The 136165-nt window shown below is 49.6% G+C and overlaps 2 protein-coding genes and 1 non-coding gene across 6 annotated transcripts; all 3 read right to left on the reverse strand.

Moving 5' to 3' along the window:
- Nucleotides 1-17645: 17645 nt before the first annotated feature.
- TRNAV-UAC (transfer RNA valine (anticodon UAC)) lies at nt 17646-17718 on the reverse strand. The gene has a single exon. It is a non-coding gene; the product is annotated as a tRNA-Val (tRNA).
- A 6935-nt stretch (nt 17719-24653) lies between these two features.
- SLC2A7 (solute carrier family 2 member 7) lies at nt 24654-48569 on the reverse strand. Its single transcript, XM_060118157.1, is given in 15 exon segments — nt 24654-24875; nt 25502-25629; nt 27421-27514; nt 28525-28543; nt 31890-31957; nt 34201-34281; nt 34283-34315; nt 35166-35304; nt 35443-35599; nt 37172-37329; nt 38370-38486; nt 41481-41643; nt 45049-45145; nt 46287-46341; nt 48445-48569. Coding segments are annotated over 15 exon segments (1656 nt in total).
- A 6722-nt stretch (nt 48570-55291) lies between these two features.
- Nucleotides 55292-116540, reverse strand: SLC2A5 (solute carrier family 2 member 5). 4 transcript variants are annotated; one of them, XM_060079586.1, is made up of 13 exons: nt 116158-116540; nt 102779-102992; nt 72099-72197; nt 71147-71307; nt 65845-65969; nt 60765-60917; nt 57669-57794; nt 57362-57549; nt 57134-57244; nt 56545-56646; nt 56182-56257; nt 55588-55715; nt 55292-55495 (listed from the first exon to the last, which is right to left on the reverse strand). In XM_060079586.1, the coding sequence occupies exons 1-13, from the start codon at nt 116538-116540 to the stop codon at nt 55292-55294; spliced, it is 2070 nt and encodes a 689-aa protein (XP_059935569.1). The 4 variants fall into 4 exon arrangements, with proteins under 4 accessions (XP_059935569.1, XP_059935579.1, XP_059935573.1 ...); XM_060079596.1 differs by lacking the exons at nt 102779-102992; nt 116158-116540 and adding an exon at nt 79779-79811 and having other exon boundaries at nt 71231-71307; XM_060079590.1 differs by lacking the exons at nt 102779-102992; nt 116158-116540 and adding an exon at nt 79779-79811.
- Nucleotides 116541-136165: the final 19625 nt, after the last annotated feature.

The raw sequence follows: 136165 nt of genomic DNA on the forward strand, positions 1-136165 counted from the left end.
TCCCATTCTGAGGGTTGTCTTTTGGTCTTGTTTATGGTTTCCTTTGCTGTGCGAAAGCTTTGGAGTTTCATTAGGTCCCATTTGTTTATCTTTGTTTTTATTTCCATTTCTCTAGGAGGTGGGTCCAAAAAGATCTTGCTGTGATTTATGTCATAGAGTGTTCTGCCTATGTTTTCCTCTAAGAGTTTGAGAGTTTCTGGCCTTACATTTAGGTCTTTAATCCATTTTGAGCTTATTTTTGTGTATGGTGTTAGGGAATGATCTAATCTCGTACTTTTACATGTCCCTGTCCAGTTTTCCCAGCACCACTTATTGAAGAGGCTGTCCTTTCTCCACTGTACATTCCTGCCTCCTTTATCAAAGATAAGGTGACCATGGTGGCGCAGTGGTTGAGAGTCCGCCTGCCGATGCAGGGGACACGGGTTCGTGCCCCGGTCCGGGAGGACCCCACATACCGCGGAGCAGCTGGGCCCGTGAGCCATGGTCGCTGAGCCTGCGCGTCCGGAGCCTGTGCTCTGCAACGGGAGAGGCCACAACAGTGAGAGGCCCGTGTACCGCAAAAAAAAACAAAAACAAAAAACAAAAAACAAAGATAAGGTGACCATATGTGCGTGGGTTTATCTCTGGGCTTTCTATCCTGTTCCATTGATCTATCTTTCTGTTTTTGTGCCAGTACCACACTGTCTTGATTACTGTAGCTTTGTAGTATAGTCTGAAGTCAGGGAGCCTGATTCCTCCAGCTCCGTTTTTCGTTCTCAAGATTGCTTTGGCTATTCGGGGTCTTTTGTTTTTCCAAACAAATTTTGAAATTTTTTGTTCTAGTACTGTGAAAAATGCCAGTGGTAGTTTGATAGGGATTGCATTGAATCTGTAGATTGCTTTGGGTAGTAGAGTCATTTTCACAATATTGATTCTTCCAATCCAGGAGCATGGTATATCTCTCCATCTATTTGTATCATCTTTAATTTCTTTCATCAGTGTCTTATAATTTTCTGCATACAGGTCTTTTGTCTCCTTAGGTAGGTTTACTCCTAGATATTTTCTTTTTGTTGCAATGGTAAATGGGAGTGTTTTCTTTTTTCTTTTTTTTTTTTTTTTTGCGGTACGTGGGCGTCTCACTGCTGTGGCCTCTCCTGTTGCGGAGCACAGGCTCTGGACGTGCAGGCCCAGTGGCCATGGCTCACGGGCCTAGCTGCTCCACGGCATGTGGGATCTTCCCGGACCGGGGCACGAACCCACGTCCCCTGCATCGGCAGGCGGACTCTCAACCACTGCGCCACCAGGGAAGCCCGGGAGTGTTTTGTTGATTTCATTTTCAGATTTTTCATCATTAGTGTACAGGAATGCCAGAGATTTCTGTGCATTAATTTTGTATCCTGCTACTTTACCAAATTCATTGATTAGCTCTAGTAGTTTTCTGGTAGCATCTTTAGGATTCTCTATGTATAGTATCATGTCATCTGCAAACAGTGACAGCTTTACTTCTTCTTTTCCGATTTGGATTCCTTTTATTTCCTTTTCTTCTTTGATTGCTGTGGCTAAAACTTCCAAAACTAAGTTGAATAAGAGTGGTGAGAGTGGGCAACCTTGTCTTGTTCCTGATCTTAGTGGAAATGGTTTTAGTTTTTCACCATTGAGGACGATGTTGGCTGTGGGTTTGTCATATATGGCCTTTATTATGTTGAGGAAAGTTCCCTCTATGCCTACTTTCTGCAGGGTTTTTACCATAAATGGGTGTTGAATTTTGTCGAAAGCTTTCTCTGCATCTATTGAGATGATCATATGGTTTTTCTTCTTCAGTTTGTTAATATGGTGTATCACATTGATTGATTTGTGTATATTGAAGAATCCTTGCATTCCTGGAATAAACCCCACTTGATCATGGTGTATGATTCTTTTAATGTGCTGTTGGATTCTGTTTGTTAGTATTTTGTTGAGGATTTTTGCATCTATGTTCATCAGTGATATTGGCCTGTAGTTTTCTTTCTTTGTGACATCCTTGTCTGGTTTTGGAATCAAGGTGATGGTGGCCTCGTAGAATGAGTTTGGGAGTGCTCCTCCCTCTGCTATATTTTGGAAGAGTTTGAGAAGGATAGGTGTTAGCTCTTCTCTAAATGTTTGATAGAATTCGCCTGTGAAGCCATCTGGTCCTGGGCTTTTGTTTGTTGGAAAAATTTTAATCACAGTTTCAATTTCAGTGCTTGTGATTGGTCTATTCATATTTTCTATTTCTTCCTGATTCAGTCTTGGCAGGTTGTGCATTTTTAAGAATTTGTCCATTTCTTCCAGGTTGTCCATTTTATTGGCATAGAGTTGCTTGTAGTAATCTCTCATGATCTTTTGTATTTCTGCAGTGTCCGTTGTTACTTCTCCTTTTTCATTTCTAATTCTATTGATTTGAGTCTTCTCCCTTTTTTTCTTGATGAGTCTGGCTAATGGTTTATCAATTTTGTTTATCTTCTCAAAGAACCAGCTTTTAGTTTTATTGATCTTTGCTATCATTTCCTTCATTTCTTTTTCATGTATTTCTGATCTGATCTTTATGATTTCTTTCCTTCTGCTAACTTTGGGGGTTTTTTGTTCTTCTTTCTCTAATTGCTTTAGGTGCAGGGTCAGGTTGTTTACTCGAGATGTTTCCTGTTTCTTAAGGTGGGATTGTATTGCTATAAACTTCCCCGTTAGAACTGCTTTTGCTGCGTCCCATAGGTTTTGGGTTGTCGTGTCTCCATTGTCATTTGTTTCTAGGTATTTTTTAATTTCCTCTTTGATTTCTTCAGTGATCACTTCGTTATTGAGTAGTGTATTGTTTAGCCTCCATGTGTTTGTATTTTTTACAGATCTTTTCCTGTAATTGATATCTAGTCTCATAGCATTGTGGTCGGAAAAGATACTTGATACAATTTCAATTTTCTTCAATATACCAAGGCTTGATTTGTGACCCAAGATATGATCTATCCTGGAGAATGTTCCATGAGCACTTGAGAAAAATGTGTATTCTGTTGTTTTTGGATGGCATGTCCTATAAATATCAATTAAGTCCGTCTTGTTTAATGTATCATTTAAAGCTTGTGTTTCCTTATTTATTTTCATTTTGGGTGATCTGTCCATTGGTGAAAGTGGGGTGTTAAAGTCCCCTACTATGAGTGTGTTACTGTCGATTTCCCCTTTTATGGCTGTTAGTATTTGCCTTATGTATTGAGGTGCTCCTATGTTGGGTGCATAAATATTTACAATTGTTATATCTTCTTCTTGGATCGATCCCTTGATCATCATGTAGTGTCCTTCTTTGTCTCTTCTAATAGTCTTTATTTTAAAGTCTATTTTGTCTGATATAAGAATTGCTACTCCAGCTTTCTTTTGATTTCCATTTGCATGGAATATCTTTTTCCATCCCCTTACTTTCAATCTGCATGTGTCTCTAGGTCTGAAGTGGGTCTCTTGTAGACAGCATATATATGGGTCTTGTTTTTGTATCCATTCAGCCAGTCTGTGTCTTTTGGTGGGAGCATTTAGTCCATTTACATTTAAGGTAATTATTGATATGTATGTTCCTATTCCCATTTCCTTAATTGTTTTGGGTTCGTTATTGTAGGTATTTTCCTTCTGTCGTGTTTCTTGCCTAGAGAAGTTCCTTTAGCATTTGTTGTAAAGCTGGTTTGGTGGTGCTGAACTCTCTCAGCTTTTGCTTGTCCATAAAGGTTTTAATTTCTCCATCAAATCTGAATGAGATCCTTGCTGGGTAGAGTAATCTTGGTTGCATGTTTTTCTCCTTCATCACTTTAATTATGTCCTGCCACTCCCTTCTGGCTTGTAGAGTTTCTGCTGAGAGATCAGCTGTTAACCTGATGGGGATTCCCTTGTGTGTTATTTGTTGTTTTTCCCCTGCTGCTTTTAATATGATTTCTTTGTGTTTAATTTTTGACAGTTTGATTAATATGTGTCTTGGCGTATTTCTCCTTGGATTGATTCTGTATGGGACTCTCTGTGCCTCCTGGACTTGATTAACTATTTCCTTTCCTATATTAGGGACGTTTTCAACTATAATCTCTTCAAATATTTTCTCAGTCCCTTTTTCTCTTCTTCTTCTGGAACCCCTATAATTCGAATGTTGGTGCATTTAATGTTGTCCCAGAGGTCTCTGAGACTGTCCTCTGTTCTTTTCATTCTTTTTTCTTTATTTTGCTCTGCAGCAGTTATTTCCACTATTTTATCTTCCACCTCACTTATTCGTTCTTCTGCCTCAGTTATTCTGCTATTGATCCCATCTAGAGTATTTTTCATTTCATTTATTGTGTTTTTAATCGATGCTTGATTCATCTTTAGTTCTTCTAGGTCCTTGTTAACTGTTTCTTGCATTTTGTCTATTCTATTTCCAAGATTTTGGATCTTGGAAATAGAATCTTTGATCATCTTTACTATCATCATTCTGAATTCTTTTTCAGGTAGACTGCCTATTACCTCTTCATTTGTTAGGTCTGGTAGGTTTTTATCTTGCTCCTTCACCTGCTGTGTGTTTTCCTGTCTTCTCATTTTGCTTATCTTACTGTGTTTGGGGTCTCCTTTTCGCAGGCTGCAGATTCGTAGTTCCCGTTGTTTTTGGTGTCTGTCCCCAGTGGCTAAGGTTGTTTCAGTAGGTTGTGTAGGCTTCCTGGTGGGGGGGACTAGTGCCTGTGTTCTGGTGGTTGAGGCTCAATCTTGTCTTTCTGGTGGACAGGTCCACGTCTGGTGGTGTGTTTCGGGGTACCTGTGGCCTTATTATGTTTTTAGGCAGCCTCTCTGCTAATGGGTGGGGTTGTGTTCCTGTCTTGCTAGTTGCTTGGCATAGGGTGACCAGCACTGTAGCTTGCTGGTCGTTGACTGAAGCTGGGTGCTGGTGTTGAGATGGAGATCTCTGGGAGATTTTCACTGCTTGATATTATGTGGAGCTGGGAGGTCTCTTGTGGACCCGTGTCCTGAAGTTGGCTCTCCCACTTCAGAGGCACAGCACTGACCCCTGGCTGCAGCACCAAGAGCCTTTCATCTACCCGGCTCAGAATAAAAGGGAGAAAACGTAGAAAGAAAGAATTAGTAGAAGAAAGAAAGAGAGAGAGAAAGAAAGGAAGAAGGAAAGAAAGGAAGGAAGGAAGGAAGAAAGAAAGAAAGGAGAGAGGGAGGGAGGAAGGATGGAAAGAAAGAAAGAAAGAAAGGAGGGAGGGAGGGAGGAAGGAAAGAAAAAGAAAGAGTGAAAGGAAGAAGGGAGGGAGGGAGGGAGGAAGGAAAGAAAGAAAGAAAGAAAGGAGGGAGGGAGGGAGCGAGGAAGGAAAGAAAGAAAGAAAGGGGTGGAGGGAGGGAGGGAGGAAGGGAAGGTAGGAAAAAAGAGAGAAGATAAAGTAAAATAGAATAAAGTATAAACTATAGTAGCGTTATTAAAAATAAAAAATAATTATTAAAAACAAAACAAAATGAAAAAACAACAACAAAAAAAACGGACGGATAGAACCCTGGGACCTATGGTGGAAGCAAAGCTATACAGAGAAAATCTCACACAGAAGCATACACATACACATTCACAAAAAGAGAACAGGGGGAAAAAATCAAAAATCTTGCTCTCAAAGTCCACCTCCTCAATTTGGGATAATTCGTTGTAAAAAGAGGAAAAGGGGAAAAAATCTTAAATCTTGTCCTCAAAGTCCACTTCCTTAATTTGGGATGATTCGCTGTCCATTCATGCACTCCACAGACGCAGGGCACATCAAGCGGACCGTGGAGCTTTAATCCGCTGCCTCCGAGGCTGCACAGAGAGATTTCCCTGTCTCTTCTCTGCTCTCACAGCTCCCGGGTCTCAGCCTTGGACCTGGCCCCGCCTCTGCGTGTAGGTCGCCGGAGGGCGTCCGTTCTTCGCTCAGACAGGACGGGTCAAAAGGAGCCGCTGATTCGGGGGCTCTGGCTCACTCAGGCTGAGGGGAGGGAGGGGCACGCAGTGCGGGGCGGGCCTGCGGCGGCAGAGGCCGGTGTGACGTTACACCAGCCCGAGGCGCTCCGTGCGCTTTCCCGGGGAAACCGTCCCTGGGTCCCGGGACCCCGGCAGTGGCGGGCTGCAGAGGCTCCCCGGAAGGTGGGGTGGACGGTGACCTGCGCTCGCACACAGGCCTTGTGGCGGCGGCAGCAGCAGCCCCAGCATCCCACGCCCGTCACTGGGGTCCGCGCCTTCAGCCGCGGCTCGCGCCCATCTCTGGAACTTCTTTAAGCAGCGCTCTTAATGCCCTCTCCTCGCGCACCAGGAAACAAAAGGGAAGAAAAAGTCTCTTGCCTCTTCGGCAGCTCCAGACTTTTCCCCGGACTCCCTCCGGGCTAGCCGCGGCGCACCAACCCCTTCAGGCTCTCTTCCTGCCGCCAGCCCCAGTCCTCTCCCTGCGCTCCGACCGAAACCCGATACCCGAGCCTCAGCTCCCAGGCCCGCCCGCTCCGGCGGCCGAGCAGACAAGCCTCTCAGGCTGGTGTGTGCCTGAGGGCACCGATCCTCTGTGCGGGAATCTCTCCGCTTTGCCCTCCGCACCCCTGTTGCTGTGCTCTCCTCGGCTACTCCGAAGCTTTCCCCCTCCGCCACCCGCAGTCTCCGCCCGGGAAGGGGCTTCTAGTGTGTGGAAACCTTTCCTCCTTCACGGCTCCCTCCCACTTGTGCAGGTCCCGTCCCTATCCTTTTGTCTCTGTTTATTCTTTTTTCTTTTGCCCTACCCAGGTATGTGGGGAGTTTCTTGCCTTTTGGGGGGTCTGAGGTCTTCTGTCAGCGTTCAGTAGGTGTTCTGTAGGAGTTGTTCCACGTGTAGATGAATTTCTGATGTATCTGTGGGAAGGAAGGTGATCTCCACGTCTTACTCTTCCGCCATCTTCCTCCGGACCACCGATCATATGGTTTTTATTCTTCAGTTTGTTAATATGGTGTATCACATTGATTGATTTGCGTATATTGAACAGGGATCATCTTGAAGCGGCTACTGGGACAACTTAAGCATCAAAAAGAATAATATCAGAAAAAGAAGAATAACTGCAATGGATTGAAACACAGCAAATATACAGAAAGACATGAACTCATAATGGTGCTAAAAAAAAATGAAGGAAAACTCATTGGCCGGGACTTCCCTGGTGGCACAGCGGTTAAGAATGGTTAAGAATCTGCCTGCCAATGCAGGGGACACGGGTTCGATCTCTGGTCTGGGAAGATCCCACATGCCGCGGAGCAACTAAGCCCGTGCACCACAACTACTGAGCCTGCACTCTAGAGCCCATGTGCTGCAATTACTGAAGCCCACGCGCCTAGAGCCTGTGCTCTGCAACAAGAGAAGCCACTGCAATGAGAAGCCCACGCACCGCAGCAAAGAGTAGCCCCTGCTCGCCACAACTAGAGAAAGCCCACGTGCAGCAATGAAGACCTAACACAGCCAAAAATTAAAAAATAAATAAATAAATAAAACTCATTGGCCAACTTTGGAGGTTGCCAGGGAAACCACTTATTATTCTGTAAATCGGCAAATAGAGGGGGAGACTCAAGTATTTGTCCTGCTTTTCCTGTCCAAATTGTATTTCAGAGTACAGTAACCTCATAGTTGGTTGTTTTTGTTTCCTGTGGCTGCTATAGCAAATGACCACAAACTGCATGGCTTAAAAGAACAGAAATGTATTTTTTCATAGTTCTGGAAGCTATAAATCTGATCAAGGTGTGGACAGGGCCACGCTCCCCCCAAAGCCTCCAGGAGAGAATCCTTCCTGCCTCTTCTAGCTCCTGGTGGCTTCAGGTGTTCCTTGGCTTGTGGCTGCACCCCTCCAGTCTCTGCCTCCATCTTCAACTCACCTCCTCCTCATCTCTGTGTCTGTGTCCCTCTGTCTTTCTCTTATTACTCTTGTCATTGGATTTAGGGCCCATCCCAATAATCCAGGACAATCTCATCTCAAAACCCTTCACTTAATTATATCCGTGAAGATCCTTTTTTCCAATAAGTTCACGTCTACAGTTTCTAGATGGACATATCTTTTTGGGGGGCCACCATCCAACCCACTGCACATGGTGAAAGGAAGCTCTTCCTGGAGCAGTTCCAGCTATTAAGTTCAGAAAGAATAGTCTTGCAACTGAATGAAGAAATGGGCCCAAGAGCTGATCATCACTGGTCCCTAACACCAGCAGATGGAAGGTTGACGGGGTCTTCATACCATGGATTTAAGGACACTTAGCAGGGTTAACGCCACTTGACGTGGAACAAGCTGACATTCTGGGCTTCTTGGAGTACCCAGCACTGCCCATGAGGACCAGTGGCAAAGATAATTTTTTTTTTGAACCTGGATGTAATTAAGGCTTTAACTATAGCAAGCAGTTTTCAGGAAATTGAGAGGATAGAAGAACGTGTATTCACTAAGAAGATATAAGCTCTGTAACAATGAACTCCAAGGACCTCAGAGGAGTATCTGGTGCATAAAGGTGCTCAGTGAAAATGTGCTGAATGAATGAATCCAGACTGTATAAACAAATCTTAAAAATCAATAAGGACCAGCAACCCCAGAGCAAATCAGAAAAGGGGATGAACTGACAATTTACAGAGAGAGAAAATGGGAAGGATCCATAAATACATGAAGAGACTAAATCTCACTAGTAATTAAGGTAATAAAAATGAAAACCTTAATGCGATACCATTTCACACCCCCAGATTGGGATCTGACAATACCACATGCTGCTGAGGATGTGGAGCAAACTTCCTCCTGCTGGTGGGTGTGTGAGCTGGTCCAACAGCTCTGAAAGCACTTGGATGATACTTGCAAAATGTGCATATCCTATGACCCAGAAATCCCACTCCTAGGGATTTACCTTAGAGAAACCTGCGTATATGCATGAGAAACAAAAGTGTTCACAGCAGCATTACTTGTAATTGAAAAATAGGGGAAATATTTGTTAACAGGATCATGTAAAATAACACACTGGGCAGCAGTAAAGAATGAATGAACCAGAACTACACCTACCAACATGGTAGAAAGTCACAAGCAACAAAATAAGTAGCAGGAAAAATATAGTGTTATATTATTTATAAAAGCTGAACAATAACAAGAGAATTATATACCTACATAATTTTAAGGTGTATTTAATAATACACAGTAAAGGTGATTCATAAGAAAAACTCCAAATTCAGAATGTTACCAAATGCACAGTGAGGCCAAAGAAACCGAAATGTCAGAGTTTGGAGCAGAGAAAGATTTGTTGCAGGGCCATGCAAGGAGAATGGGGGGCTCGTGCCCCCAAGACCCTGAACTCCCCAAAGGGTTTTAGCAAAGCATTTTAAAAGGCAAGGGCTTCCCTGGTGGCGCAAGTGGTTGAGAGTCCGCCTGCTGATGCAGGGGACACGGGTTCGTGCCCCGGTCTGGGAAGATCCCACGTGCCACGGAGCGGCTGGGCCCGTGAGCCATGGCTGCTGAGCCTGCACGTCCGGAGCCTGTGCTCCACAACGGGAGAGGCCACAACAGTGAGAGGCCCGCATACCACAAAAAAAATAATAAATAAATAAAAGGCAAGGTGAGGGAGGGGCATTGTTGGTCGTTGCAGACTTCTTGGTGTTGGAATCCTTTGCTCTTGCAGCTGTCCACGTAGGTCAGGTCATGATGTTCCTGTAAACCTCCAACAAGAAAAATGTTACTCTCTGTTCTGCAACTTTTTATCTGTGTATGAATGGAAAAGTGTTATACCCTTAAAAGTCAGAGCCTTGAGAATAGGCTATCCTATATACTTCAGGCTATAGGCAACATTCTTAAATGTAAGCAAAAGTACTAGAATAAAAAGGTTAAAGTAAAAGAAACAGATTTAATATGGAGTCAGATTTGTTCTTCCCTATTACAAGAGTAGTGGTTGCATCCAGCATGGGGAGGGAGGGGTGGGAAGAAAGAGCCCTCAGTTGTGTCTGTAATGACATTGCTTAAAATGGGTGGTGGATACATGGCTGGTCATTACTCTTTGTTAATTACTATTTATTCCTTTTAAAATATGGAATCACTTTCCTACTCAAACCCTCTAATGGTTTCCCATTACACTTTGAATCAGTTCCAAAGCCCTAATTTTGGTCTATATCATTTGGCTCCTGGCTACTTCCTGGACATCTTCTGCTACCACTTTCCCTTTTGCTCACTGAGCTCTGGCCATACCAGACATACCAAATATGTTCCAGCCTCAGGGCCTTTGCATATGCTATTCTCCTTGCATTGAATGTAGGGCATAGGCTCCTACTCTTTCTTGCTATGCTTCTCTACTCACATCTCCACAAAAGCCACCAGACCAGCTTCTGTTTTACCCTAGAGATTGATGATGAGCTTGAGATGACCCTGGCTCTCTTATGAAGCACTGCAGTGGGCTGCTTCTTCATCCTCCTGCCTCAAACTGTGATCCCAGGGTTGGGCCCATTGCTGTGTGGTCATTTAGGGCAGGCGCATCTGTGGATGGGGGAAGAGGTTGTAAAATGGCTCTGGAAAGGATGTGTCATGTAGAAGGTGGGGGGGTACTGTCATTGTGGGTAGAATCGTGGTGGTCTCCAGGGTCCTCTCCAATAAATTCCTGGGCTGGATGAGCCACGTGCTCTCGGCAGCCTCCCTGGGCCACCAGCAGATTCAGACATTGCTCTGGGGAGACACACAACTCCAAGTACAAGGTGTGAGGCTGGTGGAGGCTTTGGGATGAGCTAGGCAGGAATCGGACTCAGCACTGACCCAGCTTCTAGGGACATTTTAATTACATAAAATTAAAACTCACTCACATTTATGTTGTGCTTCAAAAATTACCAAAAGTTCCCACAGACCTTACTGAAAGGCTGAAAATGAAAGTTTTTATAACTTTTATAGAAACTATAAATACTACTGTTTAATTGTATTATTACTTACTGTTAATTTATGATGCTAACTTTTCATTATTACAAATGACACAAGTAGGAATTTGACTGAATTTGGTTTAAAAACTAAAAAACACAACTAAAACAACAAAAACAACAAAACCCCCCAAAACATCAAACACCCAAGGAAAAAGACTAAAATGGCTTCAGGTGGTATTAATTTGGGGCTAATGTTATTTCTCTAGATTGTCATTGTGAACACTTTTTAAACTAAATTGCTGTCAACTTTGTTTTCCAAAAGTTTTCTCCTGGGAGCCGCTGAGGATGGAGGGCACATCCTCTCTCAGTGAAAGAAGAACCCGCTCTTTAAACAGCCTTAAAAACAGCTGCTGGTTGTCAGTGGGAAGAAAGTCACCTGGCCGACTGCTCCCCTCAAGGGAAAGGCTGGGTCCCCCAGGAGCAGAAGCTGGGAAGACCACCCCCCTGAGCAGGCCCTGGGATTTCAGAATTCCAAAACTGGTTTCGGTGAGTTTGTGGTTCTCGAGAAAAGTTTTGAGAAACAAAATATCCCTTAGAAACAGCCCCTTAGCTGTTCCATGGTGTTCTCAGCTGATGTTCCTCTCTCACCAGTGCCAGAAATTTCCCCAAATGCCTTCTGTGTTGGTGCCATTTTGTGAAAAACTAAAGCAAAGGTGTTTGCTTGTGGAGGACGGGTTAGAGGGCTGAGAGGACGGGCTGCGTTTGCAGGGAAGCTGCTGCCCTCCAGTGGCCACTCTGAGGATGGCGAGGTCCGTGCCCAGGGGACCTTGGCTATCCCGTCCACCCCTCCCATCTTTCTTATTGGTAAACTGGGATACACAGGACCCTTAAAGGTCTCCTGTAAGTTACAGGCATATCAGGGACAAACAACACAATGCATGTTCCTGGACTGCCATCCTTTCTCACACAATAAGACATAGGATTGCACTGGGCTATGGTCCCTCTTGCCTCTATGTCCTGCATTTAGAATTTCAAAGCAATGTCACCCTGGATGACAGATACCCAACCGTTCCCACCTACCCTCTTGTCACCTGAGAGGCCGCCTCCCCTGCCCCCCGCTGAATGGACAAGGCTGGCCACTCAGATGCCCCCTCTCAGGCCTGAGTTAGCAACTTGAGGCCCAGCTGACATGAGGCCGTGCAGAGGGGCCCAGGACTGGCACCTGGTAACCCCACACCTCACATAAGTGGATGTTGGAGGAGCAGACACCCTGCCCTCCCAGGGGCAGCTGTGTCCAGAGAGGAGGAGGCAGGTGCTGGAGAGCAGCAGAGAAGGACCTCCAGGCCTCAGAGAGGGGGTCAGTGTGGCTGAGGTGGGGGGTGATGATGACCTGCTGGTGACCACTGGTATGGGCTGTACTTCCTGCCCTTGGAAATCCCACACCCCCTCCCCCCAGGTCTTGACTGAGCAGGTATGATTGCATTTTTCCTCCACAAACACACAATCCCCAACTAAGACACAACACGTCTTATTTTGTTGGAGCCTCAGAAGCAACCAGGGATGCCAGAGGGCCTGGTTTGATCATCTCCAGTTGAAGAAACTGGGACAAGAGAGTGTGCTCTGACACACAGCCTCAGGGAAGCGGGAACTTGAAGTCCTGGGCTGCAATCAATTTCTCGTTGGCCCGTTGGACTGTTGGAACTGACTTAGGGAACAAGTCAGGAAGAGGCATGGTGTTCATTTTCCGGGGTGCAGCTCAGCAGCCTCAGCTCCACCAAGGAAGACCCCTAGGCTGAGTTTTAGGGTGTCAGGACCCCAGCATCTCCCAGAAACATAGTAAATGTCCCTTTGGCCCCTGCTCCAGAGTTCCCCACCCCATCACTGATAGCATAACAGGCTCCTGGGGGTGGAAGCTGAGAGAGAGAGAGGCCCCCCCACTGCTCTAGGGTGGGCTGCTCAAGCACTGGCCCCTCTTTCAGGGGGGACGTGGGAAAAACCTGCTGATCACATCTTTCTTAGAGGCAGACACACATGGGCAAACAGAGCCACCATTAGGCCCTGGATCAAAAATACCAGATGGGACCACTAGCCTTTGTCAAGAATGAAAGGACCCATCATCCATGGAAGGGTCCCCTGAGGCAGTGCCCCCTCCTCACGTACAACAAGGACGTGTCATATGTGCTTCTCACTCTGTCACCCCCTCTCCACCTGGTGAGCTCCACTTCACCCTTCAGGATGCAGTATCCTTACCCACGAGATAGGGCACCCATATCATGCACGTTTAAGAGCAAGGAACAGAGGTGAGGAGGTTAAGCAATTTGCTCCAGGTGCCTCCGGTACCAAATGGCAGAGATAGATCTAGAACCAGGTCTCCTGTTTCTTAGGTTAGTTATCTTTCTACTCATTTCCCATTTGAGGAGAACCACAGGGCTCCTGTCAGAAGTTTATACCATCAGAGATTAAAAATCCTTTGTCGTCAACATGCTTCTCTTTGAATCCCAAAATGTGCTATTGAGCACTTGAAATGTGGCTAGTGCAAACTGAGATGTCCTGGGATTTCACTGACTTAGCATAAAAAATGTCAAATATCTCATTAATAATTATTTTTATGTTGGTTACATGTTGAAATAATGTTTTAGATATGTTGGATTAAACCTAGAATATCATTAAGACTAAAAAAAAAACCCACAAGCTTCTCTTTGAAAATGAAAACACTACAAGGAGTTCATAGATTAGGCTGTTACCAGTTATTTAAATCTCAGTGTGAATTAAATGGCACAGCTCAAGCCCAGGAAATATTTGCAAGGTGAAGGACGGTGATACTTTTCCTTTGGGTTTAGAATGGTGGTTTTGATGAGGAGGAAGAGGTAGGAGTAATTTGGAGTGTCACAGGCTGCTGGAGGGCTAGGATTGATTGCTGAGGGCCTGAGGGTGTTGGCTTGAGGGTTCATGGATACAGTGATGAAAGAGGGTCTGGAAGGTGAGAAGGCGCTGGAAACTATTTTCTCTGTGGTGACCCATGGTCTATTGGCCAAGCCAAGGGTTTAGAGGGCTTCAGAACTGAGCCAAAGGAAACTCCACCTGAGCCTGGTGGGCCGTGAGGCCACCGTACTGAGCCTCATCTCCTTACTGGGCTCTGGGTCTGAATCTAGGAACCTCTGGGGCCACAGAAGAAGGTTTACTAGGGCATCAGTGGGGCTGTTCCTGGAAGGATGGTGGCGGTAGGGGAGGTACAGAGTGAAATGGATATGAAGACACAGCCAAGGTCAGACAGCTCAGGGGCCAGGCTCTGTGGGCAGAGGCAGGGCTGTCTGTGGCTGAGGGGGCATGGCCTGGGACCTCTGAGAGCCCTGAGTGCATGGATAAACCTGTGGATCCCACCCTCCATCACAGGAAGAAGGAACCACACCTGGGCTTTTGAGCACCTATATGGGCCTCAGGGGCTCTGTGGGCATTGTTAGTAAAATAAAATTATGATGTAAGTCTTCCAAATGTGTATATAAAAATAAGCAAAGTTAATCAATATAGCAAAAGAATAGAAATTGAAAAAAGAAAATAGCAAGAACGTATAAGAAGCAAAATATAAAATAAGATGCCAAAGAGCAAAACGTTGATTATAACAAATATAAATGGATTAAACTCTGATATTCAAGGGCAAAGACTCTCAGATTAGATCAAAGAACAAAAAAATCTAGAGCATGTCTAAAACATAAGACACAGAGAGGTTAAAAATACAAGGGTGAGCGCTTACATACCAGGCAAATGCAAACAAAAAGCAAGTCTTGGTTGCTTGAATGTAGAATTCAAGACTAAAAAGTATGAAATATAAGTTGAAAGAGTAGCTATAGCATATATTTGAGATGTTGCGGTGTGATCAAGTTGGTGTTTCAATAGCACTGTCTTCCAAGAAGACAATTTCAAGAGGTTTATTGTACTCGCCATTTTTTCAGTTCCTGGCCAGGAATACCCAATCCTGACCCAGAGCCCCCTTCCTTAGAGGTCTCTGTGAGGAGCAGCTAATTCTCTTCTTCCTCCCCAACAATCAGTCCATGTGCTTTGGGTGGGGTGGTCAGTCAGTGTGCTCCATCCTGCTGGCCACAAGGATTGTTTTCAGGGATACAGTGTTCCAAGTGGTCCAATCAAAGCCAATCCCAGAATTTGGGGGAACTCAACCACAACATGCACAAAACTAAACTCAGGGTTTTCCTCCATAAAACCCAGTATTCTTCTTGTGACCCCAAAGTCTAAATGGTAGCACAATCCATCCAATGAACGATGTAAAACAAAACCAAAACAAAACAGCAAACCATTTAAACATCTCCCTCTTCCTCACCCACCATCCAATCCACTCCTAAGTCCCATTGATCTTATCTCCTAAATATCTCTTAACTCTCTCCGGTTACCTCTATTTTCCATTGACCCCTCTCAAGTCCATCATCCCTTCCCTGGGCTACTAAAGGAGCCTCCTCATTAGTCTCCTTATTTCCACACTTGGTTGCTCAATTCCAATCCAGCTGCTGTCAAAACAACCTTTCTAAAATGGAACGCTGACAGGATCCCAGGGTGAGACTTGAGTGAGGGCCTTGTGTTAGGTTAGGATCATCGGGAAGACTTGTTAAAACACAGATTCCTGGGCTCCACTCCAGAGTTTCTGATTCAGGGGGTCTGGGGGTGGGGGGTAGAATCTGTATTTGTAACAGGCTCCCAGGTCATGCTGACGTAGCACTTGAAAATTGCTAGCGTCGCTTACCTAGTTTACCAGAAGTCTGCACTGGGGTGTGGGTCTAAATCTCCAGTGACCCGTGAAGAATTTCTCTGACTTGTTTTGTTCCTTAAGAAGCTATTTCATTCAGGACTTTTGTTTTCAGAGACAGAAAACCCAAATCGAGCAGGTTTCAGCAACAAAGGAAATCTATTGGTTCACTGAACTGAAAAATTCAGGTGAAGCACAAAAAAATTCGAGCTCAGTGGGATCCCAGCTCACACCATGTCGTCAGAGCTAAGTTCATCCTCCCTCAGCCCTGCCCTCCTCCCTCTGGCCTTGCTCTCACCTAAGTGGTCCCTCACAGGGGGCGCCAGAAGCTCCAGGACTCTGTCCTCGGGGCTCAGCAACCAAGATGGAGAAGTTCCCAAGATGGAGAACTGGAATAGGGACCCCTATCTAAAGTGGGACCCTGGGGAGAATACCTTCAGCAAAAGGGAGAGCGGGACAGGAGTCCACCCAATAAAGGGAGACAGCGTCCAGGTCTCAGATCTAGGCGGAGGGTGAGAAGGTGGGCCTTGAGCAAATAAGCATAAGCACCAGCTGGCCCTTCCCTGGCTTTAGGGTTCAAATTCATATTATCTGTTTGTTAAAAGGACTCAAAAATAAAAACAATAGAAAAACACATACACCCACCTAAACAACAACAACAAAAAAACAAAACTAGAAACTTCTGATGCCTGACAGGACCACACACAAAAATGTTTTCGGGACAATTGCAGATATTTGAACATGGCAGAAATATTAAATGATATGAAGGGCTTACTGATATCTAAAATTTTTTTATGTGAAATAAAAGTATTTAATAAAAATATGACTTTTTTTTTTTTTTTTCGGTACGTGGGCCTCTCACTGTTGTGGCCTCTTCCGTTGCGGAACACAGGCTCCGGATGCGCAGGCTCAGCGGCCATGGCTCACGGGCCCAGCCGCTTCGCGGCACGTGGGATCCTCCCGGACTGGGGCACGAAGCCGTGTCGCCTGCATCGGCAGGCGGACTCCCAACCACTGCGCCACCAGGGAAGCCCGATGACTTTATTTTTAAAAGATCCGTAATGAGGTATTTAGGGATGAAATTCATGATGTCTGTAATTTACTTTAAAATATATCCACAAAGAAGGAGGAGAGGAAATATGGCAAATGTATAAGTGTTTTTTTAAAAAAATCATTACTGGGACATATCTAGGGGTTTGAGGAGACTGAAGCCTTTCAAGACCTGAGAATGAGGACTAGGGGACTGTGACAGGCAGAGCGGGGAATAAGGACTGGAGTCTGGGACCCTCTTAGTTGGTCACATTCTGTGCCCTCACAGGGAAGCAAAGACTCTAATTGCCAAGTCAGGAAAATCAACAGGAGCCCTGACCCCTGTCCACTCCTGTTTCCAACCTTGGCCAATGGTGTTGACCCGTGCCTCTCAGAAACCAAAGCACACAGATCCTCCCCCAGCTGGTGACCTAAGCACAGGGCCAGGGCACCAGCACCCACCAGTCCGTGCACGTACAGACTGCCAGCAGGAAAAGTCTTTCAGCTCAAAGGCCTGGACCACTCTGAAGCTCCCATCAGGATGACGGGAATGATGGGGAAAATGTTCTTGATCAGCGGGGCTCCCTTTCTGGAGCAACGGCATGACCTAGGGTCAGACTCTGGGGACAGAAGGTGGTTGAGACGGTGGTATCTCTCTCTCTCTCTCTTTTTTTTTTTCGGTACGCAGGCCTCTCACTGTCATGGCATCTCCCATTGCGGAGCACAGGCTCCGGACGCGCATGCCCAGCGGCCATGGCTCATGGGCCCAGTCGCTCCGCGGCATGTGGGATCTTCCCGGACCGGGGCACGAACCCGTGTCCCCTGCATCGGCAGGCGGACTCTCAACCACTGCGCCATGAGGGAAGCCCCTCTCTTTTTTATAAATGTATATATATATATATATATATATATATATATAATAAATAAATAAATAAATAAATAAATAAATAAATAAATAAATATATATATAATTTATTTATTTATTTAATGGCTGCACAGGGTCTTAGTTGCAGCATGCAGACTCTTAGCTGCGGCATGCATGCGGGATCTAGCTCCCCGACCAGGGATCGAACCTGGGCCCCCTGCATTGTAAGTGTGGAGTCTTACCCACTGGACCACCAGGGAAGTCCCAGAGACGGTGGTATCTAACTTTGACATAAAAACACAACAAACTGAATGACAAGGGTGAGCATCCTTACAGAGATGCCAGGAAGGTGTCTATGACAGGACAATGGACGGGACAAACACAGAAGTGAGGACCATGGGGCCCACCTGCAAGGAGGGTTTGCGATCAATGTAGGAAGAGTGTTTTATGGCATAAAGCTGCTGACTTCAGTTGCTAACATGAATATGCACGCACTTCATACCGGCCACTATGCAAAGTGCTTTCAACATTGGGTTAGTTCGGGTTCCCCAGAAGCAGAGCCTGAGTCAAGGGCAAGTAGTTCATTTGGAAAGTGGAAGAAAACACGGCAAAGAGTGGAGAAATGATCCTGGAAAGAGCAAGGAGCCCATGAAGGGTGTGTTATGGGGACGGCTACCAACAGGCATCTGTTGCTTTAATCCCAGAAGGTACATGAGGAAACATGTAGAACACACTTGGATCCACCTGGTGGGGGTTGTGGAAACCGGAGCATCTATACACCACCTCCATCAGCCAGCGGTGCAGGGCACCCACCACACAGCTCTTCGGGCTCACCTGGGCTCAGAAAAATGCCTTCAGGTGAAGAGAAGGAAGGCAGACACGGACATACAGTGTCGGCCAGAGCACGCGGAGGGTGTCTGCCCCCCACACGCTGACACATATAATCCTCTCAACAATCCTACAAGGCAGGTGCGAATACTATTATTATTATTATTATTTTTTAAAGAAGATGTTGGGGGTAGGAGTTTATTAATTAATTAATTTATTTTTGCTGTGTTGAGTCTTTCGTTTCTGTGTGAGGGCTTTCTCTAGTTGCGGCAAGCAGGGGCCACTCTTCATCGCGGTGCGCGGGCCTCTCACTATCGCGGCCTCTCTTGCTGCGGAGCACAGGCTCCAGACACGCAGGCTAAGTAGTTGTGGCTCACGGGCCTAGTTGCTCCATGGCACGTGGGATCCTCCCAGACCAGGACTCGAACCCGCGTCCCCTGCACTAGCAGGCAGACTATCAACCACTGCGCCACCAGGAAAGCCCTGTGCATACTATTATTATCCCCATTTTTCTGATGGGAAAATGAGACAGAGAAGTTAAGTAACTTACCCAAGTGCAGAGCCTGGCAGTCTGCCTCCAGAGTCCATGCTGGAATGGGCTGTCTTTGGAGGTGGTGAACTGCCTGTCAATGAAGGCATTCAAGAAGAGGCCTGATAACAACTGCAGGGATGTTGAACGAGGGATTCCTACTGGGGACAGGGACTAAGAGACAGCTAAGGCCCCTTTCAGTGTTGAAATCCAAGATTTTATCAAGAGGCAGGGGGAGTACCTGAAAATCTGGTCCAGGCAGACAACCTAGGAGGCTCTGATGCCAGAAGATGGGGGTAGGTGGGGGGCGGCCTAGAAGAAATCTCTGCTGAGTGGGTTTTCTAGTGGCCACCTGGCTCCACATCTTGAGGAGAGAACCCTAGGGGACTGCTGGAGCCCAAACCTTGATAGCCATGCAAACAGCCGGCTCTTTCTGATGACCAGGAGCCGTGTTCGCCTCAGGCAAACTCCTATCCCACTAGCACAAGGTTGGCTCCACCCCCACCTCCTGGGCTCAGGGTCCACATCTGCAAAATGATGGAGGTGATGGGACCCATCTCTGGTTCCTCTACCACCGAAGTTCTGTGATTCTGGGTTCAGACAAGGAAGTGGAGGCCAAGCTTCTAGAACAGTCCAGGCACTCTTGGTATAGCTGAGAACAGCACAGTGTGAATTACAAAAAAGCCTGGATTATGGCATAATTGCAATATGGTGAATGTTTCCTTCATTCAAGTATACAAAGAATGGGAAATTAATTGTAATCAAGTATCTATAAGAAGAGGTCCTATGAGTCCTGCTTTAATACATAATTAATTTTCAATTGCCAATATTTTCTTTGTTTTTTTGTTTGTTTGTTTGGCTGAGCCTTGCCATTTGTGGGGTCTCAGTTCCCTGACCAGGGATTGAACCCCGGCTCTCAGCAATGAGAGCTTGGGGTCCTAACCATTGGACCACCAGGGAATTCCCCAGTATTTTCCTTTATGCATGAAAACTGAACTGGTATGGTTCTTTTTTTTTTTTTTTTTTTTTCGGTACACGGGCCTCTCACTGTTGTGGCCTCTCCCGTTGCAGAGCACAGGCTCCGGACGCGCAGGCTCAGCAGCCATGGCTCATGGGCCCAGCCGCTCCGTGGCATGTGGGATCTTCCTGGACCGGGGCACGAACCCATGTCTCCTGCATCGGCAGGCGGACTCTCAGCCACTACGCCAACAGGGAAGCCCTGGTATGGTTCTTTAAGAGCTAGTTTTCTTTAGAAGACTTCCCACTCCTCCCTACAAACTGCCGACCACGGCACATCAAGTCCAAGTGTAACTGTGAATTCCAAAGAGTGAGATCCGGCCAAATGGAATTCCGTGGGGCCTCACCCTGAGAACCTGGCTCACTCCCTTCCTTCCTGGGAGCCTTGATCTGGACATCCGTCCTTATCTGCAGAGTCACGTCTTGGCAGCAACTGGGCTTACGTGTAAAGATTAGTGAGTCTGTGTAAACCAAGCAAAGTACAAGAACTATTCTTCATTCTCAAACAAGACACAAGTCAGGGGCACATGGACTGACTCAGTCTGAACCCCAAAACTCAGAACGACATGGGTGAGGCTGCACAGGGAGAGGCTGCAGCTGTTACAACTTGGAGCCATGGGTCACCTGACCTCGAATTAAACCCAGTCAACAAGCATTTATTGAACATCTGCTAGAAGTGCTGAGTATGGTCAAGACTTTGCTCTCAAAGGCTGATCCATCTCCACGGGGTGGACAACAGAGGGGCTGCTGTTCCCATGCAGCTGACAAGGGGAAGAAATCCCAAGGAATTCAAGGACTTGCTTTAGGGTCAGGATGTCTATGGCACAGTGGACTTTAGACCTCCTGATTTTCATGGTTGCACAACTCCCCATCACATGCACAATCTCCAAGAGATAGCATGGTTTACTAACGTGAATTTTGAAAATGTTTTTATTAGCCATTTTATTTCTTATTTAAAATGCACAATTTGATGTTTTGACATCTGTACACATCCATGATATTATTGCCACAATGAAGCTAGTGAGCATTTCCATCATTCCAAAATTTCTCCCAAGCAACCACTGATCTGTTCTCTGTCACTATAGATTAGTTTGCATTTCCTACAATTTTACATAATTGAAATAATATAGTATATACTTTTTTTGTCTGGCTTCTTTCATTCAGCAGAATTACTTTGAGATTCATGCATACTGTAGCATGTGTCCACAGTCATATCTTTTTATTGCTGCATAGTATTCGATTGTGTGGATATACCACAGTTTGTTTATCCATTCACCTAGGGATGCACTTTGATACTGTGTCCAGTTTTGGGCCATTACAAATAAACCTGCTATGCACATTTGTGTACAAGCCTTTGTATGGACATATGGACATATGCTTTAATTTCTTTGGGTAAATACCTAGGAGGGAATGCTGGATCATATGGTAGATGTATGTTTAACTTTGGAAGAGACTGGTAAACTGTCTTTGAAAGTAGCTGTATCATTTGCATTTCTAACAGCAGTGTACCAGCAAGAGTTTCTCCACATCCCTGTGAATATTTGATGTAGTTGGTTTATTTTATTTATTTATTTATTTTTTGCGGTACGCGGGCCTCTCACTGTTGTGGCCTCTTCCATTGCAGAGCACAGGCTCTGGACGCGCAGGCTCAGCAGCCATGGCTCAGGGCCCAGCCGCTCCGTGGCATGTGGGATCTTCCCGGACCGGGGCACGAACCCGCGTCCCCTGCATCGGCAGGCGGACTCTCAACCACTGCACCACCAGCGAAGCCAGATATAGTTGGTCTTTTTAATTTTAGGCATTCTAAGAGGTAGGTGGAGGTATCTCATTGTGGTTTTAATTTGCATTTCCCTAATTACTAATAATTTAAGCATCTTTTCATGTGCTCAGTTACCGTCACATGTCTTCTTTGGGAAAGTATTCAAATCTTCTGCCCATTTAAAAAATGGAGTTGTTTTCTTCTTATTGAGTTTTGAGAGTTCTTTATACATTATACTTCTAGATACAAGTCTTTCTCAGAGATATGATTTGCAAATACTTTGGGCCAGTCTGTGGCTTGTCTCTTCATTTTCATAACAGTGCCTTACAAATAGCAGAAATTCTTAATTTTGTCCAAGTCCAATTTATCAACATTTTCTTGTATGGATTGTGCTTTGGGTGTTGTTTTGTGCAACTCAAGCTCACAAATATTTATCTCTTATGTTCTATTCTAGAAGTTTAATTTAGGCCTATCATCCATTTTGAGTTAATTTTTATATATGATGTGAAGTATGGATAAAAGTTCTTCTTCTTCTTCTTTTTTATTTTTTGCATGTGGATGTAGTTGCGCCAGAACATTTGTTAGAAATACTATCCTGTCACCATTCAATTGTTTTGGTCAAAAATCAGTTGTCTATATCTAACTCTGTTTTGATTACTGTAGCTTTATAATAATTTTGACATCAGGTAATATTAGTCCTCCAACTTCATCTTTCTCAAAGTTGTTTTGGTAATTCTAGCTTCTTTGCATTTCCACATAAACTGTAGAATCAGCTTGTCAATTTCTATGCCCCCAAGACATCCTGCTGGGATTTTGATTGGAATTGTGTTGAATCTATAGATCAACTTGGGGAGGATTAAGCCAACCTTGCATTCCTAAAATAAACTCCACCTGGACAGGATATATTATTGTCCTTATGACACTTTATTGTATTCTATTTAAAGTTGGTTAATAATTTTCCTATCTATGTTTATGAGGGTGTTGGTCTGTAGTTTTCTGTTTCTAGTTTGGTTTTGGTATCAGAGTATTGATAGTTTCTATAGTGATTTAAGAAGTATTCCTTCCTCTTAATTTTCTGGAAGAGTTTGTGTCACACTGGTATTATTTCTTCCTTAAAAGTTCAGCAGAATTCACCAGTAAGTCCATCTGGGCCTGGAGTTTCCTTTGTGGGGAGGTTTTTAACTAGGAGTTCAATTTCTTTAGTTGATGGAGGACTATACAGGTTATCTGCTTCTTATTGCGTGGTCTTTGGCACTTAGTAGCTTTTTTTTTTTTTGCTGTACGTGGGCCTCTCACTGTTGTGGCCTCTCCCGTTGCAGAGCACAGGCTCCGGACGCGCAGGCTCAGCGGCCATGGCTCACGGGCCCAGCCGCACCGCGGCATGTGGGATCTTCCCAGACTGGGGCACGAACCCGTGTCCCCTGCATCGGCAGGTGGACTCTCAACCACTGTGCCACCAGGGAAGCCCGGCACTTAGTATCTTTTGAGGAGCTTGTCTATTTCATCTAAGTTGCCAAATTATTGGCATAAAACTGTTCATAATATTCCCTTCTTATCCCATCACCTTGTTGTATTCTATTGGGTAGAAGCGAGTCAGGTTTATCCAGGCTCAGACTATACGTCCACTCCCACCAATGACAAATGCACCAGACCATCTTCTATTTTACTCCAGAGGCAGCTAATATGTTTGGATGACCCTGGGCTCACTCGGCCAACGTTGTGGTGGGTGTCTCCTTTACTGTTTTGCTCTTGTACCACCAACTGGGCCCAGCACCATGAGACCTGGGCTTCCGCTTCAGGACAGGCTTATCTGTGGATCATGGGAAAGGCTGGAGGAGAAGACCTCTAGATGGGGTATGTGATCTACGAGGGAGGAATCATCATTCTGGGGGAGAATCCTGGTGAGCTCCTGGAATTCCTGTATGAAATAAATACACAGGCTGGATGAGCCACAGGACCTGTTGGGGCCACATCTTGAACCTCCTGAAGATCCAGTCACTGCCACAGGGCATTGGACACATCCTTGTAAAGAGAACGAGGCCTGCGGTGGGGGGTGCGTTCTGGGATGAGTGTGCTGGGGGGCTCAGCTATCAGATAGGTTATAATAGTAATCATAAAAATAACCCCTGACATTTGTAAAATGCTTCTTAACTTACCAAGCGTTTCTACCTGGTTTATATGAGGCAAGAATGATCAGCCTTAACTCAGGGATGCAGAAACTGAAGCTAAACAAGATTAACTTACTTGACGAAGGACCAGAATAGGCAAAAATGTTGGGGCTCCAAAAAAGATCTTAAGATGGTTTTAAACAATTTCTGTAAATTTTTTGACATGCCTCTGTTCAAAAGTTGCAGTCTGATTCCACCCACCCTCAGTGTGGGCTGGAATTAGTGACTAGTTTCTAAAGAACAGAATGTGGCAGAACTGATGCTATCTATGTGATGTTCAAAGCTAGGGGTGTGAGTGTGTATACCATTTTGTTTCTCTCTCTCCTTCCCCCACACGCAGGAATCCAGCTACCAAGGTATGAGGAAGCCCAGATCATGCGTCAGTTTCAGCCAGCATCAACCATCAGAAATGCGAGTGAACAACTCCTGCAATCTGTAAACACTGACCAGGATTAGCCCTGCAACCTACAGCCACAGAGAGAGAGGAAGCCACCCCAGGAAGGCGATGGAATCCAGAGCCTTGGTTTCTAGTTCTTCGATTCTCTGACACTTTGATCAGGATTCAGCCTCCATATCAAATGCTGAACTTGAAAAATTTTACTTTAAAAAAGTGTGTCCATCCACCATTTGAGTTTTGATGCTGATGTAGAATCGGAGGATCTATTCTTGCCAATCAATACTCACGTGCCTTCCCGTCTTCCTAGGTCATTCCTCCCAGGGTTAGCGTTGGAAGCTAACTGCTTCTTAATTAAATCAGGGACCAAACTGATTTAGTTTGGCCACCGGGGGCATAGAAATCTCACAGCAGTCACCCTCCCTCGAGGCCTGGGGCAGGGAGACCCTTCCTCAGAGAAGGAAGCCTTAAATGTGCCACCTGGGGGACGTGTTGAGCCACTAAAAGGAAGTCTCCCTGGCAGGCAGAGACGGTATGTGAGGCCCAGCATCTGTGATTTCTTCTTTCTTCTCCAGAAACTCCACTCTGTTTCTCTGGGCAAAAATTCGCTTTATCTCCACAAATGTTCGGCCCTTGGTCTCAGGAATGACCACGTAGATGTAAACAGCAGTGAGGAGGCAGATTCTGGCAAAGATAATGAAGCTGTAGGCACCACTGACCTCCTAGGCCAAGAGACAAGAAAACAGGGGGGGACAGAGGAAGAAAGGAATGCCAGGGACAGCTCTGGGTGCGGCCTTTGTGAGTCACACAGGAGTTTCTCAGTGGCCAGTTCTACTTTACACCCAGAGGAGTGGAATAGCTAGACAATTGGGTCCTGCCCTCACATCAAAAAGGACTCAGCCTTTTAACAACAGGGACGGAATGTCCTCTAGACTTGATGGCACACCTTCAGAAACAGAGGAAGGAGGTGGACGTGGGGGAATCGTTCCCTCACCCTGGCTCTAGCTTGCTTTACACTTGGCCGACCAGACCCCCTACATAATGAACGCGTCACTGCCTGAGTGTGGGACCTCCCTTCAGTGGTAGGAAACTGGGACCTCTCTTCAGTGGTGGGAAACTGGCGTAGTTACAGTTTGGCTGAAGTGGCGCCACGTGTGTTTTATGGACCTTGGAGTGTCGTCCCTCCTTGTCGAATTAGCAGATGTTCTTAGCAGAAGAGGCACCCCTGCCTATTTCCCGGAGCCCCTTCTGCTTGGGGCGGGGCGGGGGAGGCAAAGGTGGCACAGGAATTGGGGGCAAGGGGCCGCCCCCGCTGCCGCCGTGCTCCCCACCGCATGTCCCCACTCACCTGGATGGACGGGAACACGAAGCCCACGATGACGCTGGTGAGCCCGAGCACGGCCCCGTCCCCTGCGAAGGCGGCCGGCCGCGAGGACTGCAGGAAGATCTCGGTCCTCACCACGGAGGGCACGGGACCTGGGGGCAGAGAGCGCAGGACCAGGGGAGGGGAGAGGGGCGCGGAGGGCCCTTTAGGGGCACAGTCTGTTCCGGATGGCCGAGGGAGGAAGCTCACATCTCTCCTCCTGGGTGCGCCCATAGCTGGGCTTCGAGCTGAGCCTCTGAGGGCCTCAAGGTCACACCAAGGCCGCTGTACCCCGTGGTGGTGTCATTTTGAAATTCGCAGACGGGGAGGGGGAGCAAAGCTGAATGAGCGCTTGAGCCTGGGACGTGCTGCCCCCTGTGGTAGATCTGGGGAATGGCAGGCACCTTGCCTTGGGGCAGTTTCTCAACCTTTTTTCATTCAGGAGTCTTGTCTAAAATGTCTAAGGCCATTTTCCCCCCTTAATCACCATCCCTCATGAAATTATAATACAACAGATATACTGTATATCCGTTTATATACAGTAGGTCTATCTATGACTTTATATATTAACATATTATCTATATTCTTTATTACAAAAATAAGATTCTGTCTCTCTCCCCCCAGTTAATTTCCGACCCTTGAAGATGGAGGGGAATTCAGAGCCCCGGAATGAGCTGCCCTTGGGACGTCAAATGGGAAACTCCTAGAACTGGCGAGGAGGGGGCCCCTTCCTCAGGGCTCTGTGCCCCAAAGGGGTAGCAGTGAGGGAAGTTATCCACACTGCCCTCCCTGGCCTCCTCCCTCCTGCCCCCTGGGGCCAGGCAGCCAAGCAGCCCTTTAGGAGTCGGCTCACATGTCAAATCAGTCCACCATCTGATCCCGCATCTGCTGGCACAGCTGATTACTCCTGGTCTTCCCGGAGGAGCCGGAGGCCCAGAGAAACACAGTGGTTTGCTTCGGGGAACGCACAGGCAGTAAGGGGCGGAATGGCCCAGAACCCAGGTCTCCCGACACAAACACCAGCAGTGCTCCCACCAGGCCCTCCTGCCTCCGTATTGGAGGTGTGCTGGGAAGGCTTCCTGTCGAAAATCCCACTTAAATATCTTTCAACATGACCGTGTCTGTCTGATTCACAGCTGCATCCCCAGTGCCTGGCACAGCAGGTGTTCCATCAGCGTGTGTTCAATGGATCAATAACTTTATTTTGGCTTATGGACAGCTCTTTCAAAACCAAGATTCTGCAGGGAATATTCTAGTCTTAGGAGCCAGAGGGGTCTCTCCCCATGCAGTGGGAACTGCGTTAGATTCTCAGGAGTACACACAGGGGAGGGGAAGCCTGGAGTCTGGAGGCTGTCCCCAAGGAAGGTGGAAGTGAAGGCCCAAGGCTGCCAGCACATGGACACGGGGATAAAGCAACACAGGACTGTAGCTGGAAGCCAGGGGACCAAAGACAATTGAGCCTCGGGTGGGCTGTGGGTTTGGAGGCTAAAGTGAGCTTGTAGAGGGTTTGGATGTGAACTGTGGGGCCCCCAGTGGGGTCTGGCTGGCAAGAGCTCCCTCTTTGCAGAGGCTCGTCTCCTTCTTGGGCACTGGAACTGAAGCTGGGCAACTCTGGGATCCACAGGAGATTGGGGGGCCCCAGCCTGGCCGTGGCACTGCTTGGCACTTAGTAAATGTTTGTTGAATGAATGAATGAATGAATGAATGTGAGCTGGAATGGCCTTTCAAGAAAAAGGTAAACTGAACTGAGAATTCCAGTGTGGGTGGGGCTTGTGTAGGAACAGGGGAAAAGGTGGAGAGAACATCATGAGAATCACCAGTCAAGGGCATCCATTCATTCAGCAAATACCAGGTACCTCCTATGTGCTAGGCCCTGGAAGGCAGTGGGGCGTGCATGTACTCACTGGGCTGCATGGAATGTCCTGTGATGTAGGCGAAGACACAGGTGATGCCCAGGTAAGACAGCTCAGGGACCGTGCTCTGTGGGAAGAGGCAGGGCTGTCCGTGCCTGAGAGGCCCAGGCCTGGGACCTCTAAGAGCCTGAGGCCAAGAGCCCCACATGCAGACAAGCCCACATGCGGGCCTCACCTTCCTGCCACAGGAAGGAGCCACACCTGGATTTCTGAGCGCCTGCGTGGGCCTCCAGGGCTCTGAGGGCAAGAGAGGGAAGATGAGACCAGGAGTGAACCTAGCATTCTAGTCAATGGGGGCCTCCAGGAGCCGTACCTGATTGAGAGAAACGTAACAGGAGGAATGCCGACCACTTATTTATTTTCTGCCCTTCACAGATGCTAACCCACCGAATCTTCTTGACACCCCTCTGAGGGAGGATGTTATTGTTTCAATCCTACAAATGTGGAATCAGAGCACAGAGAGCCTGAACACAGACAAAGAGGACACTGGGTCCCTCAGGCGTCAAGCAATGGCCCAAGTCAAATGATCAGGAGCGGTTGGAGCTGGGACCTGGATTCTGCACTCTGCTAGAATCCTTCTAGAAGGCATCAGACCAGGAGAGCTGGCACACCCCTATCTCTGCTCCCCACTACCAGGGCAACAGATGACACAAACTCAGGGTGAACAGACCTCAACCAAACTAAGTATGCAGGTAACTATTTCACTACAGTTATGAAAAACGCTGCGAAGGTGGGGTTCGTGCAGGGCTGGCGGTGGAGGTGGACCAAGAACGACTCCTTCAATGAAGTTGTCTCCAAGGGACAAGGTGAGAGATGAGCTGGGGGAGGGGCAGCCTCCTAGAATGGATGACTTGGGGATGAAGAGCCAGCCAGGCTGCTGAGCAGAGGCGTGACAAGCTCTGATTCACGCAGGCAGGCAGGGTGGGGTCCATTTCAATATTTGAAGCAAAAGAGGAGTCGGCTGCAGCTGGAAGGGATATCCTGGGTCTGGTGCCACCTGCGCAGCTGCTGGTTACGTTTTCAGGCAGAGCCAACAAGACTGGCCAATGGGTTGGAAGGAGAGAGTGAGAGAAAAAAAGTTGCCGGGGATGCCACCAAGGTCTCCAAAAGGCAACTGGCAACTATCTCTCTAGATAATGTCCAGTTTTATTTACTTCTTTTCACCTAAGTCCGTAAATGTTCTAAGAACTTAGATTATTTTCAAATGAGAAAATAAGGTCTTTAAAAAGGAAACTTTGACTAAACCAAAACAGGACTGTAACTAGCTTTTTAAAAAAAATCACTTCCTTTTTTTTTTTGGTAAAGATTTATTTATCATTTATCTATTTATTTAGTTTATTTAATTAATTTATTTTTTTTTGCGGTACGCGGGCCTCTCACTGTTGTGGCCTCTCCCGTTGTGGAGCACAGGCTCCGGACGCGCAGGCTCAGTGGCCATGACTCACGGGCCCAGCCACTCTGCGGCATGTGGGATCTTCCTGGACCTGGGCACAAACCCGCATCCCCTGCATCGGCGGGAGGACTCGCAACCACTGCGCCACCAGGGAAGCCCAATTTATTTAATTTATTTTTGACTCCGTCGAGTCTTAGTTGTAGCACACGGGATATTCGTTGTGGTGCACGAGCTTCCCTCTATCTGTGGCATGCGGATTCCAGAGCATGTGGGCTCTGTAGTTTGTGGCACCCTGGCTCTAGTCGAGGTGTGCGGGCTCAGTAGCCCCGCAGCATGTGGGATCTTAGTTCCCTGACCAGGGATCGAACCTGCATCCCCTGCATTGTAAGGCAGATTGTTTACCACTGGACCACCAGGGAAGTCCCTATAACTAGCATTTTCCTCGATAGCTGCATCATCACCCCCCACCTCGCCCGTTCCTCCACAGGCTCCCCTGCCCTGCTGTTCCCTGAACACAGCCACCTTCGTCCCCCTGAAGGTCCTTGCACTCACCCAGGAATTAAAAAGAAAGTCATGGGGCTTCCCTGGTGGTGCAGTGGTTGAGAGTCCGCCTGCCGATGCAGGTGACATGGCTTCGTGCCCAGGTCCAGGAAGATCCCGCATGCCGCGGAGTGGCTGGGCCCGTGAGCCATGGCCGCTGAGCCTGTGCGTCCAGAGCCTGTGCTCTGCAACGGGAGAGGCCACAACAGTGAGAGGCCCGCGTACCGCAAAATAAATAAATAAATAAATAAAATAAAATAAAATGAAAATAAAAGGAAGTCATGATGGAGAGGACAGCTTGGCAAAAAAGGCAAAGAATGAAGACATTGTCTCTGAATTATAAGAATAATCTCTTCGCACATTCTCATCCTCACATACGATTGTGTTTTCAACTACGGACCGTCCCCTGACTTAAGAAGGTCCAAAATTTTCAACTTTACCATGGTAGGAAAGTGATACACAGTCACTAGAAACTATACTTCAGGGACTTTCCTGGTGGTGCAGTCGTTAAGAATCTGCCTGCTAACATAGGGGATGCAGGTTTGATCCCTGGTCCAGGAAGATCCCACAGGCCATGAATCGCCACAACTACTGAGCCTGCGCGCCTAGAGCCCGTACCCGAGCGTAGCAATGAAGACCTAATGCAGCCAAAAACAAATAAATTTATAAAAAAAAAAGAAACTGTACTTTGAATTTTGATCTTTTCCCCGGGCTATCAATAGGCAGTATGATCTTCTCTTGTGATGCCAGGCAGCTCCCCATCAGCCACGTGATCGTGAAGGTCAGTGACAATCACGCTGTTTTTCACTTTCTGTACAGTATTCAATAACTTACATGAGACGTTCAACACTTCATTATAAAATAGGCTTTGTGTTAAATGATTTTGCCCAACTGTAGATGAATGCACGTTTTCTAACCACATTAAAGGTAGGTTATTAAATGCTTTTTTTTTTTTTTTTTTGCGGTACGCGGGCCTCTCACTGTTGTGGCCTCTCCTGTTGCGGAGCACAGGCTCCGGACGCACAGGCTCAGCGGCCATGGCTCACGGGCCCAGCCGCTCCGCGGCATGTGGATCTTCCCAGACCGGGGCACGAACCCGTGTCCCCTGCATCGGTAGGTGGACTTTCAACCACTGCGCCACCAGGGAAGCCCTAAATGCATTTTTGATTTACAATATTCCAGCTTACGATGGGTTTATTGGGGATGTAACCCCATTGTAAGTCAAGGAAGATCTGTATATAGTTTTTTTTTTAAACAGGAGAAAATCAAACAAAGTTTAATAACATGAATATAAGGCAGAGACCCAGGAAAACTAACTATCTGTATATAGTTTTTTTTTTTTTTGGCCGTTCCACATGGCATGTGGGATCTTAGTTTCCTAACCAGGGATCGAACCTGGCCCTCCTGCAGTGGAAGCACAGAGTCCTAACCACTGGACTGCTAGGGAAGTCCCACCTGTGTATAGTGTTAACTGTAAAGGCACAGTTACTGCAAAAGCAACAACAGGGCAGAAACAGCTGAGGATATACAAAATGCTGTCCGCTTTCAGAATATTTCATACTATGGCCATCCTATGTATTTTCAAAATTTTTGTAGAACACGTATAACAAAAATATGCTAAGAAAATGACAAATTAAAGTGATGTATTTCTTGCTTGGGCAGCCTTTTGTGTTTTAATCTTACTCTGATACTATTCCCAGTTACTCCATAGCCTCTCATTGCTTCTTTTCCTACTTCTTTCTGATCTGGGTTCCAAGATATTTTTAATAGTAGAGACCGACATGCTTGTTGACACGTGTTAGGATTTCAAGATGAGAGCTCTACCCCATTTTATACTTGGGGCACGCATCAATCAGACCAAGCTCACCTGCCAGCACCTCACCTTCCTTCTTCACGTCCTCCATCCTAACCTTCCGATTGGCCTGTGAGTGGTGTTCCTACTTCAGTTAAGGTATCTTCCTCTTTGTCTTACCATATACGAATATGTTTGGTCCCTGGTCGTCACTTATCCTCACACTAGTGTAGTCTGCCGTCCACACGGACCTCTGTTCTCGTTTTCTTCTGCTTGTTGAATGGAATGACGTCCGATCTTCCGTCTCTTTATTCTACTCTAGATCATTATTGGTGGACATCTTCTAGTGCAGTGCGCTTAAGCATTTGCATATTGAAATATATGTTTTATGGAACTTCTTGTTTCTCCTTTACTTCATGGTTAGGGCATTCGATTTAATTATTTATTTGCATGTACATGGGTAGGTAATTGAAGTCACCCACGAACTCTACTTCAGGACGGGGCATTACATTGCACACGAAGGGGGCGTGGAGTTTGACACGCGGAGTTTGAGATCACTGGTTCTAGCGGTGTGGGTTCTGTTACAGGGACCTCCCACCACCCTGCTCGTCCACCCCTGCGTGCCCCGCCCCCAGTCCCACCCCTCTGCGTGCCCCGCCCTCCGCCCCACCCCTCTGCGTGCCCCCGCCCCGTCCCTTCCGGGCAGGAGAGCGAGGTCCGACCTGGAAGCGCAGCGCCGAGACGCGGATGCCGTAGCCGACCAGCAGGAGGCGCCGCCTACCCAGCCGCTCGACGACGCCTGCCTGGAGGGGAAGGGCGGGCGGTGAGGAGCCTCGACGGCACCAGGCGGGGGACGCCCGGAATTCTTGGGCCTGGGCCCCCCACTACCTCCTCAGCCCCTCCTTAAGTGCCCGCTCGCCCCTGCTGCCTGCTCCGTGGAACTTAGGCCCTTATCCCGACGGGAACTTGACGTTTGTGCCACAGACCCTGCACCACTACTCCTCCCTGTCTCAGGCATCTACAGACCCCGGGTCTCGGCTCCTTGACCACCTCCCCCCCGTCCCCCCCCGCACTGTAATAACTCCGTTTTCTAGTTTCTGCGTCTGATGCTTTGACATCTGGGGGCCTTCCTGACGCTGGAGGGACTGTCCCCCACACACCGTTAGCCGGTTTCTAGAGATAGCAGACAGCTCAGCTGTGCGTGCGCCTTTCGCATGGAACCCGCCCGGAGCCGCCCCCACCCCACCCCCTGCTCCATCAGGCTCTCACCTGCCCCCGCCGCCCCCAGCCAGCGTCCCCCTGCCTTATCGCCCAGGGCAGGTACCAGACAGCCAGGAACAGCCCGGCATCGGGGCCCCGGAACCGCCTGAAATCTTTCAAACTAGGCAGTCCTAAACCTGCTTACCTTGCCTTGCCTGTACCTTCCCACGGAAACCACGAGAAAGGCTCTTGCCCACGTACTGCTGCCCGCCCCCCCTCCCCCGAGATGCTTCTCTATGTGGCCTTGTGTGCACCTCTCTCCCTTGGGAACCGTGAGCAACGCTGTCTTTTCAGTGACAATCATCTCACACCCCCGAGATAATAATAATACCTACATTTTCACATAGCCCCCTCCCATTACCTGCTGCTTCAATTCACGTCGAGGCCGCCCAGAATCTGGCCTCACATCACTAGGGTCCCTTTCACCCCCAGGTACTTGCTTTTCCACTGCCAGGACACACACCTCCTGATCAGCCTTCTCGAATATTTCAAGCTTGGACAATGCTTCGTCCGACCAGCACGCCTGCCTGCCTTCTTGTTCTAACGCCCTTTTCATTCGACTCCATCCTCACCTGCAGCATCCACAACAGTGCCATCAGCAAGGCATCACCGTCACTCCATGCCAGGCCCTGGACGGTCCCTCTACACATGTCCCCTCCGTCCTCCCAACAACCCTACAGACGGGGATTATCACTGCCGTTCAGTGAGGGTCCAACAGGAGCAAAACGGCAATCCCAGGATTGTATAAACAAGGTAGAGGTAAGACCAACGTCTCCTTCTGTGCTTAATACCCAGACACGGCTCCTCAGGGAGAGGGAGGGAGGTGCCCCTGTCTCTCTGGCTTGGGTTTCTCCAGGTAGGATGACGGGGAAGAGGGTCCTAGTTATGACGATGTACCCTAGAGGAGGAGGGCTCTGAGGACAGAGGGTGGACCCTGCCCTAGGGGAAGGCGAGGGGCTACAGGAATCCGCTGGAGGAAGGGGTGCACAGACTCCACGGAGGGTGGAGAATTGGGCCTGGGGGCCTCCTAGCTCCTCCCATTTCCGGCTTGTTTCCGTCACTCGGCCCTCCCCAGAGCCAGCCTCTTTTTTTCGCGTACCGCAAAAAAAAAAAAAAAAAAAAAAAAAAAAAAAGAAACAGGAACCAAAATAATAGTGAGATAACTTGGAAAAGTTCTAGAGAAAGGACCATCATGGTCACTTGACCTTGTAAATGAGCACACCTCTGTCTATTCACTTTTTGTGTGTGTGTGTGTGTGGTACGCGGGCCTCTCACTGCTGTGGCCTCTCCCGTTGCGGAGCACAGGCTCCGGACACGCAGGCTCAGCGGCCATGGCTCACGGGCCCAGCCGCTCCGTGGCATGTGGGATATTCCCGGACCGGGGCACGAACCCGTGTCCCCTGCGTCGGCAGACGGACTCTCAACCACTGCGCCACCAGGGAAGCCCCTGTCTATTCACTTTTTTAACACAGGCATAAGTGGTTCAGGTTTTAAATATAAAACTCTGAAATAATAATTTTATGCCAACAGTAACAACACGTGCATCAGTATACTGGGTATTACAATCACCATAACCATTGTACAAAGGAAGAAACTTGAATTTGAAGGTGTTTAAGTGGCCCGGTTAAGGTCACACAGTGGTAAGTATGGGCACATCCGAAAGTCTGTGTCCCTCCAGTCACCCCAGGACCAGTGCCACCAGCAGTGGACCCTGGGGGGCTCTTGTCTGCCTGCGGGGCACCGACTCAGAGATGCCCAATGGGAAGGACACTTTTGGGTGGCTCACCGAGATGACGGTCATCACTGTGTTGACCACGCTGGCACCCACTGTTACTTACTGGGAATGAGCCGCCTCCATGCCAGCCGAGGGAGGTGTAGATCATGTCCGCATAGTAGTTGACCTAAAACAAAAGCACAAGGGCTGTGAGGAGAGGCCTGAAGGCCCAGGCCGCTGACAGCCTTCCTGACTCTATAACACACAGTCCTGAAAGCCTAGGGGACCCCTTGGACAGGAAGGAGGCAGTAGGTGGGAGAAAAGAGCCGTGACCTGAAGACTTGAGCCCTGGGATGGAGGCTGGCTCTGCCGGAGCCCGGGTTACAGCTCTTCCCCTCTCGGGGCCTTGAGTTCTGCATCTGTAAAATGGGACCCCGAGATGTTTCCCTCTGTCGCTTTGTTAGTCTATGATCTCAGGCCCCACAGAATGACCCCTCGCCTCTCATTCCAGGCCTAGGCAACCCCAAGCTTAGCTTCTCTCCTGGCCCAGCCCCAAGGATGTGGGCAATGCAGCACTTCCGAAAGCCACCACGCGCCCTGGCTCCTGCCTGGGCTGGGTACCACTCGACGTCTCCTGCTGAGCAACCATGAGTCCCCGAGGGCCTGATGCCACCACTTCCTGACACTTTCCTTAAGCACCATATGGGTTACGCATCCAATCTCTGACGTTTCTGGAAGCAGCCTCCCAGCCCTGTTTTTGCAGATCTTCACCCTTCGCCTATACCATCAATAGATACAATTATAGGGCTTCCCTGGTGGTGCAGTGGTTGAGAGCCCGCCTGCCAATGCAGGGGACACGGGTTCATGCCCTGGTCCAGGAAGATCCTACATGTCGTGGAGCGGCTGGGCCCGTGAGCCATGGCCGCTGAGCCTGCGCGTCCAGAGGCTGTGCTCCGCAACGGGAGAGGCCACAACAGTGAGAGGCCCGCGTACTGCAAAAAAAATAGATACAATTATAGCAAAAGAACCGCGCATACCGCGCTGACCCTGGAGAGCTGCTGGCCGGCCATGGGCAAGACGATGGAGACCAGCTGCCAGCGGACAGGCGGAAACGTGAAGAGGCTGGGCACAGACAGGCGGCCCTCGGCCCTCTCGGCCTGGTCCTCCATGCGGCACCTCTGTCCCATCCCACTGGTGCCTGCGTCGTGGAGTGCATTTCCCCACCCTGCCCCCTGCCCGTTCTCTGCTTCGGGCACTAGGGAGGGATGTTTGACCGGCATGGGGAAGTGGCTGGGAAGTGAACATGGTGGGAGCGTCTTGACGGAGCAGCCTGTATCTCCAGTACCTTGTTGAACGTCTTCTTCATCTCTTTTCTGAGCCAGGGTGGACCTCGGGCTCTCGGGGAAGAAGGGCAGAGAGGGGAGCCAAAACAGTGCGGGGACCCCCATGAGCGCCAAGAGCACAGGCCAGCCTGGAGGGACCCGACACTGAGAACATGGACACCCAACACTGGGGAATCCCTGCCCTCCAGCCGACCTTCCGTGTGTCCTGACTCTGTCCTGACTCTCTCCTCTTGCAAACTCACTCACCCACATTGTTCCAGCCCTCCTAGGTCCTGGTGAGAGCCAAGGACAGCAGGGATCGAGTCCTTGCCAAGATGTGAATGCCCAGAACCCACCCACAGCAGGGTTCCACATTTTAAAATAGAGAAAATAGTTACAGTTTTCAAAAGGTCTGCTGTTAACTCTTTCTGCAGGAAGAGTATTGCTTTTCTTAGGAACAGCAGATGATTTAAAAGTGTGAGCCTTGGAAAAAGTGAACCCATGTCTTGTTCCTAACTTTATGGCTGGAAATGGCATAATCTCTGCCTTGCTGGAGGCTGGGGTCGATGAGCGTGCTGGAACCAGCACTGTGGCTGTGTGAGCTCCTTCTGGAAGGTCTGGGTTAAGGAGGCGGCATTGAGATTCATCTAAGCCTTACTAGCTATGATGGAAACTGGAAGAGGTATTTTACTTCTCTAAGCCTCAGTTTTCTCATCAGTAAAATAAAGATGATGATGATGATGATGGTGATAAAGTGCCCCCTGAAGAGTGGTGAGGGGTGACAGGCATCGCACACTAGGCATCAGTACAAGGCAGCTGTTGGCAGCAACGGGCCCAGCCTGGCTTCCCCTTCAGCTGCACTGGGGTAGTTTGGGAATCATTAAAACTAATGACCTTTCACTGAGCACGACTGGGTCCTGTGTCTCTTCAAGGTACTCTGGGGAATACGAAGTCATAAATCCACCCATTAAGGACTTCCTGTGGAATTTAGGTAATTTGAAAATGTTTACGAGGAAAAAATAAATAAAGAAAGAAATCCCACTGTGTTCTTGTGGGCCTTTAATGCTGGCCTGCATTCAAGCCACACTCTTGGGGCCATTCTCTCGCCCACTCCCCCAGAGGACCATTTCCCCCTTTCTCCTCTGTCCTAGCGCTTCCCTCCCGCTTCCCCAACCCGCCCTCTCAGGCAATGGCCTGGCCACCTTTCACTTGGAAAGTAGAAGCAACCAGAAGAAAACGTCTAGCGGAGCCACATCCACCCACGTGACAGTGACCGTGGCTGTGTGCCTGCCCCTCCTGCATCGATTGCCCTTGCTGCAGGACCATTCGCACAGCGTCCCAGCTGAAAAAACAAAGCAAAACAAAAAACCCTTCTCTCCAGCCTGCTTCCCCTCCCAGCTACCCCCAACTTCTCTCCTTCCTTTACAGCAAAACTCCCAAGAGTCGTGTGTGCCCCTGGTCTCCGATCTCCTCCCGTCCCCATGCACAATTTGTCTCCACCGCTCACCCAAACTGCTCTCGTCAAGGTCACCCATCTCCAAACAAGCCACACATTGCCCAACCCAAAGGGCACCTCTTGGCCTCACCTGACTTGATCCGCCAGACACATGGGCACAGCCGAGCCCCATGTGTCCAGACCCCGCTCCCTCGGCCCCCCCATAGCTCCCACGCTCCCTCTCACCCTCCCCCCACCCCCCCGGACCTCGGTGAGCCACAGGTACCTGTAGGGTTGCCCAGGATGGCTTGCAGGCCGAAGATCTGTGCTAGGAAGATTCCCATGATGACAAACACCTCCGTCATTGTTCCCAGAGCACCTCTAAGTTTCGTGGGAGCTAACTCTCCCAGGTACACGGGAAGGGCACTGTAGGAGATGCCTGGATCTAGCAAAACAAAAACCAGGGGAGGAGAAAAGAAACAGTCCCAACCTCCTGGGGCCTGGAAACTTGAGATTTTTTTTTTTTTTTCCTTTTCTTTTTGCGGTATGCGGGCCTCTCACTGTTGTGACCTCTCCCGTTGCGGAGCACAGGCTCCGGACGCGCAGGCCCAGCGGCCATGGCTCACGGGCCCAGCCGCTCCGCGGCATATGGGATCCTCCCAGATCGGGGCACGAACCCGTATCCCCTGCATCGGCAGGCAGACTCTCAACCACTGCGCCACCAGGGAGGCCCTGGAAACTTGAGATTTAATTCATCTCATAGTCCCCGAGTTTCTCTGTGGTGTCAGCACCACTGACAGGCAGCCTGTACCACCCCCACCACTCCCCGGCCCGCTTCCCCTCCATGGAGATGGAAATTGGCCACGTGGACTGTTTAGTTCGCACTAAGAAGGAAACCTTTCCAGAATCCTCAGACTCCCAGGGGACACGGCAGGATATCCTCTCCTTCCTAGCTGCGGAGCTGGGGCCACTTGTTACAGGCGAGGACTGTGTTCCTGGGATGTGGGACTGAACGATAGGTCTTTGGCTCGGGATTATTTTCTGATTTTTCTGAAGCACAGGTTACTTGTATCATTTTTGTTTTTTTTAATAGAAAAAAACACCATAGTTAAGAAACCTCAGTCACCTGCTGACAGAGTCCCCAAATCCTGTACTTTTGCTTGAATCTTCTCATCCTCAGTGTGAACTATACACCTTCCTTGGAAGATACCTTGTAAAGCCTTATCAGTTGTACTTCAAGGTAAAATGTGTTTTTAAAGATCTTCCCCTGATACATTTTGTTAAATAAGGGGAAGGGAAGAGAGAACATGAGGTTTTCGAGAGTCCGGGGATGGAGACAAGAGGATGCTCCCAAAGGGAAAAGAGCCATTCAGAACCAGGAAGACCCTTTGCTGCTCCTGCTTCCAGCCTTGGCCAGTGGTGCTGGGTGTGTCTGACTCAGACCCTTCCCCCCACTGCTGACCCTCAGCATGGGCTTGGGGCTTCAGACTCCCAGTGCCACTCGAGAAAAGATGATCAGCTCGGAAGCTTTGGTCACTTTGCTGACTCCCTTCGGGATGGCAGGGATGGCGAAGACATGGTTGATCAGCAGTGTTCCCTTTCTGCAAGGACAGCAGAGCCCAGACGGCATGGGGGGCGAGGCAGCAGAAGCTCTCTTGACACCAACTCCTATTCTCCAGGGCAGCCGTTATAGAAGTGCCGGGAACGTGCCTGAGAAAGGCTGATGGCTGGGAAGCACAGAAAGCAAGGACCAGGGGGCAGAGGCCCCAGGAAAGGAGGTTTGGGGCCAGCAGGGGGGCGGTGAGGAGTGGGAGCGTGCTAACCATTGGAGCTGACTGAAGATAGTAGGGAAGGAGAAAGCAATGGGCCTGCCTCTGCAAGTAGGGAGCTTCCTGTCACTGGTGGTATTCAAGCAGAGAGGAGGCCGGATGAAGACTGTCAAGAATGGTGAACAGGGGAACCCCACAACAGGTGGGAGACAGAGCCGGATTAGATGATCACTAAGATTCCTCCCAAGGCTGAAAAACCATGAGACTATGAAGAGGAGGGAGGGAGTGTCTGAAAAATAGAACTACGCTGGATGCCCCTGCCTGTCCCCCAGGATCCATACCTACCTTCCAGACTGTGTTCTGTGCCCCATGCTGACTGGCATCAGTGGCTCCCTTGCCCCCTCATCCCCACATGTGGCTTGGATTTTGCCAAAGGAGAAAACAGCAGTGGATCAGGAAGGAAGATGGTGACCCAGCTATAGGGTGGCTGCTGGCTGCACCACCCTTGGTGATCTCTCTACACGCTGTCCACATTCAAGGACCATCAGGACCCTGACTGACACAGGTGCATCATCTCTGATGCCAGGAGTGGAGGAGGGGGGATCTCTAAACAGACACCCAGACACCCCTCCTGGGGGGATAGTCCTAAGAGTTCTACAAAAGTCCCCTGCTAGGCAACACTGAGGACTCATCAGATACACAGACTGGTTTTCTCAGGCCACTTTTCTCTTCCTGGGGTGGGCATAGCTCTGAGAGAACTGCCATCAAAGCCCAAACTCAGAGCAGAGGATCAGCCAGCCCAGAGGCTACAGGTCCGGAGAGAACAAACAGCCCACACGAGCCCCTTCCTGATGACCAGGAAGCCTTAGCTTAGCTCAGGGCTGGTCCCGACCCCACTAGGGCAAGGCCAGCTCCACCACACCAGCTGGTCTCAGGGTCCTCATCTGCAAAATGAGGACAATGATGAAACCATCTCTGAGGTCCCAAGTTCTGTGACTCTGGGTTCAGACAAGGAGGTGGGGGCCAAGCTTCTAGAACAGTCCAATCACTCTTGGTGTAGCTGAGAACAGCACAATCTGAATTACATAAAAACCTGGATTATGGCATAATTGCAATATAGTGCATGTTTCCTTCACTCACGTATACAACGAATGGCAAATTAATTGTTAATCAAGTATCTATAAGAAGAGGTCCTATGAGTCCTGCTTTAATACATAATTAATTTTTAATTGCCAATATTTTCTTTGTTTTTTTGTTTGTTTTTGTTTGTATGTTTGGCTGAGCCTTGCCATTTGTGGGATCTTAGTTCCCTGACCAGGTATTGAACCCCGGCTCTCGGCAATGAGAGCTCGGGGTCCTAACCACTGGACCACCAGGGAATGCCCCAGTATTTTCTTTTATGCATGAAAAGTGAACTGGTATGGTTCTTTAAGAGCTAGTTTTCTTTAGAGGACTTCCCACTCCTCCCTACAAACTGCTGACCACGGCACATCAAGTCCAAGTGTAACTGTGAATTCCAAAGAGTGAGATCCGGCCAAATGGAGTTCCGTGGGGCCTCACCCTGAGAACCTGGCTCACTCCCTTCCTTCCTGGGACCTTGATCTGGACATCCGTCCTTATCTGCAGAGTCACGTCTTGGCAGCAACTGGGCTTACGTGTAAAGATTAGTGAGTCTGTGTAAACCAAGCAAAGTACAAGAACTATTCTTCAGGGGCACATGGACTGACTCAGTCTGAACCCCAAAGCTCAGAACGACATGGGTGAGGCTGCACGGGGAGAGGCTGCAGCTGTTACAACTTGGAGCCATGGGTCTCCTGACCTCGAATTAAACCCAGTCAACAAGCATTTATTGAACACCTGCCAGAAGTGCTGAGTATGGTCAAGACTTTGCTCTCAAAGGCTGATCCATCTCCACGGGGTGGACAACAGAGGGGCTGCTGTTCCCATGCAGCTGACAAGGGGAAGAAATCCCAAGGAATTCAAGGACTTGCTTTAGGGTCAGGATGTCTATGGCAAAGTGGACTTTAGACCTCCTGATTTTCACGGTTGCACAACTCCCCATCACATGCACAATCTCCAAGAGACAGCATGGCTTACTAATGTGAATTTTGAAAATGTTTTTATTAGCCATTTTATTTCTTATTTAAAATGCACAGTTTGATGTTGTGACATCTGCACACATCCATGATATTATTGCCACAATGAAGACAGTGAGCATTTCCATCATTCCAAAATTTCTCCCAAGCAACCACTGATCTGTTTTCTGTCACTATAGATTAGTTTGCATTTCCTACAATTTTACATAATTGAAATAATATAGTATATACTTTTTTGTCTGGCTTCTTCCATTCAGCAGAATTACTTTGAGATTCATGCATACTGTAGCTTATGTCACAGTCATATCTTTTTATTGCTGCATAGTATTCGATTGTATGGATACACCACAGTTTGTTTATCCATTCACCTAGGGATGCACTTTGATACTGTGTCCAGTTTTGGGTCATTACAAATAAACCTGCTATACACATTTGTGTACAAGACTTTGTATGGACATATGCTTTAATTTCTTTGCTCTCAAAGGCTGATACATCTCCATGGGGTGGACAACAGTGGGGCTGTTGTTCCCATGCAGCTGACAAGAGGAAGAAATCCCAAGAAATTCAAGGACTTGCTTTAAGGTCATGATGTCTATGGCAAAGTGGGGGCTGGACTTCAGGCCTCCTGATTTTCAAGGTCGCACGACTCCCCACCACATGCACAAATGCCAAGAGACAACATGCTTTACTAATATGAATTTTGAGCGACAGCAGCACCCTTCTTCTTTACCTGCCACATTTGTCAACCAGCAGGCCAATAAGCAGGGACCCCACCAAGACGCCCAGAGGAGACACGGACATGGTGCAGGACCACAGCAGCAGCATGACTTTCTCGTCCATGAAGGCTCCGTGTTGCTCAAAGTAGGTTTCATTATAAAAGGACTTCAAGACCTGGAAGACATTGACCCATCCATTGACAATCAGGCAACTCATGAGAGACCAAGAGGTAATGTTCTCAGTTGCCTCAGGTCATTGTCATGAAGGATGTGTCTACCAACACCCTCAGGACACAATTGATTCTCTGTTGTTACCTGGAGATAAAAAAAAAAAAAAAGCCTACTGTATGATGGTGTGAGATGAGGAACTAGACTGCTCAAAATGTTAAAAATTCACTGTTGGGAGTTCCCTGGTGGTCCAGCAGTTAGGACTCCAAGCTTCTATGCCAGGGGGTGCAGGTTTGATCCCTGGTTGGGGAACTGAGAACCCACATGCCGAACGACATGGCAAAAAAAAAAAAATTCACTTTGCAGAACCTTGCTGTGCAAGAGGCAACATAAGAAATATTGTTACTTCAAGACAGTATGGGGCTTCCCTGGTGGCGCAGTGGTTGGGAGTCCATCTGCCGATGTACGGTACATGGGTTCCTGCCCCGGTCCGGGAAGATTCCACATGCCACGGAGCGGCTGGGCCCATGAGCCATGGCCATTGAGCCTGCGCGTCCGGAGCCTGTGCTTCGCAATGGGAGAGGACACAACAGTGAGAGGCCCACATACTGCAAAAAAAAAAAAAAAAAAGACAGTATGGTACTGGCACAAAAACAGAAATATAGATCAGTGGGACAGGATAGAAAGCCCAGAGATAATCCCACACACATATGATCACCTTATTTTTGATAAAGGAGTCAAGAATATACAATGGAGAAGAGACAGCCTCTTCAATAAGTGGTGCTGGGAAAACTGGACAGCTACATATAAAAGAATGAAATTAGAATATTCCCTAACACCATACACAAAAATAAACTCAAAATGGATTAAAGACCTAAATGTAAGGCCAGACACGATACAACTTTTAGAGGAAAACATAGGCAGAACACCCTATGACATAAATCACAGCAAGATCCTTTTTGACCCACCTCCTACAGTAATGGAAATAAAAACAAAAATAAACAAGTGGGAGCTAATGAAATTTAAAAGCTTTTGCACAGCAAAGGAAACCATAAACAAGATGAAAAGACAACCCTCAGAATGGGAGAAAATATTTGCAAACGAAGCAACTGACAAAGGATTAATCTCCAAAATATACAAGCAGCTCTTGCAGCTCAATATCAAAAAAACAAACAACCCAATCCAAAAATGAGCAGAAGACCTAAACAGACATTTCTCCAAAGAAGATATACAGACTGCCAACAAACACATGAAAAGATGCTCAACGTCACTAATCATTAGAGAAATGCAAATCAAAACTACAATGAGGTATCCCTCACACCGGTCATAATGGCCAGCATCAAAAAGTCTACAAACAATAAATGCTGGAGAAGGAATGGAGAAAAGGGAACCCTCTTACACTGTTGGTGGGAATGTAAATTGATACAGCCACTATGGAGAACAGTATGGAGGTTCCTTAAAAAAAACTAAAAACAGAACAACCATACGACCCAGCAATCCCACTACTGGGCATATACCCTGAGAAAACCATAATTCAAAAAGAGTCATGTACCACAATGTTCATTGCAGCTCTATTTACAATAGCCAGGACATGGAAGCAACCTAAATGTCCATCGACAGATGAATGGATAAAGAAGATATGGCACATATATACAATGGAATATTACTCAGCTATAAAAAAAAACCAAAATTGAGTTACTTGTAGTGAGGTGGATGGACCTAGAGTCTGTCATACAGAGTGAAGTAAGTCAGAAAGAGAAAAACAAATACTGTATGCTAACACATATATATGGAATCTAAAAAAAAAAAGGTTCTGAAGAACCTTGGGGCAGGACAAGAATAAAGACGCAGATGTAGAGAATGGACTTGAGGACACGGAGAGGGGGAAGGGTAAGCTGGGACAGAGTGAGAGAGTGGCACTGACATATACATACTACCAAATGTAAAATAGATAGCTAGTAGGAAGCAGCCGCATAGCACAGGGCGATCAGCTCGGTGCTTTGTGTCCACCTAGATGGGTGGGATAGGGAGGGTGGGAGGGAGAAGCAAGAGGGAGGAGATATGGGGATATATGTATATGTATAGCTGATTCACTTTGTTATACAGCAGAAACTAACACACCATTGTAAAACAATTATACTCCAATAAAGATGCTAAATATATATATATATATATATATATATATATATATATATATATATATATATATATATATAGTTACTAATTGTATGACTTTGGGCAAGCTACCTTACAGAGGTAGCTCTGTAAGTCTTAGTTTCCTCCTTGGTTATAGAAATAATATATATCCAGTAGAGAATTTAAGAGCTTCACTGTGATATATTGATGGTACATTGCTTGACTGAGAAAAAAATGTTCCTTCAATGGTAATAATGATAAGTATATTAATATAAGCCATGAGCAACTACTGCAGTACCTCCTATAAAGCAGAATAAAGTGTAGCTATAAAGTAATGACAGTGATTTTTAAAAGTAGAGCAGGACTCGTACACCCAAATGAATGGGAACAGACACTGGGACCTGTCCTTGCCCTTTCAGGGACCTTCTTCCTGTAACTATTCCCTGTCTCTCCTGCATCACTGGTTCTTTTTCTTTGGTCACGCGGCATGGCTTGTCGGATTGAAGCTTGTGGACCCAGGTTCAATCCCTGACCTGGGCCCTTCACAGTGAAAGCACCAAGTCCTAACCACTGGACCACCAGAGAATTCCCAATACATCTTTCTTTATTGCATCCTTCTCCTCACAACACAAACATGACTCTTGCCCTATAAAACCCCAACACAACCCCCCTTCTCCCTTCACTAAGCTTCATTTTTTGTTCCCCTGTGCAGCAAAACTCCTTAAAAAGTTGTCTCTCCTCCACCCCTCCCATTCTCCCCAAACCCACTCCAATCAAGCTTTTGTCTCAACTCAGCTGGTCTTGTCAAGGTCACGCATGCGCTCCATGAGGTCAACGCTCTGCCTCCTAAGCCCCTCCCTCCTGACTCACATGCTTTACTAGGCCTTTGGGATACTCTTTTTCCTTTGCTTCTCCTCCCCCCAATCCCAACCCCTAAGGGTTTAGTCCTTGACCCCATCCTCTTTGTCATCTGCAAGTGGCCTTCCCAGGGGGAAAGGCAGTGGGACTAAGGCCCAAAGCGACTGGGCAGGGAATCCAAGCCCATCCCCTCCCACCCCCTTCCCAGTGTGCCTGGAAAGGATGACATTGCGGGGCGGGGGGTGGGGGGGAGGGGGAGGGGAATAGCCCACAACCCTAGTCATTCCCTGGTCTGCAGAGGCCGGCCTCCCAAGAGTACTAGAGGAAGGCAGCTGCTTCCGGAAAAAAGCCGGTGGCTTCCGGAAGAAAGATGGCGGCCTCCACAGAGCAAGATGGCAGCCCTCTCCTGCCCACCCAGCTTGTGCGGTGTGTTAACCACAGCGATGTTGCAGCCGTATTGGAAGGCCGAGCCAAAGGCTGTGTTCAGCGTGGCCAGCACCAGCGTGGGTTGGAGGCGCTGCGGGAGCGGAGGTTTACGGTCAGGGACTGGGAGGTTAGTCCTGGGAACTTCCGGAAGTGGGGCCGTGGCTGGGCTGGAAGTGGGGGTGGAGGACCCCAGGCCATGCCCAGGGGAGTGGGGAAGGTGCCGGAGGCTGGGGGGAGTGGATGGCATCATTTCCTGTTCCTTGAACGCATCCCCCTCCTTAAAGATATATCTGTGCGTCTCCTCTGGGCCTGGCCCTGGATGAAGTAGGGGAAGCTTCAGGAAAAAGGTCCAGCGTACTGTGCCCTTGAGGAGCTTACATTCTAGAGGGGAGGCCAACAAAACAAAACAAAAACACAGACAAGTACGAGACCTCCAAATAACGATAATGCTGTGAGGACAATAAAACAGGTAATGGGATAGAAGCCAATGGGGGACAGAGGAGGGGGCTCTCCGAGCAGGTGCTTTTAAGCTGAAACCTGAAAGGATGAGGTGGGCCTGTGAGCTGCTGGGGGAGGAGTTTTCAGACAGAGGAAGCAGCAAACAGAGGCATGGCTTGCCTTTCACTCCTGGACAGGCCCTGGGAAAAACCAAGGCAATCACGTTTCCATGGCTACCGCAGCACCCAGGGTAGCTCCCGGGAACTGGCCCCCGGGCCAAAGTCTGAGGAGGGGCCAGCAGAACTGGGGCAGGGTCTGTGGCTGCCTGAGTCGGTGCCACCCAGGGCTCCAAGAAGCCAGCTGGTGCAGAGCCATGGCCCCAGACCGTCCCCCCACCCCTCTGCTTGCCTGTTACCTGTACCTCTGACCCCCACCCCCACTATCTGCCTGACTGCCAACAGTCTCAGCCCTGTGCAGCCAGCAAACCAGCCAGGCAGACAAAAGCAGGATTTGGGCAACTTCAGAGGCTGGGGGAACAGGACGGGGACAGGGGTCTCCCACACTTCCCTAGAGCTGGACTCAACCCCTCCTCTCTCGTGTCTGAGCTGGGATGTGTGGGGAAGCGGCTTCTCCTCCACTGCTCTCCCAGGGCTGGTGGCTCCCCTGGAAAGCCAGGGGCAGTGTTGTCCTCTCGTTGCTAGAAGCATTTCAGGGGTCTTCCCCTCCCTCCACAGTCCCCTCACCTGGTGGCAAAGGGACAGTGGCCGTGACAGTTTCCTAGACTTGGCACGTACCCCTTCCCTGGGGGGGGAGGGGGGTAGTGGAGTCCCTGCCCCTTTTGTTCTCGTCCTTGTTCAGCTGAGAAACAGGTGTGCTGTGCCTCCCAAGTGACACCTGGGTCCTGCTCTGTGTTGACAGCCTGGGGCCTGTGAGGCTTTATTACCCTTTTGGCCTCTGGACCCTGCTGACTTTCCCCAGGAGACTATTTTCCTTGGACGTGTTGATAAGATAAAGATTCAAACTCAGCGTGAATTTTGTCTTTGTCTCCATCAAGCTTCAAACCAGAAACTCTCTGGTTGCACCAAGGAGAAGAAAAACACCACCTGCCCTGGGTCCCTAGAAATAAGGTGTCTTGGAAACCAAGTTGGGCCTGACTGCCTGGATCCTTTATGCGTCTCCTGTGTTATCTCTCCATCTGTGCTTCCTCTTACGAATTTGGACTAATTGTCCATTTGGGGGAAAGAGCAAACTAAATACTTTTAAAGAGATACAACTTAGTTATTTCTACTTACACTTACTAGTATTAAATAAGTCAATAAAATATTGAACAAAAAAGTGCTTGTTTCAGAATTATCACTGTTAGAAAGAGAAATATCATATGATATCACTTATATGTGGAATCCAAAAAGAAATGATACAAATGAACTTATTTACAAAAAAGAAACAGACTCAGAGACTTAGAGAATGAACTTATGGCTACCAGGGGGGAAGGGTGGGGGAAAGGGATATTTAGGGAGTTTGGGATTGACATGTACACACTATTATATTTAAAATGGATAACTGCTGATCTATATTTCTATTTTTGTGCCAATACCATACTGCCTTGATGAGCTTTGTAGTATAGTCTGAAGTCAGGGACAGATGAATGGATAAAGAAGATGTGGTATATGTATATAATGGAATATTACTCAGCCATAAAAAATGAAATTGGTCATTTGTAGAGATGTGGATGGACCTAGAGTCTGTCATATAGAGTGAAGTAAGTCAGAAAGAGAAACAAATTTCGTATATTAACACATATATGTGGAATCTAGAAAAATGGTGCAGATGAAGTTATTTGCAGGACAGGAATAGAAAGGCAGATGTAGAGAACGGATGAGTGGACATGGGGGAAGGGGAGGGTGGGATGAATTGGGAGATTAGGTTTGACATAAATCCACTACCATGTGGAAAACAGTTAGCTAGTGAGAACCTGCAGTATAGCACAGGGAGCTCAGCTCGGTGCTCTGTGATGACCTAGTTGAATGGGACAGTGGGGAGGGAGGTCCAAGAGGGAGGGGATGTGTGTATGCATATGGCTGATTCACTTCGCTGTATGGCAGAAACAAACACAATATTGTAAAGCAATTATACTCCAATAATAAAAATAAAAATAAAATGGATAACCAACAAGGACCTACTGTATAGCACAGGGAACTCTGCTCAATGATACGTGGCAGACTGGATGGGAGGGGAGTTTGGGGGAAATGGATACATGTCCATGTATGGCTGAGTCCCTCTGCTATGTACCTGAAACTATCACAATATTGTTAATCGGCTATACTCCAATATAGAATAAAAAGTTAAAATAAAGTAAAAAAAAAAAGGAATTATCTATATTAGCAAAACAAAAAAGTAGGCAATAACTGGATAAATTATGACAAATCAACTGGAATGCCAGGCTGCCATTTCAAGGGATAATTGTGAAAATTATGTAGGGACATGGAGACATGTTATGAACGTCATGTTAGGTGACTAAAGCAAAATACACTTGTGTGCCTGGGTAAAAACCTGTTGGCACATGGACAGCAGCATGACGACCACCGGGATAAGAGAACATGGGGGCCTTATTTCTCCTGACGGTCTGCTCATGACAAGTTAGGTACTCTCCCAAGTGCTACATGTTTTGTCTGCTGTGCCCCTCATCCCTTCTGAGGCCTTGCTAGCAGAGTGTTAACTCTTGGGAAAGGCCTGGGCCTGGGACACTTCCCTACCAAGACATGAAGAGCCCTCACAGCCTGTGCTGGGCTTTTCACCCTGGGAGGGACTATCTCTCCGTCTCAGGCTCTGTGTGCGCTCCAGGGTTCTGTTTAAAGCACATTCAGCAGTGGCCAAAGGCAGGCCCCCAGCTTCTGTATTTCAGCCCTCACGGGGTGGGGTGAGGGGAGACGGTGGGGTCCTCCCACGCAGCACAAAGTGGGGCGTGTGCAGCCTCCAGGGCTGCGGATCCACTGGCTGTGGGGGACGCTTTGCCTGGAGCTGGAGCTGGCACTTGCTCTCCTCTCCTGCAGTAAGTAGACGCTGTACCACTTGAGCATGGTGTGTGAGTGGTCTCTCCTCAGCAACCTTGAATCATGCACTCGTCTCTCACTTCCCTTCCTTTTAACCTTGGCTGCACAGCCTGGGCCGCAGTGAGCAGTGAAATCTTAACATTTCTATTTCTACCACGTCTGTCCAAGGTCATCTAGGCTGTTTCTATCATGTCCCTGAAAGTTCTTCCAGCCTCTTCCCACTGCCAAAGCCACTTCCATATTTTTAGGTATTTGTTACATCTTCCCCTGCTTCTCAGCACCAAGATCTGTATGAGTTTCCTGTGGCCACTGTAACAAATTACTACACATTTAGTGGATTAAAACCACACAGATGCGTTACCTGATGGTTCTGGAGGTCATAAGTCTGACAAGGGTCTCAGTGGGCTTAAATCAAGGTATTGCCTTTCTGGAGGCTGTAAGGAAAGGCCATTTCTCTGCCTTTTCCAGCTTCTAGAAGGCTTCCTCCATCTTCAAGGCCAACAATATCAGACTAAGTCTTTCTGGTTCTTCCTGCCCCCTGTGATTACATTAGTCCCACTTGAATAATCCACAGCAGTCTCCCATCTCAGGGTTAGCAGACCACAGTTATCTCTGTTTGTTCCTAAAGACTCTCGAATGCTAGTCCACTCCATCTTCCCACTTTATCAGCCGAATTCAGTATCCTTTTGGCAGAAATCACAATACCTAGTCACAATGCTTACAGTCTAATAACATTGATTCAACACTGTAGGCCTCCCCTCCCTTCTCTGAGTCAAGGGCAGCAACAAAGTCAAGCTGATGGCAAAACCAAGCTCCTTCCTGCTGTTCCTTCTGCTTGAGACATTCCTCCCCCAGGTCTCAGGTCAAATGTCTCCTCCCTGGGGAGGTCCTCACTAGCACCACCCTTTTGGAAGTAACCCACACCCCTCACCCGGCACTCTCCACCGCTTTCCCCTGAGCACTATCTGAAATGACCTCCAGTATTTACTTACTTTTGTTTTGTTTTGTTTTGTTTTGTTTTGTGGTACATGGGCCTCTCACTGTTGTGGTCTCTCCCGTTGTGGAGCACAGGCTCCGGACGCGCAGGCTCAGTGGCCATGTCTCACGGGCCCAGCCGCTCCGTGACATGTGGGATCTTCCCGGACCGGGGCACAAACCCGTGTCCCCTGCATCGGCAGGCGGACTGTCAACCACTGCACCACCAAGGAAGCCCCTACTTGTATTTTTGACCATTGGATCCATTACATCCACTGGCTGGCACATAGTAGGTGCTCAACAAATATCTGTTGAATGAATGAATGTCCTTGATGCATGATGCTCCCTCTCCCACTACCCTCCAAACACCTTATCCTCCCTTGCTATACAAATCTCACCCATTCTTAGAGGCTCAGCTCACCCCATTTTCCTTGAAGACGACTCCAGGTCACGTCCATTCAGTCAACGTTTAGTAAGTGCCAACAAGCATCAAGCTCCCTGTCAGGCATTGGAGCTGCTCGGATGGTTAAGACAATGCTCACAGCAGACTCAAAACTAGATACAAGTCTTCTGTCAATTCTTATTGGCCCATAATTCCTTTTTGCATGTGGTTTGCCTCTTCCTGCCTAGACTGTAAATTCCTTGAAGACAGCAGATGCCATATAGGCAACTCTGCCGTGTCCCCGTGCTGAGCTGAATGTTGGGTGACTGGAGAGCCCTCAGCAGCACTTGATCAGCTGGTTAAGGAATAACGGGGGAGGGGAGGAAGAGGAACTATCCACGGGTAAGAGAACCAAATCACCACGCACTTTTACGACGAAACCCATGCAAGTGAGGGTCGGAATGGCAGCCACCTGCCGCCTCATTCTTCCTCTGGGAACTGAGGAACCAGCCCTCGAGGAAGTTGATTGCAGATGGCAAGACTCTGTGTCACTTTCATTCCAAAGTGGGACTTCAGACTCTGCCCTCCAGGCTCTTCCATAACAAACATCGCCAGGGTTGCTGCCCTCCCATTCCTGAAGTCTGTCTTCTGCTGGTTAAGTGACATCAGGACAGAGGGCAATGTAGTGAGGTTTCCATGAAGAAAAATCTATTCAATTTAAAGGACTGAAATTTGTTCTGTGGTCACATCCTCCCTATATAGTAAAATGCCCTTTTTTTTTTTTTTTTTTTTTTTTTCCTGTACGCGGGCCTGTCACTGTTGTGGCCTCTCCCGTTGCGGAGTACAGGCTCCGGACGCGCAGGCTCAACGGCCATGGCTCACGGGCCCAGCCGCTCCGCGGCATGTGGGATCCCCCCGGACTGGGACACGAACCCGCGTCGCCTGCATTTGCAGGCGGACTCTCAACCACTGCACCACCAGGGAAGCCCGCCCTTTCTTTTGAGTAACCTACTTCTCATTATGATAGTAGTTGAGAGTTATTATTATTATTTTAGGTTTTGTTTTGTTTTGTTTTGGCCACACCACACAGTGTGGGATCTTAGTTCCCTGACCAGGGATTGAACCCACGCCCTCAGTAGTGAAAGCATGGAGTCCTAACCACTGGACCACCAGGGAAGTCCCTATTTTAGGTTTTTACTTACAAGATAAAAAGTCGGCAGCCCAACGCTAGTTCACCCAGTTTTGGTCTGTGAAATCCAGAAGTGTGGAAACCACTGGTGAAAGCTACCTGCCTCATCGGGTTATGAACGTACTGCCTTGGGGCTGGCAACTCCTCCAGTTATGCTCTCCCTACGTCAGCTCAGCCTCACGCTGCTCTGCTCTCGCTCTTAAAATCCTCCCGGCCAAGACTCATTGATTCAAAACAACACCCAGTGAGCCCTGTTGCGTGCTCTTGGCACTGTGGACACACAGCAGCGAACAAACAGGGTCTGTAGCCCCTCACCGCCATCTCTCTCACTTGCTAACTGCCCTGACCTTGACTGACCTTGATCAGCATCCACGGACCTCCCATCTCCTGACATTTTCTAATGGAGGGACTCTTTAAATTGCAAATCAGATCAGAATTGTCTGACTCACGTCAGCCAGTGACTTGCCCTCACGTTCAGAATAAAATCCCCAATCCTCCCGTGGCCGGCTGAGTCTCTGCCAGCTGCCTCCTTCCTTTCCCTTTCTGCTCCAGCCGTTCCACCCACCTCGCGTCACTCCCAAGCTGCGGCCAGCCCTCTCTCACTTCAGGATGTTCGCACCAGGCCGGTGCTTGTGCAGATTCTCTCGTGGCTGCCCCCTCCCTCCCTCAGGGATGCCTTCCTCCCTCTCCCTGGAAAACAGCCGTTCTCCACCTGTCACCCTCATGCTACCTGATCTTTCTTTATCTCACCTCTCGCTCAGTGACATGGTTTTCTTCACTGTTGCAGCCCCAGTGCCTGGAACACAGTAGATGCTTGATAAGTCCGTGTGTTTCCCCCAAATCTACATCCTTGTTCTTCTGGCTTCAGAGCCATATGGTCAACTTCCTTCTAGATGTCTGCCGTGTGTTCTGTGAGCTCCCCCATCTCACCAGGTCCAGAACTGTTAGTCTTCTCCCAAAACCTGCCACGCAGCTCCCCAAACCATTCGCCATTGGCCCCTGTTAGAAACCTGGCACGTATGCCAGATGCCTCACCTACAGTGGTCGAGTGCCCCTAAATCCCACCGGTCTCTCTGAATTCCCCCTCACTTCTCGGCCTCACCACTGCTGGCTTTGCAGGGCCCTCGTTCTTGCTCCCCAATCGGTCTCCCTCCCCACGTCCTGCCTGGTCTTGGTACTGCACCCTCAGTCTCTGAAACTCAATGGTCACGGACCACCAGGTTTTTCTTGTTTTTTTTTGGGCTGTGTTGGGTCTTCGTTGCTGCACACGGGCTTTCTCTAGTTGCGGCGAGAGAGCAGGGGATACTCTTCGTTATTGTGCACGGGCTTCTCATTGCGGTGGCTTCTCTTTTTTTTTTTTTTTTTTCCGGTATGCGGGCCTCTCACTGTTGTGGCCTCTCCCGTTGCGGAGCACAGGCTCCGGACGCGCAGGCTCAGCGGCCATGGCTCACGGGCCCAGCCGCTCTGCGGCATATGGGATCCTCCCAGACCGGGGCACGAACCCGTATCCCCTGCATCGGCAGGCGGACTCTCAACCACTGCGCCACCAGGGAGGCCCAGCGGTGGCTTCTCTTGATACGGAGCATGGGCTCTAGGCGGGCGGGCTTCAGTAGTTGTGGCACATGGGCTCAGTAGTTGTGGCACGTGGGCTCAGTAGTTGTGGCACATGGGCTCAGTAGTTGTGGCGCACGGGCTTAGTTGCTCCACCATGTGGGATCTTCCTGGACCTGGGATCGAACCTGTGTCCCCTGCATTGGCAGGCGGATTCTTTTTTTTTTCCTGGTACGCGGGCCTCTCACTGTTGTGGCCTCTCCCGCTGCAGAGCACAAGCTCCAGACACACAGGCTCAGCGGCCATGGCTCACGGGCCCAGCCGCTCCGCAGCATGTGGGATCTTCCTGGACCGGGGCACGAACCTGTGTCCCCTGCATCGGCAGGCGGACTCTCAACCACTGTGCCACCAGGGGAGTCCCGCCACCTTTATCTTGAGGCCAAGGTTCAGGCTCAGTGTGGCTCACAGGGACCCACAGACAGGATCTAGTTTGGGCTTTCTGGCTTCACGTTCACACCAAGCTACCTGGCGTTCCCCCCAAACCCTCTCATCTCTCTGTGCTGTTCCTCGCCTGGAATGACCATTCTTCTCTTTCCTACGGCATTTTCTCCTGGAGAAATCCTTTTTGTGTTTCCTAATTCCCCATCTTCCTTCTGGGCAACCATAGCACCAGGCCCATCTCTTTCTCCTCCTGTTGTATTTTACCAACCCATGTAAATCCACATATCTATAAATATTTCTATGTGTAGCCACCTGTGTCTATATTCAGCTGAACAATATCTCCAACTGTAGTCTATTACCACATGGATCATTCTAGACTCTCTCTCTTGGCTTATCTGTAATTTCTCACTGCAACAGTGAGATGGTTCCCAGCATCTGCCATCCACTTACTTGTTTAATCCCAGTATTCATGTATAGTGGGGTCTCTCACTGTATCTTACCTGTGTGTTTTTGTCTACAAGATCAACATTCACTCCCAAGCACTTAAAAATAACTAAGTGCTTAATACACACCAGGCACTGATCTAAAAGCTACAAGCATAGAATTTAATTCTCATAACCAACCATGTGAGGCATTTACTATTAGCTCAACCAAAAAGGAAACTGAGGTACAGAAAAACCAGATAAGTTGCCCATGTCACCCAATTACTAAGTAGCAGAACCATGGCTGGCCCCAGAGGATAGACCCACAGAATCATGAACTCCAGAGCCTCCCCTGGGTTAGGGGTGCTGCCCGTAACATGAGCTGAATTAATAATGCCACAGTCCCTTAATTCTGACATTCTGGCCTTACTGTTTCTCAGCACTGCATGCTGCCATCTATGGTTGTTTTCTGAGCCCCCTCACACCGTAGGTCCCTGTGGCAGAAGGTAAGGATGGTTCAACCACAGGATTGTGCTCTTTAATTTGTCTGGGCCTTCACTACTTTCGTAAGTCATGGAATTCACCACCTGGGGAATCCCCATTCCACCCCCACGAAAGCCACTCCCAACCCCACCACTGTCCCACCCGGCCCCTGGTCTCTGCCTCCCTAACTCCCAGGAGAAGATTTTACATCCTGTCAGAAGCCTTTCAGCAGGTGGTCCCTCCACTTCCTTTCCTACACCTCAGTTTTCTCCACCTTTTTGTACACACCCTCTTCACACACACACACACACACACACACATACACACACACACCCCTCTACGAAAGCCTCTAGCTCTGCTGTGTGTGTGTAGGGGGCACTGCCTCCTTCTCCCGACACCCTTTCCTGTCCACCTTCAGGGCCCCTCGGTGTTCGCTATGCACCTTCAGGACCCCTCGGTGTTTGCTATGCACCTGAACACATGCAGAGGCTTCCCCAACCTTAAATCTTAAAAATCACAACTTTGCGACCACCTCATCTCTCACTCCTCCCCTTCTTTCAGCAAATATCATCTGAGCGGCCTCCTCCATGACAGGTTCTTTTAGGCAGTGGGGATTCCGGGACTAACAAAACTGGCCAAACCCCTGCCCTTAAGGGGCTGACACTCCAGTGCAGCCAAGCTGCTTGAAGGAGCAGGGAATGTGCCCCGCCTTCCACCGGCTCACAGAAAAGCAGCACATCTTGGTGAAAAGTGATCATATGTGTTTTATTGAGTATACAGAGGCAATTCTATTGTCCTCTAATAATATAATTTGGGAACAATAATCTCTGACTTGGTTAAAGTCTCCATAGGGACCTGCTTCCCAGATTCCTAGACATCGTTACTTGTGACATCATACTTTTCAAAACTCGTGTTTCTGGAGATGGATCTCACAAGAGGACGGATTCCACCCTGAACATGTGCCCGTGGCCCCCGGAAGACTACGGGATTGGAGAAGAATTCGTTTCTTTGGCCACATTTGATTCCTTCCATCTCGACACCACGGTAATGGTTTTCATCATAAGAGCCGGTGTTGCCGGGAGCCACACAATGGCTGACCCAGCATGGTTGAGGGACAGCTGCCCGGCATGCCTTGGGGTTGGTGATGGGTCAACCTGGAAAGAGACAGCCTGGCTTTAAGAACTGCACAGAAGCCCTTACGACAGTCCCATCAGGGCCTGCCTTCCACACCGGACTTGTCCTAGTGGATTCATAGCCCAGGAGGGAAGCTCCACGCAGACCTGATTACCAGGCTCCTCCTCTCGAGTTACTGCCCCGCAGTAGAGGGCGGAAAGTCCTTTAGCTCCTCCTTTTCCAGGTGCACCTCTGACACTTTGTTCATCTTGGTGAAGATCTGATTGATTTCTATGAAGGTCTTGGACTTGGTCTCGGGGACAACCAGGAAGATGTAGGTGGTGGTGAGAAGACATATCACAGCAAAAATGATAAAGCTGTAAGCTCCGAGGCCCACCTGTGGGAGGGGAGAGGGTTCACGTGCTTGAAAAGGTTCTCGATTTACTGCTTGAGTATTTTGTGCCTCTGGGGCCCCTGGGTCGCACTTACTTGAATGAATGGGAAGATCAAGCCCACAGTGAAGTTGGAGAGCCAGTGGACGCTGCCCCCCACCATGTAGGCGGCCGGCCGGGAGGACTGCAGGAAGATCTCGGTGATGAGCAGTGCGGGGATAGGACCTGGGGAAGAAGAGGAAGAGCTGTCTTCCCTGCCGGCTGAGCAAGCCCACAAAGGGTCCTGGAGCCCCTGCCCGTGGAAGGTTCCAGAGGCATCCGGCCCAAGGCGGAGCAGTGTGTCTCCAGGACTCCTGGTCTCGTGGAGAAGCAGTGTGAGAAGGCACCTAGCAAGAGTCGGGCACAACAGGCGACCTCCTGTGATTCCCTAAAGGGGGCCCATGACCACCTGTAAGACTCTCTGTGCCAACCACATGGGCACCACGGTCCAGCCTACACAGGCTGCTTTACTGTCCTCGCTCTAGTCGTGCTCCGCCCAAACCCCTCTGCCACAAGAACAAAGGCAGAGAAGCCATTTGGGCCGAATTCGCCCCTTCCTGGAGCCTCTCTAAGGAGCTCAGGCCAGAAGTTTCTAGGGCTGGTGGTATAGGAGGGGGCAGTGAAACCACAGAACCAGCTCTGGGGTACATACTGGGCCCAAGGGCATGTCCTGTGACATAGGAGATGACGCAGGCGATGCTGACGTAGGGCATCCAGGATATTGTGTCCTGTGGGGAGAAAACAGAGTTGGATCACACGTGGCAAAGCGGAGACAACCTGGGACGGGAGCGTCAGGACACTCGGGTGCCAGAGGGCCAGTAGCTCTGCCTGGGTTGGGAAGGCGGCCACCTGGCACCTCCTTCCACAAGCAGCGCCACCTGGATGCCCCTGGAATACCAGCTGGAAGTGGGTAATGCGCTGCTGGGGCGGGGATCGGGGCTGCACGTGATCCCCAGGCAGCGGACTCGCGCATGCGCACAAGGGCTCAAGGCACCCCAGGCCCCACCTTCCTCACCTGCAGAGCCAGGGCGGCCGTCAGCACGCAGCAGGCGGTGAAGCAGATGGAGAAGCCCAGGAGGAGCAAGACTCTCCTCCCCAGGAGCTCCACCACGAAAACCTGGAGGGAAAGGGCGAGGAAAAGTGGGAGGCTCAGCAGGCCCTGGCTGCCCCCCTGCCCAGCAGGCCCACTGCCCCTGTGCGCCCACCTGCCCGTGTGTGTGTGTGTGTGTGTGTGTGTGTGTGTGTCTTTGAATGGCCAGCGGGCCTCCTCACTGTGCAGTCCAGGGGCCCCTTTTGCCATGTGGTGGCCCTGGCACAGGTAGTGGTCCCCAGTGTGAGACGTTGGAGAAGAGCCACCTCTCATGGCGGCAGCTTCCGGAGTGGACGGTGGGGACGGGTCTCCATCTTTGGGGCCCCAGGCTGTCGCCCCCCCCGCCCCCAAGAGACAGGCTGTCATCTGAGGACAGCCCAGAGGCTAGAGAGGAGGGGACCGAGGGGCATGTCGCCACCGAGATCCGGGCTCCTTCCTGGGCCAAGACTCCCCACTCTCAAGGTGCCCTCCATCTTTGGTGGCAGGCAGGGACTCGGCTTCCGGGGGCACTCACGGCGCAGACGGTCATCAGCACGTTGACCGCGCCTGTGCCCGCCGTCACATACTGGACATCCTGTGCTCTCACCCCAGCGCTCAGGTAGATCTGGTCTGCGTAGTAGTAGATCTGGAAGGCCACCCCCGAGGCTGGTGAGGCCGGCTGGGCAGCCTGGACCCCTCGGCGGATCCCTCCCCGCTCCCGCCCCGTGCCTGCCCGCTGCCCCGGCCCCGGCTGCCCTGGTACCGCGTTCACTCCCGACAGCTGCTGGCCGCCCATGAGGACGACGATGGAGATGACCTGCCACCGCAGGGACCTCATTCTGAGCAGCTTCAGCACGGAGATGAAGCCCGCAGCCTTCTCGGCCTTGTCCTCCTCCCGGATCTCCTGTATCTCGGCGTCCACGTCGTCCCAGCCGCGCAGCACCCTCAGCGCTGGGGGAGGGAGCAGAGGGGGCGCTGGGGGCGGAATCACGCAACCCACCGCCGCCCCCACCCACCGCGAAGATGCCGCAACCTGCGTTGTTGCTCCTGGTCTCCTGGGAAAGCCTTACCGCTTTTGGCAGCCGCTTCATCCTTCCTCTGAACGAGCAGGTACCTGGGGCTCTCCGGGAAGAAGGGCAACAGGAGCAGCTGCAGAGCCGCGGGGATCCCGGTCACCCCGAGGAGGACGGGCCAGCCTGCAAGGAAACCAGCCTTCCGTGAGAGCCGGCGCCCCAGCCTCCTCTCCTGCTGCTCTCCGCCTCCAGCCCCACGGAGCCGCTCTGGCCCACTATCCTGGCTGGTTTTCTTTGGAGCCGGAACACAGGCTGGGGGCCGGGGGTGGGGGCGGGGCCTTTATCTTTCTCACTCTTCTGTCCGCAGCGCCTAGGATGGTGCCTTACCAAGAGTGGACACTCTAACTACTTAGAGAATGGATGCTGATGAAGAGCCACTACCCACCTGTCAGATGAACAAAGTGAAAAATTCTGACAACACCAAGCACTGACGAGAATGTGGGCAGATGGGACGTGTCCACAGCGCTGTGTGGACACGTGGCATCTTTAGGGGACAGTCTGGCAGGAGCTAGTGCTGCTGGACACCCACATGCTCTAACCCAGCAGTCCCGCTCGGGAACGCATGCCTGGGCCCCTGGGACACCGGAAGGACGAGGACAGAGCAGCACTGATTGTAGAAACAAAACCCAGAAACAAGGCGAATGTCCACACGGTAGAACGGATGCATAAATCATGGTTCATTCATAAGATGGAATTTTTTTTTTTTTTTGCGGTACGCGGGCCTCTCACTGTTGTGGCCTCTCCCGTTGCGGAGCACAGGCTCCGGACGCGCAGGCTCAGCGGCCATGGCTCACGGGCCCAGCCGCTCCGCGGCATGTGGGATCTTCCCGGACCGGGGCACAAACCCGCGTCCCCTGCATCGGCAGGCGGACTCTCAACCACTGCGCCACCAGGGAAGCCCCAATAAGATGGAGTTTTATACTGTGGTGAAAATGAAGCAAGTCAGGACAGGAGCCAATCCCACCAATGTGATGTTGGCTGCAGTGTAATTCCACACAATGTGGTTCCATTGTATTAAGTCCGGAAACAGGGAAAATTCACTCTATCTTCTAGAAAAGTGGTGAAACTCTTCTAGGGAAGAGCAAGGATGTGATGATCATAAATGTTGGCACAGTGGCTCCCTTTGGGGGCGGGAAGGCCGTGATTGAGGGGCGCGCAGGGGGCCGGCGTGGCTCTACTTCTGGACCCTTATATATGTTACATCACTCAATAAAAATGGTTGAATAAGTGAATGAGTGGTTCAGGCTCCTTCTAGGAGCTGTGAACGCCCGACTCACCCCCTTTTCTCCTGTGCAGGAGGTGATAACTGCAGACATCTGTGTGCCAGGCACTAGAGTCTCATGGCTTTTCACGTGTAGCCCACTTCCCCATCATAGCCATGTCAGGAGGCAGGTACCAGCATCAACCCCATGTTACACGTGCAAACACTGAGGCATGGAGGGCATGTAGCTCCCTTGCCCGAGATCAGTCATTTAGGAGCAAAGCTGAGATTCGAACTCAGACACATTGAACCTTGAATCCCCATCCTCTCAACCTTCTCCCACCTCTTGGCTCTGAAGCCAGGGCCTAGCTGATCCGGGTCCCACTTCTAGCACCCTTGCACAGACTACAGCGAGTATGGACGTGCCATCTGCACGTGCCGTTGCCATCTGCCCTCTGGCCCCCACCCCACCCCCTACACTGAAACTCTTCCCATGAGATCTCAGTGACCCCTAACTGCCAATTCCAGACACCCTGTTCCGATCTTGACCCCCATGACTTCTGTGCAGCCTTTGTGCTGTGACTGCCCACTCACTTCCAAGGACTCTGACACTCTTCTCTCTGGCCTTCCTTCCTTCCTTCTTCACTGAGCACCTAGTATGTGCCATGAATTTTGCTGGAGATTCAAAGATGAGGAAGGCCAAGCCCTGCCCTCCACACTCTTGTCTAGAGGAGGGTACCGATGGCTGAATAGTCACCATAAAGGATGGAGGGACAAAGTGAGAGTCCACCACAACACCTGCAGCTCCCTGCATGCACAAGGAACTTTATGCTTCCATCCCCTATGCCCACATCTGGAATGCTGGTCCTACCCACCCCCCCAAGCCCAGGCCCTCTCTGAGACCCCCTCCCTGGGTGGAACCAGGGCTCCCTCCCACACACCACAGAGCACCTCGCAGGTGCCAGGGATCCGTGGCTGTTTCTGGGTGCAGCTGGTTGGTTACGTGCCATCAGCAGGGGACAGGCACCTAGCTCCTCCACTCCTGGTCCCAGATCTTTACAAGGGCGATTGAAAGGTGGGACAGATGGTAGTTAAGCTCGGACTCAGGCCTGCACTGCCTGCATTTGTGTCCTAAGGAGACATTGGACATGTGATCCAACTTCTCTATGCCTCAGGTTCTGCACCTGTAAAATGGCTATAGTAACAGTACATGCTTCATAGGTTGTTTGGAGGATTAAATGGATTATATAAAAGACTTCGTGTCTGGCCCATACGTTTTGACTGGTGCTTTGTTAGCGGTGATTTCCCTTTCAGAGGTTCGAGACCCAAGACAAAAAAAAGGGAGGTCATGCAAGAACACTGACAGTTATGAGTTGCTGTGCACCTACTATGTGCCAGCCCCCTGGCTCTGGGGTGTGGGGGGGTGCGGCTCCGAAGTCTGGGTCTGGTGTGGATACTGGCCCTGAGACTCACCACCTCACCCACGGAGGCTGGGTCTTGTGACCCTCTTTCCTGGTCTGTGATGGGATGATCACGGGCCCCTGGGCAGCTGCATTGCTGGGAGGCTCCAGGGCAATGGTGCCGGAGGCCTTAAGCACAGAGCCTGGCACCCTGGTGGCCATCATTACCATGCCCCGGGTGCCTGTGTGACAGCCACCAAGCAACCAAGAGAAAGATAGCAGCACCTCCTGTGCCCTCACAACTCCCTCATCCGTGTCCCAAGAGGGACTAGAGAACGTCAGTCTGTCTGTCCCCACCAACTTGTTCAGGCCCGCTCTGGGCAACCTCCAGCTCAGCACTGTGGGGTCAGGGCTGTGCGGGGGCCCCGTCGTTTAGAGAGAAAAGACCAGCTCATAGGAACGGGCTGGGGGTCTGAGGTGTCCTGAGCTCACCTTCTTTGTTTGCGAGGAGACTCCGAAGACCCAAGATCTGGGCCGCAAGGATGCCGACGGTGATGAAGAGCTGGGGCACCACGCCCAGGGCCCCCCTCAGGTTCTTAGGGGCCAGCTCCCCTAAGTACATAGGGACGACATTGGAAGACAGACCTGGGAGAGAGGGTGAAATAAAGACACCATCAGGAAACATTAATCTGGCAGGGATGAGCTGTCTTCAAACACATTTATTCTTCCTCAGCAATTGCATTCATTGGGCTGAAACTGTCTCAAAACTGCAGGAGTAAGCAAAGAACCCCTCTTGCAATTCTTAGGCCTTTTAACTTTAAGAGAAAATAGTCTGACCAAAGAAGTTATGGACAGTGCGTTTGCTTCCAGACTGGTGTCACCTGGGGACACAGGCCACCGGACCTCAGGTCTTCCCTCCTGATTGGCTTGGTCTCTGGGAGGAGAAGCCCAGGTGTGGTTAGACTCTCTCTCCTCTCTTGCTCCTTGTGGGGGAAACCTGTTAATAAAAGGCCAAGGACCCCTGCCCACCAGCTTTACCTTCTGAGACTGTATATTACATAATAAGCTGATGCATAGACATTGAAGCACAAGCTTTATTTGTCAGTAAGCTTTGAAAAATTAAATATATATTGTAGACTAACTGCGTTCTGGGATTTGTGTAATGACTGAACTACTTCTGAATCCTCAATATTTGAACTTGTTGGTTTTCCCGTTTTACTGACATCTGACCCCCTTATGAATAGGTGAAACTTAATTTTATAGGCTCTAAAGTATTTTCATAGATATTATCCCATTTAGTTCTCCTAAAAGTCCAGTGAGAGGTTGGGGGTCTGGGAGGAAGGTCAGATGGGTTGTTACTGGTCCAAGTATCGCACATGGAGCCAGAGGCAAGCTGATGCTCAGAAAGACGTGGGGTCTGAGAGGGAGGCTGTGGCCAAGGGCAGACCAAGGGAGACAGTGTGGGGTGAGGGGAGGCTGGAGCTGCTGGTGATGGGAGGGTATTTTATAGCACTGAGATAAGAGGAAACTGACGGCCAAGTTTTCAAGCTCTGCAATTCTGCCCAAGGACATCCCTGCTTAGTATTTTATTATTATTATTTTTTGGCTTTTTTTTTTGACATCTTTATTGGAGTATGATTGCTTTACAATGTTGTGTTAGTTTCTGCTATATAACAAAGTGAATCAGCTATACATATACATATATCCCTATATCTCCTCCCTCTTGCATCTCCCTCCCACCCTCCCTATCCCACCCCTCTAGGTGGTTGAAAAGCACCAAGCTGATCTCCCTGTGCTATGTGACTGCTTCCCACTAGCTATTTTACATTTGGTAGTGTATATATGTCCATGCCACTCTCTCACTTCGTCCCAGCTTACCCTTCCCCTTCCCCGTGTCCTCAAGTCCATTCTCTACGTCTGCATCTTTATTCCTGTCCTGCCCCTAGGTTCTTCAGAACCTTTTTTTTCTTTTTTTTTTAGATTCCATATATATGTGTTAGCATACGGTATTTGTTTTTCTCTTTCTGACTTACTTCACTCTGTATGACAGACTCTAGGTCCATCCACCTCACTACAAATAACTCAATTTTGTTTCTTTCTATGGCTGAGTAATATTCCATTGTATATATGTGCCACATCTTCTTTATCGATTCATCTGTCAATGGACACTTAGGCTGCTTCCATGTCCTGGCTATAGTAAATAGAGCTGCAGTGAACATTGTGGTACATGACTCTTTTTGAATTATGGTTTTCTTAGGGTATATGCCCAGTAGTGGGATTCTGCTTAATATTTTAAAAGGGGCATCACAGTTCATTAATTAATACCAATTCTTTCTGATTTTCAGACAAAGAGGGACAGTCTTTAGAGCAGCTCTTAGGTGTCTTGTGTGGTGGATGGGGGGGGACCCTGCAGGCCCAGTGCCCAAAGGGCTATGGAGAAAGCGAGGCCCTCGTGTTGCCCGGTCACCATCCAGGCCCTGGGGGCCGCTTCTCAAGGCCAAGTGCTTCTGAACTTAGGTAAGAGCAACACTGGAGAGACAAACACCAGGACGTTTGTGAAGAGATGGGATTCCCTTCATGTTGGTGAACAGTCTCATTCTGTCTTAAAAACAACTCCACGGGGCAACCCCCGGCCAGCCTGTTCTGACACCAAAGTCAGAGAAGCAGCTTTTTTTTTTTTTTTTTTTTGCGGTACACGGGCCTCTCACTGCCGTGGCCTCTCCCGCTGCGGAGCACAAGCTCCGGACACGCAGGCTCAGCGGCCATGGCTCACGGGCCCAGCCGCTCCGCGGCATGTGGGATCCTCCCAGACCCGGGCACGAACCTGCGTCCCTTGCATCAGCAGGCGGACTCTCAACCACTGCGCCACCAGGGAAGCCCGGAGAAGCAGCTTTTAAAGTTTAAATTCCATTAGTGAAAGTCTGAAGTGTTCTTATCAAAGATGTTGACTAACAGCAAACCAGCAAACTGAGCATCTGGGGGTCCAAGCTGCATTGACCCTGAACCCCCTTGGTCAGAGTGGCCGTTTACTCGTTTTTAGAGTGTCTAAGTACCACGGGGCTTGATGACACCCTTTCCTGACTTTTCAGGAAATATGTGAAGGAATGAGCAGGAAATAGATTAGGCTTCTGCTGGAGTTCTTCAAGTATGACCTGAAGACACAGGGGGTTCCTGATACCTTTCAGGGGGTCTGTGAGATCAAAACTGTTTTCAGAACCGTCCTGAGATGTTACTTGTCCTTTTCATTCTCGTTCCCTGACCAGTTTTCCAGAGATCACATGCCCTCTGACATCACACCAACAGAATCCAGAAGCAGGTTTGAGAGTCTGGCTGTCTTCTGTTAAGCCAGACATTCAAGAGATTTGCAAAAATGTAAAGCAATACCACTAAATTTTTTTGTTTTAGAAAATAGAATTATTTTCATAAAGACATGTAATGGGCTTATTATTGCTATCTTAAAATGAATTAATACATTTCTTGGTTGCAATTTCTAACATGGTAAATATTGATCAGTATAACGCATACGAGCTCCTTAGAACCCTCAACAATTTTAAGAGTGTAAAGGGGTCCTTAGGCCAAAAAGTTTGAGAACTGTTGACCAGAAGTCATGCTTATTTAAAAGCAAAGGTTGGTTGGGAATTCCCTGGCGGTCCAGTGGTTAGGACTCCGTGCTTTCACTGCCAAGGGCCTGGGTTCAATCCCTGGTTGGGGAATTAATATCCGGAAAGTTGTGTGGCATGGCCAAAAAAAAAAGCGAAGGTTGGGATGTTAAACTGTGATTTTTCTATTGGAGCCTAACATTTCTTTCTTGGAACCAACTCTGAATTGTTGGCTGTCAATAGAAACGTGACAGCACCTGCCCACTGCAGACAACTTCCAGGAATCGTCCGTTTTTCATAAAGCTGAGCCTGGCTGCAGGGAAAAACTGCAGGAGCAGGGCCAGGCACCTCGGGACTCCTGGCCAGACGGTAGATAAATGTCCAGGTGCTCTCAGGGAAAGCTAGAATGAATGAAGTTTGCCAGGGGGCCCATCAGTCCCTCCTTGAGGTGACCTCTTCTGTCTTCGGGAATCTTGTTTTCCTCTTCATCGCCCCAGCCCTGCAATCCCTCGCCACTTCCCCCAGTACCAGGCTTCTTGCTGTCTCCTCTGCTGTCAGTAAACTCCAGGGAAGGGGTTTGCTGACATCCGGCCAAATTATCCCTTCTTCATCCCCATCCCTGTGTTTGGAAGGAGAACGAGTCACTTGACAATGCCACAGCCTGGTGGGGGGCGAGTGAAGCGCCCAGGGTGCAGCATTTCCAGGGGCGCTTACCCTTGGGGGCCCACCCAGCAGTGCACGGCCCCGAGAGTGGGCACCTCGCTTGCCTCAGTGGCCCTGGCCCTTCTGCCTACAGAGGAAGCCAACCTGGAGGAAGGCCACAGCATGGCTGAACCATGTCTCTTCAGTCTGAAGCCATCATGGGAGAATTTTCTATAACCAGGGAAACCCGGCCCGGGCAGAATGGCTTTGGAGAGGTTACTACCATTAACTCTTTTCTGGTAGAGGGATTCACGCATTTGATAATTTCTCAAGCTTTTTTGACCACAACTCACGGTGCAAAATACAGAAATACATTTTACATCCAGCTTGGTTCTCACATATGTATAAAGATAAAGAACTGAAACAACGTTTCAAAAGACAATCCTTATCTTTACTACATGTGACACAGTCTACCCTAGTTAAAAACAACAAAAAAGAAAATACTGTTTGCTAAACAGATGTCACTACCCACCAACTGATCCTGAGACAGGCTGGGATCTGGGACCCTTTGCTGCAGTGTTTGCACCTGGACAAACATCTCCTTGAGCAACAAGCTACAGAGAAACTATAAGGGACTAAAAATAACTGTGTGCATGTGCAGTTGGGGCAGATTATGGACAAAAAGATACAAAAAGACCAAAGAAAACCCAACTGTCACCTCTGAAGAGCCAGGAGAAAACACTGGATGTCTTGAGCCAAAGCAGTGTACTGCGCATGCCCCTGCACTCAACAGCACAAAGGGGTGGGCAAAACACCTAAGCCACCCCTCTGGCCTGATGCCTGGACACACCTCTTCCCTCACCCCATATAAGGAACGAGCTCGCCGCCCCCTCGGGGAGTGAGCAAGGGAACCTGTTACTTGTTTTTGCTCCCTCCTGCAGCCGCAGGGGCCCCAACAAATCCTTGCCTGAATTTCTTGTCTGGCCTCTAGTCAATTTCTGTTGATTGGGGAAGGCCAAGAACCCTGGTCAGTATCAGTCCCGACCTGCAGTTTAGAAAACATTGAGATTAAGGACTGGTTGGAAGGACCAGTCTGGTCCTAAGATTCTGTATCCCAGTCTTTCAAAGAACAGCTTTCTTCACAGGAAACTCCACAGTGAAGATCTGCCCGCGGTCCACACACATCCCTGTAACGCAGGGGCTTAAGCGTCTACCCACAGCAGAGGTGTAGGAACAGCTTGAACCTATATGCTTCAGAGACCCCAAATTTGTTCAGACCCCAGGTGCCTGTTCTCCCCCCTCTGACCATCCCGAATCACAGAATGGTTTACCTGCACATATTCCCACCAAAAGTCTGGCCACAATTATCATCTCAAATGACCTGGCAACTTCACTGCATCCCATTAAGATCGCAGGCACGATGGAAAAGATGTTGTTGAACAGCAAGGTTCCTTTTCTGCAGAGGACAAAATACCAGTTGGTTTGGTTTAAGGATTTGCCACTCCTTTAACAAATGTTTGCCGAGAATCTACTCAGTTACAGCAGTTGCTGTTGTGTTGTTTGATTTGCTGTTGACCTAAGATGGATACAGGTCCAGTGCATGGCCTGGTGTGGGAATATTCTCTGTGGGAGCAGATATAAATGACCCCAATGCAGAGGGCATCAGTAGTGGGGAACAGAGGGAAAGGCTCGCATATTACAATACAGTAAAGGGTTGTGCAACCATAAACTAACATGATTTTAGTATAATCTTGAAACCCAGACTGGATGAGGACATTAAAGGAAAGGTTTAGGCCAATCTCACCTATCAACATAGATGTGAAAATCCTAAATGAAATATTAGCCAATTGAATTCAACAGCATATATAAGAATCTTTCAAGGTTAAAAACACCATATTAAAGATTGTACTGGGGAAAAATATAGGATTATCAATTGAAGTAGCAAAACAAGTCAATAAAATTTGATATCCATCATGATTTTAAAAAAAACCTTAACAGGGCTTCCCTGGTGGCACAGTGGTTGAGAGTCCGCCTGCCGATGCAGGGGACACGGGTTCGTGCCCCGGTCCGGGAAAATCCCACATGCCGTGGAGTGGCTGGGCCCGTGAGCCATGGCCACTGAGCCTGTGCGTCCGGACCCTGGGCTCCGCAATGGGAGAGGCCACAACAGTGAGAGGCCCGTGTACCGCAAAAAAAAAAAAAAAAAAAACCTTAACAAACTATAAAAATGAGGGAACTTATGTAAGCTGATAAAGGGTATCTCCTGAAAACCTATAAAAAAATCAAACTTAATAAAACTTACAAAGCAGTCCAATTTAAGTCAAGACTGGAGTTGGATTTGGGCCCTGGAGAGCCAGACAAAGGCAAAGGGAAAGTTTCTCTGGAGAAGCCCCTCCCATTGGGCTCCCCAGGAGTCTACCAGCCAGGGACCCCCACCCCATGAGATGAAGCATCACCATTACAGGACACACAAGACAATCCACCACCTGCAAGAGGCTGCACATACAAACAGCACAGCTTCAGACAACAGGATTAGATAGAAGCCATAAAATATGTTTTAAATGAGTAGTGTCATAAAATAAGGAATCAAAAGGGTACTATAGAAAGAACAAGAACATACATAAAACAGAACTATCCAAAACAATAGCAAAAAAGATAGATTTTTTTTTTTTTTTTTTTTGCGGTACGTGGGCCTCTCACTGTTGTGGCCTCTCCCCTTGCAGAGCACAGGCTCCGGATGTGCAGGCTCAGCGGCCATGGCTCACGGGCCCAGCTGCTCCGCGGCATGTGGGATCTTCCCGGACCGGGGCACGAACCTGTGTCCCCTGCATCGGCAGGCGGACTCTCAACCACTGCGCCACCAGGGAAGCCCAAAAAAGATAGATTTTAAAAGCAAATGAATAAAACTTAGAAATGAAAAATATAGTCATTGAAATAAAAATGTAGTAGGTGAATTGCAGCTAAGGAAAGAATTAATGAATAGGAAGGCAGACCTGAGGAAGTTACATAGAAAGCAACACAGAGAGAGAGAGAGAAGATGGGAAGTATGACAGATTAAGTTAGGGAGGATTATAATAGCACTAGTCACAGTAGCCAGACGGTGGAAGCAAGCCAGATGTCCATCGACAGATGAATGGATAAACTAAATGTAGTATATTCATACAACAGAGTGTTATTCAGCCTTAAAAAGGAAAGAAATTCTGACACGTGCTACAATATGAATGCACCTTGAGGGCATTAGGCTAAGTGAGATAACCCAGTCACAAAAGGACAAATCTTGTAGGATTCATTCATATAAGATCCTTAGAGTAGTCAAATGCACAGAGACAGAAAGTTGATTGGTGAGTTACAGGAAGACAAGAAAGGGGAGTTATTGTTTAATGGGTACATGGTGTCTGTTTTTTTTTTTTTTTTTTTTTGCAGTACACGGGCCTCTCACCACTGTGGCCTCTCCCATTGCAGAGCACAGGCTCCAGACGCACAGGCTCAGCGGCCATGGCTCACAGGCCCAGCCGCTCCGCAGCATGTGGGATCCTCCCAGACCGGGGCACGAACCCTTGTCCCCTGCATCGGCAGGTGGACTCTCAACTGCTGCGCCACCAGGGAAGCCCCGGTGTCCGTTTATATGAGATGAAAAGTTATAGAGATGGGTGGTGGTGATGGTTGCACAACAGTGTGAATGTACTTAATGCCAAAAACCTGTACACTGGACTTCCCTGGTGGTGCAGTGGTTAAGAAGCCACCTGCCAATGCAGGGGACATGGGTTCGAGCCCTGGTCCGGGAAGATCCCACATGCCGCGGAGCAACTAAGCCCCTGCGCCACAGCTTCTGAGCCTGCGCTCTAGAGCCCATGAGCCACAACTACTGAGCCCGCATGCCACAACTACTGAAGCCCACGTGCCTAGAGCCCATGCTCCACAACAAGAGAAGCCACTACAATGAGAAGCCCGCACACCACAGCGAAGAGTAGCCCCCGCTCACCGCAACTAGAGAAAAGCCTGCACACAGCAACAAAGACCCAATACAGCCAAATAAATAAATAAATAAATAAAAATTAAAAAAAAAAAGTGTACACTTAAAAGTTGGTTAAAATTGTAAATTTTATGTTATGTATGTTTACCACACTTTTATTTTTTGACGCACCGTGCCACTTGTGGGATCTTAGTTCCCTGACCAGGGATCAAACCCGGGCCCTGGCAGTGAAAGCGTGGAGTCTTAACCACTGGACCGCCAGGGAATTCCCACCACAAGTTTTGAAAAATAGCTTTTTAAAGAAGTCTTTTTACAGACAACAACAACAACAACAAAGGCACGGAGGAACTTCCAGAAGAATATAGAAAATGGAGGAGAGAAAATATCTGTAGAAATCATGGCTGAAAACTTTCCAGAACTGATGACAAAGATATGAAACCTCAGACAAGGAACTGCCATGAGTTCTGGGATAAATAAATCAGCCATAGCTTGCTCACAAAAGGGAAGATTCAACAGTGTAAGGATGTTTAGCTTTTCCTCCAATTAAATGATAAATCCAAATCAATTCCAAGCAGAATCCCTTTTCAGGGATTTCGATAAGCTGATTTTTAAATTAACACAGAAGACTAAAGGAACATGAATAACTAAGATAAATTTGAAAGCAAGTGATTTTTTACATGGAAAAAAATTAAAATAAAATTGGCCTTCCCTCTCCACTCACCTACTAAATACAAAATAAAATTCCAGATCTATTTGGGAAAGACAAAATTGTAAAATTATTTTTTTAATTATAGAAGATTATCCTTATGACACCTGGTAGGGAAGACTCTCTTAAGACACAAAAAGCAAAAATCATAGATGAGTTAAATGTGACCACTTGAACATTTAAAGATTTTGTATCAAAAAGATACTACATGTACAATTAAAAATAAAGCAACAGGGCTTCCCTGGTGGCGCAGTGGTTAAGAATCTGCCTGCCAATTCAGGGGACACGGGTTCGATTCCTGGTCTGGGAAGATCCCACATGCCGTGGAGCAACTAAGCCCATGCGCCACAACTACTGAGCCTGCAGGCCACAGCTACCGAGCCTGCGTGCCACAACTACTGAGCTCGCATGTCTAGAGCCCATGCTCCACAACAAGAGAAGCCACAGCAATGAGAAGCCTGCGCACCGCAACAAGAGTAGCCCCCACTCGCCGCAACTAGAGAAAGCCCGCATGCAGCAGTGAAGACCCAACAAGCCAAAAAAATAAATAAAATAAATAAATTTAAAATAATAAATAAATAAAGCAACAGATTGAGAAGGCATGTGCCGGATACAACAGAGTACAGTGTGGACGTTACTTGGCACGATGTGCTCAGAAGTGAAATTTCCTCCCAGCACCGTCTGTGCCTCTTTTTCCCATGTGTGAAAAGGGAATGGGGGATTTTGTAAGGATTAGTGCAATTAATATCCCCTAAAAGCACTTAGGATAGAGCCCGGCAAGTAGGAACCCATCAATTAATTGTTAGCTGCTACTGATATTTAAAGAACATTGATAAATCTTTAAGAAAACCACAAACAACTGAATAGCATTTATCACATTTTCAGGTGGACTAGCAACTGTCAGCTCCATCTTCAGACCAGACGGCTAGTCCTTCACTCAAGGAGAAGCATCCTGCAGATCTGTGACTTGACTGATGTTCTGCCCACCGGTGGCCCACAGGGAGAACTGTGCGCTCAACACCAACCTCCCAGCAAGACTTCAGGCACAGCTTGTATGTTTCTATTCTCAGGTTCTTTTTGAAAAAGACTGGAGAAGGAACCGAGGTCTGGGGTCTGGCCTTGAGCTCACTAGATCTGTGGCTGAGAACGGGCACTTTACCTCAACCCGCCTCTGTGTGCCCATCCTGGAAGGGAGGGGGTTGGAGGGGAAGAACTCTTAAATACTGTTCATAACAAGGTTGCTGGCTCTCTCATGCCCATGGAATTTACCAGGGGGGTGGGAGGGCTTAAGGACCTTTCTTGGAATCAAATACAGAATCTCTAATGCTTCTAGAATTAGGGGCAAAGATTTAAGCTCTGCTTTTGCCATTGATGACACTCACAGTGAGGGTCTCCCTGGGACCACGCGGTCTCACAGTGAAGGGCTTGACATTAATCTCAGCCATTTCAGAGTTTTACAGGAAGTTAATTTGGGCTACATTTTGCATATAACTGGATTCCAAGGTAAAAGAACAGAGCAGTTAGCTTGTGTTCATTTAGGAAGCAGAGTTCAGGAATATCAGTCTATGGTCTACATTGGGCCTGATGTCTTGGCCATGCCATCTGGCATTTGACTCTTCTAAAGGCCAAAAGGACGTTCTGGAAAGGACGATTTCAAGGCAAGAGAGGGTGAGAGCGGGAGTGAGTCCTGATCTCTGAAGCACTCTCTGCTCTCTCCATGCCCACCCCAGACCCTGAGACCCATCACCCCCACCCAACTCCAGCCCTGAGACCTTCGTTGCCTAAGTCCCCAAACACTTGGTCAATGTCTGGTCTTCTTAACCACATTAGGAAACAAAAATCATCACAGCAATCATTACCTGGTTTTAGGATAATGATTTCTGCTTTAGGCCCAGGTTTTAAACTCTGATGGGGTCTATGAGTTTCAAGGAGTTGAACATTCACCTTCCCTTACCTGCCTAATTTATTCACCAAGGGGCCGACCATGAGGGAGCCGAGGAAGCCTCCGAAGGGAAACATGGACACAGAAACCGACCACAGCAAGGTCAAGGAAAATTCGCTTATGTATTCACTGATTCTGTCATAGTAGGTCTCGTTATAAAATGCTTTCATGAGCTGGAGAGCAAAGCAAAACAGAACACCAAAATAATTTGAGCTGGTTTTGCAGAAAGAACAGTGTACGTTGTTGGGCCACCCAATGGGATGAGCTGGGCACGTGAACATCAACACGATTAAGTGGAGGAGAGGGAGTGAAGATTAACAGCAATTAGCAGGGGGCACCCACGCCGGGGCAGGCGGCTGGGAGGCCTCTGATGGGCAAGCTGCCAGGGATGTTTCTTTTTTTTTTTCTTTAAAGAATTTGGTTGGTTCTCTTTATTATTTATTTATTTATTTGCCCACGCCCCGCAGCGTGTGGGATCTTAGTTTCCCGACAAGGGATCGAACCCCCGCCCCCTGCAGTGGACGCTTGGAGTCTTAACCACTGGACCGCCAGGGAAGTCCCTGCCCAGGATGTTTCTAACCCCAGAAAGGAATGACTCCAGGCTTCCAATCATGGAATCAATGTTGGATGATCCTGGCCCCTCCAGACTCTGCTATGGATTACAAGGCTGCAGAAGATCAGAGTGCCCCCAAACTTAGCCCCCACCCCTGGAGGCCAGCCCACCATGCGTCCAGCCAGGCCTGGCTCTCCACGAGAACCTGGTGTGTCCCCATGACCCTGTGCCTGCAAGTCCCTTGGGCTTGTGCTGTTTATTTCATGGGTTTCCCCCACCCTTCACTTGAGGTCCCACTGTGTGCCCTCAGCGTCTGTACAGTCCCACCCTAGTGGCCACCCGGGCACGGACTGCTCCAAACCCCCCTCCCTGTTCCCGGGGGGCTGCATCTCGCCCACCATAGCGACCTACCTTGGCAGGGGAGTTAATAGCAGCCACGTTGTACCCATACTGGAAGGATGACCCAAAGGCAGCTATCAGCGTCACCAAAGCAAGCACTGGTGTCAGCCTCTGCAGGAGGAGAGACCACGGCTTTAGGTAAGGAAGCAACCCGGGGTTCCAGGGAGCTCCTGATCTACTCAGAGTCTTGCAGAAAGATGGATGTAATGGGATCTGAAGATCCGTGGTCTTTCAACCACTCCATGTCTGGAAACCTACCCTCCATGCACCTTGGGTGGAGCAGGTTTCATTAACCGTAGCACTTAAGCCTGGATAATCCTTTGTTGGGGGAGGCTGTCCTGTGTGCACTGTAGAGACACCTCTCACCCCATCTGTGACAACCTAAATGTCTCCAGACATTGCTAAATGTCCCTGGGGGCAGGTGGGGAATCGCCCCTGGTTGAGAATCACTGGGTCTCAACAAAACCGAAGGGTCACCCCCTCCAACCCTCCACCTAATGTCTGAGCTGCTTCTGTGACATTCCTGCTGCGGGACTGCCTCTGCTGATTGCAGCAAATGCACTCAGGCACTGCCTCAAACACAAACCCCCCCAAAAAATCAGAGAGAAAATGTGAAAATTTTTAATTATTTAGGGCCACTGACTAACTTCCTTTAGCCTCTGGACTGCTGCTCTAAGAGGCAGAAGGCACAGTGAAAGAAATATTTAAATATAGATTTCTTACACACACACATTCTGTGACGATATCCCCCTTGACACCTGGGTAACTGAACACTCATTTAAGACGATCTTTAATGACACGTGGGAATTCATTAGTAAAAGGATGAAAATTGGGAGAAATATAAAAGTGGAAAGAGCTTTGCTCTTAGAATCTGTGGATCTCAGTTTGAATTTGCTCACTGCCACTTTCTGGCTTAATTTCTGTGATCTTCAGTTTCCTCATCTTTAGGGTTAGGATAATAACACCTCTTGGAGTTATTGCAAGGATTAATTATGGAAGCGTCTAGCTGTGGAGGTGAATCCACTGACTGGAGTGGGCCTGGGCTCTCTGAACCCACCATTGACACCCTTCATCCTATACTACAACCGAGGTCCCCATCACATGAGACTCAGCCCCTCTGGTGGCGAGCTGAGGTCCTCATGTCTCCCCTGGGCAGCATCCCTCCAATCTAAGGGGGAACCTCTTGAGAGAGGCAAGTAGGAGCAGGACAGGCAGAGAAACAGTGGGCACCTGGGCCTTGCCTCATGCTGGGGGGGGGGACCGCTGAGCTAGTGACCCCCTCCCCGACCCCACAGAACAGGTGCAGGACCCGCAGGAGTCCTGGTCAAGAGCAGAACCGCAAGTGAAACTTTGCCCGTCTCCTCTTCCACCAAATAATTAACAAATGCTTAATTCACAGGAAGTTTCTGGTAAAGATGATAAGAGCCACAGACAAGGCAGCCTATCAAGGAGCAGTGGGCTCTGGTTTCCAGTCTCTCCTCAGGCCCCACCACCCCCGCGGGCCAGGGGGGCAGCAGGTGACGGAAGTGGAGGGAGCAGGGGATGGTGCCCAGGAGGGGGGGCGGGTTCCAGGGCTGTTGCTACACCGTGTTTTCTAAAGGCAGGGGGTGCGCAAGTAGGCATACCCACCCCACCCCCAAAACCCCACCCAGGAGGTAGCATAGGGCCAACCATGTCACACTTCACCTCCTGAAGCGCTCTGGGTGTTCATTCATTCATTCACACATTGAGCACCCACTGTGAGCCAGCCAAGGTTCTAGGTTCTAGCTACTAGGGATATAGTGGAGAAGAAAACAAAGATCCCTGCCCTATAGCTGTCCTATTGCTTGATTCGGTGGAAGGAAAGAAGGAAGGAGGAGAGAGAGGGAGGGAGGGAGGGAGGAAGGAAAAAAAGGTTGATTAAGGGCTTCCCTGGCGGCGCAGTGGTTGAGAGTCTGCCTGCCGATGCAGGGGACACGGGTTTGTGCCCTGGTCCGGGAAGATCCCACATGCCGCGGAGCGGCTGGGCCCGTGAGCCATGGCCGCTGAGTCTGTGCGTCCGGAGCCTGTGCTCCACAACGGGAGAAGCCACAACAGTGAGCGGCCCGCGTACCGCAAAAAAAAAAAAAAAAAAAAAATGTTGATTAAAATTTCTCCGCTTCTAATTCCCTTCCCAGTAAATGATAAACTATAAATGCACCAGGCTTCATTCATACTGCAGGTGCAACTCCAACATTCTGCTTTGATGGGTCCTAAGGTTTGAAGTCCTTAGCAAAGCTCAGTGGGGGAGCTGGCTGGTGCCCCGGGGCTCATGCCCCAGACTGGGGGCATCCTGCCAGGTACGTGGATAGACAGCTCTCTGACTGCTTTTATGGGATCCTAGCAAAAATTATCAGAGACCTCACGCTGTAGAGTGTCTAAGCCTAGAGCACATAATTCAACTTCTATTCCTTGGCTTTCTCCTTGAATTCGAGCCATAGGTACATTCTAAGGACCCGTAGGAATTAGGGCTCACACTTTGTGGAAATAGCAAAGACATCCTGGGTAAGTTCTCAAGTTCTCACCGACCTTGCTGGTCCAAATGCCTTCATTCTGATGAAACAAAATTATTTTTAAGGCAGGAAAAGAAAAATCTAACATAAAATTTTCTCTGCCATTTGAACCACTATCTCCTCCCCTTTAGTGTGCATTAAGCATATGCATTACACATTAACTAGATCCCCTTAGAAGATGCAGGAATGCCTACTCACAAAAAAAAAAAGAAAAGAAAAACAACAACAACAAACAATATCCTCCTGGCACCAGCAAGCTAAATCCTTAGGAGCTAACATTCCTTTCCCAATCCTGTAAGGGGTCACAATAACTCACTACTCACCTTGTTAGACTATGTAAACTGTCAATATGTTACTTTGATGTATAACACTTTGTCTCAAAAATTATATAACTGTGCTCTGACTTCTAACAGGAAGAACAGTCCTCAGAGCTTTCTGAAAGACTGTCTGCCAGGTTATAATCCTCAGGTTGGCTCGAATAAAAATTTCATTGCTTTCTTAGATTGACTGTTGATTAATTTTTTTCATGGACGATGCAATAAACATTGCATTGCATATTTATTGACAGCTGTCTATGATCTGTGTACCATGCTATAGTCCAGTGAGCAAAACAGCTGCCCTCAAGAAGACTGTGGTCCAATGGGAAAGACAAACATTTTTTTAAAACTTCATAATAATTTAATAATGAAACTAGAACTGGAGTAAGTTTTATGAAGAAAATCCACGGAAGTGGTTAAAGACGGGAGTCAGGAAAGTGACTGAGAGAGGATGGGTCCTGGGTAGGGGAGTGGCTGAGGCAGGGGAGCAAGAGGTACCAGCTTTGAGGACTATTTAGGAAGTAAAATCAAGGGATTTGGTACCCCTTGAGAAAAATGGAAATCAAAACCACAACGTGGTACCACTTCTCACTCATTAGGATGGTTAAAACCAACAAGACAGGTAAATGTGTTTATGAGGATGCTGAGAAAATTGGAACCCTCTCACATTGCTTATGGGATTGTAAAATGGTGCAGCCACTTTGGAAAACAGTCTGGCCGTTCCTCAAAAAGTTAAACACAGAGTAAACATATGACCCAGCAATTCCACTCCTAGGTATATACCCAAGAGAATGAAAACACATATTCATGCAAACTTGATCACAAATGTTCATAGCAGCCTTTTCATCATAACCCAAAAGTGGAAACAACCCAAATGTCTATGAGCTGATGAACTGATAAGCAAAATGTGGGATATTCATGCAATGGAATATTATTTGGTCATGAAAAGGAATGAAGCACTGATAACTCGCTACGAAGTGGATGAACCTTGAAAACAAGCTACGTGAAAGAAGCCAGTCACAGAAGACCGCCTGGTTCCATCTATGTGAAATGTCCAGACTAGGCAGATCCACAGAGACAGAGATAAATCAGTGATTGCCCAGGGCTGGGGGAGAAGAGGAAGAGATGGGGGGAAATGCGGAGTGACTGTCCGTGGGTAGGGGGTTTCTTTTAGGGGTGATGAAAATGTTCTGAAATGGATTGTGGTGATGCATATACAACTCTGTGAATATATATGGAATTATATACTTTAAAGGGGTGAATTGTATGGTCTGGGAGTTTTATTCTCAATAAAGTTACTATATAAAAAAGGCATGTAAGAGAAATTCAGGGCTTAAGCTTTCTTTTTCTTTTCTCTTTCTTTCTCTTTTCCTTTTCTTTCCTTTCCAAGAGGGGAAAAAAGAGAATTTGGTACTGGGCTGGATCAGGGCATGAGGGAGAGGAAGAGGCTGAAGAGGATGTCCAGGTCTCCGAGCATCTTATTGAAAATGACAAATGGCTCAGTGGCCTCAAGACACGAGAGGGGACCCTCCTCAGAGGCCAAGGGAAGCCGGGACTATGAGCTGTGCTTTTGAGAAAAACTAGGAACCAAATCCCTCACGCCTACAGTAAACTGGCTTCCTGTTTTTCAAAATGCTGAGAACATTCTGAGACTTCAGTGAAACAACCACCTTCAGGGCTAGCCCTCTGAAAGGGTGTGATTCAAGCTCTCTGGGAAGAAAGCCCCACCCAAACCATTTCTCTCTTAGGAATTTGTCTCCAATTTCTCTTTCTACCACCAGAGAGACACTCTCAGTCTCAGACTTTTCTTTGTCAGGCATCTCCAGTCAGAATGCAAATATGCCTGGAAAAGGGAGTCCCTATGAATTATTAACACCGTAAGTCACTTTATCACACTATGGAATGAACCCAAAGTTTCACAAACATTCCTTGAGGTCCGAGTGACGAGGGGAGAGAGGGGAGACAAACGTCATAACATTTTAGAGCTGGAGGTGCCCGGTGTTGTCGCTGCAGGGGGTTTACAGCATGACCACTGCAGCCCAAGAGCAAGGGGTTGAACCTGCCTCTCCTGCTGCTGGCTGTGTGGCCTAGGGCTAGCTACTAACTTCTCTCTGTCTTGGCTACTTCATCTGTACAATGGCGACAATGATACTGCCTTCCTCGCAAGACTGATATGGGGAATAAATGAGTTCATATATGTGAAACAGGCCCCCAGCTGGCTCGTGGTGGTACACATTCCAAACATTACACATTATATCACGGTTTGCTATCAATATTAATTATTAACAATGAGGACCCAGAGGGGAAGTTAGTAGCTCAACGACACTCAACTAGTTGGTGGTGGAGACACTCCACTAAAAATTCTGTTTTCACTTTCCAAAGCATTTTGGCATTTGTTTCTAATCATCTTATTTGTTTCTTTCAGGCCAAAAGTCCTTTTTCCTGGCGGAAAGTCCTTGATGCACACCAGATTCATGTCTTTTCTCTCTCTCTTTTTTTTTTCTTTGTGGTACGTGGCCCTCTCACTGCTGTGGCCTCTCCCGTTGCAGAGCACAGGCTCCGGACGTGCAGGCTCAGCGGCCATGGCTCACGGGCCCAGCCGCTCCGCGGCATGTGGGATCTTCCCGGACCGGGGCACGAACCCGCGTCCCCTGCATCGGCAGGCGGACTCCCAACCACTGCGCCACCAGGGAAGCCCTCATGTCTTTTCTGAGGAACCCAAAGGCCAGTGATGCCGTGGTCACACAGCCACCAGGGGACAGACAACCAGGCCCTCCCCACCAGCCCTGAGCGGCCCCTGGCAGCCCAGCCTCTGTGGCCTGAGCTGGCCCCCCACTTCCACTCAGCTCCTAAATCCCTCCTTGGCTTCACTTTGTGATTTGAAGGTTCTCACAGTCACCACTGGCATAGTTCTGTTTTGATGTCTCCTGGGACACCTAGCGCATATGCACCCAAAGGGCCAGGTCTGCCCTCAGGCACCTGGGAAGGGGCAGTCTGCATCCCCCTGGATGGATCCCTGGAGCAGGCCCCCTTCCTTGGGGGACTGCAGGAGCAGGTGGCTGTGATCAGCCCATATCTTTTGCATGTGACCGTTTAATCATCTCCTTTCAAAATGTATCGTTCATTTTCAGGGACCACCACGCAGGGTGTTTCTGTTCTTTTGCAGCCCCACCTGGGGGCACAGCTGGGCAGTGCACTTCTTTTGAAGAGACGGCACAGACCAGACCAGGGCCCCCCTGACCCCCAAATCCCTGAGTTCTTATTACCTCACAGCTCCTTTTCTATAAAATAGAGGCGATAACATTTGACCTAACACGTTCCTGTTGTCATGAAGTCGACAAGACAGTCCCTGTGAAATGACGCAGTAATCTCTAAAGCAGGCAATCTTGTGGGCGAGAGACACCAGGGATGCTGCTCAACATCCTACAACACCCAGGCCAGCCCCCCATGGCAAAGAACTATCCGGCCCCAATGTCAGTAGTGCTCTGCTCTGAAGGATGATCACAAAACAATAACACTTACGGGGGATCCACTCTGTGCCAGGTAATTTACACACATGATCTCATTTACTTGTTCCAGCATCCCTCTGAGGTGGTATGGTTATTATTCCCATTTTATAGGTGAGAAAACCAAGGCACAGAGCAGTTAAATAACTTGCCCAAGTTCCCACAGCTTGAATAGGATGGAGCAGGAATGAATCCCAGGTACTTCTACCTCTCAGACCTGTCCTTAATCTGTGAGCTACAGAGCATGGACCCAATCTGTCTATGGCAAGGCTCTCCTGTCCACGACTGAATAAATAATAATTTGCACAAATAAGTACCTCCCCCATCAATATAAGCAGATGCTGTTTTGATGAATAAAATGCAAATTTCTTAAAAGTGTTAATAAATTTATGTTACCTTTCTGTCCTTATGCATTTTCCTCAATCAAAAGACTCTAGCACTTCCCTGGTGGTGCAGTGGTTAAGAATCCGCCTGCCAATGCAGGGGACGCAGGTTCGTGCCCTGGTCCGGGAAGATCCCACATGCCGCAGAGCTACTAAGCCCGTGTGCCACAACTACTGAGCCTGCATGCTGCAACCACTGAAGGCTGCGTGCCTAGAGCCCGTGCTCTGCAACAAGAGAAGCCACCGCAATGAGAAGCCCGCGCGCCACAACGAAGAGTAGCCCCCGCTCGCCGCAACTAGAGAAAGCCTGTGCGCAGCAACGAAGACCCAATGCAGCAAAAAAAAAAAAAAAAAAAAAAAAAAAATTAAAAATTTTATAAAAAAAAAAAAGGACCCTAAAAGTACAACGGCAATTATATGGAGGGCAAGGGTGGGTGGAAAGAGGTTCAGAAAAATCTTTCATCTCCAAAAGAAAAGGATTCTGATTATCTAAAAGGGAGGAAACCTCTGCTGCAGATCTGAGTTCAATTCAAATCCCGCAACATCTTTTCTACCTTCTCTTCGCGCTGGCTTAGCTCTTCACCTGCTGAAAAGGTTAGTGAAAATGCCCTGAAGCGAAAATCAAACAAAGCAAAAAACTCTCACAGGCCATGTGTAAGGATTTTGTTGCTGGTTTCTGAAGCCCTTCCCCTCAAGTTCTTATGGTGAGGGAAGTTGTGACAAACTCATCCTTTGAGTCTCATCATTTCGGTTCCAGCCCAAAGAACCTCTGAATCTCAATGTGTCTAAATGTCTCCTCTCTCTAGTCCCTGTAAAAGTCCAGCTGCTGGGTGAGCTCTGAGGGGCAGGTGCCCCAGTGGTCCTCGCCGTGCACAGAGCTCCGAAGAGCATCCCCAGCAATGCCGAACAGGCCCTGCCGTGGGGCTGCTGCTTGCTGTCTCGACAGCAAACTTACCCCTTCCCTCCTGACTGCATCCTGTTGCTCCATCTTTTCTCTGGAAGCGCAGGGTTCTGCTTACTTCCTTTCAGCCAAAATAACAAATGCACTGAATGGCGAGAGAAGACATTCTGGCTGTACTTTGGCCAAGCCAGGTAACAGCCAATAGCATTTTTATAGGCGGGCTAAGGCAGAATAACCCTTTCGGGAACCCAGAGGTTTGTCTTGTTTTCGCTTCTTCTTTTAAGGGAGATGTCTGGGGTCTAGCTCAGCAAGTAGGCACCCCCCAGGGACTGCAGGCACAGTGCCTTCCAGATTGGGACAGTCTGCGGTATTTCCTTACTGCGAAAGTCAGGCTCGTGGTGAGTGACTGGAAGGGTTATTTCCGTCACAAGCACATGGAAAGCAGCAGGTGCCGGTGACCCTACAACACACCAGGTAACACGGGGGCCGGAGATGGGGTCATTAGAGGCTTCTCAGGAGTGGTCCCTGCCAGGAAGCCTGCAGCCAAATCTCTCCACTAGGAAGTCGGCTTTTGTCCAAAGTACCACGGAACACTTTTCTCAGAAAGTTTCTTATTTTCCTTTTTAAGGAACTCAGAGTCGCCTAGAGATGAGATTTTCTGTGTAATCATCACTATTGCAAAAGCAGTAACTATTTCAAGTCCTTTTATCTGCAGGGCAGGGAAAGTGAGTCACAGATGCTTGTCTGGGTCCTCCATGCGTGGCCAGGCCCCTGTCGGCCCCCTGTGCTCAGCGCGTGTTCGGCTGCCATGTGGCCACCACACCAGGTCAAGTGGCCAAAATCCAGGGCAGGCTCTCAAAGCCGATGGGCTTTCATCGTTACAGGGCATGTTCCCCGTTTTATTTGTTGTGGCACAAATCCAGTTAATGTAGTCACATCTTCCCCTGTTCACCTTCAAATGACAGTTAACTGGGGGTCCACTGTGTGTCGGGCAGTGGTCTTGGCATGAGTGGCAAACTCGGGAATTGTCATCAGGTGCCTCTGTGTGGGAGGCTGAGAGGAAGGTGACAGCGTGTGTGTGTGCGTGTTGGTCCCTGCTTCCCCATTCACGTGGGGGGTTTGGGGGGATAGGGAGGTGCTGGGAGCAGTGGGGGTCGGACTGACCATTTCCTTTCTCTAACTTCATTTCCTGTCCTTTTAATCCTGGGTCACAGCCCTAATACCATGATTTCCCGCTGAGGTTTGGCAAGACCAGAGGTTCCCAATTATTTCAGAGTTTTGAAAAATTCTCCAAAGAAAATGCACTTTAGTTGCGGGGCGGTGGGGGGGGGGAGGGGTGGGGGGGTGAAGGGGAGGGGACAGGCTGGGAAAGCAAAAAGAGCTGTCAGAAGCTTGCCACCATGGGTCATTGCCAGGCCCAGAGGAAATCAGGAGAGCCACTTCTAGGCCCAGAGCTTCCACTTCCCTCCCTGGGGAGCTGAAAGCTGAGAGATGGGGTTGGTGTCGGGCGATGCAGAGCAACACCCCCCCCCGCCCCCCCCCCCCCCCCGCCACGCCGCCTCGACCTCCCACCTGGAGTGGAGGTGGTGGGAGGAGCCGGCGGCCCGGCCTGGGCAGGAGGGGGCTCTCCTGGTGGGGGGGAGGGGGAAGGGAGGGGGGAGCCGCAGTACCTGGCTCGGCGGCCCCGGGGCAGCGCAGGTACAGCCTCGGCGTCACTAGCGCCTCAGCGGCGGGAGCGCAGCGTAAGTGGAGAGAACGCGGCGGGGAGGCCGCCGGGATGCTGGGCCGTGGGGCGCTGTCCCCTCGCCCCTGCCCCGGGTTCCCCTCAGCCCTGCCCGCGGCCTCCTCAGCCTGGGACCCTCGAGCCCCGCGGCGGCCAGGAGACACCGAGGGAGGGCACCTGGGGGCCCCGGAGGGCCGGGAACGGTCGGGAGTGGGCCCAGAGCTCGGGGACTGTCCCCGCCCAGGTCCTCTGTGTCCCTTGCCCGGTCCTTCCAGGCCCCGGGACCCGGGCACAGCAGCCTCGGGGTCTCAGGCCGCCTTTAGGCCCTTGGGGGAAGGGGGTCCTCTGGGCGCCCAGGGATCTGGGGGCTCAGAATAGGGAGTGGCCCACTGGTCCGAGGCAGGGACTGTCCCTGCTGGGGTCTTGCAGAACCCTAGCGTCAGGGCGACCTGAGGTGTGTGGGCCGGGCTCGCCCACTGCAAGTGTCTTTTTGGTTTTGGGAACTTTCCACGTTTATTTATTACCCGCGGGAGCTGAAAACGGGGGCGGGGAGGAAGAGAGTGTCCCATCTCTGGCCCTCGCCCTCCCCACCCTGCCCTTGTCTCTGTCCTGCCTGCGCTAGGAAGGGGACCTGCCAGTTGAAACCTATTTTTGCCTTGGGGTTTAAAATGACAATAATAAACAACACTGATTAACCCAAGGATATTTTGGCTAATTGCACATAGCAGGCCAAGGTGTGTCACAGGAACACGTACTAATGTTTCCAAGAAACGGACCTGTGCTTGAAACTACCTCTGTTGAGAGACAAAGAATCACTTTTAAAGTAATAGGAAAGTGACCAGACCCGGGTTCTGCCAGGGCCTTCCTGACTTTCTCTTTCCCACCTTCCATACAGTTTGGTTCATTACAGGGAAACTATATTAGGATTTTATCATTGAGGGAGAAAAGGACCCAAAGCGAATTTTCCTCTTTCTTAGAGGGCTGTGTGTTAGGTCCACTCTAACCTGTCACAATGGGGAAAGTGCTTGCTAAGAATCCTTGCTTGTCAAGGATTCTGACATGAAGATTTGGGTCCCAGATCTCAATTCCCAAATCATTATTATTAACATATATTATTACTATTAAACGTTATTATTAACATAAAATATAAATATGTTAGCACAGGATTTTAGAAGACTTATCAGAATCTGAAAACAGTGGTTATTCTGGGATGTGAGATTAGGAATGATTTCAATCCTAGCATATATTTACATTTATATGTACTGAGTCTACTACTGTCCTAGAGGGGGGTTACAACAGGGTGCAAAAAAAAAAAAAGCCTTGTCCTCAAGCAGCTTAGACTCCAGATAAGCAGAATTTAGTCAGATAAATACACTGATGAATTTATAACTATAAAAGGACTCTAAAGAAGGGGGTTGGGGGGCTGGTCAGCGAAGGCTTCCCTAAAAAAGTGAACTTGAGCTGAGATGGGAAGGAAGCATGAATAGAGCTTACCTAAGCAGAGGGGGGTGGAGTGGGGATGGGGTGGTGGAGAGAGCCTTCCAGGTAGGGAATAGTATGTGCCAAGGCCCTGTGGTACAAGAGAAATTGCAATCTGTGTAGCTGAAGAGCACAAAGTGGAAAGGAAGGCTGGATGGAGAAGGAGGCTGGGGAGGTAGGCAGGGCCAGACTATATTTAGCACTTATAGACCATGTGAAGGAGCTTCATTTTTTTTTTTTTTTTTTTTTTTTTTTGCGGTATGCGGGCCTCTCACTGTTGTGGCCTCCCCCGTTGCGGAGCACAGGCTCCGGACGCGCAGGCTCCGGACGCGCAGGCTCAGCGGCCATGGCTCACGGGCCCAGCCGCTCCGCGGCATATGGGATCCTCCCAGACCGGGGCACGAACCCGTATCCCCTGCATCGGCAGGCGGACTCTCAACCACTTGCGCCACCAGGGAGGCCCAAGGAGCTTCATTTTTGTTCTAGGAGCAGAAAAAAGGCATTAGAGGGTGGAGGGTGACCAGATTTGTGTTTTGAAAAGTTTACTGTGGCTGCCTAGAGGAGAACTGATGAGGGGACAAGAGACCAGTGGATTTGGGGAAGAGGAGAGGGAGCTGTTCTTTGCTGCAGAGCAAGTGAAATATGCCAGTGACTTGGACGTGCGTGGTGGCAGAGATTAGAGAAGCAAATGCATCTGAGAGATATTTAGGTTGTAAAACTGACAAAACTAGGTGATTGACACCAAGGGGAATTAAGAGGATTTTTGTATTACTTTTAAAATAAAACAAAAAATAAAAATGGTCTATCTGAAAATGAAGCTTTTCAGAATTAGAAAAAAAAAAGTTTGTATAGGAAAATTTAACCAGGATGTAAGCTGTTGAATTAGCATCACAAAGCAGGTCGGCAAATCCCCGGGCTGTTCTTGAAACCAAGCAGGACCCTGTGGTGCTCTTGGGCACGGAAGCCTTTCTGTGTCCCCCTTTTCTTGTTTGTAGGGAACAGACTCCAGCCTCCATGACCATCCCTCAGTTCCAAAGGGCAGATTTGAACAGTTGCCAATCAGGGACTGGAGGGAATGCAGAGACAAGGGAGGAACAGCCAAGAAACAATAGTGCGGCCTTGGGGCAGGGTCCTGGTTCGCCTCAAGGGATACACATGACAATATCTTTAAGCTCTTTATGGAACTAAAACCCCCAACAAATGGAAGATGTCAGCACTCTTCAGTCCAGAGAAGCTTTTCAAGAAGACCACATGAGGCCAGATTAAAGGAACCACAGAAGCTCATCAGATTACCTGAGGCCAGATTAAAGGAGTACAGGCCCTGCACACACCCTAATCTTATCAGCACCCCCATCCTTGAACTATAGCTATAAAACTCCTCACCAAATCCTCCCGGGTTGGGACATATAGTTTGTGAGGGGCACGAGCCCACTGTGTCCCCCTTTGCCTGGCAAAGCAATAAAGCCATTCTTTTCTACTTCATCCAAAACTCTGTCTCCGAGATTTGGCACTGGCGCACACATACCGAGTTTTCGGCATCATTCTGAGACCAGACGATACCAGGACTTTAAGTCACTCTTGGTCTCATCTCTACTAGGAATGTTCTGGAATTTTAAAGTTTTGTCGTGGGCCTCTATTGTACAGACTGCTGTGGCTCCCCCAACCCATCCCCAAATCCATTTGCCCAGTCCTTCTAGTACTAGAATTTGGGGCAGGACCTGAGGCTGCCCAAAGGAAAGACTAGGTTTCCCATCACCCTTGTGGTTGGCAGGGACACATGACAAGTTCTCTCTAAAGCAACACATGCGAAGGTGTCATGTACTGGCTTGTGAGAACCTTTCTCTCTTCTTTGTTCCTTTTGCCACCCTGCTGCCTGGAATACGGGTGCCACCAGCTTGGACCACAGGTTGAGGCCACACAGGACAGAGCAAGAAGATGCAAGGAGCTTGGGTCCCTTCCCCTTTGAAGTGCTGCTCCAGCCCAGACCACTGCCTGGACTTCCCATGAAAGAAAAACACTCCTCTTTTTCATTTTCTGTCACTTGTGGCCAAACCCATTTCTTACTGATATAACCATCAAACATTTGCCTGAAAGTCTGTTAGGACAGAAAACGGGAAGGGACTCTTACCCTTGAAGAAGCTGTGAAGACATGTCTCTCTCTCTCTCTCTCTCTCTCTCTCTCTCTCTCTCTATATATATATATATATATATATATATATGTATGTATGTATTTGTTTGTTTTGACTACAGCCTAAATCAGATTTTTAAATATGATGACATGGGCTTCCCTGGTGGCGCAGTGGTTGAGAGTCTGCCTGCCGATGCAGGGGACGCGGGTTCGTGCCCCGGTCCGGGAAGATCCCACATGCCGCAGGGCGGCTGGGCCCGTGAGCCATGGCCGCTGAGCCTGTGCGTCCGGAGCCTGTGCTCCGCAACGGGAGAGGCCACAACAGTGAGAGGCCCGCATACCGCAAAAAAAAAAAAGTGATGACATGGCTCTCAACTGGAAGCGAATGGCCTAAGAACACTCATTTTAAAGGAGAAAGTGAGAACCCCCTAGCTGCTGGGTGCAAATGTCAGTGGAGATTTACCCAGGCTGCTGTTTTCATTAGGGCTGTATTTGTTTTTGTGTTCAGATTTTAAAATTGCGTGGTGGTCTGCCCCAACCCTATTTCCCCCTTAAATCCTGTTATTTATTTATGTGCCGTATGACAGAAAGTGGGGTCCTTTAAGAACATGTGCATTGCATTATAGCAGAAGTGCCTGCACGTGCCTCGGAGGGCACAAAACGAAGCTGCTACCAAGGTGCAGAGTGTGTGTGGATTGCTTGATTGGAGGGAGGGGTGGGAAGGCAGGAGACAGCCCTGGGTCATCCCCATTCCAGGTGTAGATAAGGAAGAAGTAATTAGCAGGTCCCGGCATGCATCCAGCTATCTACACAGGCAGCGCTCCTGTTGCAGGGGGCCTGGTAGGATAACACAAGACTTCCCAAGCCCAGTGCCCAGTGGGGCCAGCTACACCTCACCCAGGCCTGCCTGGATTCTGGCCATCAGAACCCAACTCTGCAACGTGGGTGGAAGGAAGAGGGAGAAAACATGCCTGATCCAAACTGTCTGGCTCCACAGTCCAAGATTTTATCAGATGCCCCCAAGGCAGAAAGGCTGTGGATCATGTTGACAAACCTGGTGAGTAAACTTCAGAGACGATACAAGGTTCCTAAGTTTTCTTTCCAAGAACAGAATTTGACCTCACCTATCAGAGTGCCCATGCACTAAAGAGTGACCTTTGGGAATCATGGACAGAATGCATGAAAGCCAGGGGGTCACAAGGCTTCTCAGGGACCCGAGTGGCTTCATTGGTTACACATTACCTTGGGTAGACCACTCTTTTTTTTTTCAAACTGTGGTAAAAATCCTATAACAAAAATTTGCTTTTTTAGGTGTACAGTTCAGTAGTGCTAAGTATATTCACTGTTGTACAACCAGTCTCCAGAACTTTTTCATCTTGCTAAACTAAGGCTCTATATCCATTAAACAATAATTCCCCCCAGCTCTGGCAACCTCTGTTTTACTTTTTGTTTCTATGAACCTGACTACTTTAGTTGTTTCATATAAGTGGAATCGTCGAGTATTTGTCCTTTTGACTGTCTTATTTCACTTAGCATAATGTCATCCAGGCTCATCCATGTCATGAGCAAGGATGTGGAGAAACTGGAACCATTGTATGTTGCCAGTGGGAATGTAAAATGGTGCAACTGCTGTGCAAAGCAGTTTGGTGATTCCTTAAGAAGTTAAACAGAATTACCATATGATCAGCAATTCTACTCCTAGATATATTTTAATTCCAAAAGAATAAAAAAAGAAACTGGCACTCAAGCAAATATATGTATATGCATATTCATAACAACGCTATTCACAATAGCCAAAAGGTGGAAACAGCCCACACGTCCACCAATGGATGATTGGATAAACATTATTGTGATATATACACACAACAGATTACACAGATCTAAAAAGAAATTAAGTCCTGACACAAGCTACATGAACCTCAAAAATATTATGCTAGGTGAAAGAAGCCAGGCACAAAAAGGTCACATACTGTATGATTCTATTTATATGAGAAATCCAGAAAAGGTAAATCCATAGAGACTGAAAGCAAATTGGTGGTTGCCAGGGGCTGGGGGGAGAGGGGAATGGGGAGTGACTACTTAATGGGTGTGGGGTTTCCTTTGCAGGTGATGCAGATGTTTTGGAACTAGATAGAGTGGTGATTATATAACACTGTGAAGGTACTAAAGGCCACCGAACTGTACACTTTAAAAAGGTTAATTTTATGTGAATTTCTCCCTAGTAAAAGCAAGGGAATAAATGCTGGAATACTCTAGAATAGTATGCTACTTTGCCCATCTCTTTCTGACTCTGGGGTTAGTGACCTTACGTTAATAGTGTTAAAGGATAATTTTCAAGATAAAAGGTGAAAATTATGACTTTTTTCCTTCCAGTTTTATTGAGATGTAATTGACAACATTGTTTGAATTTAAGGTGTACAGCATAATGGTTTGACTCTCGTACATCATGAAATGATTTAGTGAACATCCATCATCTCCTATAGATACAAAATAAAAGAAAAAAATTTTCCTTGTGATAAGGATGCTTAGGATTTACTCTTTTTTTTTTTTTTTGTGGTACGTGGGCCTCTCCCTGCTGTGGCCTCTCCCGTTGCGGAGCACAGGCTCTGGACGCGCAGGCTCAGCGGCCATGGCTCACAGGCCCAGCCGCTCCGCGGCATGTGGGATCTTCCCAGACCAAGGCACGGACCCATGTCCCCTGCATCGGCAGGCGGACTCTCAACCACTGTGCCAGCAGGGAAGCCCCGGTAGTTCTATTTTTAATTTTTTAAGGAACTGCCATACTGTTTTCCATAGTGGCTGGGCCAGTTTACACTTCCACCAGCAGTGCGAGGGTCCCTTTTTCCCCACATCCTCATCAATACTTATTTTTTGTCCTTTTGATAACAGCCACTCTGAAAGATGTGAGGTGATATCTCATCGTGGTTTTGATTTGCATTTCCCTGATGATTAGTAATACTGAGTATCTTTTCACGTGCCTGTTGGCCATCTGTATGTCTTTGGAAAAATGTCTATTCGGATCCTCTGCCCATTTTTAAATTGGGTTGCTTGGATTTTTTTGATGTTGAGTTGTGTGAGTTCCAGCATCAGTTACCTACAACTTGCAGAATTGTAGGTTCAAAGGTAGTACAAAGGGGCTTCCCGGGTGGCGCGGTGGTTGGGAGTCCGCCTGCCGATGCAGGGGACACGGGTTCGTGCCCCGGTCCGGGAAGATCCCACATGCCGCGGAGCGGCTGGGCTCGTGAGCCATGGCTGCTGAGCCTGCGCGTCCGGAGCCTGTGCTCCGCAACGGGAGAGGCCACAGCAGGGAGAGGCCCACATACCGCAGAAAAAAAAAAAAAAAGGTAGTACAAGGGCAGAGCGCTGTGCCAGGGGGAAGTGTGCTGTAAACAATGCGCGACTTTCCCCTGAAGCGCACACTTTTCCCTACAGTCAGTTGACAAGATCCTCAGTGGGAGCATCACCGATATCAGCACCGGCTGTAAACCAAGGCCCCCGCCGCCTCCAGTTGGTCGGTTGTTGAACGGTTACAGCATCCCACAGGATCTAGTGCTACGTGACGCCCCAGGACCAGAGAATACATTTTACGTGTCCAGCCTGGGGTCTTAAGGAACATATTACGGAAGCCAGAAGCCCAGTGGGTATTGCCGGGCCACGCAAGTTCTCCTTGAAGCCAAGCCCTGCAAGCATCCGCCCCCGCTCTTGAAGCCCCCGGAACCAGAGTTCCTCTAGGTCTCCTAGGTCTGCAGCAGCCGCCTTACCTGGGAGCTTGTGAAAAATACAGGCTCACAGACTCTCAGACTCCACCCAAGACCCGCTCAATCAGAACTTGCATTTTTTTTTTTTTTTTTTTTTTTTGCGGTATGCGGACCTCTCACTGTTGTGGCCTCTCCCGTTGCGGAGCACAGGCTCCAGACGTGCAGGCTCAGCGGCCATGGCTCACGGGCCCAGCCGCTCCGCGGCATGTGGGATCTCCCCGGACCGGGGCACGAACCCGTGTCCCCTGCATCGGCAGGCGGACTCTCAACCACTGCGCCACCAGGGAAGCCCCAGAACCTGCATTTTAACAAGAACCCCGGGTGGTCCCGGCTCTCAAGAAAGTCAGAAGCACTGCTCTGCGCTTTTCCTGAACGTGGCATCGGCGACTCCCCGTGGACACCCAGCCCCGAGGTCTCCCGGATCTGTGCCCAGCCAGGGCGGACTCACCCCCAGGGCTGACACAGTGTCCCCAGTGCTCTCCTCGTCACTCATGTCACTCATCATGGCGCTGGCTGGTTAACTTCAGACAGCACCTGCCCTCCGACGCCCGAGGCTCCCCGTCTGCTTTTCCTCCTGGGGTGGTGGTGCCGAGACAGGGAAGAGACAAACGCTGTCTGCTGGTATTTGAGAGAAGATCTCCCAGATGCAACGGGTCCAGGCAAATCCAGCGATTCGCTGGGTGCCGGGGAGAAGAGAAGCTGCAGAAAATGTTAGCGAAAGGGAGAGCCTGCTCCCATCTCTGACTTAATGGTCATGGGAAATTCCCCAGATGCTTGTCAAATAGGGACTGCCCGATAAGAGTAGGTGTGAGATTGTTCCGTCTGGAGCTGGGCCTGGGGCACTGGAAACAGAGGGGAGGATCCAGCTGTGGGGGAGGGGCAGGAAGTAGTCGACCCTTCAGGGGGTCTTAGGTAACACAAGAAAAGCTAACGGAGAATAATGACAGCTGCGTCTTGTAGAGCTTTCCTCTGGCTCAGTCCTTGTACTAAGCACTGGGTCTCATGTTAGTTTCATTAATATCTCCTTTTTAGATGAAATCAAGACTAAGAGAGATCACAATTCTTTGCCCAGAGTGACACCATTAGGAATGGCAGAGGCCTGGTTGACCCAGTTTCTCTCCTTCCAGACCCTCTTTGTTCACACACCTGTCTCTCCTGACCCCCTTTCTTGGACCATGGTTTGTCTGCCAAGACATGGCTGGGTGAAGATGTGGCTGCCCTCATCAGCATCACTTTACTACTCCCAGGAGACTGGCCCAGAAAGATATAAGTTGCAAGTGTCATCTGGAAAAAAATAAGAGCTCAACGTAAGAGCTGTGAGTTGAGTTTTATTCAGTATCTTACTGATGACTATGGCCCAGGATACAGCCTCTCAGAGAGCTCTGAGAAACTGCTCTGAAAGAGGTATTGGAGGAGCATATATATGAAATTTTTTGACTGGGAAATACATGTAGTCAAGCCTACATCTTGTTAAAAGATTAATGCTAATCACAGAAAACAGATATCTCCAGTTAATGATTTTAGTGCTTTGCTATGCATGGGAAGGTGCATAGAATCTGGGGTCATCAAAATTCTTTCTTAGACATGCATCTTAACTATCTAGGGCCCCATGTGCCCAAAACACAGAGTACTTCATCCTGAATTCCTTTCAGGGTATGCTATAGGTCAGGGGCTAATGACTTCTTCCTTGTAGAACTGGAATTGTGGGCAACATTTTTTTTGTTTCCACAAGTAACTTCTACTTCCCTCCAAGAACTTTTAAGAAACGATGCATTCTTTAACAGAAAGCATCGTGACAGTTTACACCCCAAACTCTTTAAATTCTTCACCTCCAGATGCTTACCCCACTATGCCCACGGATGCAAAACTGGGATGTCATGACCCTCGCCCAATCCCCAGCACATTAAAAGGCCCACCTTAAACCACACTTCAAAAACGCCACTAAAGGGAACTTCCTGGTGGTCCAGGTGTTAGGAGTCCATGCTTCCATCGCAGGGGGCACAGGTCTGATCCCTGGTTGGGGAACTAAGATCCTGCCAGCTGTGCTGTGCGGCAAAAAAAAAAAAAAAAAAAAAAATCGCTAAATATCCCACTAAATGTCCCTCCCACTCTGAGACCCTATTAAGGCCCTGTTGGGAGTGCTTTTCCTTATCCTGCAAGCAGTGCACGGCTTAGTCTTATCAACAGGCTGGGCTGACTCTATGGGAGGCCTGCAACCTGTGCGATCACTAGGGCCTCTGCTGAGAAGGGTGACCTCCTTTGGCCCCAAATGTAATGAGCTCAGTAAACATTAGCTGTTAGCTACTATCAATGTCCTGACCCCATAACACCAGGCAAACCTTTTCTTCATGGAGCCTGGATTCTGCTCCAATAAGTGATTCTGAGTTTTGGGGGGTTTTTTGGTGGGGGAACCCACATGCTTCATTCAGAAAGTCATCTAGGGACTTCCCTGGTGGCGCAGAGGTTAAGAATCCTCCTGCCAATGCAGGGAAGATGGGTTCAAGCCCTGGTCCGGGAAGATCACACATGTCGTGGAGCAACTGAGCCCGTGCGCCACAACTACCGAGCCTGTGCTCTAGAGCCCACGAGCCACAACTACTGAAGCCCGCGTGCCTAGAGCCTGTGCTCCACAACAAGAGAAGCCACCACAATGAGAAGCCCGTGCACCGCAACGAAGAGTAGCCCCCGCTTGCCGCAACTGGAGAAAAGCCTGTGTGCAGCAACGAAGACCCAACGCAGCCAAAACCAACCAACCAAATAAATAAATAAATATATTTAAAAAAAAAAGTCATTTACCTCTTCCCCCCCAAACTTCTAACTTTTTGGATGTGAAAGGCTTAAGCCCCACATGCATGCTGGGCTGACCCTAGCATCTCACTCTGTGCCCAGAACTGGGCAGGCTCTGGGGAAACAGGCCAGGTAGAGTGGTCCCTGCAACTTCTGGTCTCTATGGACACCATGGCATCTCAGAGGTCTGCTTAGAAGGCCATGGAGCAGAGGGAGGTGGTCTTCAGGGTGTTTGCTGGCTAAGGGCAGAAGCAGGGAGCCAAGCAAGAAGGGAAAAGAAGGGCTTTCCAGGGAGAGGGAACAGCATGGGACAGTATGGAGCAGCACTGTGATACTGTGATTTATAATCAGAAATATATATTTGGTCTTCATCCCATCCTGGCACATAGATCCTAAAATCTTGGAATTTCCTCAGCATCAAAAGTGTCTTTTTTTTTTTTTTTTTTTTTTTTTTGCGGTACGCGGTCCTCTCAATGCTGTGGCCTCTCCCGTTGCGGAGCACAGGCTCCGGACGCGCAGGCTCAGCGGCCATGGCTCACGGGCCCAGCCGCTCCGCGGCATGTGGGATCTCCCCGGACTGGGGCACGAACCCGTGTCCCCTGCATCGGCAGGCAGACTCTCAACCACTGCGCCACCAGGGAAGCCCCGAGAGTGTCTTTGTTATGTCAACGAGGTGACTTTTGGAAAAGCCCCTAGGTAAGCAAAGAATGGGGCTGGTTGCCAGGGGAACAAATCCTGTGATTAGGGAGTTGGAAATTTCAGTCCTACGCCACCAGCCTCCTGGGAGGAGAGAGGGGCTGGAGGTTGAATAAACCACCAATAGCCAATGATTTAATCAGTCATATAATGAAGCCTCCATAAAAACCCAAAAGGACAGGAAAACACAGAGGTTTGGGGAGAGTAGGACTTGGAGGACATGGAAGCTCCGTGTCCTTTCTGCATACCTTGTCCTGTGCATCTCTGCCATCGGGCTGTTCTTGAATTATGTCCATGGTAATAACCAGTGATCTAATAAGTAAAATGTTGCTCTGACTTTTGTGAGTTAATCTAGCAAATTAATCGAACCCAAAGAGGGGGTCTCCAGTGGGAATCTCCAGTCTACGGTGGTTGGTCAGAAGCACAGGTGAGAACCTGGACTTTCAGTTGGTACCTGAAGTGGGAGACAGTCTGTAGGACTGAGACCTTCACCTGAGGGTGTGGTGCTGTCTCCAGGTAGACAGTGTCAGAGCTGAACCGCAGGACAGCGAGCTGGTCCTATAGCTGGTGTCAGACGATTGCTTGCTGGGGTTGGGAAAAACCACAAGCATCACCAGCATGGAAGTGTGTGCTCTTTGCTGGGGTGAGGAAGGCGGAGGCGACTCCAGAGAGGGGGACAGGTACAGGTCAGAGGAGGCCTGAGAGCTTGGACTGTTCGCTGCCTCCCCTGGAGTCCCTCAGGCCAGGTCGCCTGGCCAGACTGTGCCTTGGGTGGTGCTCAGAGCCTCCCTAAGCAGGACGAGGGGGCTGGTGGGAAGGTCAGGGAAGAGGTGATGGAGGGTCACCGAGGGGAGATGGGGTGGATGGGGAGAGGAACACAGCACCTAATGAGGAGTGGAGAGTCTCAGGAAGGTCTCTCAGCGCCAGCCGGGAAAGGCTTCTTCCATTTTCGCACAGATAAGCATGTAGCACCTGGTTCAAGGTATGGAGATCAAGGCAAGAGAGAGTAGCTAAAACACCCTCCCAAGTGGTTGCCCGGAAGAAACAGGACAGGACACTGCTAATTTTGTATTGTTTAAGTTTGTGTGTGCTGTATCTTTTTGTGTGTGATAATTTTATTATTTTATTATTTTAAATTTCTTTTTAATTTTCATTTTATACTGGAGCATAATTAATTAACAATGTTGTTTAGTTTCAGGTGTACAACAAAGTGATTCAGTTATACATATACATGTATCTATTCTTTTTCAAATTCTTTCCCATTCAGGTTATTAGAGAGTATTGAGCAGAGTTCCTTGCTCTATAGTAGATGCTTGTTGGTTATCTATTTTAAAGACAGCAGTGTGTACATGTCAATCCCAGACTCCCGATCTATCCCTCCCTGCCAAGTTGCATCTTAATAACAAAACTAATATTAAAAAGATGCAAGCCATTTCTAGGGGCTAGTCAATGTATTTTTAAATTAATTAATTATATTAAGACTTTATTTTCGTAGAGCAGTTTTAGGTTTATAGCAAAATTGAAGGGAAGATACAGATTTCCCATGTGCCCCCAGCTCCTACACCTGCACAGCCCTCCCCAGCATCAACACCTCCCACCAGTGGTACCCTGGTCACCTGGGATGAACCTGCACTGACACTTCATTATCACCCGGAGTCCAGAGTTTACATCAGGGCTCACTCTTAGTGTTGGACATGGTGTGTTTGGACAAATGTGTATTGACAAGTATCCATCATCATAGGGTCACACAGAGTGGTTTCACTGCCCTAAAAATCCCCTGTGCTCCACCTCCCTCCCCCCAACCCCTGGCAACCACTGATCTTTTTACTGTCTCCATAGTTCTGCCTTTTCCAGAATGTCCTATAGTTGGAATCGTACAACATGCAGCCTTTTCAGATCGAATTCTTTCACTCAGTAATGCATTTATGTTTCCTCCGTGTCTTTTCGTGGCTTGATGGCTCCTTTCTCTTTAGTGCTGAATAATATTCCTTTGTCTGGATGCACCACAGTTTATTTATCCATTCATCTGCTGAAGGACATCTTAACTACTTCCAAGTTTTAGGCAGTTATGGATAAAGCTGCTCTGAACATCTGTGTGTAGGTTTTTGTGTGGACGTAAGTTTTCCACTCGTTTTGGTAAATACCAAGGGGCGTGACTGCTGGTAAGAGTATGTTTAGTTTTGTAAAAAACTACCCAACTTCATTCCAAAGTGGCTGCACCATTTTGCATTCTCACCAGCAATGAATGAAAGTTCCTGTTCCTCCACATCCTTGTCAGCATTTGGTGTTGTTGATGTTCCGGATCTTGGCCATTCTAATAAGTGGGTAGTGGTATCTCGCTGTTTCAATTTGTGTTAACTGGTGACACATGATGTGGAGCATCTTTTCACATGCTTATTTGCTATCTGTGTATCTTATTTGGTGAGGCAGCTGTTAAGGTCTTTGGCCCATTTCTTAATCGGGTTGTTTGTTTTCTTATTGCTGTGTGTTAAAAGTCCACTGTAGGGCTTCCCTGGTGGCGCAGTGGTTAAGAATCCGCCTGCCAATGCAGGCGACACGGGCTCGAGCCCTGGTCCGGGAAGATCCCACATGCCGCGGAGCAGCTAAGCCCGTGCGCCACAACTACTGAGCCTGCACTCTGGAGCCCATGAGCCGCAACTACTGAGCCTGCGTGCCACAACTACTGAAGGCCGCGTGCCTAGAGCCCGTGCTCCGCAACAAGAGAGGCCACTGGAATGAGAAGCCTGTGCCCTGCAACAAAGAGTGGCCCCCACTCGCCACAACTAGAGAAAGCCCACGTGCAGCAACGAAGACCCAACGCAGCCAAAAATGAATAAATAAAAATTTGAAAAAAAAAAGAGTCCGCTGTATATTTTGGTAACAGTCCTTTATTAGATGTGCATTCCCCCCAATCCCCAGTTTCACTGAAAAATAATAGACACACCTCACTGTATAAGTTCAAGGTGTACAGCGTGATGGCAATTCACATACGTTGTGAAATGATGACAGTAGGTTAGCATCCATCATCTTGTATAGATACACAGATGTGTCTTTTGCAAATATTTTCTTCCAGTCTGTGGCTTGTCCTCTCATTCTCTTGATAGTTGATGTATTTTTAGCTTTACAAAATCCAGGAAGTAGAACAAATAAACAAGGAACGCTTTTGGGAGCAAAGTTCCCAAGATGTAGCAGTTAAAAAAAAAAAAAAAAAGACTTGAAGGCAGGGCTGCAGGGCTGCGAAGTTCTGCACTGAACGAGGCAGCCGGCTCCGATGGCTGGTTTTGGAAGGCTGCTTCCTTCAGAGAAGAGCCTTTGTGCCCCAGCAGTTCCCGGCCACCTGGGAGCCTTAGTTGCCACTGCAGAGGGTCACCGGGTGTAGGGATAGAATCATGCAAGAAGGGAGACATGGTTGGTGGCTCAGTATCTGGAGTGTCACACTCATGAGAGTTTAGCCCTAAGCTGTGGGTCCTTGGAACTTGGCTTTGTTGATCCCCATATGGGACGGGGCCTTGGAATCTGTATTCTAAACACCACCACCCCTGCTCCCCAACCCAGACCAGGCAAACTCAGGAGAAGCTGGCTATACCAACCAGTGGCCACCTACCCGACTGCATTTGCCCACAGAGAAGGACAAAGACTTCACATCAACGGCAGTCGGTTTACCAAATACACAAAAGAAATATAGTTTATTTAATTAAAAATAGCAAGACTTTGGCCTTGATCCAGGCGGTCAGGGTTTGCATTACAATTTTGCATGTGCACAAAACCTCCCGCGATGCCATTATGCCAAGACGGGAAGCCTGCAAAAGTGTTCTTTTCTTGCTGTGGACACAGGCGGAGCTCTCCCTGCATCCTCAACCCCGGGCCAAATCATAATCTTTATTAAAAAACAAACACAGACAGACACAACTCTGAAGCGCAAAGAGGCAGAAAGTGTTCAGTAAACCTGAGGAAAAGACCAAGGTTCAGCAAGTGCCTGAGCAGAGAGGGGCTGGGGGCTGAGACGCAGCCCCTGTTCAGGCCGAGGTCACACAGTTGTGCCCGGGGGGTGAGGGTGGATAAACATTAACTACACTGGCCGAGAGAGAGACCCCACGGGTGCCCAGCCACGTGTAAAAGGAACGCACTTTTGTCTGGCTCTGATCCGAGGCAGGAGACCCTCCTGGGCTTCACGATGGTGCTGTTTGCAATGCTCCGGGCACCAGGACGAGCCCCTCCCCTGCCCGCACGTGTCCGCCACTTGCAGTAACATGTTCACCCGTCTGCAGAGACGGGGTGGGGAGCAGAGGGAGGGACATGGAAATACTCAGCAGCGGCAACTCACAGGTGGAATGAGAACGTGAGGGAGGCCCGGGCACACGGAGATGCTCTTCTCTGAGCCCCGACTCCCTCTGCAGGTGTTTTCCGGCTGCAGCCGGTCTGGGGAAACCCAGGTCTCAGGCCAGTCCTTAGAGGCCATGCCCAGCGGGCATCGATGTTGCACCATCTGAGCCGAGGCCTCTGGGGCCCCCTTCAGAACAAGAGGTATTCGAGCATCATTCCCCCAGGGCCCATACTAACTCAGCCGTGAGTCATCTCCTCTTTTGCAGCAAGCAACTTCCTGAATTTCCGCTCCATTCTAGAAGCTAACGTGAGGCTCTTTACCAGCTAGGCACCCATGATGAGCTGTAATGCCTTTAGGGGACCCCCTGACTCCCCTCACGTGGGCCATTTCTGTAAGGAGACCGCCTTACTGACAAGTAGCCTTCTGTAGGGCAGCCCAGAGCTTTCTCTGAATCCTAAAGGGATGTTCACCTCTTGCTGATTTTCATAAAAACTCCTTTTAAAAAGGGAACCCAAAAGGAGCGTTTTGGACCTAGTTCTGTGGAGGACTATTCCTTTCAGAGTCTCTTCCTGTTACAGATTTTGCTTTTGAGAGTAAAAGAGGAATCAACAGTAGGGTGTGGCTTTGGTTTTAATCCAGAACCCTCTTACAGGTTCAGAAAATCAGTTTTGCAGAGTTCTCATGGGACCCAAGGGAGGGGCACCTATCGGGTTAGTTGTACTTTTCTTCCCCAAGGCCCCACACGCACGGTGACAGTTACACCTCCCATTCTTAGCCAGTGGCTTCTGTGACTGAACAGAGAAATTGTTTTCTGACCTAAGACGAAAGGGTTGGTGGAAGAGTCATAGGTTATAGAGATACGGATGCTTCTTTTAAATCCTTTTTCTTTTAAATCACCCCACGATGCATGCGCCTCTCTCCCCAACCAATCCCCCAAACCTTCACCTTCAGGGAAGAATCAGTATTTGGGTGTTCCCTAACCCTCTGGTCGCCTTTCCTGTACAAAATTAACCTAGGAAGTGAATGAGCCAGATCCTTCCCCGACTCACCCGTTTCCGTCTTTACAAGAACAGACCCAAGCGACAGTGGGGCGTCTGCGGGGACTTCTGCAGTGGCCTCTTCCTGTCCTGTTCCAGCCCTTGCGTTGGAGGAGGGACCTGCATTTTAAGTGCCTGGGGGAGACAGGAGTCTGGATCCTGGCCTCTGCTTGAAACTCAAACACAATCCATACACCAAGGGCTGGCAGCCCGTGGAGAGAATTCGGGAGGCCCCAGGAGACCAGCTGCCCTGCGCAGCTGTGTGCGGCTGCGCTCATGCTGGTCACCAGGGGGGAACCTCCTGGTTCAAGGTAACTGGCCCTTTCGTTGACCAGCAAAGCCATCCGGGAAAAGCCAGGCTCTCAGGGGAATCTCAACGCCCTGACAAACCAGGAGTCTGCTCCGTGATACCTCAGTGGGGGCCACGTCGCTGGTACCCCCTGACATTTTCTTGAGGATGGGTGCCCAGTGTATATATATCTCTTTGTGCTTTTCCCACGGGTGTGGGTCCCTCCAGCTGTAAGCAGTGCTGTGTGGTCACGAGGCCGATGACGCCCGGACCACAAGGCAACCTGGCAGTGATCGGGTTTCCCTGAATCTCAGTGCAGCCCTCATGCCGACGAATTCCCCTGCGTGCAGAAGGATGCGGTGTGAGGGGACGTGCTTGAGGGTCGAGGAGGTAGACGAGCTGAGTTTGCGCTGCTCCCCACGGGGCTCAAGAGCTTCGGCAGCCCAAGGCGGACAGCGCAGCTGACGCCCCGCTCCCTGCAGAGGGGACTCGGCGCCGCCCGCCCCAGGTCGGCAGCACCCACGCACAGAACTAGGAGCGCATCAGCTCAGGTGCTGGAGAGTTCATCCGCGGCCCGCCCGGGCCCCTGAGGCTCGCCCGTCGTGGAGGGCGCGGAGGCCCTGGGGGGCCCACCGGGCTCTCGGCGGCAGCGGAAGGCTGAGGGCAGCAGCCGGAGCAGAGAGCGAGGAGACGAGTCCGGACGGTGCGGGTGCAGAGGACGAACGTGATGCAGTTGGCGCCCCCCTGAAAGGTGTTCCCGATGCCCTGGCAGGGAGAAAGGGAGAGGCGTGAGTGCCAGGGCCGGGGCGGGCCTGAGCAGCACACGCAGGGAGGCCGGGAAGTGCTGGGGACCCAGGACCCGGTCCTCCACCCCTTGAGGCTGGTCTGCGGGGGACCCTGGCCACGTGGGCCTTGGGCTGAGCACCGGGCAGGCCTGGACTTGCAGGCGTGTCCCCGGGTCTTCTGGGCTGGGGAGGACTCAGGGTCAGTCAACTCTCCCGGGGCTACTCCTAGGCCACTGGACAGCAACTCAACACCCCCGGGCTGCCCCCGAGCCACGCTGACCTTCCACCTTCACTCTTCAAGGCTCCCTGTGGGGCAGCGAGCAAGGCGAGGTGGGGTAGAGCCCTCGGCCTGCCTGCCTGCCTGCCTGCAGGGGACAGGGATCTGACCCTGCTGACCCCGCAGTCTGGCCGGGAGCCGCGAGGGCGGGGCGGGGTGGTGGCGGGGCAGACCTACGTGCAGAACCACGAGCACCGGGGTCCGCACTGCCGGGGAGCCACAGAGGGTCAGGACGAACCGCACGGTGCTCCAGACCCGGAGGCAGACGAAGATGAGCGGGATGAGGACCAGCTTCTTATCGGCCGTGGAGGTGCGGCGCTGGAGCTGGTGCGCCCGGGACACGAGGGGCCGGTACTCGGAGAGAGCCTCATGCTGCACAAGGAACACACAAAGCAGACATGAGGCCCTCCCGCCCCCTCCAGCCCCACCACAGGCTGCCCTCCCCCCCGGGACGCGGAGGTCGTGAGCCGCGCAGTGCCTGAGGCCGGCAGCCCAGGTTCCCACCTCTGCCCCGTCTCCTCCATCCACTGTCTGCTCCACACCCCACGAGGGTGTCTAAAGCACGTTGGAAACTTCTCAGGTCCGAAACACATGCCTGCTCTCGACCCCCAGCCTGCTGCACGCTTCCCCATCTCAGCTAACGGGAGCTCCGTCCTTCCAGCCGTCCAGGCCCCAAACTTGGGAATGGCCTTTGATCCCTCTCTCTGTGCGACAGCTCACATCCGATCCATAGGCAAGCCCTGCAGGCCCTGCCTTCAAAACAGACCCAGACCTGGATGTCCACTACCACTGCCACCAGCCCGGTCCAAGCACCACCACCCCTTCTCTGGTGAGCTGCCACTGCTTCTTCACAGGTCTCCCTCTATCGCCCTGACCACCCCACCCCGTCCCCACTGCAGTCTTACTCTCAACACAGAAGCAGCGTGGCTCGTTGAAAACCTAAGTCGGATCAAGCCAGTCTTCCACTCAAAGCTCTTGGTGTCTCCGCATCTCACACGTTCCTTACGATGTCCCCAACCCTAGTCTAGCTCTGACCTCATTCCTGCTACGTACCCCCTTTACTCTTCTCCAGACACACGGGCCTCCTAATGCTCCAAACATGCCAGGCACACCCCACCCCAGGGCCTTTGCACAGGCTGCTCCCTCGAGCTGGAATGCTCTTTCCCAACCGTCTACGTGGCTCACTCCCTCACCCTCTTCAAGTCTTTGCTCCAGTGTCGCCTTCTGGATAAGGGCTATCCTGACAACCTATTTAAACTGCAAAGGCATTTCCCAGGTGGTCCTGTCCCCACCTCCAGCTCTTTATCCTTGTCTGCTTTTCATAGCTCTTATCATCCTCCTTCCTGGACGCCATTCACCCTCGTTTATCAGGCCCATTGCTCATGGTCATCCTCCTCCTCCAGAAGGCAAGCCCCCCTCACCCCCCAACCCTGCTGCGTCCCCCCACCCTGCCAGCCTGCCCCACAGCAGGGGCTCTGCCCAAAGCTGGGACAGGAAGAAAAGGTGAGCAGCCGCCAGCTTTGGTTTCCCCGCTCCTTGGAATGCCCTTCAGTGACAGGAAAGGCAGTTCCAGATCACGACCGAATTTCTAAAAATAGATGGAAAAAACACTGCTCCATAACAAAGATGTGTTTTTGAGCCTGGTCCTCTGTGGGGGACACTGACGGCGCAGGTGAGGAGAAGAGCCACACCCTTTGGCATCTCTGAGCACCCAAGCTGCTGCAGCTCACCTGCTCAGAGCACATGCTTCCTCCCCAGGGCCTTCAGCACCCAGAGAACGGCACCACCCACCCCCTCCAGGACCACACGGGTGGGCGGGGGAGCCGGGCACTAGCCAGGCACTAGCCGGGCGCTAGCCAGGGCTGCTAGTCCGCTCTTCCTCAGGGCAAAGCTCACCCAGTTCATTTATTTTTAGCTCTCCCTCCTAGCTAGAGGCAGGGAACGACCGGCACATTCTCACCTCCCTGCTCACTAGTATTCGTTTTCTCTGGAAACACATGCAGAGCTGTAGGAGAGGACCATTCTCACATGGCAGGGGGGTCAGCCTCACAGGCAGGGCCCCAGGCTTCCTGCCCCCGCTACAGGAAGGGTAGGGAGGAAGACAGACACACGAGGGACTCCCCTGGCGCTCCAGTGGTTAAGAGTCTGGGCAGGAGGGAGAGCTGGCAGTGCCAATTTAAAATCTGGTGGTCAGGGGGACTTCCCTGGCCGTCCAGTGGTTAGGACTCTGTGCTTCCACTGCAGGGGGCACGGGTTCGTTCCCTGGTCAGGGAGCTAAGATCCCGCATGCCCCGCAGCATGGCCAAAAAAAAAAAAAAAAAAAAAAAAAAAACACATGAAAAGGCAGCTGGGGGAGGGCATGGGGAGGTCCTGGGCAGAGCCTGGTAGGGCTCCTGGGAGCTTTCATCGGGGAGTCCGGAACCTTCCCGGGGCAACGGAAAAGAGGAGGTGAGCAGGGCAGCCCCGGCCCAGGCAGGAGACCAACTAAAAAACCCTAAGTAGACAAAGAGGATCTCAGACCCATCGGTGAGCCCTGCCAGCATCTTTGTCAACGACTCCAAGCTGAGCCAGAAGAGGGTGGCAGGGAGGGGTGAGAATCAGGTAAATTTTGGAGTAAAAAGAGAACCCAAAGTGTGCATCCCACATACAGGGTGGCGATCAGGTGTCAGACAGCTGCGAGGAGCACCCTACACACTTGGAAATGACCGCTGGTTCAGCAGCACACCCGAAAGTCAAAAGCTGGGGACGTTCTCGCCTACAATTACAGCCTTGAAAACTCAGAGCAAGAAAGAAACACAGGTACCACACCAGCAGAATGAGCTTGGAAGTCTATCCCCAGAGTTTTCACGATGTTACTGCTCCAGCCCCGTTTCATCTTCCATCGTAATTACACGTCTGCCTCCTCCTAGGAGGGCAGGATCCATGCCTGAGCTCTCCTTAGCATTCCCACCGACGCACAGAGCTTTTGTGCATAGTAGATGCTCAATAAAAACACACTGAATGAATGGTTGAGCGGACCAACGGATGGGCTAATCTGAGGCTTTTTGGGGTAGCAGTTTGCTTGTGGCTAGGAGAAAGCCCATACTTTACATGTGCGGAACCGGTAGTCCAGAGCAAGGAACAATTTGGCCACATCATCAGAGGGAAACCATTCTTTCCTAGAATTTCTGGCCAGAAGTCTAGGAGACTTCAGAGCAGCCCAGCCTATTGATTTATGAATTCCTGACAGCCTGAAAAGTCTACCACTTATAATATTTTAATCACCAAGGAGAAAGAAGTGAGTTACTTGTATCGCTGATTGTGAAAGTCTGTGGCCTCCTCTCCCCAGGGGCGTGCCAGTTCAATTCTTATTGGGCTACTGGTCATCTTTCATCCAAATTCGTCTCCAGGTTAAGCGACCGTGGTGATCTGTCCAGGAGGGGGCAGTAGAGAGCTGCGGCCCAGAACACAGGCTGAGCCCGCAGCCTCCTTGGCTTCACAGCAGCTCAGTCAGACTTGGGCGAGTCTGGGGAGCCCCTTAACTTCGGTGAGCCCCCGTTTCCTCATCCACAAACGGAGGGTAACAGGAACCGCTCCCGACAAGGCTGCATAACTAGCAAACCACACAACCCACGATGCTTATTAATTCAGCTCACGTCACGGTGCCTGAGGCACAGCAAACGCTCCGTCACTCTGGTCGGTCACCAGTCCTGTCCCCTACGGCAGCCAACCCCGATGCCGGGACACAGCGGCCACACAGAGCTCTGGGCCGGGGCCCCGTGGGGCACGTACCGCTCTGTTGATGTGCTTCCGGATGCGGAGGTAGAGCACGGGCAGCGTGACGTAGGCGAGCATCTCCCACGCCTTCCCAGTCAGCAGCATCCACAGCACGCGGTCCTCCGCCTCCAGGTCGATCCAGCACCAGCCCACGGACACGTCCGAGGCATCGTAGCCGATCTTCTTTAGAGTGACAGCCGCCACGGTGATGGCCAGCGGAACCCCCCAGCTGAGGAATAAGGAACAAACGGGAGGCGGTGAGGTCAGACCCGGCTCCCAGCAAAGCCAGCGAGGGCGAAGGGACCGGGATGCTGTGTACGCAAGAAGCACGGTGCTCTCCCAAGCGCGCAGCAGACAGTGTCCCTGCAGAGAGGAGGGGCGGGAGTGCTCAAATCCTCCAACCCAGCCCTGCTCTAACCAAGCCCTGCCAAGCCCGGGATGCCCTGGCCTCCCACCTGGACAAACCCTCCCAAGCCCTTGGAGGCTGGGTTCTATTTCAGAATTGCCAGGCTCCTCGGAGACTGGCGCTGGGATGCTGTGGCATCGGGACGGCCGGCTCCTTCCCACACCGAGGGGCCTGTGCACTGGCCCGCAAACACCAGCCCACGTGGACAAGTCTCATCCACACACCCCGCCAACAGTCAGGCCCCCTTGGCCAGCCTGGGCCCAGGGGTGCACACACTGGTGGCTTGGGGTTGTCTGGGTCCCGTGCACCCACAGCAGGAACTAGAAGAGGGGCCCTGGGCTCCGGGCGGACACATCCCCTCAGTCCTGAGCCCTCCTTGCTCTATGGGAAGGGGCGGGCACTGCCAAGGGTCCAAGGGGGCCCACTAAAGCACAAAGCCTGGGGCGGGGGCCCCCTCTCAGTGCAGCGCTGGGCTGACTTTTCTAGAGTTTACTGCAATGGCAACACACCTGGGATTAGGGCTGAGCCCCAGGGCCCCTCCCCAGTGGTCCCCGCATGAGTCTCCTCGCCAAGCCTTTTAAATCAGCCAGGGGGACCTGTGGTGGCCCGGCAGAGTGGTTAAGAGCTTGGACCGCGATGCAGCAGGCTGGGTCCGAGTCTCGGCCCTGCCCCACGTGGCTGCAACACATCCGTGTTTTTCTCCAAGAAGTGGGGATGATCACGGTGCCTGGAGCAGGGCATCGTTGTTGGTTGTCACGAGAATAAACTCATCAGCGTTACATCCAGCGTGCGGGACAGTGTACGCGTGTCCGCAGTTACGACCAATGTTGTCAGTGAGGCTCGTCCCCAGGGCCCAGGATCCGGGCCTGCGGTGTAGCCACCAGGGATGCATGAGGCCTGCGCGGTCTCTGCCCCCAGGAGGACACACGGGCCTACGTGGTAGGTCGGCCGCCCAGAGAACAAGCAGTAAGTAAATAGGACAGTGTCATCAGGAAAACGTTTAGTTCAGAAACTGGTTCTGTCTTGAGGGCTCTGTGTAAGGAATATCGGCTCTTTCTGAAAGAAGGTCCTAGAACAAGGCTGAGGCCACAGTTGCACTTAGTCTGTTACCAAAACGAGGCTAGAAGGGCTGTGATTTTATAAGGTCCTCCAAACGCCGCCGGGCTGGGGACAAGGCAGGGCAGGGATGGCGAGGAAAGGGAGAAAGTCCGCTTCCTGGGCCCAGGAAAGACTTGGTACCTCCTCCCCTCACTGGCCTCTGCAGGAGGGACCAGAGCCTGGGGCGGGCCACTGGGTGCCACCCTCAGCTCTGCTGCCCCGACAGCCCAGCAGAGGCAGAAGCAGCACATCCTCCTTGAAGTCACAAGAGCACGGAAGGGGGCAAAACCCCGTAGAAAGTAAAGGATGGTGGGGACTTGCCTGGTGGCACAGGGGTTAAGAATCCGCCTGCTAAGGCAGCGGACACGGGTTCAAGCCCCGGTCCAGGAAGATCCCACATGCCGCGGAGCAACTAAGCCTGTGCGCCACAACTACTGAGCCTGCGAGCCACAACTACTGAGCCCATGTGCCGCAACTACTGAAGCCCCCGTGCCTAGAGCCCGTGCTCTGCAACAAGAGGAAGCCACCAAAGTGAGAAGCCCGTGCACCGCAATGAAGAGTAGCCCCCGCTCGCCGCAACTAGAAAAAGCCCGCGCGCAGCAAAGAAGACCCAATGCAGCCAAAAATAAATACATAAAATAAATAAATTTATTTTAAAAAAAAAGGATTATGAGAAAGGTACCAAGTTACACTTCAAATGGATGGAGTGTGTCTATTTTAAATGTTTGTGCTATGCAAAGTTATTGATCTGGTGAGTTAATGTATATTAGTGTCAAACCAAAGGGTTACCGTTTTAAAACTCACGCCATCCTGGGATTTTAGGACAACATATGTCAGCTACGAGCTCCATGAGGTGAGGGCCATGTGGGTTCACTGCTCTATCCTGGCATCTGCACCAGTGCCTGGCACATGATAGGGGCAAAACTAGGACCTGCTGAATGAATGAGTGAATGAAGTTTGAACCAAGTGACTGAGACAGCTTTTCCCAATTTACTCTTTAAATATTCACTGCAAGGACATTACTGAAAGGAGGTGAAAGGCTTTTAAAGGGCTGAACCGGAAATCCTGAAGTTAGAGATGGGAGAGCAGTGCTTAGGGACCAACACCCGGCAGGACTGGAGCCGAGGATTCCCACCCCAGCGGGAAAGGAGAGCACAGGCTTGGCGGGAGGAAGCAGCTTCTTTCCCTCCTCAGCATCCCTACAGCCCCTGGGGACCACAGGGTGACAGTCCCACATTTTACAACTTTAGGTTTGTTGTACAAAAGCTACCCAGTGATGTATTTCCTCTGTGTTACTGGGGTGTGCCTGGAGCTGAATCTGTGATGGAAAATAGCCAGAGGGAAGACCAAATAGACGGCTTTGAAAGGGGTGAGCATGTGGGTTGATCAATCAGAGTTGCTGTTTGAACTCAAGCACAGACAGCAGCTCTGCTGAGGCTAGAAGCTGCCTGGGGAGGTACCTGAGGGGAGGTGGAAGAAAAGGTGACCTCAGAGAGCAGTGGGAATGGAGTGGGAGGGATGGTCTAATAGCCCCGCCAAGCAGGCTCCACCAGACTCGTAACTTACAGGTACAGACAATGGTGTGCTGGTGATGTTTTAACATCAGAAAGACATCTACGCACGTGTGTGTGTGTGTGTGTGTGTGTATGTACACAAACGTAAACTGATTATGAATTTTACAGATATAAAGGATGTGCGGCACACAATTTGTAAATAATAATAAAATACACAATACTCCTTATCGTACATTGCACACAGCCAATTGATTCTCACAGGAGGCTTCTGTTGAGTTTTGCGGAGCTCTGGTATCTGCAGCCAACCTGTGGTTGCAGTCAGCCAATGAGAGTAGTTCCATGATGAGCAGGTGGCTGATGTTTCCATTTTCCTTAATGACTAAGATGGAAGTGAAATGAGGAAGACCTGGGGGACCAGACGAGAGCTGGGACTTCACTGGGTCGACTTGACATGAGTGACCTCTCTGTGGATCAGATAATACTTTTCTTTTTTTTTTTTGCGGTACGCGGGCCTCTCACTGTTGTGGCCTCTCCTGTTGCGCAGCACAGGCTCCGGACGCGCAGGCTCAGCGGCCATGGCTCACGGGTCTAACCGCTCCGAGGCATGTGGGACCTTCCCGGACCGGGGCATGAACCCGTGTCCCCTGCATTGGCAGGCGGACTCAGGTAATACTTTTCCAACACTGGAAGAATGTTTCTTCTTTTTTCCTGCTCTGGGACATGGCCCCTTCTCATCACCTCCCGTGAAATATGCGGCTTCCCACCTGCCCCGAAGTGGCTGCCGCCAGGGCTTAAGTACAGAGACAAGAAACACTTTTGCATTTAATCTTTACTACTAACATTTTCTCTATCACTTTCTTAAATCTAGAACAGGGGTCCAGCAAACTAGGGCCCTCAGGCCAAATCCGGCCCAGTCTGTTTTTTATTTATTTATTTTATTTTTTAAATTGGAGTATAGTTGATTTAAAACATTGTGTTAGTTTCAGGTGTACAGCAAAGTGAATCAGTTATACATATACATATATCCACTCTTTTTTAGGTTCTTTTCCCATATAGGTCATTACAGAGTATTGAGTAGAGTTCCCTGTGCTCTACAGTGTGTTCTTATTAGTCATCGGTCTTATACACAGTCATGCGTATGTGTCCATCCCAAGCTCCCGATTCAGTCTGTTTTTTAAAATAAAGTTTTACTGCATACAGCCACACTCACTGGTTATATATCATCCATGGCTGCTTCTAAGCTACCAGAGCTGAGCTGAGCAGTGGCATCGGAGATCGCATGGCCTGCAGACCTGAAAATACTATCTGGTCCTGTACAGGAAAAGTTTGCTGACATCTGCTCTATAAATCAACAAAAGTATAATTAGGGGACTTCCCTGGTGGCACAGTGGTTAAGAATCCGCCTGCCAATGCAGGGGACACGGGTTCAAGCCCTGGTCTGGGAAGATCCCACATGCCACGGAGCAACTAAGCCCGTGCACCACAGCTACTGAGCCTGCGTTCTAGAGCTCACGAGCCACAACTACTGAAGCCCGCGCACCTAGAGCCCATGCTCTGCAACAAGAGAAGCCACCGCAGTGAGAAGCCCATGCACCGCAACGAAGAATAGCCCCCGCTCGCCACAACCCAACTCAGCCAAAAATAAATAAATAAATAAAATAAATTTTTTAAAAAGTATAATTACGACCTAAGGAGTTTTGAGTATGTTACTTTTGTTTTTAATGCAATTTATTTAATTGTAAGTTTATATAATTTAATTTTTAACGATGTTCTATCTAACAATCAGCCCACAAAATGCCCTGAAATTTAACAATCGGGTCCCGCAAGCCGGCTCCAGGCCACCACTGGACAGAGGATGAAAAGGATAGGGGGCTGAAGGTGCCCTGCACCAGTCTCTCACCTATAGAGCCAGGAGAAAATCTGTTTGGCAACCGCAATAAGCCAAGCTGTTCTCTGGCCAAGTGGCCACCCTGAGTTGTAGGTGGTGTCCAACTCTGGGAGGAACTCTACAAAGACATGTGTGACCTAATTCTCACTTTCCAGAAATGTCTACTGCTAATTTCTGACATGTACCACCTAACAGTTTTTTATCCCTCCAAAAAAAAAAAAAAAAGCAGCCATCAATCAAAAAACAAACAAAATCAGAACAAGTAAGATACGGCTTAACAACAGCACATGTGAAACAGACCAAGGGCTGTAGCTGACTGGGACCCAGAAGGTGTGTGGTCGGAGGGGCTGCCGTGATGCCCAGACGTGGGTGATGGAGAACGGCCAGCAAACTGTCCTGCCTCCGTGTGGACACCTGGGACCCACATTCTAAACCTGAGACTTGTGAAGCTGGTACCAGAGCGGGCATGTGAGGACATGCTGGGCCTGGAGCTGGGCCTCGAGTCTTGGAAGACTCTTGGGGACGTCCTGCTAGCAGAGCAGACTCAGGCGGCCAAAGGAAAGGGCAGGCATCCTGCTCAGTCCCAAAGCCAAGGGCTAAACTGGCAGCGTCCCCCATCAAGGGAAGGAAGCCATGTGACCACGTGCATGGGATGGTACGAAAGGCACTGAGGAGGGACATGGTTAAAGCAGGTGACCAGTGAGGCTCCTTCTCTCCAAACCTGTGGTGCAGGCGGAGAAGCGTGGCTGGGGTCACCTAGATGGAGGGGGCCTGCAGACCACTCTCTGAGCAGAATCCCCCACTTGGAGGGGCACCAAGAGCTGCTCCCAGAGGTGCCCAGGCCCCAGCTCTCACGTGTGTTTGCCTGGAAACCGAGGCCAGACTCCAAGTTGGCTTCCTCCCCCTTCGGAGGCAGTTATAGGCTGAGTATGTCCCCTCCTGCCCCCAAATTCCTGTGAAGTCCTAACCCCCAGTACGTCGGGACGGGACCGTATCTGGAGACAGGGTCTTTAAAGAGGTGATTAGGTTAAAATGAGGTCACTGGGTGGGTCCTAATCCAATAGGACAGGTGTCCTTGTAAGAAGAGGAGATTAGGACGCAGACACTCACTGAAGGACGACCATCTGAGGACACAGGGTGCAGACGGCCATCTGCAAGCCAAGGAGAGAGGCCTCAGCGGAAACCAACCCTGCCTACACTTGGATCTCCGATTTCCAGCCTCTAGGACTGGGAGAGAAGGGATGTCTGTTGTTTAAGCGCCCCACCCAGTCTGCAGGCTTTGTTAGGGCAGCCTCGGCAGACGAAGGCAGATGCTCCCTACCAACTCTGGGGGAGAGACATGCCAGGGCAGGGGATAGCAGCCCAGCCCCGGGACACCCCCCGACACCCAAACCAGCAGAGCTGGGGGCCCTCAGCGGGCTTAGGGGAGGGGTAAACTGACAAACGCCCTGCAGACTGGTCATGAGCTTGGCTTTTGGAACTCGACATTCACTTTGTTCTTCAGTCGCCCCACGAGAAGCCGAAGCACCGCGGGATCAGGCGGTCGGTGAGCAGGCCGCGTCCCACACCTGGATTCCGTGGCATTTGTCAGACGACCACGAGAGGCAGCCGGTGCCCCCGAGAGCAAGGCTCTGGCTTTCCTTCAGAGTTCCCAGTCTGCCCAGCTGGGGATCTTCTGAAACCTGTCCCACCAGTCAGGGAGGGGGACACCTGTGGTGACAGAGCCGCTTTCACAGTCAGGGCTGGGAACACCCTTCCCCCTCCGCACCAAGGGCGCAAGGTCTGCTCAATCCACCGTTGGATTCCTGTACTCCCCCCTCCCCCCAAACCTCACCCTTCCTACAGATCTCTGGTGCGGGGTGGCACCTGATGGGAAGGCCGCAAGAGGGTCTTCTCCCCGAAACAGCAGAGCCTGGTCCATGTGCCTGGGGCCTATGGAAGGCCTTGAATGTGACCATGACCCCAAGATGCTCTGAGAACGAAACTATCCGGCAACCATGTGCCAGCTTCTAAAGCTCTTGGGAGCAGGAGAGAGCCGGGCCCGGAGGGATGCAGCTGCAGGGGGCACAGCCTGGTGCAAGGAATCCAGGCCAGAGGAGGTCGCCTGGAGGTTTCTGCCCCAGCAATGGGCTCTTATTGTTAAGGGTCGGGCAGGGGGCAGGACGTGGGAGTTCCGGGTGTCAGCCACCGGCCAGGCCACCGCGAGGTCGGTCGCTTGGTAGCCCTGGCCGCAGAGGTGGGGAAAGGCGTCCAAGGGAACTTCTAAACACTCAGCCCCTGGCACAGGCCTCTGCAGCCCTGGCTCTGTGGGTGCCGAGGAGCACTGTGCAGCGCTCAGGGACGCTTTCCTGCCCACCTGGGCCCGGGGTAGACTCTGACTCCGCTCCGGCAGGGTCAAGGGGCAGCCTCTGGTGCCGCAGAGGGTGTCCCATGGACACGCAAATGCAGCGCAGAGAACTCAATGCAGCAGGGCCCTCAGCAAACAAAGCCGGTTTAGCTCTTATCATTTTGGGGAGCACCGTCTGATGTGGGGTGCTGTTCATGCAACCACTGGATTCACCCCCCATTCAGACACTGCCCACCTGGGGCCTTGTCACTGGGCCCCGCTGTGAGTGAGCCAGTGTCTGATTAGAGAGCTTGCAGGCTCTCCCCTTCGGGGCCCACGGGTCCCCTTTTCTCTGCGCTGGAACTTCCCAATCCCCACAGCAGGGGTTTTCATGGTGAACTTGGGGTGCCATAGACTTCTCTCTTCCTCCAGAGCCTCCAGCAAATGCCAGAGGGTGGGTGGGCACGTGGGCTGGGGGTCATGCCCACACCTATCCCCACTTCAGTGCAGCCAGAAGAAACCCAAAGGCTGCTCGAGGCTGCCAGCTTGGCCTGGGCTCCACTTCTGACGCGGCGAGACGAGGCGCCCCAGCCTGACCTCCCCCCACAATCACAGGACACACCTGGCCCAGCGGTGAGGGGACAGTCCATGACCCTGCTGTACTGGTTCAGAAGGAGCCACCACCTTGCAGGGGAAGAGGGGCTGAAGACTGCTTTTGATAGGCAGGTCACCTTCTGCAGGGGGACAGAGATGGTTTCATGCTTATCTTATCTGAAAGGAAATGACCCCGCCCATAGCTGCTACAGGCTAAGCTGCCCAGCCCTTTCTTAGGTGAGAACTGCAAACACAGGGTCACAGATGCTTATCTACATGCATGTAAAATATGGGTACAGACTTAGAAAACAAACTTGTGGTTACCAAAGGGGAAAGGGGGGTGGACAAATTAGGAGTTTGGGATTAACATAAACACACACACTATATAAAAGAGATAAACAACAAGGACCTACTTACTGTATAGCACAGGGAACTATACTCAATATTTTGTAATAACCTATAAGGGAAAAGAATCTGAAAAACAATATAAATATATAACGGAATCACTGTGCTGTTCACCTGGAACTAACACGACATTGTAAATCAACTATACTGCAGTCAATCAATAAAATATGTGGTGTCGGTACCATGCCGCCTCCACAGCTAAGACACAGTAGAAAGGGACTTATCACAGGTCTTTCCCTGAACACAGAATATTCTCACACTTCAAAGATAAGGCAACATCCAGAAAAGTCACCGTAGAATGCTGTCGGAATCAGGGGATGTGAAACCCTTGGGTGAGGCTTCGAGGAGTTCCAGGAGGCTTATCTCGACAAGATCCTTATTAAGTACAAAAGGAACAAGAGTAACTGTGGTTGAGAACTGGCAGATAACACCCTGACCAAGCAATCAAAGTGAACATCACCGGGAACGGAACAAATCAAAGTCGCCAGCCACCACCAGGTAGGAAGCGAGAACAGGTTTCTGTGAGATTCCAGCCCAAGGTGCAGATCCTGAATCCACTCCCGAGGAAGCAACAGGCAACCCAGGTGAGGGGGGACATCCTACACCATAACGGGCCTGTACTCTTCAAAAAGACCAGTTGTGAAACACCAAGGAACACGGAAACACTGCTCCCGATTGAAGGAGGATGAAGAGACATGAAAACAAAGTCCCTTTGCTATCGGCAACCTTATTAGACAACTGGCAAAACCTCAATAGATCCACAATCAGATTTTTTTTTTTTTACCAGACACACACACATATTTTTTTCTTTTTAGTTGCTTTGCCTTTTTCCTTCTTCACATGACACAATCAGATATTGGCACTGCTCCACGTTACTCTCTGCTTTGGGGAGGTATACGTGGTCACACAAGAGACTGTCCTAGTCTTTTGGAAATAAAAGCACACTGAAGGATTTAGGAGTTGGGGGCATCAGGTCTGTAACTTACTCTTTTTTTTTTTTTTAATTTAGTTTTGGCTGTGTTGGGTCTTCATTGCTACACACGGGCTTTCTCTAGTTGTGGCAAGCAGGGGCTACTCTTTGCTGCGGTGCGCAGGCTTCTCATTGCAGTGGCTTCTCTTGTTGCGGAGCACAGGCTCTAGGCATGCAGGCTTCAGGAGTTGCAGCACATGGGCTCAGTAGTTGTGGCTCACGGACTCTATAGAGTGCAGGCTCAGTAGTTGTGGCACACGGGCTTAGTTGCTTCCCGGACCAGGGATCGAACTGTGTCTCCTGCATTGGCAGGTGGTTTCTTAACCACTGCACCACCTGGGAAGTCCCTGTAACTTATTCTTACATGGTTCCAGAAAAAAAATAATTGGAGAGGATAAGAAAAGCTAACATGGTAAAGTGTTAATAATGGGGGAAATCTGGAAAGTTAAAAATAAACGATTGTCGAATTATCTCTCAGTTTAAAAAATTATTATCAAGGCCAAGAGACAAGATGGAATCCTAAAAGGGGCACTGACCTTGAAGTTCTAACCCTGAGCCTCCTGCTAACAGCTCTGTGGCCTTGGGAAAGTCTCATCAGCTGTGGCTGGAGGGTGGTCATCTCTGGGTGAGTCCCCTGGGTTATGGAGGATCAAAGCGTGATCCTTGCAAGACCTCAGGAGCCTGATGCAGCTTGTGATGACAGGCAATTTCTCTGAGGATAAAGTCTAAGCTGCCCTCCTTCCCCAATGAGATAAAGTCTTTCTGTAAAGGAAACTATGTCAGGCATTATGATGGGGTCCCAGGGGCCACGCAGGTGCTTTGTGGGAACTTGCCTGCGACTCTCTCCAGCCTCCTGTGGTGCATGGCTGCATTTAGTTTTATAGATGGCTTTTCCCACTTAACGTTGTATCATACCGTTTAAAAAGTATATGACTTATAGAGTTCATGGCCAGTTTTTTTTTTTTTTTTTTTTTTTTTTTTGCGGTACGTGGGCCTGTCACTGTTGTGGCCTCTCCCGTTGCAGAGCACAGGCTCCGGACGCGCAGGCCCAGCGGCCATGGCTCACGGGCCCAGTCGCTCCGTGACATGTGAGATCTTTCCGGACCGGGACACGAACCCATGTCCCCTGCATCGCCAGGCAGACTCTCAACCACTGCACCACCAGGGAAGCCCCATGGCCGGTATTTAATGGCAGCATAACAGTTCTGGGTGGGGTGTAGTCTGTAACTTACTGATCCCCGATTTTTTGAACATTTCGGTTGCTTTCAAATTCTCATCACTGTTCTGGCTAACAGTGCCACGCAAACTCCTTCGTACATCCCACTTTGCATGTAATTTGGTTTATCCCCTTAGACTAGATGCCTACAAATAGGATTGCTGGGGTCAAGGGGTATGAACCAAATATTTTCTACATGGATTATTCCAACTTACATGGCCAATAATAATGTAGGAAAACACCAGTTTCATCTGCATTTATCACATTAGTATCCTGCCTTACTATTTTTTTCCCTCTAATTTAATGAGAAAATGGTACCTCATTGTTGTATTGTTTTGAGTATTCATGCTTTTACTATTTCGTCAGAATGTCCTTTGTCTGTTTCTCAAGATATTTGTCAGTTTTTTTTTAAAAAAATCAACTCATAAGAATAGAGAGAGCAGGCCTTTGTGTTGTCATATTTTTTTTTTTTTTTTTTTTTTTGGCTGCACTCCGCGGCATGCAGGATCTTACTTCCCCAATCAGGGATCAAACCAGTGTCTCCAGCGGTGGAAGGGCAGAGTCTTAACCACTGGACCACCAGAGAAATCCTGTGTGTTGTCATATTTTAAAATATTTTCCCAGGGGACTTCCCTGGTGGTCCAGTGGTTAAGAATCCGCCTTCCAATGCAGGGGATGCGGGTTTGATCCCTGGTCAGGGAACTAAGATCCCACATGCGCGGGGCAACTAAGCCTGTGTGCCACAACTACTGAGCCCGTGCGCCACTAGAAAGCCTGCGTACCACAGCTAAGACCCGACACAGCCAAAAATAAATAAATATTAAAAAATAAATAAATAAAAATAAAATATTTTCCAAGACTGGAAGGTCTGAAGAAGAGGACTGATTTGCAGTCATTTGAAATGGTTAGCGAGTGGGTGCCTGGGCAGCCAGAGTCTGAAGATGAGATTTCCCACGCCAAGAGGTCCTTCAGCAGCAGCAAACTAATCCTCCAAAGAAAGACACTGAAGAGTCCTTAGCAATACGGTCTGAGAGGATCTAGGTCAATACATGAACCTGTTGGACAGGTCTTATCAAGTCTCACACCAGCAACACGAGTGCTGACTTCTGACAGGGAATAAACTGTCAAAGTCCCTTTCTAGCTTGGATACAAGTAATTTTCTTTCTTTCTTCTTTTTTTTTTTTTTCTTTTAAGAAGCAGGTGGGGCTTCCCTGGTGGCGCAGTGGTTGAGAGTCCGCCTGCCGATGCAGGGGACACAGGTTTGTGCCCCAGTCCGGGAAGATCCCACATGCCGTGGAGCGGCTGGGCCCGTGAGCCATGGCCGCTGAGCCTGCGCTCCGCAACGGGAGAGGCCACGACAGTGAGAGGCCCGCGTACCGAAAAAAAAAAAAAAAAAAAAAGCAGGTGGATCACATTAAACAAACAGGAACAATCTGCTTCCTTTTTACGGCCAGAGAAGGACACACGGGCTTTCTTAGGAGGCCTTCCCTAAGCATACAGAAAACATCCCTAGAAGTGAAAAGCAAGGTTTCTTAGGAAATGTCTTTTCTATAGGAGCTGTGCCAGGTTCTCTTTATCATTTGAAAAATACGTTGTATTCAGTATTTTTCAAAAGAGGGGGAAAAAGACAAGAGAATCTTGCAAAGAAAGTCTTGGGCTCCTTTTCAAGTACACGTGAGCTCCACGTTGCCCACAGCCAACCAGCCTGCCAAGGATGGGGTCTCCAAAATGGCTGGTGGGATCAGGTTGGATGCGGGATGGGGGTAGGCAGCCCCGCTCTCTGTGGGTCTCTGCAGCACCTGAGGCACATGTGCATGGCTCGCTACAAACATTTTGACTTGAACAGCCGAGAAGCAGGCCGTTTAGTTTCCCAGGGACCAGCTGGCCTCCATCCAACAGCTCCGAGACCTGGAGGTCAAGTGACTATTGCAGGCTTGTGACCTCACTGTTGTGACACCCAGGTGACCTGTCTCTACCAAAGTGCTGACTATCTTCAGTCCCTCGGAAAGAACTCAAGTATTTAACAGAGAGAACCTATAATTAGGGCAGCATTTGGTACTCTTATCTGGAGGAAGGAGAGGAGGAAAGAAGCTCTATAAAATTCCTGCCTTGGGTTCACCAGAGGACACCACCAGATGTTTGAATCTTGACATTACACCAGGAAGGGGCCAACCTTCTTCCATAGATGAGGGTTACTTGCATGAGACCCTTCAATGTCAGAGCAGGACAAGGCCTTGGTTTTCTCTACTCTCAGAGACTCCAGGCCGCTGGCTGCCCTCTTCCAGACCAGCCTCTGCCTCTGACCTCAATTTCAGAGTTGCTGAAATTGAGTAAGAAAGTAAGTTGCTGAAATTGAGTAAGAAAGTAAGATCATCTAGAACAGAGATAACAAGAGATTGGGGCCTGAGGTTTAGAGATGAGCAAAGATAAAATAAACAAGACTGTCCTTCCTAAATTTTACAGCTGAAGCACTGCATCTGGCAGAGGGCTGGGTGGAAGGCAGCCTGAAAGTGGCTGAATGCACCACACCTAACTCATCTCCCAGCCTGACCAGCTGCTTCCCCCCATCCCCATGGTCAGCACTGAAGCAGGAGGCCAAGGGCCCAGAGTGGCCTCGCCAGCTCTCCAGGTGCTTCCAAGTTACCAGGGCCACGCTCTGAAGGCGAGCTCTGGCCCCTCCCACCCTCCAGGGCCTGCGCTGAGGGGCCCACCTCACTGGGGGGCTAGGGCTGGGGCCGCCTCAAAGGGCACCCCCCTGCGGCAATGTTCAGGACAAGTTCATCTCCCAGGCAAGCCTAGCATCATTCTGCTGGCCCAGGGCTGTCCCAGGACAGGAGCAGACACTGCCTGCTGGGCGCCTGGCCAGGGGTCCAATCACGACGCAGGGCCCAGAGGGTGGTGAGGGCCACAGGGGCAGCAGACAGGATCCAGGCAGGGGTCACTGGACCCGAGGGAAAGCAGCGTCGCCGCCACCCACCTGACGACGTGGAAAGCCCAAAGCAGGCGGCCGTCTCCGGGGCCGCGCGAGGTGCGGACGATGCTAAGATACAGGTAGAGGGCGATGGCCACCGTCCAGAAGAAGGAGCTGGTGTTGGCGAAGGTGGAGAGCGCGCCCTGCAGCACGCAGTCCCACGAGGGGCCCTCGAAGTCCTGCAGCACCCCGTAGAAGTAGGAGGCGGCCGAGAGCAGGTCGGCCAGCGACAGGAAGAGCAGAAGGCGCCGCGCCCGGCTGCGCAGGTCGGGCCACAGGGCGTGCGTGGCCACCAGCAGGCACGAGCCTAGCGCGGAGAGCGCGCACGACAGCAGCACCACTGCGCGCTCCGACGGCACCAGCTCTGTGGGGGGCGCGGGAGGTGGCATGGTCAGGAGCGGAGGGGGCCGGGGCCGGGTCGCCGCGTGCGGCGGCCGCCGTCGCCGCTGCCGCCGCCGCCTTCTGGGCACATAACCAACGAGCGGCTCACAACCCGGTGCCCGCCCCGCCCGCGGCTCGGCCCCTCCCGGGCCCTCCAGGTCCGCCGCCCAGCGGCCCAGCGGCCCCGCCCCGCCCCGCCCCGCCCCGCCCCTGTTCCTAGGCCCCGCCCCCGCCCCCACCACGCCCCCGCGCCCTCCACGCTCCACCCCGCGGCGCCCACGTCCCGACCCCGGCCGCGCCCCGCCCCCGCGCCCCACCCTCGCCCTCACACCGCGCCCCTGTGTCCTCCACGCTCCACCCGTGGCCCTCTCGTCCCGACTTCGGACCCGCGGCCGGCCCCAGAGCCCTTCCCGCGAGCACCACCGACGCCCCGGCGCCCCTGTGCCCGCGTCCCTAGGCGCTCCCCGCAACCCCCGGCCCCATCCCCAAGGCTCCGCCCCTGCCCTCCCACCACACCGCTGGCGCCCACGCTCCACCCTGCAGTCCCCACGTCTAGTCTGCAGCGCCGCACTCCTTCCCCCCCCTTCCCCGCGCATCCTCCAGAGGCCCCTGCTCTTGCCAGCCGACTAGGACGTCCAGTCCTGGGGAGGGATGCGCTGACAGTTTTTTAGGGCTAATATTACCTTCTTTCTTTACGGCCAGCATGTGTGCGGGGGTGGAGGCAGTCTTTCCACTGGTAGCAACAGCAGCTGTCAAAGTGATCCTCTTTCCTTAAGCAGCCATACCGGAGGTGTTCGCTGGTTAGGGTGGCGGTGGTTACTTCCTGAACGGGGTGTTTCCAACTTTTCTTACAATGAGCACTCTATTTTTTTAAATAAAGCTTAATGTGTGAAATTGTTTTAAAGAAATTGAAACATTAATTTCCAATTTTACTGGGTTTTCTTTTTTGAAAATTTCATTTTTAAAAATTTGGGTTACCATTCACGTGCCGTAAAATTGGCCCTTTTAAATGTACAATCAGTTATTTATAATATATACACAAGTTTGTGCAACCATCCTCATTATCTAATTCCACAACATTTTTATTGCCTCAAAAAGAAACACAGTCGTGTCAAAAGAGAGGTAACAGGTCCCAAGTGTTGTCACTTGTGCTACGCGTCACCAAACCAAGACTTCATACCTAACCTAACTCCTACAAATGTAATCTTAACCAGTCAGTCTGGCATTTCCTGGTCAGCACTAGTGAAGTAAATCCTTCTGGTAGATCCCTGCTGTCCCCCAAAGGAAGGTGACCTTGCCTGAAATACTCAGCTCTTTGCTAGACTCATTTCCTTGTCCCATCTCTTTCTGCCTGTAAAAGTCTTCTCTTTTGTACGGCGCTTCAGAGCTCCTTTCTATTTGCTAGGTGGGACGCTGAGTGATTCATGATCGGTGAATAAAGCCAATAAGATCTTTACAATTTACTCAGTTGATTTTGTTTTTTAACAGTAGTCACTGCCCCCCCCCGCCCCCCGAAACTACTAATCCACCTTCTGTGTCTATGGATTGCCTCTTCTGGGCATTTCACAGAGATGGAATCCAATAGGTGGTCTTCTGTGACTGGCTTCTTTCACTTAGCTTGTTTTCAAGGTTCATCCACGTTGTGGCATACATAAGTGCTTCATTCCTTTCTATGGCTGAATAATGTTCCATTGTACGGATATCCCACATTTGTTTTTCCATTTATCAATTGATAGCCATATTTTGGCTATTATAAATAATGCTGCTATGAGCATTCATATACAAGTTTTTGTGTGGACATATATTTTCAGTTCTCTTGGGTATATAACTAGGAGTGGAATTGCTGGGTCATATGGTTACTCCATTTTTAACTTTTTGAGAAACTGCCAGACTTTCTTCCAAAGTGGCTGCACCATTTTATATTCCTACAGCAATGTATGAAGGCTCTAATTTCTCCACATTCTCCTAACACTATTTATCAACTGCTTTTTGATTCTAGCCATCGTAGTGGTGTGGTGTTTCATTGCAGTTTTGATTTACATTTCTCTAATTAATAGTGACGTGGAGCATCTTTTCCTATGCTTATTGTCCACCTGCATATCCTCTCTGGAGAAATGTCTGTTCAAATCCCTTGCCTATTTTTAAAATGAGTTGTATTTTTGTTATTGAGCGGTAAGAGTTCTTTGTATATTCTGGATACTAGACTTATCAGGTACTTGATTTACAAAAATTGTCTCCCATTCTGTGGGTTGTCTTTTCATTTTGATAGTATACTAGGAAGCACAAAAATTTTAGTTTGACTGCGTTCAATTTACCTATTTCCACTCTGGTTGTTGTGCTTTTGGTGTATTATCTTTGGTGTCAGATCTAAGGAGCCAGTGCCTAATCCAAGCTCATGAACATTTACACCTATGTTTTCTTTCTTCCCAGGAAGGCACAGCTTTGGTCACTGTAGCTTTTTGTAGTAAGTTTTGAAATGGGGAAGTGTGAGTCATCCCACGTTCTTTTCCTTTTTCAATATTATTTTAGCTGTTTGGTGCTCCTTGCAATTCAGTATCAATTTGAAAATCAGCTTTTCCATTTCTGAAAAAAAAGTCCAACTGGGATTTTGGTAGGGATTGCATTGAATCTGTATATAAACTTGGGGGAATAATGCTATCTTAATAATACTAAACGTTCTTATCTATGTCCGGGGGATGTCTTTCCATTTATTTAGGTCATCTTTAATTTCATTCAATGATGTTTTGTAGTTTTCAGTTTACATTAGATTTGATTTTGCATGTGATTCATAAAAGGCAAAGTTTATCATCTGCATAGATTATCTTTTTGCACCTAACTTTTAAAAACATTGTGTTATGAACTATGCATACTGACAAGTACCTAAAACACAAATGTACAATCTGATAAATAATTATAAAGCAAATACCCACTCAGAGCAAGAAATACATTACCATCCCACCAGAAACCTCCCCCCAGCCTCTTTCTTCCCCCTAGTCATTTTCTTGCTTTTCAAAAACCATCCATGTGTGCATCCCTAAACAAAATAGTATAGTTTGACTGCCATTGAACTTCTTTTTTTTTTATGGCCACGCCGTGTGGCTTGTGGGATCTTAGTCCCCCATCCAGGGATTGAACATGGGCCCTCAGCAGCAAAAGCATGGACTGCCAGGGAACTCCCTGAGCTTTATATAAGTGGAATAACACCGTATGTTCCCTTTTGCATCTTCTTCTTTTTTTTTTTTTTTTTTGTGGTACGCGGGCCTCTCACTATTGCGGCCTCTCTCGCCGCGGAGCACAAGCTCCGGACGCGCAGGCCCAGCGGCCATGGCCCACGGGCCCAGCCGCTCCATGGCATGTGGGATCTTCCCGGACCGGGGCACGAACCCGTGTCCCCCGCATCGGCAGGCGGACTCTCAACCACTGCGCCACCAGGGAAGCCCCTCTTCTATTTTTTTTACATGCATTTTTAAAAATTTTAATTGAAATAGTGTTGATTTACAATGTTGTGTCAGTTTCAGGTGTACAGCAAAGTGATATATATATATATATATATATATATATATATATATATATATATATCCTTTTTCTTACATTCCCTTCCATTATAGGTTTTTACAAGATATTGAGTATAGTTCCTGTGCTATGTAGTAGGTCCTTGTTGGTTATCTATTTTATATATAGTATTGCGTATATTTTAATTCCAAACTCCTAATTTATCCCTCCCCCCACTTTCCCTTTGGTAACCATAAGTTTGTTTTCCATGTCTGTGAGTCTATTTCTGTTCTGTAAATAAGTTCATTTGTGTCATTGTGTCTCTTCTTTTTTTGCTCAACTTATTTTTGTGAGATTCATCCATGTTCTCACACGAAGCTGCAATTCTTTCATTTTCATTGCCATATAGTATTCCATCATATAAATAAAAATTTATTCATTCTACTGTTTTTGGACATGTTGGGTTGTTGGACAAGCAATGCTAGAATGAGCATATATTCTCTTTTAATCAGGAAAAAAGTTACTAGCGACAATCCTCAGCAGCTGGAGCAAGCGTATTCGTGGACATTGCTCTGCAGAGGTCGAAGAGCAGCTGCTTTCCTTCGGAGTCACTTAGGAAGCCCCTGACCTCCTCCTGAGAGGACCCCAGACCGTGAACAGACCCGGGCTGTCAACGAAGCCTCTCAGCTTTTTACTGGCCTGAATAGTTCTAAGCTCGGATTGTGCAACCAGCCTCAGCTTTGGCACGTGGCCATGCAAGAGGCTGGAATGGACTCTTCCTGGAGCGGAGTCATTTAATCCTTAGGGTATTGTGGGGACAACAGGGCACAGGAGAGGTCTTTTCTCAAGTATCTCTGTCACAGATCAAGCCAGACTATATCTTTCCTGCTTTACTGAGATGAAAGCCCTTTGCCCACCTCCCCAGGTGAGCCGTTGGTTATTTTACAAACTAGTTTGATCAAGAGAATGCTTGGTTTTCTCTGCACTGTAAAGCAACATTCAAAGAATGGTCACACTTCCCACTATAGGGAAAGAATGGGAAAGACATTCAATGATACAGCTTCAGATCACTTAGATTTAAGCTTGATGCTAATTTTCCGTAGTCCGATTGCACCGATATTGCCCGGATGGGTGCAGGGACTAAGCAGGAGGTGAGAACCATGACTCCCAAGTTGCTGGGTGCCCTTAAGCCACATAGTGTGGTCTCCACCAAAGGGAGCTAGGGGTTCCGGATGCCCTGGCTCTCAACAGAGTTCCCGGGCTCTGCTTTTCCCATCCCAGGGCTGTTGGTCCTCCAGGGAGGCATGACCCAAACAGCAGACCCAGAAAAACCCCAGGCTCCAAGCTTCCGCCCATATGGAACGCGATGTCCTATGAGGCATATTTTAAATTTCTGGTATCTCAGTCCTCCCTCTCCCTCTCCTTCCTTGGAGGAATTGGTAAGAAACCCATATGGATTCTTCTTGTGACCCTGAGTCATCTCCCTAGTGTCTGGGCCAAGCCAGCCGGTCCTTGTCTGCTGCTCCATGTCCAATGTCCCAAGAGGCCATGTCTAAAGGTCCTGGCACATCATGACAGGCCCCCCTTGCCCTGCAGTAGCCCTGGCTACAGAACTAAGGGGCCCAGCCCCAGAGAGGCCCCATGGCCATGGCCAGCGCTTCAGGAGCAGATTGGCTTTGGTTTGCTTCTCCCCTGTCTTCCCACCCCAGTAACTGGCACAAGATTCTTCTCCTCTGACAACTGCAAAAGGGGTGGCAATTTGGAGTCTCTAAATTGGAGGGGCTGTAAATGATTTTCTGAGCTCAACTCCAACCTAAGTTACAAACCATGTATGTGATTTTTAACATTAGAACAGAAGAGGGACTTTTCCTCATGTCACTGGTAGAAATGTGGGCTGGTCACCTTTCTCATTTCCCTCTTTGAAGGTAAATATGGTTCATCTTGCCCTTTTCTACGCAGGTACCACAGAAAGCAATGGCCATGGAAGAGGAACCTGGTTCACGTGGGCCCCTCTCCATACTCCCCGCTCCAGCATCCCCAAAGGAGGTAGTGTAACCCCTGGCACGCTCATGTGACCATTGGGCCACACAGATGGAAGACCAGGACAACCTGTCCAGCCACGTTTGTGCAGTTGTTACCCATCAGTGTTCTTGGCCTCCTTAATCAATATAAATTGATCAGAGGCCAGACAAGAAATTCAGGCAAAGCTTTACTGGGGCTCCTACTGCAGCAGGGAGGTTGCAAGAATAAGCAACAGGTTCCCTTGCTCACTTGCTTCCTGGGGGCGGGGGACGAGCTGGTTCCTTATATGGGGTGAGGGGAGGGGCGCGTCCAGGGGTCTGGCCAGAGGGTGGTTTAGGTGGTCTGCCCACCCCTTTGGTGGTTGTGTGTGCAGGGGGCATGTGCAGTACCCTCTCTTTGCTCCCGGCTCTTCAGAAGTGGCAGTTGGATTTTCGGTCGTTTGTATCTTATTGTCCATAACAGCATGCACACAGCTATTTTTAGTCCCTTAGAGTTTCTCTGTATTTTGTAGCTCTAGGAGACATTTGTCCAGGCGCAAACACTGCAGCAAAGGGTCCCAGGACCCAGCCTGTTGCACAGTCAGGGGCCTCTTCTTCAAGGGGCACAGCTGGTGGGTGTATTTTCCTACAGATGAGACACTTAGGTCTCCGTGAGATGTGTTTAAACCCTCCCCCCTCCCTCCCCATCACCTCGAGCCTTTCCTCTCCCTATCCCAAAGTCCGCAGCTTGCTGTGTACCCCGCCCTCCTGCCTGCAGAAACCCTGAAGACCCGGCTTCTGCCAGGCTCTTACATTGCACCAGCTCTCGGAGTAGCCACCACTGCAGTTCCAGCTGCCTGGGCCAAATTAAAGAATAGCCGAGCCACTAAAGGGAAAGTCTACTTTCCTCTGTACCTCCCTACTTGGGGACTCACTTTGCAGGTGGGACTGGCTGAAAGTACATTACTGGTACCAAGAGAGTGTGGAAGACCCAGGTTCTAGCCCTGCACCTCTGTCCTGGCCTCGTTGGTGGGCAGAATTCTAAAGATCTCTCCACTCAAGATTCCTGTGCCCTGGTCATTTCATCAAACACTAATCTAGATACTGCTGTGAAGGGATATTGAAGATGGAAGTAAAGGCTTGTTTTGGTCTGAATGCTCTCACTCCCTGCCACCTCCACCCCTCACCAAATTCATATATTGAAACCCTAAACCTCCATGTGATGGTATTAGCAGGTGGAGTCTTTGGGAGGTAGTTAGGCATAGATGTGGTGTGAGGATGGAGCCCCCATGATGGGACTTGTGTCTCTGTAAGAAGAGGAAGAAACACCAGAGCTTCCTATCTCCGTCATGTCGGATACAGCAAGAAGGCAGCCATCTACAAGCCAAGAAGCAGGCTCTCTCCAGGAACTGAATCTGCCAGCACCCTGATCTTGGACTTCCAGCCTCCAAAACCATGAGAAATAACTGTCTACTGTTTAAGCCACTCAGTCTGCGGTATTTTGTTACAGCAGCCTGAGCTAAGTCAGGTCCCATGTCAGTGGCCCCTTAAGATACAAAGATGATCCAGGTTAGCCTGAACCCTCTAACAGGCGGAAAGTTTTCTTTGGCCAGTAGCAGAAGAGGAAGTCAAAGAGTGCTGAAGCGTGAGGGAGATTCCATATGAGGGGGATTCTGCATGAGGACCCAGCTGCCGGCCGTGATGTTGTGAGAGGGCCTGTGAAATGCTGCTGGGGATGAGAGAGACCCAAACACCGCCAGCCACATGAACGAGCTAACACAGCCGCCAACGCTGGAGTGTGGGACCCTGAGCAGAAGACCCGTTGAGCCATGACAGACTTCTGACCTGCAGGGTCTGTGAGATAACAACTCGGTGCTGTTCTATAAGCAGCCAGGTTGGCGTAATTTGTTACAAAGAAATAGAAATCTAATACACCACATGACCTGAAGGGGCTCCTTAACCTTTCTAAGCCCCCATTGCCTCATCCAGAAAACAAGGACAGAAAATCCACAGGGTTGTGCTGAATAAGGGACTTTGGGGCATGTAGACAGAGCCCTGGAGATGGGGCTAAAAGGCCCAAAGTTGCTAGTTGTGTCACCTTGAGTGAGTTACTTAACTTCTCCTAGTCTCAGTTTCCACACCTCTAAAATGGAGCCAACAGCAGCTATTTCCTTAGTAACTGAGGGGTAGCTGGGCTCATGGCCATCCAGCCAGACTACATTTCCCAGAACCCCTTGCAAGGAGGTGTGGTCACCTGACCAAGGCCTCACCAATGAAAGGAGAGTGAGGCATGTGGGCTGCTTTGAGGGTGGACCTTAAAACATGGCACATGCCCTCCGGGTCCTGCCACCTCCTATGACTGGAACAGTGAGGTGCCAGCCACACAACTTCAACAAGCAGACGGGGAACATGACCTCCAGGATGGTGGAGAAAGAAGACAGAAAGAACCCAGGTCCCTGAGCGGGGGGGTTGCTGAGTCACCCACTGACCTCTCATGTGAGAGAGAAATAAACATGTGTTTCCTTGTAGCCTTGGGGGCCTCTTTGTTACAGCAGCCTGATCTCTGCCTTAACCAATTCAAGCAACTAATACAGTTAGTCCCCCACATACGAACCTTCAAGTTGCAAGCTTTCAAAGATGTGAATGTGCATTCAGGCGTGAGTGACATGGCAGCTCGCCCTCCGTCTCCTGTTGCTGAGGATCCTTCAGCTGTACCATCTCCCACCTCCTCTCCCTCCTCCAGTCAGTAACTCTTCTTGCCTGTTCACTCGATGCCAGCCCCTGGATGCCAGCTGTTGTACTGGACTACTGTATTTTTTAAAGGTACTGTATTGTAAGATTGAAAACGTTTTATTTTTTGTGTTTGTTTTTTATGTATTATTTGTGTGAAAACTTATAAACCTATTAGAGTATAGTACTATATAGCCGACTGTGTCAGTTGGGTACCTAGGCTAACTTGCTGGACTTACGAACAAATTGGACTTACAAATGCGCTCTCGGAATGGAACTCGTTCGTATGTAGGGGACTTACTGTACAGGGAAAACAGGTCCAAGGGTGGCAGTGAAAACTTGGGGATGCCATGTAAGCGTTGATTAGCCCAGAGCCCCCTTTTCACCCAGGATTTTGTTTTGTAAGATGGAGCTATTATACAAACCCCAAGTGATTTGTCAGTGCTTCTAAATAAGTATTATTTAAAGAATATTCCAGCAGTTCAGTGAATCAAGGGATTCTAGTAATTTATTCATTCCACAAATATCTATTGAGCCCCTACTAATTGCCTGAAGATATAACATTGAACAAAACAAAACACCCGCCTTCAAGGAGTTTTCCTGCTGGTCAGGAGAGAGATGATAAACAACCAACAAATATATAATGTGTCAGATAGCAATCAGTGTGGGAGAGAAGAGTAAATAATGGGGCACGGGCATGCTGGTGGGGGCGATGAGGGTGCTCCGTACAAGTGTCCAGAGAAGATCTCCCTGGTGGCATGGCACTTGAACAAGATCCTGAAGTGAGGGACTGAGTCCTGGGAGACCCAGGGGAAGAACATTCTAGGCAGAGGAAACAGCATGTGCAAAGGCCCTAGGGAGGACCATAGTCTATGCTGAGGGAACAGCAAGGAGCCTCTGGAGGGGGAGCAGAGGGCAGAGAGGCAGGGAGATCATGAGGGCCCCGAAGTCAACGTGAGGACTTCAGCATTTCACACTGAGCGACACGGGAGCTGAGCAGGGGCGTGCTGTGAGCTCCTTGTAAGGAGTAAAGCCCGGCTTAGGGGCTACTGCATCATCGAGGTGAGGGATGATGGAGGCAGAGGTCATGGATATGTTCTAGATGCAGAGATGATAGGGTTTACAGAGGGGTCAGATGTGAGTGTGAGAAATGAGGAGCCAAGGAAGATTCTAGACTTCCAAGTTGAAAGTCGGAGTTGCTCTTCCCTGGAGGGAGCAGACTTATGGGGAGCAATGGCAGGAGCTCGGTTCTGGATGTGTTCGATTCCCTCTGGATGAGCCAAGTGGTGGGGGTGGTCGGAGTTCAGAGAAGGTCCTACCTGGAGATAGAAATCTGGAAGCAGTCAGCATAAAGATCGTGTTTAAGCCATGAGACCTGAGAGCTCCCAGGGACCAAGTGCAGAAGAGACATCTGTGGAGGGAACCCCGGGCACTGCAAACTAGGGTGAGGGGGTGAGCCAGTGTGACCAGAAAGATGTCGTTAAGCAGGGACTCTTTTTATTGTGGCAAAATATACGTCATAAAAATTGCCATTTTAACAATGTTGAAGTAGACAATCCAGTGGCATTGATGAGCTTCACAAGACTATGTAACCATCACCAGTATTTCCAAAACTTTTTCATCACCCCAAACAGAAACTTTGTACCCCTTAAGCAATAACTCCCCATTGCCTCTTCTCCCCAGCCCTGGCAACATCTACTTTCTGTCTCTCTGGATTTCCCTTTTCTGGACATTTCACATCAGTGGACTCAGACAATAGGTGTTCTTTTCTACATGGCTTCTTTCACTTACTATAACGTCTTCAAGGTTTATCCATGTTGTAGCATGTAATGGCACTTCATTTCCTTTTATGGTCAAATAACATCCCATTGGATGGATATTTTGCTTATCCATTCATCTGTTGATGAACACTTGGGTTGTTTCCATCTTTTGGCAATTGCTGCTATGAATAAGCAGTGACTCTTTTTTTTTTTTGCGGTACGCGGGCCTCTCACTGTTGTGGCCTCTCCCGTTGTGGAGCACAGGCTCCGGACGCGCAGGCTCAGCGGCCATGACTCACGGGCCCAGCCGCTCCGCGGCATGTGGGATCTTTCCAGACCGGGGCACGAACCCGTGTCCCCTGCATCGGCAGGCGGACTCTCAACCACTGCACCACCAGGGAAGCCCAGCAGTGGCTCTTTTTTTTTTTTTTTTTCTGCCATGCCACGCAACTTGTGGGATCTTAGTTCCCCAACCAGGGATCGAACCCAGGGCCCTGGCAGTGGAAGTGCAGAGTCCTAACCACTGAACTGCCAGGGGAGTCTCAAGCCGTGACTCTTAATATGGGTTTGGGTAGGAAATAAAAGGTATGAGCACCTCTCCTTCCCAGAAGTCCTTCAGCATCTTCCAGAGGATTTCTTTTGCTCTATAAAAAAGGAGTATGGGCTAACCTAGGTTGAGAACTTGGCTTTAAAGCGAACAGAATTAAAAGAATACTTTCAGTAAGAAATATTATATCTCAGTTAGGCAGGAAATCTTGTTCTATGTTACATGTATATTCAACAGGAACATGTGACCTAAATGTTGAGCGCGTACAAGCTGTGCTATGTCTTGTTCATCACCTGTCTCTCTGTAGAAAGCGCACTTGATAAAGGCAGGGACCTTTCTGCATAGAGCGTGGTGTCTGTCACACATCAGGTCCTCGGTCAGTGTTTGTGGGACAATTGATGGGTGTATGGAGCAGCCAGATGACAGTAGCTGGAGTCCTAGTGAGGGAAGCACAGCGGCCCTGACTGCCTTTCTAAGGCAGGGTTCTTACCTGTGGGCAGCAACCTAGAGGGTGACCTGTTTTCACCAACTTCACACAGGAATTAAGCAGTTCCTTTACTTACCAACCTGGAAAGCAAGTCCCAGGAGTTTGTGTTTTTCTTGTTTTTTTGTTTTTTGTTTTAGCAGTGCCTGTGATTCTGTGAACAATAGAAATCACAAATATTGTCATATCACGTTGCAGGTTTCTCAAAATACCACTCACCCTCATCACTACTTTTAAATTACGATCGTTATTAGACCAGCTGCTGCTGGATCTTATTTAATGTGCTACTAGGGGCACATGTACCACTGTAACAAATTTGGTTTTATCAACTATTTTGATAATTATATTACACTATAATTATTCTGCTTTGTAATCCATGTATTTTTTTCGCCTTTGTCCTTTGGGTCTGTAGGCATTGGTAGATGGGCAGAGGGGTCACGGTATAACCAAGGTCAAAAGCCTGCTCCGAGGGCTTGCCCCGCTTCCCCCTGTACGGTCATCCCTGGGACACACGTTCCTGGTTCCAGATTCACACCCAGACTCCAGGTCCTGACCCGGCTGTTACTGCCGCCTCTCGCCACCAGGAGGCGCTGCTTCCCCCCATGTCAGATGAAGCCCAGGGGCAGATACAGGGTTTCCTCCTTCCATCTTTGTCCTAACCGGGGCTGGGAACGGAACCTCCTGGCAGTTTTTTTCCTATTCTCATTCTCTCCTCCCCGAGGTCCCTCTCTTTCCCTCCCCCATCCACTCTCTCTTTAAAAACAAACAAACAAACAAACAAACAAACAAAAAATTTGTTATGGAAAATTTCAAAATGTTCAAAAGTATACGAACCCCCAGGGAGCTATGAGCCAACTTCAACAGTCTTGTTTCACTTACATCCTACCTGGGGAACTTTCTAAGTGTGCAGATGCTCAGGCCCCACCCAAGATGGGGGAAACAGAGCCTCAGGGCTTACAAAGCTCCCAGGCCGTTTGGGAACCACTGTTACAAACCTGGCCCTGCCTCTGGGATGCTCCCCAACTCCAACCTTGTGTAGGTCTCACAACCTCCTCGGCCTCCGACCCGTCCCCCCACAACCCTAGGTCTTTTCTCATCTCTGACCCAAATCATCTAGCTCACATCATTCCTCTTCCTCAAGCCCTGCAGGACTCGGACACAGCTGGCCCCTGTCCTCTGTACGGTCACTCTTCCTGTGTCTATCTGATAGCGAGGATTCAGTAACCAAGCCTCACACCCTTGAGCAATCTCCCAGAGCCCCATTCTTCTGGCTCCCGGGTCTTTCGATGCCTCTTCCTGTGGATAGAGAACAGACCGCAGGGTCGATCATGTCTCGGCTGGAAAGACATTAAGCTATTAAAACGATTTTGAAGTGTCCAGAAAAATCCCAGTGACAGGCTGAATGGTGGCACCCCCTCCTCCCCCCGCAAATCCATACTTGAAGTCCTAACCCCCAGGACCTCAGAATGTGACTGAATTTGGAGATAGGGTCTTTAAAGAGGTAGTTAGGTTAAAATGAGGTCATTAGGGTGGGTTCTAATCCAGTATGACTGGTGTCCTTATAAAAAGGGGAAACGTGGACACAGACAGGCATAGAAAGCAGAGCATGTGAGGACACAGGGAAAGGACGTCCATCTACGAGCCAAGGAGGCCTCAGGAGGAATCAGCTCTGCTGACATCTCGATCTCAGACTTCCAGCCTCCAGAACTGTGAGAAAACAAATTTTCTGCAGTACTTTGTTAGGGCAGCCCTAGCAGACTAACACAATCCCCAAGTGGATACAATTCACAAAACCAGCAACCCCCACCCTCACCCCCGACTTCTGATGAACCAGTTTCTGGCCAGCCCTAAGCACTGGACGCGGGTTCTTTATTTGTAGGTGTCCCCTGGGGGGCCCTGGGTTCAGTGGGAGGGAGTATTCTGGTCCCACCCAGCCCCACTCGCCCCGACCCTCTGGGTGGGTCGGTCCCCATCTTTTGCTGCAGCACCTGCTCTGTGCCAGGCCCTCTGGGGAAATGGACACCAAGTCCTGATTCCGCACTGGGTTAGGAGTTCGAAGTGGGATGACCAAATCCTCGTGACCTGCGGCCTGAAGCCCTGTGGAAGCTGTTAGGCAGAAGCGGCTACACAATTCATAGGCCTGGTGCAAAATGAAAATGCGGGCCCTTGTTCAAAAGTCGTTACTAATTTCAATTTGGCGACAGCCCAGATGCAGGCTCTGCTAAGCGCAGGGTCCTGGGTGGCTGTACAGGCTGCACTCCCACGAAGCCGGCTCTGCTGTTAGGGAACAGCAAAGGGAGGAGCGAGGCCAGTGCCCAGGGTGACAGTGATGTCACCAGGAGCCACTGACTTATCACAAGGGCTGCAAACCAGCTCCCTGCCCCTTGGATCTGAGGCTTGCGGAAGCTTCCAGACAACAACCTGAGGGAGGCGGCTTCTACGCTGCTTCTACATTAATAGTTACTAGTTTCATCTCTTCTCTCCTATCTGGGTTCCTTGTTTTAGGAGTGACTTCAAATAAAAAGAGACAATCTTCAAAGTTTGTCATTTAGAGACAGGATAATCTGTGATTGCCGTGGCCTGATGCTTTGTTGTAGAATGATGCCTCAAGGATCCTGGGGATGGGGAGAGGTGGGACCAGCCTGAACAATTACTACAGAAATACTTCAGGGGCACAGAGCACCTCTTGGCTAGGGTACAAGGGCCTTCGCATTTGGTAGTTTACTTTAACGTTTCCAGCCCCAGTGAAGAAGGATGGAGGCATTTGTCCAAAGTGGTCTCAGGTCATGTCCAGTGAGAGGTGCACAGGATGAAGAGTGAGGGTCCCCCGCTTCCTTCCTCCGTGTAGGCCTATCGGTTAGAGTTTGTGAGTTTCAAATAATAAATGGGACTCTGGTGCACCCATATCTATTGGAAAATAATGCAGCTCCTAGGATGGCAGGAACACTAAGGCCCAGGATGGGGCCAGGGAGCTTGGGGGACCCAGGGGGCCACAGCGATGCCCCTTTGAAGGTGTGCAGTGGGACCAGTGAACTGCAAGCATGCCTCATCTGCACCCCAAGCTCACAAAGACTCACACTGGCCAGGGGAGCCCCCGGACTGCATCTAGTGGGGTGAGCGGTTTTCCCAAGGACCGGGCAGGTGCTGCTAGAAGAGGATGCTGGGCAGCAAAAACCCCCAATGCCCACTAGTCCTTGGGCATCCCTGGTAGTACCCTGCCAAGTGGAGGGCATGGACTAGGTGCTGAATTAATACTTTCATTTTGACTGGATTCCCCACCAATTTTAACCATGGATCCTTAGGAGAGCCCCAGAAAAGAATGGCAAAGGTCATTTTGGTTTTTTTCCCCGTTAAATGTATAACAGCTACAGTTCATAGATTATTTTGTGGGTGTGCGAGCACAAGCTTGGAAAGCAGAAAAGAATTTGGTTTTAAATATTCCAGGAAATCTCAATCAAAATTACATCAGTTCTCGTCCGTGCCTCAGTTTCTGATCCAGAAAATGGGACTGTATTACAATGAACTCTCCCTAATGTGTGACTCAGACACGGGAGAATTCAGGGTTCCTACTGGGTTTTAAGAGCTCTGTAGGGTCCCTCTGGCCATACAGACAAATTAGGGAACAAAATGATCCTGCAGTTCGTTTGTTGAAAGGGCCCTTAATTATCAACTCATCTCAGAGGCACCATCCGATGCCTCGTCTAAAGAAAGTGTATTTTTAAAGGCACTGGTTGCATAGATGTGTTTAAGTATAAATGTAATACATATATATATACACATTTTTGTTTTTAATAAACTTTTTATTTTGGAATAATTTTAGATTTACAGAAAAGTTACAAAGGATAGCACAGAGAACTCCCTCATACCCTTTACCCAGTTTCTTTAAAATGTTAACATTTTACACAACCATGGTAAGTTAAAACTAAGAAATTAACATTGGCAAATGTTAAAGATCTTTCTTGGGTTTTCCAGTTTTTCTACTCATGTCCTTCTTCTGTTCCAGGATCCAATCCAGGGTACCACACAGCATTTTGTCAAATATAAATATATATGTTGTAACTTTTTATTTTGAAATAATCATGGATTTACAGAAAATTGAAAAAAAAAAAAAAAGAAAAGTACAGAGAGATCCTGTGTACCTTTCAACCACTTTCTCCCAGAAGTAACACCTTGTGTAACTATAGGACAATACTGAAACCAGGAAATTGATATTAGTATGATCCACAGAGCTTATTAAATATATATGCATATATATTTTTAAATCAAATGTATATTTTTAACCCTCACTTTGCCTCACAGTCAAGAAGATTAAATACTTTCCCCCAAAACATAAAATTTGCATCTAACTCCACCTGCCTCCAAACGCCAAGTCCAACCATGAAATTGTTGATCCTTCTCTCCGACCCACCAACTACAAACTAGAATCTGCCCATTTGTTCTCAAAAGCAGAAGTGCACTCTGCCCCGGGTCTGGATATCCTCAACTTACTGGACTTTGAACTCCCCAAATTCGAGGCCAGGGTGCAGACGAATGTGTGTGTGTGTGTGTGTGTGTGTGAGAGAGAGAGAGAGAGAGAGAGAGAGACAGAGAGAGAGAGAGAAGTAGCTCTCTTTGTCCCAATATATTCTAAACTCACAACATCATCCCTCCTGTCTCTGCAGGAGTGGAGATAAAGAGCTAGATGTATATCCCACTACATTTCTTCTACTACTATCAAATAGAAAGACGACAGAAATATTCTATCCATCTGCTCTAAAGACTGCATAAGTGAATTCAATTGCCACAAAGACAGCAGTTTTATCCAAGACCCGCACGGAAGCAGAGACTGTCTGCTGTTTCTGTTTCCTGACTGATTATCCAGGAATGTCTACAGGTGACCTCTGCCTGTCAGAGAAGGATCATTTTTCTTGTTTCCGTATTGACATAACTAAAAGCAAAGCTAGGTGGGAAAAGAGGTTACTTTGCAAATGATTTTACCTGAACTCAAATTCATAGGCTAGTTAGATCATAATCCAAGGGTGTGGTCCCTTTGTTTTAGAAGTTCAAGCCCCTGAATCGGCTGGTGTTTGGAAAAGGCAGGCATTCTTTACTTCAGCCTAAAACTGGGGAAAAATGTAAAGACTTCAGCTCATAAGCGATCCCAAATGCTGCCTCGGTCAAAACTCCCGTGAGGGATCGGGGCCCGCTCTGTCACTGCAGCTGGCATCCCAGGCATTCGGTGGCCCCGCTGCAGCCCACGCACTGCTGGGTGGGGGTGGGGCGTGGCCCAGCAGAGGGGGAGCTGTGGCCATGTGGCCGTGGGCGTGGCCAGTGCAATGTGCACGACAAAGGGACCATCTCTGAAGCCAGCCCTTGGAACAGAGGAGGAACAGAACAGTCCCCACAGGAACCCGCTTGGGCTGCTTGCTTTGCTCTCCAGCAGTAAGAGAAAGAGGACTGGCTTAGGCTGGAGGAGGCGCCTATCCGTCAGTGTGTGTCAAGACCAAGGGTCAATTCCAAATCCCAGAAAACCTCTCTAAGAGCCCTCTGGCTCTTATAAAGTGGTCAGAATGGAAATAGGCTCCTCTCTCCTCCAGCGTTTGGAAGCACTGAGAAAGGCAGGTCAGAGCCAAGGGATGGGGTCCAGGTGGGTGGGCACGAGCAGGGGAGGTGCCCTGGGCAGTGGCTGCGAGGGTAGCAGCAGGGGACATGCAGAGGCTGGGGGGGGTGGTCACAGCAAGCGCTGTCCTTGGTCTGCATGAAAGTTACCCATCGCTTCATGGACCTTGGAGGCTTTGTCTTAGTCACTGGGGTCAGAGGCGTCAGCCACTGGCACGTGGTTTCGCCTCTGGGACATGGGTGAATTCCTATAAGCACCAGATTGGAGAACAATGGAGAAAATCAGTGGGACAGAGAACCGGGGAACTCACAGCTCAATGTCAACGAGCACGGACACCAAGGACAGAAAGGCAAGGACCCAAGGCTGGTTTAGCAGACTCCGGGGAAGTGCAGGGCCCCTTGATGGGTTATCCCGGGCTCGCTGGAGGCCATGGGCGTGCCTCGTGGTCCAAGACCTGGAAGAGCCACCACCGTGTCTTGGTTCTCCATCTTCTGGTGGCTTCGGTCGGGTTCCTGTGGCCATGGTAATCCAGCTGGCCTCACAGCTCACTGGACCCAAAGCTGTTGTCTCAGCTGAGCTCCCTTAGAGGAACCTTTCTCATCAGCCACCAGAGCAGAAAACACCACCAGCTTCTCATCCTCATCAACTTCCTGGGCCCGGCTTCCGCTGAAAAGGAAAACTCTCCCCAAGGCAGACACACCTCCTAACGCCCACAGAGGAACATTCTCCAAAGCGTATGACTGCATTTGAAATCTGCCTCATGCAGAGAGAGAGTGGAGGGTATTCATTCACGTTCAAATCATTCGGCAAAGCGGGTCCGCAGGACAGTGACACCACCCTAGGCCCATCTCTAAGGACACGAGCCCGTGGTTAAGAGTAGAGTCTGGGGACTTCCCCGGCAGTCCAGTGGTTAAGATTCCGCCTTCCAATGCAGGGGGTGCAGGTTCGATCCCTGGTCAGGGAACTAAGGTCCCACATGCTGCAGGGTGCAGCCAAAAATTAAAAAAAAAAAAAGTACAGAGTCTGGAGCCAGACTGCTCGGGCCCTCTTTCTATCAACTGTTACCTTTAAAAAAAACTCTATTATTATTATTATTATTTGGCCACGCTGTGCGCCTTGTGGGATCTTAGTTCCCCAACCAGGGATCGAACCTGTGCTCCCTGTAGTGGAAGCACAGTCCTAACCACTGGACCACCGGGGAATTCCCATCCTTTGTTACTTCTGCTCTTTGTACTTCTGTTTCTTCTCTGCAAGACAGGGACAACAACAGACTCTTGCTCCTGAGATAATACATTTAGGATGCTTAGGACAGGGCTTCATACACAGTAAGTGCTCATAAACACTGGTGATTATCATTCCTATGTGCAAACTTCTCCCGGCCAGAAACCACCCATGGCCCAGGCTGTGTGCCTTTTTCCGTCAACACCCGTGAGCAGGACAGCTCCGGGGGCCGGAGAGCTCGCTTCCCCGGCAGCCCTTACCAGCTGACACGGCAGGGCAGAGCCTCTGACATCCTGTCCCGGCGTCTCACGTGGCTCGAGTGTCTTGCCTGTTTCTTCCCTCTTGGGCACAACAACGTGCAGCACTTCTAGGGCAGTATACTTGCTGATTGCTTCCTTCATTATCACTCACAACAACCAGCTAAGACACTGCCAAAGAAACACTCACAGCTGGCCCTGCTGATGACGGCGTGCAGGCCTGTCCTGCCTCTAAGACCTGCGGATAAAGAAATGTGGGGAGGAAAGAGAGACTGGAGGAGAAAGCTGAGACCGGCAACACATCCCAGCAGGGCAGGCCCTTGACCCACCGACCAGGAGAAAAAAACAAGTCAGCACTTCACTGGAAGAGAAGAAGTTTGAAAATGACGGTAGTTTAAAATCCGCATGTCTGGGCTTCCCTGGTGGCGCAGTGGTTGAGAACCCACCTGCCAATGCAGGGGACACGGGTTCCAGCCCTGGTCCGGGAAGATCCCACATGCCGCGGAGCAATCACGCTCATGCACCACAACTACTGAGCCTGTGCTGTAGAGCCCGCAAGCCACAACTACTGAAGCCCGCGCATCTAGAGCCCATATTCCACAACAAGAGAAGCCACCACAATAAGAAGCCCATGCACCGCAACAAAGAGTAGCCCCCGCTCGCTGCAACTAGAGAAAGCCCGCACGCAGCAACGAAGACCCAAAGCAGCCAAAATAAATAAATAAATAAATTTAAAATAAAATAAAATAAAATAAAATCCGCATGTCTACATGAAAAGCAAGGAACAGAATAAAGCGACACTGGCTGCTCCCCGATCCCTGGCACTGGGTAGAGAGTGGATCAGTCAGAGTTCTGGAAGAGAAGGCATGGATTAAGAGATTTCTGTCAAGAAATGGGCTCATGTGATTGCAGGGGCTGGTAGCCCAGGCTGAAATCCACAGGCTGGAGACTCCTGGGCCGGAGCCGGTGCTGCTGTCCACACACGGAATTTCTTCTTTCTCGGGAACCCCAGCTGTGCTCTTAAGGCTTTCACCTGATTGGATGAGGCCCACCCAGCTCTCCGGGATGATCTTCACTCACAGTCAACTGATGGTCGGTGACAACCCTCACAGCAGCACCTACATTAGTGTTTGGTTGGGTTCCTGGGTCCTACAGCCTGGCCACCTGGATGCCTTGAGCTGACCATCACAGAGAGGCGGCCCAGAGATCTCATGACTCACAGCTTTGGACGCAGACCACCTATGGGACAGTTCCTCTCCTGTGTAGGTGGGGGGACATGTAGGGGGTGTTCTCAGTGTGACCTCTACCCCAGCACAGGAGGTTCCAGAAACCTGCATTCCAGGCAAGGGCATGCAGATGAAGGCAGCTCCCGAGCCAGCGCAATCTCTCTGCCTGAGAGGAGAAAGCCCCTGGGAGGGCATCCCACACACGCCGCAGGGGGAGGGTGCAGGCTTGTCCTTTCTTGGCTATGGAATGTCCGGTGGGGGCTGATGGGAGTGCCCTCTTACCTCAGTCCTCTGCGCCCAGACAGGTGAACGCATAA

Source organism: Mesoplodon densirostris, chromosome 2 (assembly GCF_025265405.1).
Source record: "Mesoplodon densirostris isolate mMesDen1 chromosome 2, mMesDen1 primary haplotype, whole genome shotgun sequence".
NCBI lineage: Eukaryota > Metazoa > Chordata > Mammalia > Artiodactyla > Ziphiidae > Mesoplodon > Mesoplodon densirostris.

Bases quoted from the DNA above. Each gene is read 5' to 3' on its own strand.
- SLC2A5 (XM_060079586.1), bottom strand. From the start codon at position 116,540: ATGCCACCTCCCGCGCCCCCCACAGAGCTGGTGCCGTCGGAGCGCGCA. The intron at 60,918-65,844 runs GTAAACCATTCT...CCTCTCTCCCAG, and splicing joins TTTGGTGGGAATATGTGCAG to GTCTGTCTTCCAATGTCGTC. The intron at 56,647-57,133 runs GTGAGTGCCCCC...CTTTCCCTCCAG, and splicing joins TGCTGATGACCGTCTGCGCC to GTTTTCGTGGTGGAGCTCCT.